The sequence below is a fragment of the Pseudochaenichthys georgianus genome, chromosome 8 (assembly GCF_902827115.2).
Source record: "Pseudochaenichthys georgianus chromosome 8, fPseGeo1.2, whole genome shotgun sequence".
NCBI lineage: Eukaryota > Metazoa > Chordata > Actinopteri > Perciformes > Channichthyidae > Pseudochaenichthys > Pseudochaenichthys georgianus.
The window spans coordinates 9,111,043-9,255,221 of record NC_047510.2 but is presented as its reverse complement, the minus strand read 5'-3'; the positions used below and the strand labels follow the sequence as shown (position 1 = coordinate 9,255,221).

General features: G+C 40.1%; 1 protein-coding gene and 1 long non-coding RNA gene across 6 annotated transcripts; both read left to right on the top strand.

The window, feature by feature from the left end:
* Window positions 1-29,707: 29,707 nt before the first annotated feature.
* On the top strand, window positions 29,708-40,798 carry LOC117450752 (uncharacterized). 2 transcript variants are annotated; one of them, XR_011643663.1, is made up of 3 exons: window positions 29,708-30,121; window positions 40,519-40,576; window positions 40,668-40,798. It is a non-coding gene; the product is annotated as an uncharacterized lncRNA (long non-coding RNA). The 2 variants fall into 2 exon arrangements; XR_004552594.1 differs by lacking the exon at window positions 29,708-30,121 and having other exon boundaries at window positions 39,775-40,576.
* An 18,675-nt stretch (window positions 40,799-59,473) lies between these two features.
* On the top strand, window positions 59,474-139,343 carry LOC117450585 (protein shisa-6). 4 transcript variants are annotated; one of them, XM_071203968.1, is made up of 8 exons: window positions 59,474-60,390; window positions 64,575-64,732; window positions 71,051-71,146; window positions 71,666-71,734; window positions 126,021-126,083; window positions 126,958-126,978; window positions 128,843-128,971; window positions 135,376-139,343. In XM_071203968.1, exons 1-8 carry the CDS (start codon window positions 59,831-59,833, stop codon window positions 136,023-136,025), a joined length of 1,746 nt encoding a protein of 581 aa, XP_071060069.1. In that variant the 5' UTR covers window positions 59,474-59,830; the 3' UTR covers window positions 136,026-139,343. The 4 variants fall into 4 exon arrangements, with proteins under 4 accessions (XP_071060069.1, XP_071060067.1, XP_071060068.1 ...); XM_071203966.1 differs by having other exon boundaries at window positions 128,843-129,001; XM_071203967.1 differs by lacking the exon at window positions 126,958-126,978 and having other exon boundaries at window positions 128,843-129,001.
* Window positions 139,344-144,179: the final 4,836 nt, after the last annotated feature.

The window sequence follows — 144,179 nt, the reverse complement described above, 5'->3', positions numbered from 1 at the left end:
TGGTATTCCAAGACCCGACCGGACAAAAATATGTGGTGCAGGCACGAAACATACTACCAATAGAAATATATTACTTATAAAATCATTCTTTGTGACAAGCAAAAAAGGAGAAAATAGTGTTGGTGAACACGAATCAATAGATTAAATATCGTGACTATAACACAAAATCAACCTGATCTCACCAGAATGCGTGACTCCACCACGACTCCTTAACACCACAATGCGTGGTGGAGTCACGAACTTTGTTACATTTGCGTGTCGGCACCACGCAAACAACCCCAATGTAAAGTGAATGAGGCTCCTTTGTCGTGGTGCACACACGCATTTCTACAACGTGCATTGTGTGTAATGCAACTGTTAATTTTATTAAATTAGTTTGTTTTTAAGGAAGGCCAGAGCTTCAGCTGTGTCAAATAGATTGTTCCCTTTAGTTAACGTTATTTAAAAGATAATGATCATGTCTTGTATTACGAGCGTCCATTCCCATTGGATAACGGAGAATTTTACACCCGGAAGTAAGTAGCCTATTCTCCTTACTGTCGATTGATTTTACAGTGATATCTGCACTATTCATCGACTAAAAAACACCAAATTGTCCTTGTTAATTACACAACATTGATTGGTTTGAATTGTGTGCAATGCTTTTGTATGTTCCCCCTTCGATTCGGAGAAACAAATATTTTTTCGGAGTTTTTGGACGGCAGAAGACACTACACTACCCAGAATCCTCAGCTATCGTTTGGGACTACACCATGAACCCCGTGATCAGTCCTCAAGTTCTTTGATTGGTTGACCTCCAACTGCATTCCATATGAAAAAAAAACGTTTCGTAAAAGAGAAAATCATACTTTATTCAGCAGTGCTTGCTTTACTCTTTGATAGTCATCACATGAATGCATTGTAATAAATGGTTTGGCTGCATTAAATATTACACATCTGTCTTAGTTCTTTATTTATCTACAGAGATCGGGCATCAGAATACACCGGAAACTATTCTTTTACCGTTCTGTTTTAATTTCACAATAAAGTTAGTAGTAATATTTTGTTTTGATATTATTGTTTTTTATTAACTACTAGACGACTGGGTCATGTTAAGACCATCTTTTTTTGGTTGCTATGGGTTTTTTCCATCGCTTTTGTGTTACAAATATCAAAACAATAACAAAATAATATTCGTCGTAAACTAAACCGGAAACAGCAGTATATTTTATTTTGTTATCACTGTAAACTTGACAGCCTTTTAACCTATGCTTTTAACCCAAACCACCTACTGGTTAAAGCACGTTATTACACGTTTAGAGTAATTGCAATGCAGGAAGATTGTGTTGCTTTTTAATGACTGTTTAAAATGCCTTTTTCTTAATGTCTTTCATTTTTGTAACGCACTTTTGAATGTGTTATATTTTATGAAAACATTCAAATATTAAGAGTACATACAAAATAGTGGGAAAGTAGAAGGTCAATTATATAAATATAGAATAGAAAATATCAAGAAGATACTCAAATGATATCTAGAGTAAAACAGTTTAGTGCCTGATAGGAGGATGTGCTAACTAATAGGGCTTTAATTAAAGAAATGTGCAGAATACGACAGTGTAATGGTGGAAGTATACACACATTGATAGATGTCTTGTAATGCACTGTTGATGAACCTGTGACCCAAGTTGTTCATTCATTGCATAACTACACTGTTGTGTATATGATATGTCAATAAACCTTAGAAAATCTTGAAAGGGATGTGCAAAATAGCAATTATATACAGTCTTTAATGAACTATTAGAGAATAACGAGTAATGAATATGCTTTAAACGGATCTGCAGATAAATATTTAGTCTTCTCAAGCAACCAACTATCAAATATCTCACCTGATTGTTGGCACTTGACAATCACCTTCACTGAATTTCATTCAGGTGTAACTAAAGTCTGATTTAAGGGTTGTTTATATTTCACATCATTAATCCAAATCTGTAAAGTAACTAAAATAAATGTAGTGGATTAAAAATACCAGGTTAACCTTAAAGAAAGCCCTCAGGATTATAAAAGACCACCATCACCCCAGCCACAAACGGTTCTGTCTGCTGCAGTCTGGCAGGCGGTACCACAGCATTCGGACTAAAACCACCAGACACAGAGACAGCTTCATCCCACAGGCCAGAAGACTATTAAACACCTGAACTTAGAAATAACATTCATCTGGCTGCTACTTAGAAATTATTTATCTAATATATCATATTCCAATCACTTGTATATAGACTCTTATTGCACTATTTTCTCTGTGCATCTGTTTTATTGCGTAGCACTGTTGGAGGAGCCTGTGACCTAAGGGGGGGAGGGGGTAGGACACGTTCGATTCCTGTTTTGAATAGTGTGCCGTAGATGGGTTTCATTCCATTTCAAAGTCCTTTTGGACGCTCTGTGTAAACGTCACGCATCCAATCACAGAGGTTGAGGACTGATCACGGGGTTTGTCAAGCTAAGCACATGGTGTAGTCCCAAACGATAGCTGAGGATTCTGGGTAGTGTAGTGTCTTCTGCCGTCCAAAAACTCCGAAAATATATTTGTTTCTCCGAATCGAAGGGGGAAAATACAAAAGCATTGTACACAATTCAAACCAATCAATGTTGTGTAATTAACAAGGACAATTTGGTGTTTTTTAGTCGATGAGTAGTGCAGATATCACTGTAAAATCAATCGACAGTAAGGAGAATAGGCTACTTACTTCCGGGTGTAAAATTCTCCGTTATCCAATGGGAATGGACGCTCGTAATACAATACAGGGGACATGATCATTATCTTTTAAATAACGTTAACTGAAGGGAACAATCTATTTGACACAGCTGAAGCTCTGGCCTTCCTTAAAAACTAACTAATTTAATAAAAATAACAGTTGCATTACACACAATGCACGTTGTAGAAATGCGTGTGTGCACCACGACAAAGGAGCCTCATTCACTTTACATTGGGGTTGTTTGCGTGGTGCCGACATGCAAATGTAACAAAGTTCGTGACTCCACCACGCATTGTGGTGTTAAGGAGTCGTGGTGGAGTCACGCATTCTAGTGAGATCAGGTTGCACAAAATGCCGTGAGACTGGGTTGGCTACAACATTATAAAACACGTGGCACCTTCAAATACAATATAAAAGCACAAATGTGCCAAAACACATGCAAATGAAGAAACATCTTCACCAACTTGACAACACATGCGCAGCATTTAGAAAACATTATCCAACTCCACTTAAAATGTGCAACATTCACTAAAAGCGCTGCATAAACAAAACGCTGCAAACACACAACTCTGCAAGAAGCAAAACACAACGGACACCAAAAAGTGATGCACACAGCTAGGACCGGAGCATTTGTAAAAGCCTGGGGATTATAGATTTGGCCAACTGTCAGTGTTGGTAGAGTTATTCTGTTTCATAATTGTAAGAGTTTTGTAAATATATTTTAAATTACTTGGTTAGCTAGCTAGCTTACAACATATCTGCAATAATGTTGGAAGGAATCATGCGATCGTTAAAATATGCCAACAAAACATTTTAGGTACGTTTCCAGTGACAGTTGGCAAACATTATAATCGCTGAACATCAACGTTCTCTGGTCCCAGCTGTGTGCATCACCTTTTAGTGTACCCGTTTCCGTTTCTTACGTTTTTTTATTTCAGCGTTTTGCTTTTGCAGCATTTTAGTTAGGCCACATTTGTAGAGAACCTGCGCATTTTTTGTCAAGTTGGTGAAGATGTTTCTTTATTACCATGTGTTTTGGCACTATTGTGTTTTTATTTTATTTTTGTAAAGCTTTTGCCACTACCGGCCTCTGTAGTATGTGTTGTGTAAAGTGTGCAGTCATTAAACAGCAAATACAGCAGAAGCATTTTACAGAGGGACAATACTTTTTTATGTGAGAAAGCCATTCCATGATTTGGTGTCCCCTAATGGGATGAAAATGGTCCTCTGCAAGTAGGACACTTAGGGGGCAGGGTTTCCGTTAGCCGGTAATTACCGGTTTTTAGCTGGTAACATTTATAAAAAACCGGTAAATTCAAAACCTGCCGGTCAAAATGTCTGGTAATAATTAGGGAGGCTCCGATCGATCGGCCGCCGGTCATTATCGGCCGATATTCACTCTTAATAGTTTGATCGGTGCTCTCTATGAAGGCCATCAGGAGAGCTGGATCTGATCGATATGGACATAAACGCGAGTGAAGTGTAACCGGACGCGAGAGAGAGATCAGATCAGCTGCTGAGTCTGACGGAGACACGCAGCTCTGTATAATCACCTGAAGCCCCGCCCTCTGTTTAGCGAGCTGCAGGAGCTGCTTGAGAAACTGACGGGCTGTCAGGAGAGAGAGGGAGGGAGAGGGGAAAAGAGAGGCTCCGTTTCTCCCGTGTTATTATTCAAATGTAATGTAAACTTCTGAATAATGTACGTTATCTACTACAAGTAGTTTGTTTGAATGTAATAATTATGTTGTTTGTTGTTTGTGGAATGATTCTGTTACGATTATAAACTGAAGCAATATAAAAATGAGCCCCGTGAACTGAGTTTTAAACTGAAGCATATCTGCTCATAGTCCGGTAATTACCTGCCAACGGAAACTCTGCTACACAACTATTATTATTATTATTATTGAAAGATGACCGGTAAGTTTCACATTTGTCCTGTAAAATAAATTCTGCCCGGACATTTGACCGGCGAGAAAAAATCCTAGCAGAAACCCTGTTAGGGGGATGAAGATCTAATGATTGGCAGGTTGCATAAAAATGAAGCAGTGATTTTGCTTGAAAGTATGTATTGAAGTATTTGAGAAATGATCATGTCATGAATGCTACGAATCTGAAGTTCTTGAGATGAAAAAGTTTCTTTATAGCTTGCCGTTACTCTGTAATTAGGTTTTCATGATAGCTCATACAACTCACACTATGGAGTCTCCGGGGAGAGTTTCACTGCACACATACCGTGGGGAAAGCATAAAAATGTGGGCCCTGGATTTTTCATTTCCTATTTTCTGCCTCTGCAATGCATACCCAGGCGAAGGATGATAGTTTAATTGGAAATCTGTCTCTTTTTTTCCCGACTGCAAGAATGTGTGTGTTTACCAGAACGCCTCCCCATCCTTAATAAAGCACCGCTTCCTCTCAGTCTCTGCCCAGTGACAGTTCCTAAAGCTGTGACATTTATTTCCAAATGGTAATTGATTCAGAGGAAGCTGTTAGTATGCAGCTACAATTTAACAACTCTCCTCTTGGGGACTGGGAGAGGGATCAAGCTCCTGAAAGCTGAGACAAGATGTTTTTATTTTTCGTGTTGTTGTTTTCCGTCTTTTAGGCAGCCCCACCCCTGGAGATGGGAGAGAAGATTGGAAAAACAGAGGTGTCTTGTCTTTTGCTTCCCACACACATACACACAAACGGCTCGTGTAGAGGGATGTTGCTGAGGCCGTTATTGATTGGATGCCACTGACAGAATGGACTTTGTCACAGGCAGTACTCTGCACCCTGCCTGCAGGCTGTGTTTACTGGTGCGTCCTACCTGCGAAGTAGAGGCAATAACACCACAACGGACAACAACAACAACACCAGGGAGTGACGCGGAGCAGTAATCCTCCCCAGATACTGTCAGGCCTGCTGAACAGAAATAATGGCATCACATGCAGCGTGCAGGCTCCTCAAAATCGCCACAGTTGTCACTCATGATTTGCGCTCACGAGCACTGGCCATGGACCGTTACAATTATAACACACGTATAGAGATAATTATGAACCATATAGTGTGACCTCTGCTGTCACCAGACTGTCACAGTGTGTTTTCCTTCCACACAGATGTGAGTAAACACTTATCAGGTTTATGTAACAAGATTACATAGTCAGCATGCAAAAACAAATTGTTACTGTATACGATTACAATTACATTAAAAAAATAAGTAAAATAAAGATCGATATATAAACATACTGAATAAATTATCTCTATGATTTATATTTAGGCCAATTCAATTAAATTATTCTTACATACATTTATTTTGTAAGGCAGTGGGTAGACAACTGATTTATTAATCAGTTAGGAGGCGTGTGGCACAGTGGATAGAGCCTTGGTGTTGGGATAAGGGGAGCACAGGTTCAAACCCCACTGTAGTCAGCATGTTGTTGTGTCCCTGATACACTTCACCCCAAAATGCTCCAGTGGGGATTGTCCACAGTATTGAGTATGTAAGTCGCTTTGGATAAAAGCGTCTAACAAGTAATATAATGTAATGTAATTAAACACAAATACATTACAGTTTTATGACATATAGCTTTTCTAAGATTACATTGTTACATACACTTAAAGGTGGGGTAGGTAAGTTTGAGAAACTGGCTCGAGATACACTTTGTTATATTCCATGGAATGCTCTTAACATCCTGATATCAATGAATATCTTAAGTGCTTTGACAAAAAATCCATAAAAAAAGTCATCTGTGGAGGCCGTAGCACTGTAAAAAATACGACCAATCATCTGAGCCGGCCCGGCTAAAATAACTGGATGGCCTACCTGCCTGTCAGTCTTCCATCTGTGCACAAACTTATCTCGTGCCCTCATTGGTCATGTGCGTTGTTACGTCCCCACTAAGGTCTAGGGGACCTGGAGACAATAACGTACAACCAATAACTATGAGAGAGTCAGAGTAAACGTTGACAAAAGGTTTATTCCTTGTAACCCATCATAACATACAATTAAACAGAAACACTCTGTTGGTGAGGAGGAGGAGGAGGAGGAGGAGGAGGATTGTGCCAAACAAAAGAAACAAGCATAACAAAACCAGGCCCATCTCTACAACTATCCTTTGAAACCAAACTCAAACAAAAACCCTCACTAACAAACTACAAAGAATTTGACAAAACAATATACAGGGGTGGCAACAATCCGCTTACCTAGTGTGTCTAAACAATAGTTAGCTCGGTGGTGAGAAATGTACAGGGTACCCCAGACTTACCTAACTCCTCCACCTCTCAACACACACACACAAACAAAGTTCAGAGTATTCAAATAGCTTTAGTTGCTAAACACAGCCGTGTTCCTTCCTCAGCAACAGGCCCAGAGTGAGAGAGAGAAGACTTCCTGGGTGCCTCCTTTATGGTCGGCCCTGGTTGCTGATAGGCCAGCTGAGGGTGAGAGGATCCAATCAGCCATCAAACTCAGGTGCACAGGCAGATACCGATCAGCTGCTGATTAGCTGTGCAGAAGACAGGGAGAAGAGAGAAACACAGGAGGGAAGGAAAACCACACATGTACAGCCTGCCTGGCACGTAACATGCGTGTTCGTGTGTGTTGGAGGAGGGGCTCTGTAAGGAAGTGGCAGATTTTCTCCGGTTGTGTATTTTCAAATTCTAGCGCACTCGAGCTGGTTTCTCCAAAATGACCTACCCCACCTTTAAGTAAAAGACACAAGTCCTCCAACTCATACCACCAAATGAGTCGTTTGTTCAAGCGCTTAGTACGACCGATGATCACGTTTTAAAGTGTTTTACCTCTAGTGCTCCTGTTGATTGCAAACGTTACAGAGGGTCGTGATATGGTGTTTATGCGATATGAAATCGGAAAACATGTTTTAAAAATTAAATAATACTTTATTCCGAATGTTCTTGCTTTTCTCTTTGGAAGTCATCACATAACGCCATTGTAATACATGGTTCGGCTGCATTAAATATTACACTTCTGCCGTCGTTCTTTATTTATAGAGCCCTGATTAGAAGACTTCTGGGCAATTACACAACATCTTCCATTTCTTTTCACACAATATGTCTCCTTGCAGTATCAACACTAATTCGGTTGACTTTTTTATTTGATCCAATTGGTAGATAGCCTGTATTTACACTATAACGGTGCACAGCTGATATAAAGGGACTTGTAGTTTTTAAAGATATTACTGATTTACTGAACTACCTTCCCAACTCCTCATGCAGTTGACTGTTACAGGTCTATACAGGTTCATGGTAATAATAATAATAATAATAATAATAATAATTAAAACTGCGGTCGCACTTGTGCGCGCAGTGATGAGCGGGCCCTCGCGTCCGTGCGCCTGTCGGGGAGGGCTGCTGGTCCCCCCCCTCAGTCCTCCGAAATGAGCCGTTTGTCATCCCTCTAAATTGTTTACCTGACTTTGCGTTCCTTTGTTTCTGACCAGGAAATCTTAGACATGTGCGCCAACTCTGTTAGGGTTAGGTTGGGGAAGAGCGCAGGGCTCCAGAGGAGCCCTGCGTGGTGCACTGGCTCTCGGTAGATAGGTGTTTAAAAAACATTAAAGACCTCCGTAAACATAAACCTTATAAAAACCCTTTTAAAAGCATCATAAAATCTCCGTGAGGACAAGACCGTTTCAGATGAATGGTTAAAAAGTGCAGAGCGGAGCCGGACCACGGAACGGCGGCAGAGTATGCCCAAAAAGCAGATCACCCCGTCCCAGGATCCGGAGGGTGGTGTGTGTGTGTGTGTGTGTGTGTGTGTGTGTGTGTGTGTGTGTGTGTGTGTGTGTGTGTGTGTGTGTGTGTGTGTGTGTGTGTGTGTGTGTGTGTGTGTGTGTGTGTGTGTGTGTGTGTGTGTGTGTGTGTGTGTGTGTGTGTGTGTGTGTGTGTGTGTGTGTGCATGCGTGCGTGCACACACACCCTAACCCTATATGCCGACAGTGAAGAATAAACATATTTATAACTAGTTTAGCTAGCTCCAGAGGTAGATGGAATAGCTAAGTGTGTTTGGTCTAACTGTTAGTGTGTGTTTTGCTCAGCTCCGCAGTCCGTCACAGCAAACATTTAAATGTAAACCTAAGACGCAAAGAAGTCCAAGATAACAGATAAATATAAACAACCATAATGTAGATTCAATGATATGAGAGAAGTTGTAGATTAAGTGTAGACAGTATTTAAAAAAAGACAATGTTAACAGCAATGTAATAAGTATATACAGTATTATGCAAAATGACAAGTACTACATGGCACACAGATGTAATTTTTTAATTATAAGTAAAAGTATGTAAGGCTGAAGTGACAGCAGTGATGAGCATTTAGATTAATGACGGGCATATTTATCGACTGAACATGCTCATTTTCTACAGTAATGTGTCTGACCCTCCACTGATGCTGTATACTAAGTTTGGCGTTGAAAAAGAAAACATGGAAATTTAAGGTAATATTTCACTGTTTTTAACATTATGGTAATTTAAAAAAAATGAAGAAGTTGGAGCTTTGGGGTTCCTGGACATAATATGTAGAGTAGGTCCACCCGAATAAGTGGGCAAAATTTCAGGTCATTCGGAGTTACGGTGCCACTTTGTAAAGGTTTCCAAAAATGGAAATGTAGTAGTTTGGTTGAATTTGTGACATGTAAATCGTCAACAATGGTGTATTCGCTGTTAGCTTACGACCTCCACGAGTAATTTTTCAAAAATGTGCTCCTCAATTAAGTATTATATTGGATAGGGGCTGAACTGTCCTGCATTGGAATTTTTCCGATCATTCCCCTAGGAGGAGTTCGCAAGAACGTGCGTAAAATGGCTGAAAAACGCACATTGTTCAAAATGTGGGAGTTTCTGGGGGGCGGGGCTAATGGAAGGCAATTGGAAATATGTGTGCAATCATAATAGCAAGCGTTTCGTGAATATCGGAATACTATATCCGAGTAGTTTGGAGTAATTTGCGACATGTAAATCGTCAAAAATGGTGTATTCGCTGTTAGCTTACGACCTCCACGAGTAATTTTTCAAAAATGTGCTCCTCAATTAAGTATCATATGGGATAGGGGCTAAACCTGTCCTGCATTGGAATTTTTCCGATCATTCCCCTAGGAGGAGTTCGCAAGAACGTGCGTAAAATGGCTGAAAAACGCACATTTTTCAAAATGGCCGACTTTCTGGGGGGCGGAGCTAATGAAGGCAATTTGAAATATGTGTGCAATCATAATAATAATATGTACACAGCGTGTCGTGAATATCGGAATAACTATATCCGAGTAGTTTAGAGTAATTTGCGACATGTAAATCGTCAACAATGGTGTATTCGCTGTTAGCTTACGACCTCCACGAGTAATTTTTCAAAAATGTGCTCCTCAATTAAGTATCATATGGGATAGGGGCTAAACCTGTCCTGCATTGGAATTTTTCCGATCATTCCCCTAGGAGGAGTTCGCAAGAACGTGCGTAAAATGGCTGAAAAACGCACATTTTCAAAATGGCGACTTTCTGGGGGGCGGGGCTAATGGAAGGCAATTTGAAATATGTGTGCAATTATAATAGCAATACGTATACAGCGTTTCGTGAATATCGGAATAACTATATCCGAGTAGTTTGGAGTAATTTGCGACATGTAAATCGTCAAAAATGGTGTATTCGCTGTTAGCTTACGACCTCCACGAGTAATTTTTCAAAAATGTGCTCCTCAATTAAGTATCATATGGGATAGGGGCTGAACCTGTCCTGCATTGGAATTTTTCCGATCATTCCCCTAGGAGGAGTTCGCAAGAACGTGCGTAAAATGGCTGAAAAACGCACATTTTTCAAAATGGCCGACTTTCTGGGGGGCGGAGCTAATGAAAGGCAATTTGAAATATGTGTGCAATCATAATAACAATATGTACACAGCGTGTCGTGAATATCGGAATAACCATATCCGAGTAGTTTAGAGTAATTTGCGACATGTAAATCGTCAACAATGGTGTATTCGCTGTTAGCTTACGACCTCCACGAGTAATTTTTCAAAAATGTGCTCCTCAATTAAGTATCGTATGGGATAGGGGCTAAACCTGTCCTGCATTGGAATTTTTCCGATCATTCCCCTAGGAAGAGTTCGCAAGAACGTGCGTAAAATGGCTGAAAAACGCACATATTTTAAAATGGCCGACTTTTTGTGGGGCGGGGCTAATGGAATGTATTTACAAATATATCCGCAATTCCATGAGAAATGTCTGTGCCAAAATTCGTGAAGTTTTGAGAAACTATATGTGACTACCACACAATAGGGGGCGCTATGAACAGTCTTTTTGAATATGTACGTTTTTTTTTTACATTTTCGAAAAGGTCCTGGGCTCTGACGTGTGTCCCAAGTTTTGCGTCCGAAGCTCATTTTATGCTATCGCAATTTAAAAATAATGTATAGGCCACGCCCACATTCTGAATTTGTTGCGACACTTTGAATCTAAGTTCGTAGTCGCCCCGAGAGTATGTGTAAACAAAAAACAAAAAGATTAGTCCATCCACTCTTGAGTTATAAATTGGTGGTGTTTTTGGCGCCCCCTATAGTCCAAAATGAAAATACTTTGGTGTGCCTATTCCCCAAAACAGACTCAACGTTTCCACCAAAATCTGTGATGTTTGGATACATTGTTGATGAATTATGATCATTTCTTTCTAAGCCCCGCCTTTTTGCGAGTACGTTTTAATTCATGGCGGAAATAATTATCGTTTGAACATGCTCATCTCCTAGGGTAATGTGTATGACCCTCCGGCAATACTGTATACGAAGTTTGGTGTTGATAAACTACAAATTGAAATTTAAGTGAATATTTAAGTGTTTTGAAAATTATGCTAATTTAAAAAAAATAAAGTAGGCGGAGCTAAAGATTCCAATTGGATTATTTGTAGAGCAGGTCCACCCGGATATGTTTGCAAAATGTCAAGTCATTCGGAGTTACGGTGGGACTTTGTGAATTTTTCCAAAATGGAATTGAAATAGGTGGCGCTAGCGAGCAGGTTGGACAATTTTGAACTCATTGACTTCAGAATATCAAATTTTTCACCGGTCCTGGCGTCCGTGCAAAATTATACAACTTTTTCAGCATCCTAAAGGCCTGAAAACAAGGATTCCGTAATTATATAATAATAATAATATTACCACGAATAACAATAGGTATCCTTGCACTTCGTGCTAGGACGCCGTTGGGTCCTAGCACTCTCGTGCTCGGGCCCTAATAATAATACCACGAATAACAATAGGTATCCTTGCACTTCGTGCTAGGACGCCGTTGGGTCCTAGCACTCTCGTGCTCGGGCCCTAATAATAATATATTTTATTTATAAGTGCACTTTTCATGTGCGTAAACAAAACTCAAAGTGATACCAAATAAAAAATTAAAAAGGGTGAAACAAAACAACAAAAACAATAAAAATAATTAAAAAAAACAATTTAAAAACAATTAAAACAACATAATAAAAGCTGTGACATTCATGACGGCATGGCATAATGTGGGGGATTTAAAAATCTAGTTAAAGGCTATACTAAAGAGATGCGTTTAGGCCTTTTTGGAAAGCCTCCACAGTCTGTGGTGTCCTCAGCTGGTTTGGAGACAAAGGCGTGGACAAGCTTTTCAGCATCTGGCAGACTGAGTGTGGGGCGGAGTTTCGCAATATTTCACAGGTGGTAGAAAGAGATCTTGGATATTTGCTTGATGTGGGCCTCAAAGGTCAGGTGAGGATCCATTTTAACTCCCAGATTGGTAACTGTTGGTGAGAGTGGAATGTTCTGACCGGAGAAGGTGATGCTGGTGATGGCGGATGAACGGACCTGATGTGGAGTGCCAATAAGTATGGCTTCAGTCTTGGAGCTGTTTAGCTGGAGGAAATTGTGCTTCATCCACACCTTTATCTCCTCCAGGCATGTGGTTATTGTGGATGATGGCAGAGGTGCAGAGGGGTTTGGGTTTGCTCTGATGTAGAGCTGTGTGTCATCAGCATAGCAATGGAAAGATATTCCATGCCGGCTGATGACACGACCAAGGTGGGATATGTATATGGTGAAAAGGGGGGGGGCCGAGGACTGATCCTTGGGGGACACCGCAAGTCACAGAGTGAGTTCTTGATTTAGCCGCTCCCAAGGTGACGTGCGCAGTCCTCCCGGTGAGATAGAAGGTGAACCAGTTTAAGGCAGAGTCAGAGAGTCCAATTGTAGTGTGAAGACGGTGGAGTAGGATGTCATGGTCAATGGTATCAAATGCTGCAGTTAGATCCAGGAGGATGAGGAGAGATGGAGATCCGGTGTCAGCTGTCATCAGCAGGTCATTGGTCACCTTGACTAAGGCAGTTTCTGTACTGTGGCCCTGGCGAAAAGAGTTTATTCAGTGTTAGATGTTCCTGGATCTGAATGGCAACTACTTTCTCCAGTACCTTGGATAGGAATGGCAGGTTGGAGATAGGTCTGTAATTGGCTAGGACTTCAGGGTCTAAAGTGGGTTTTTTGAGGAGTGTTTTGATGACAGCAGCTTTTAACCTCTTAAGCCCTGAGCCTGTTTTTCAGGTTTCAGGCTCGAAAATGCCACTAACACAACAAAGACTATATCTTCACTTCTAAAAGGGGTAAATTAATAGTATTTTCTCTCAAAGCAAGGTTACATCTGTGAGTTGGATGTAGAAGTGTCAGAATCAATATAGATGTTTTTATTTTAAAGTAAATTCAGATGGAACACAGTAAAAACATGTAAATTCTAATGTCCGCCTAAAAGAAAAAACATTACTTATAGTGAAAACCACCCTTGAATGATGGGCTAGTAGACTAAAAGCTTTAGGAATCCAAACTATAACATATAATAAGTACCCTGTATCAAGATTGATGCAAAACAAGTGAAATTTGACCTTTTTAGAGAGGTTTAGAAAAATAAAGTCCAAGCGGACTCACCTCTGGGTAATTTGGGAACCATCAGTTCCATTTGAACTTTTTCACTGTAAAAATCATTTTATTACTTTGAATTATCACTATAGGTATTCATTACATCCAAATACAACTGTTGTGAAAAAAATAAAATTAAAATAAAACATAGGCCTACTCTGTTATCCTCTGAGCCTCTGAATTATCCCTGAGCGAAAAATGCTAACCTATTACTGCACCGGAAATCACTAGCTCCCTTATTACTTATCCTAGCTGCACATCCAACACATTGTTTATGATCGTAAAGACACAGAATCTAACGGTGCCCACCTCAACACTGAAAGATACAAACTCGCGACGTTATCAACAAAAACGTACATCAAAACAAGTGGCGCTAGCGCTAATGCGCTAGGCTAACATGGCTCACCTTCCTCTTTGTCTGGTCTAAACTGGTCTTCAATGGCATTAAAACGATAAAAACGATGATGTAGTTAATCCATAGGTTAATATCCAATGTGGCTGTGTCCCCTTTGAAATGTTCTGATAATCTATAAGCAATACAACTGCAATTCCGTTATCTGCTGTCCGCTCTGTGCTCCATGCGCTCTGGGTCCTGCAATTCCTGCTTCCTTACATAGTAAACAATAAGTAAAGTCTCCTGCGTAATGTACTTAAGCTGGCTGGCATTCTTTATACTTTACGCAGGACCATATCTCTGGAACCCATTGGTCGATTTGGGTGATTTACACCTTTTTCTTAACCATTACATCCAATAGAATCGATGGGCAGTTCCCAAATCCACGTAAACATTACCATTGCGGACGTAATAGAGAAGCAAACGAAACATATCTGAAAGTACAAGCCTGGACGGCAAAACTTTATACCCAGTATATTGCCATAAATATGATGATGGATTATCAGTAAAAATGTCTACGACGTGACACAAAGACATTGGATTAACCTTGAGCAGCGTTTTTATTCCGTTGAACACAACTTTTGATCACAAATCAAAAAAGGTAAGACGTAATTATTGTAATATTTTTGAAACCGGATGTTGTTTATTTCTCTTTTCTGGCTGATAGCTCCAGGAATTCAAGGTCGTACAGTGATGACATTACATGTGTGGAATCTGTGGAGTCTCAGCTTTAAATCGTATATCTTGTTTGTGCAGTTAAGATAGTAATAAGGGCATTTCTACCGTGAGTTCTGTGTAAAAAAAGCGCTCAATGCTAATTCAAAGGCTTGGTATTACTCTTGTGTTTTTTTTATCTAACAATTGTTCTTATTGTCAGTTAGCGGAGTTTCTTACCTTTAAAAGGGTATGAAACATTAATAGTTTCATAAATGTTAAGAAGCCCTGAGACATAGTCTCGTAAAAAAACGGTGGGAGGGGTCCACTGGGGGGACCTTCAGGCTTAAGAGGTTAATGGTGGTGGAACATGACCAGACTGGATGGACTGGTTTATCTCTGAAGTGATCAGCGGACTTATGGCACCAATGTTCGACTTAACCAAAGCTGTGGGAAAGGGGTCCAGGGCACAGGTGGAGGGTTTCATCTTTTTGATGATGGCCTCAACTTCATGCTGTGAGATGTTAGTGAAGCAGCAAAGAGGCTGGGTCGGTCCAGGCTGGGGGTTGACGGTCAGGACTAGCAGAGCAACGGAGTTTGAGAGGAGAGAGCAGATGGTCTCTACCTTTTTCCTGAAAAATGTGATGAAATTATCACACTGCTCCTCTGTGGTGTCTTTGTGTAGCGGAGTCTGAGGTTTGAGGAGATGGTTTGTGGTGGAAAAAAGTAGCTTGGAGTTGCCAGGGCTATTGTTGATGATGGTGGAGTAGAATTGTGTGTCTCTGAGGGATTTTGTGTAGGCATTTTGGTGGTCCCGGTATGCCTGTCTGTGAACAGAGAGGCCTGAAGCCTTGAAGCGCCGCTCAAGGACACGCCCCGCTGTCTTCATTTTCCTCAGCTCGCAGGTGTACCAGGGGGCTGAGCGTGAGAAAGTGACTGTTCTGGTTTTGACAGGGGCGTGGAGATCCAGGAGACTGCTCAGAGATTTATTGTAAAAATCCACAGATTCATTGACTGATGTTGTTACGGTGTGTGAAGCAGGTAGGACCCAAATGCAGATTAATGTGAAAATTCCTTTATTTCAAGGCTATACTAACAAAGACAGAACAGAACACTCACCGAGGACAAGCCAAATCACAAGACGAACCAACCCTGAACACAGGAAGAGAACAGACTAAATACAGGGAGGGGTAATCACAAGACGAGAAACAGCCGAGCAGGGGAGGAGAAACACAAGGGCCACAGGTGAACACAATCAGACAACTAGACACACCAGGGAAACTAACGACAGGGGAAACACACAGGAAGAAGGACCAGACAATATACAAGGAGGAAAATACCCATAACCAGACATACAAAACTGACCGATGTAATGCATAAGCTTCAAATCGAGAGACTGAAACTGTATTTTCCTTTACCGTTCTGTTTTAATTTCACAATAAAGTTAATAGTAATATTATGTTTGATATTATTATGTTTTATTAACTAGACCACTGGTTCTTTAACCCGCACCACCTAGTGGTTAAAGCAAGTTATTGAATTTTGTTGTTGAATAAGTTATATTTGATGAAAACATTTACATATTAAGAGTAGCCTTCATCCAAAATTGGGGGAAAGTAGAAGGCATGATAGAAATATAGCATATAAAATATCAAGAAGATACTGTAGTGATCTCTACAATAAAATAGTTTAGTGCAGGACATCCAACGATATTAACAGGAGGATGTGCAAAACAGACAAACTAATAAGGCTTTCTTTAAACATTAAAGAATACTTTAAGTTAAGGTCTTCTTTTGAATAAGAAAACAATGTTGGGGGTATCAACAGATAAATATTAAGTCTGACAAAGTACTTAAAGGAATGGTATGCTCATGACACTCATTTTTTAAAAATTATCATCCGATAAAACAGACCAGTCTCTGCCAGTCTCTTTTTTTTTTTTTTTAATCCGATGACATTATCAGTGATTTTAAACTGATTATATACCGAAATAACATCAACACTGTGGGCGCCGCCATTTCCCGGACGTGACGTAATCCATGCGTTTGGTTTTCGAAGACACGTTGATCTCCATGTTATTTACTGTAGTTTCTCTATTCAAATATGCCTCACTGTATCGCGAAATATTGCCATAATTCGGATAGGAACAATCCACGGAATGCTCGGTTCCATCTGTTGCCAAAAGGTAAGCATAAGAAGTACATTCGGAGGCAGTGGCTAGCGAAATGTGGCCGGCCCGAACCGAGAGATTTACAGGCTCATGTATGCAGCGAACATTTCACATTTCCGGACGACTACTCTGAGAGTATGATCAAACATAACATGGGATTTAAAGAACAACCATTATTCAATGGAGATGCAGTACCATCAGTCTTTCTGGTGTCATCACCGACCAGGACACCAGTTCGGCCAGTAGAGAAATCGCCCTCTGCAAGTGTGAAGCGACGGAGGAGCAGAAGTAGTGCTCGGAGTAAGAATAAGGTATGTTATAGCGCATTTCCATTGCAGTGGCTAGCCCCGTTTTAACGTCCAGGCCAGGACAGTTTTTGGTGGCCTTTCCATATAGCGTAGTGTGTATTTCCCCCCAGTTTTTCCGGCTCCATAAAATCGTGATTCTATGGCCAGGGACAACGAAGCTGAGTATGCTAAACTAGAGAGGGAATCGCTAGCAAGGGTGGTACTACATGCATACATATAGTATCTTATATAATCTTCCCATTATACACATGCATTTCCAAACATTTGGACTACCTATGTTGCAAATGTATTATCTTTTCAATTTACACACGGCATCTATTGCACGTCTGTCCGTCCTGGGAGAGGGATCCCTCCTCTGTTGCTCTCCCTGAGGTTTCTCCCATGTTCCCTTTAAACTGGGGGTTTTCTTCGGAGGTTTTTCCTTGTACGATGTGAGGGTCTACGGACAGAGGGTGTCGTATTGTCATACTGATATGTATGGCTGAATTCCCCCATCCAATCTCTTCACATTGGTCAAAACTTGTTCCTCTGCTGACGAGTTCGAACTGAAATACTCCGTGTGTTGACAAAGTGAACGCATGGATGACGTCACGACCATCACGTGACTACTGAAAATGGCAAACATGGTGGCGGCCAGACGGAATATACAGGTCTTGATAAAAAAGAGCTATAAAATCATTATTTACCGGGGAATATCGCTGATTTCTTCAGGGTATGGTTTAAACATAACGTTTCACTAAATACTGAAGTTTTGATTAATTATCTAATGAGTGGACCATTCCTTTAACGTCTTATATATTGCATAGTTTATTTTGGCACTTGACAATCACCTTCCCTGAATTTTACTCAGGTGTAACTAAAGTCTGATTTAAGGGTTGTTTATATTTTGCATCATTAATCAGAATCTGCAAAGTAACACAAATAAATGTAGCGGAGTAAAAATACCAGGTTAACCTCTGAATTATAGTGGAGTAGAACAAAGTACTATGCTGCTGTAACAAAAACATTTCCCAACTTGGGATCAATAAAGTATATCTTATCTTATCTTAAGATGATCGATGGCTACTTAGACCCTCCAGAAAAACGCGGGCTAAAATCCTTGATTATGCGGGCTAAAATCCTTGTTTATGCGGGCTAAAATCCTTGATTCAAACATGCAGGGTTTTATGTGATTTTATGCGGTGAAATTGCGGGAAGTTGCGAAATATGCGGAAAAAATAAATATTGGGCTTTCTTATTTATTTATTCTCTCTCACACACAACCTGCCACTAACGTTAAACCCCTTTACTATTCAATTAAACACATTCAATGTTTATTTATTGTAAAAGCAATTGGGCTATTTTAATCACACTCACACACCCACACACACACACACACACACACACTTCTCCGCCTCATTCTGTTTTCATTTACTCGTTCGTTATCTAACCAGCTTCAATCTTGTAGGCTACTCACTTCGTTTCTTGTAGCCCTCGAAAGGGTTTTGGAGGTCGATGCCTCGGTGAACGTGAGTTGTTTGGCTTTCTTGTCCGCAGCAGCAGAAAGCATGTTCGAATGTTTGAATGAATCAAAGTGGGTCGTCACCGTCGTTGTTCTCTTATGCTCCAACACAGTTGCACGGGGTGCAGAATAGTTTCCCCCCAGACATCGGGGTACTGCTTTGCCCGGTCTTTAGCAGAAATGTTCGTCGGTAAATGAGATGGATTAGATTTTTTCATCTTGGTGAAGAGAAACTCTCGTGTGAGCTCCACACGTTCACTCTACGGTGTTGTTTACCTTCTGTGATGCGCGAGCTGATGACGTCGCGCATCATCAAGACGAGTTCACTTTTTTTTTTCTCAACTTTGTGTGGAAAAATGCGGGGATTATGCGGCCTTTTGATAAATATGCGGCTTTTTAAAAATATGCGCCATTTTGCTGATTATGCGGTAATTTCTGCGATCGCAGAATCGCGTTTTTCTGGAGGGTCTAGCTACTGCCATATTTGCAAAATGTGCGTCTGAACCTTGACAAGTGCATGTTTCAGGCTTATCAATGAACAACAGGATGGGTCACAGACATAAGACCAGCTGTTAAATAAAGATATTCTGACCTTAGCTGTCATGTGGGTATATATTAATGCTGCCCATTATTTTCACCCATTTATTAATTATATGTTTTCAATTTGATAACACCAATGTGTTTCGTATCCCCTAAACCTCCAGGGGTGTAAACAGTTTAATACTGGCAACTTCTAATTGTGGGAAATACAAAAACGTCTTTAACACTACAATTCCTAGTAGAGACATTCCATAGAACATGTTGTGAAACACACAATAGCCAGCATACAGATGTAGCGCTTCGTTTCAGACGCCTACCCGGGCGGGTCCGTGATCGGCACGGGGTGGGCCCCTGCTGAAAAGGAAAAACCCCCCGCAGGACTTGAAACGCCCCCTTGATAAATACATTTAATTATAATGAAACCAGCAGCAATGGATCATGGATCCACCAGGGGGAGCCGTGAAAAGCTGCCACACTGGAACTCATGTGACATAAACAGCTGATCTACAGGGATCTGATATAGCGGATATTTGTTAAGATCCATATATGTCACGGATAGGATCATATTCTGTGCTTAAGTAAGAGACATGTAATCATTTACTAAACATCACCATGTTTTCATTTAACAAAATAATGTTTAATTCACGTTGGCGTAAGTACAAAACCATCGCTATGTTTTTAGATCAGGAAATGCATCCAGGGTCAAACAAACGATGTTCGATCGTGATCCTCGCGATCATTTAATGTATCATATGAATGCACTACATTTAATCCACGTGAGTTTACAACAACAACAATAATCGCTTTGTTTTTATATCACATCCGACCGGAGGAAACTGCAGCGGCTCTCACTACCGATCACCCTAATCCCACGGACAAACAATAATATGTACAGTGTTCATAGTTTACTGTATTATTAGTGTCTAATATTACTGCTATAATAATCACACATTGAGTTGTTGAAATCAGACCGTCGTTTTTTTTAAACGCTCTGAATGAAACGGCAGCTCTCAGGTGATCAGCTGTGTGTTTACACAATAAAATATGCATAGTAATTTAATACCTTCCAACACACATTGTAAGAACAGTTCTGTTTCATATGAGTGTTGAGAGCCGTATCCACAAATCTACTAATTTTGCCCTCAGTGCACCAGATTGATGCATTTAACTTCAATTTAAATAAAAACATCTTCTGTTGTAACAACAATAACATTATAAATAGTAACATAGCATGGTATTGCACATTTACTGTAGCTTTGAGTGTTACTGGCCTGAGATTTTTTTATTACATGAATGAAGGTGACTGAGGCTTTTTAATATAGACTTTTCAGTGTCCCACATTTTGCACAGAACTGTCCCACATTAGGAAAACAGATTGTCTGAGACAACTTGGCACTAAGAGTACTAATATGTCTACCATTTCTTGTATGAGTTTAATATCTGCATGTTCTCTTTTGGTTTGATTAGGACACATCCTGGGGATTTCAGAATGTTACTGGATTTTGATTTATTGTATCGGCTTCATGTCGCAATATATTCCCGAAGTCTGAAATGCAAAAATGTTCCACATTAGGGCAATTCACCCTACATTTAATCATTTTGTTTATTTTTAACGAAATAAATGTGCTTTAATCCATCATGAAATTAATGTAGGCTATTTACTTAGTACATATCTGACATAAACGATTAACACACTGTTCATACTGCTCACAGGCTGATAGTGTATTCATACCCCTCACTGTTTATTCATCATTCAATTCATTATATATTTTATTCTGTAGATTGTGAACATTACTTTTCACTTTACTGCTTGTTGCACCTGGTTAGAAGCTAAACTGCATTTCGTTGTCTCAGTACCTGTAATCTGTGCAATAACAATAAAGTTGAATCTAATCTTGAGCAGGAACTAATGTAGGCTATTTACTTAGTACATATCTGACATGAACGATTAAACACGTTTGTGCATTCTTTATGAATGCAAACCGAGTCAACCAACCCCCCATGTGTCCTATGTTGGGGACCCTTTGTTTAAAACTAATTGGCCATCGGAATGTGTGGAGTCACATTCCACAGCTCTCCCCCCTCCTGTGATCCCCCGCACACAGAGAGAGAGAGAGGGAGATCGCTCTTCTGGAGTGAAGAGAGCGGAAATAATGATATTGCAAGTTAGAAACGTAAAATGCATTTTGACAGACACTTGGGGGAAATATGCTGCATTTTGAATGTCCGATAGTCCACCATTAACACCTTAGTCCGTCTCGTCTCATCAACGAAAACTAAATATACATGACATACTTTGATTTAGTAGATTTCGCATGAGAGCAAAAGGAGAATATCCGTGTGTAAGAGTGAAAATGTATGTATGTAAAATGAAAATATATGTGTGTAAGAGTGAAAATATGCTGCATTTTGAATGTCCGATAGTCCACCATTTCCACCGGAAATATCAAACATTTAATAAAAGTGAAAAACAATGAACAAGACTTAACGTATTCATCATAATTAATTATATTTATTTCGTTTGGATGTAGGTGATCTTCTACTATATGAACATTTTGGACCTAAAATCACAACAAAAACGTAAAAACAGATTTTGAAAATGATTTTATTTTTCACAACACAAACATACACAACGAAACCATTTAAAAGCTGGAAATATATACATGGGATGTGACTATGATAATGTGAACGTTTGATTGAGGTAGCATGGGATTTCATTCTGATAAGGCAAAAGTGTTATTATAAATATAATACAAATATATATATATATATATACACATTATGTACAAAAATCTGTTTTTTCTGTCTTTATCTGTGCCACGCTTCAAAGCGGTTTCTGTCAACTACGACCAGGCCCGGTTCTACGGGGGTGCATAAGGGTGCATTGCACCCTCAGTTGAGTCGTTATGCACCCTCATTTGAAAAATGAAAAGTGAAAAAAAAAAAAAGTGAAAAATATTACATGTATAATAATAATAATAATAATAATAGTAGTAATAATAATAAGAAGAATATTAAGAAGAAGAATTTAGTTGAAATAAAATAAATTGGAGTTAAATAACATTGCTGCATTTATTTGGTCAATTTAAAGGGTAAGTAACGTTATTATGTCAGGTGCGTGTGACCTGTGCTGCTGCGCGTTCGTCATCTGCAAGGTTCTTACAAAGCTATCAGTGTCAGTGGTGATGGACATCAGAAAATGGTTAAAACAACCAGCCCTTATCGCCAGCAGTAACACTGCATCTACTGCAGGTAATAACAGTTCAGATCATGGGGACATTACGTTACCCGCGGCCACTGTCGTGGACAATAACGCCCGACTCGCCGGCTTTGCCCGCCTCGCCCACGGAGGCGGAGCAGCCGCAGCGGTCTTCGTTTCCCCAAACACCGCCACCCCTCAGCGGCCCGCATGTGCCAGAGGACCTCGGCAAAACAGAGCCTGCCCAGGTATATTTAAAAAAGTGCCCAACTCGCCTGTAGGCTACTCATTTTGCAGCTCATGGTTTCAAAACAGAGATTGGCTGGAATATTCATGTAAAAAAGATGCCATCTTCTGCTATGCATGTAGACATTTCGGTTCAAGTAAGTCAGATGCCTTCACCACAACTGGCTACAATAAGTGGCGCCATGCTCTTATAGGCTACGTGATAAGGGACTGGGAAGGCATGAATCAAGCAAAGAGCACATAGATCCATATATCTCTTCATTTTGCTCTCAAAGTGCACCAGATTGATGCTTTTAACTTCAATATTTTAAAGAAAATCTTCCCGGGGAGCATGCCCCTGGACCCCCCTACAGGAGGTGAGGACCCTCCTAGAGGAGATGAGGACCACTAGGGTGTTAGGTCCACTCCCCACTTATAAAAATAGCACTTTACCACTGCACCCTCTCTAATCTCAGATGCACCCTGAGTCATTTTGTTCTGGAACCGGGCCTGACTACGACACAGAGGGCAACATCACAGATTCCTCCTCCTCCATGTCAAAAAACAAGCTTAAAGCTTGACTCACATTCAGAGTTCTCTTCATCATAGTTGAGTCTTCAAAACTCTAAATATATCTAACTATATCTACATTTTCAATGTTTGTTTGTCACTTTACTTCAATCGCAGTCTCCCGCAGCCTCTCTTCGTCTCCCGCAGCCTGTCTTCGTATATCTTCGTCTCTCTCCATTTCCCGCCGTCTCTCTTCGGTTCCCGCCGTCCCTCTTCGTCTCTTTTCGTCTCGTTTCGTATCACTCCGTTTACCTGATTACCTCACCCTCTCCCTGGTAAATACATCCTGTTGAGCAGAATCTACAGTTTCCAGTATTTTCCGTTTCGTAAAATGATAAAATACGGCGAAAATATTAAAATATGTGCTTCCATTATTCATACTTCTGAAATATATCTGTATTAACTTTATATCATCGTATGTCTGTGTTTATTGGGTATTTTTGCATGAAACAAAGACTGGCATATAGTTTCGAGCCAGTACTTTCGACAGAAATACACATATACATCCTGTTGAGCAGGATCTACAGTTTCCAGTATTTTCCGTTTCGTAAAATGATCAAATATGGCGAAGATATTCAAATATGTGCTTCCATATTTCATACTTTTGAAATGTATTAACTTTATATCACCGTATCTCCGTGTTTACTGGGTCTTTTTGCATGAATCAAAGACTGGGATATACAGTAGTTTCAAGCCAGTACTTTCGACAGAAACACACGGCAATGTTGTCCGGACTGTTATTTTTATGCGGCACCGGCTTGAACAGGTCATGTGATCTGATCACGCCGGCGTGACGGTCGACTCCAAAGGGTTAATATTAAATACATATAAGTATTTTTACAACTTGTATTTAGAAATACTCTGTTGTAATTATTGATGCATACATGTGTTCATCCATTCAATGTGGCATCTGCTATAATGGGGTTAATGTATGATATTACTTAATAATACAATACATTATAATATATGATATGATAATTACATTTTAGTTTTATTCATTTCTTATTTCATAGTTTCTCATTATTATTATTATTTTTTATCGCTCATCTTATTTTTGATTTTATTAATCTGTGTGAATCTGTGCTGTCCTGTTTTTCACTCTCACCCTGTTGCTGTTTGAACTACTGAATTTCCCCACGGGATTAATAAAGGTCCATTTGATCTTAATGTATAAGTTGATTTACTTCAATCTACTGTACAATATTACAGGAAATATACTGCATAAAGCAAACTATATACTTTATTTGATCTAAAATATTAATGTTTCTACAACACCCATTGTGTATTTTGTGAATGAAGCGCCATCTCATGGTTAAATCCTGTAATTGAACAAATGGGGAAATTGGGCAACGCCCTCTAGCAATTTGGCAACACCCCCAGCCACTGGCATCCGCTGGGCTTTTGACTGGGACACACCCATTTGAGTCTGATCTGGAGTGCTACATCTGTATGTAGTTCTGGGGGGGAGGGCTGGGCTGGACCCGTCCGAGTCCAGTTTTGGATAGTCTGCTGTGGTTCCATTCCATTTCAAAGAGCTGTTTGACGCTCGGCGTAACCTTGTCGCACTGCCACTCCAACATCCAATCACAGAGCTTGGGGACTAATCACGTGGTTTGTAAAGCAAAGCGGATGTTGTAGTCCCAAACGATAGCTGGGGATTCTGGGTAGTGTAGTGTCTTCGGAAACTCTGCAGTGTCTACATTTGTTTCTCCGAATCTAAGGTTAAAAACACGAAAAGCATTGTGCACAATTTAAACCAATCAATATTGTGTAATTAACAAGGATAAACTGATTTTTTTTTTTAGTGGATGAGTAATGCAGGTATCACTGTGTAATCATTTGACAGTGAGGGGAATACTTCCGGTTTTATTATGAAAACTTCGAGACCGGAAATACTGTTTTCACCCCATGAGGGTTGACGCTAACTTTACATGAAAGCTGCCGCATATACACGTTCTCCTGGCAAGACTATCAAACAGTAATATATATCAAAATATAGATCGTACACATCCACTGGACGTAGATTATAAAAGTACAATATACAGTTCTCGCTAGAAATCGAATCAAAAATAATTTTAATGGCCAAACTATTCCACAATTTAGGATTTTCCAGAGAGGGTTATTTGTGAATAAAAGAATCTCCGGAGCGTTTGCAATCAAGGGGAGCCTGTTGTTTCTTACACGACCACTAGAGGTGCTACACTTTAAAACGTGACTCTGGGTCATAACCATAGACTGTATAGAGTGGCGAAGTCACGCCCATCTATTTCCGGTCCATGGGACCTTATTTCGGAAAAATAATTTATTGAAGTCAATGGAGAGAGAAAACGTATCTTTTGATCCCGTTTGAATTGTGCCATGAATTACACATATGATGTTTGTCAATCTTAAAAAATAATTTTCATGTCAAAAAAGTCACAGTTTGTCATAAAACTGTTGAAATATAAGACTATGAAAAATAAGCAACTAGAAAGACTACAAATCCCAGAGTCGCGTAAGTGATGTCACAATTGTTTTCCTCCACAAAAAGATAGCTAAGATCAGCGCCATATAGATAGAATATATTTATATGGCGCTGGCTAAAATAAGATAACTTTAACAAGATGCCTGTGTGCTTAGTACCAGGTTGTTATCATACCAGCAATGGGTCTTGCTCGTTCTTTCGCTTCCCGTCTGATAAAAGGACCAGGACTGGCTGGATCAAGTTACCCAGCTAGCGGGGAACGTTCTCACAACTTTAGCTAACGTTACCTATTGGTTCTAATAAGGTTTTAAAGAAACTTTTTAATCTGATGTTCAAATAACCTTTTTAGGATGTTTATTTTTTTAGATAATGTTCCTATAAGGTTTAAGGTTAACTAAGACATAACGTTTTAACTGCAACATTCAGAGAATGTTTTGAGGATCTTATTAAGGCCTGAGATGACAGAAAGTTTTTTTATAAAACGTTCCTTTAATGTGATATGTTAACAAAGGTGGAACGTTTTGCCTGCAACATTCTAAGGATGTGTTTTGGATGTTGTTGGGTAACACATTAAAGATGTTCTTTATAAAATGTTCGCTCAATGTTACATGATAAAAAATGAAGAACATTCTCCAAGAAACATTCTGCAATTTTTTTATAAAACGTTTTTATAAAACGTTCCTGTTATGGTCAACGTCAGATTTATTTGTGCTTTAAAAAACAAACTTATGGAAGCCCATTTCCGCCACTTGAAAAAAATAAAATCCCCATGAAAAGTCATAATTATGAGATAAGAAAGTCGAAATAATGAGATAAAAAGTCATAATTATGAGATAAGAAAGTCGAAATTATGAGATAAAAAGTCATAATTATGAGATAAGAAAGTCGAAATAATGAGATAAAAAGTCATAATTATGAGATAAAAAGTCGAAATAATGAGATAAAAAGTCATAATTATGAGATAAGAAGTGCGCATGCGCTGCAGTGGCGCTGTCTTCAAAGGTCCCTTCATCACCTTGCTGCTCTCCACCATGCAAACGGCATCTAGTCATAATATATATGCCTATAGTTTTGTGGTAACGTTCACAGGTTAGAGTTAGAGCAACTCACAGCAGCAGTATGCCTACACTATTGTCATTAGTGGCGTGAACGTTACCACAAAACTATAGGCATATATATTATAGTTCATAACAGGTAATGTCAAAGCTATAAACTGCATTGTTGTAGTTTAGCTGCAATATAGGCTATATGTAACATCTAACATTTACAAAAGTCACCTGTAATAGTTACCTTATTTAGGACTAGATAGATGCTGTTTGCATGGTGGAGAGCAGCAAGGTGGTGAAGGGACCTTTAAAGACAGCACCACTGCAGTGCATGCGCACTTCTTATCTCATAATTATGACTTTTTATCTCATTATTTCGACTTTCTTATCTCATAATTATGACTTTTTATCTCATTATTTCGACTTTTTTATCTCATAATTATGACTTTTTATCTCATTATTATGACTTTTTATCTCATAATTATGACTTTTTATCTCATTATTTCGACTTTCTTATCTCATAATTATGACTTTTTATCTCATTATTTCGACTTTTTTATCTCATAATTATGACTTTTTATCTCATTATTATGACTTTTTATCTCATAATTATGACTTTTTATCTCATAATTTCGACTTTCTTATCTCATAATTATGACTTTTTATCTCATTATTTCGACTTTTTTATCTCATAATTATGACTTTTTCATGGGGATTTTATTTTTTTCAAGTGGCGGAAATGGGCTTCCATACGACTGTTGCAAGGATGTTTTAAAAAAAATCTGATGTCACCATATTTTCCTTTTGAAAAAAACAAACAAGCACGTAATTCATGATAAGCTATAAGCAGATATTGCATGTTTGCGGTGGCATGTGTGAGTTCCCAGCTAGAAATGTTTGTTACCATTCGTTGTGGAATGTTTTCAGTTGGACGTTTTATTTTGGTTCCCAGAATGTTCTTCTGAAAGGTAGGATCACGTTCTTTAAAAACATTTTTGAAATGTTTGGTGATAACCTTCTTAAGATGTTTTTGATAACCTTCTTAAGATGTTTTTGATAACAGTGTTAGAACATTATGCCCTACTGTTCTTAAAACGTTTTCAGCAGGACGTTTTAGTTTGGTTCCCAGAATGTTGTTCTGAAAGGTAAGATAACGTTCTTTAAAAACATTCTGGAAATGTTTGGTGATAACCTTCTTAAGATGTTTTTGTGCTGTCCCCAGTATATGTAGTGTATATAGCTTAACAGCCAGATAAACTCCCTCCGTACACCAAGACTCTGAAGACGTGAATACTTTGCCCACAGGTTTAATGATATAAGGATGGTGTGAAACTAAAAATAAAAAAGACAAAATATAATCAATTATATGATCATTTCTACATACACAAATATGCACAAAGTATATAAATCAACACAGCTTTAACATTAATTGAATTGCCTTGTTATATTTACTGTAAGCTTTTTAATGTATTTATTGTAATTCTAGAACTTAAACAGTTATAAATGGCATCATATTTTAAACATACAGTATAATCTTGTATGTGTATTTGTAAAGCGCTTTGAGCATCTGGAAAAGCGCTATAATAAATGTAAGGAATTATTATTATTATTATTATTATTATTAATCAGCCATTTGTAAATGTATTCATTTAACTCTCCTTGCATTAGCCTTGTATAATATTGAGACAACTCGGAAGATCTCCAGCATTAAACACCACAGAATACAATATTTTCTAAAAATAATCATCTATAATTGTTAATAACACAAACATAAACAATACTTACATACGATGCGATCAAAGGCATTAAGACGTATGCAGATGTGGCTGGATTTCTAACAAACAATAACACATTGCTCACAGAGCCATGCTTTGCCTATTTCCTCTCTAATGATCACCTGACACACCCATCTGATGATGTCATCCTGATTCTTAAAGGGACCACGACTAGGCACAATAGGCACACAAAGAATAGCCCAGAAATGCAAACAAGAGTAAACTTAGCTGTAACAGAACAGTTTTTGATAAACTACTTAAGATGTTTTTGATAACCTTCTTAAGATGTTTTTGATAACATTATGCCCTACTGTTCTTAAAACGTTTTCAGCGGGACGTTTTATTTTAGTTCCCAGAATGTTCTTCTGAAAGGTAGGATAACGTTCTCTAAAAACATTCTTAACATTTTTGGTGATAACTTTCTTAAGATGTATGAGCGCATTGAGACAATGAATAGGACGTATAAAAACGAATGTATGTGTAAAGGGTTAAACCAGTTCATTGTTAAAAAAAAATAAGTTAAGTTAAAAAAGTGTCACCCCCATATTTTGTATTGTTGTGTCTTTAGAAGTCATTAAACTGTATTACATTGCAACTGTGTGGCGGACTGATCACTAGAGGGCGATACCACTCGGGAGGATCTAGAACCCTGCAAGGGCAGAAACCTGCAGATTAAATCCTGCAGTTGAGCTACAAACAAGCTAACATGTTTGCCTCGTGTGTTTTTCATATACAGGTGGGTTCTAAGTCCTTCAAATGACACCATAGTGTCCCAGTATAAGGGGTATACGTGTTATGAGTGTGTTGTGATTGAGTGTGATATGTCTAATCGTTGTTTTAGGCAGTTATGTATAGTTATGTGCAATGTGACGATAGCGGAGCTAACGGCTAGCGGAGCTAACGCTAAGGTTACATAGTACTATGTAGACACGTGATGCTTGGTGTATGACGTAAATGACTATGAGAGGTAGATTTTGTTTATGCATATAGGTTGTATATGTTTCTTTGAAGTGTGTGTATTGTATTGGAATTTGAGTGTGAGGATAACAGTGAGTTCTGAGTGTGACGATTTTATTGTACATTTCTGTTGTATTTTTACCATGATGTCATCGTTGTTATGTGGATGCTGTTGCCTTATTGATCTCTGGTGTTGTTGCCTCATGGAAATGAGCATGGATACATGTTTTGTTGTGGATTGTTTCCAAATGAGCAGATTAAATCCTGCAGTTGAGCTACAAACAAGCTAACATATCTGCCTTGTGTGTTTTTCATATACAGAGGTAGAGTCTGCTGCTGGCCCAGGTACCACTAGGCCTGAGGCCAGTAACATTTGGAGACTCGTCCGGGATAAGTGCTTATTTTTTTCCTGAGGATATCCGTAAATTAACCTGACACCAAGATTTGAAACAACGTGCTGAACTCCTGCTATTTGAGAGATATCTGCTATAAAAGATCTGCGAAGGGACATCCAGAGGCAGCTTCATCAGCTGATTAACTTCAACGAAAGTGAAGTTGGCAAGCTGGCAGCGTCGATTGATGATGAGGCAGAAGAAGAGCTACCAGGGGATGATGCAACAGATGTGGAACTCTATGACTTCATCGTGGACTTTCTGAAAAGTGACCAGTTGGCAAGTCAAGAGGACCAAGGCATGTCCCGGCTGTTAGTCTTCAACGACCTCATCACTGAACTACAGCAACTGTCAGAGGCTGTAGAAGAGCACCGTGAGTTAAATACAGAGACTGAAACACAAGCTACACCTTCAGTAATGAATGTTAAAGCAGACAAGTCACCAGTTGTAACCAGCCAGGTAACTAATTTGATTAAGTTGTCGGATGTTGCTGCTTTACTGCCACGTAGAGAATTTAAGATTCACAGTGGACACATTTCTGACTCAGATTCTGATGTTAACTATACCTCACTGTGTAGGCAGATTGATGAAGGGTTATCTGAGAATTTCGGTGAGGCAGAGGTAATCTGCACTGTTTTGAAGATAATCAAGCCTGGTAACTTTAAAGACATGCTGATGACCAAAGATGGGTTAACTGTAGCTGAGCTCAAGCGTTTCCTCAGAGCACATTTGCAAGATAAGAGTAGTGCAGAGCTATTTCAGGAGCTTAGCAATACAAAACAACAGGACAAAGAAAGCCCACAACAGTTCATGTATTGTGTAATGGGGCTAAAACAGAGAGTATTATTTGCTTCCCAACAAGGTAGCTCAGAGTTTCAGTATGACACTAAACTGGTGCATGGAGTATTTCTTCATTCACTGTATCAGGGAATAAGTGACAAATATGAATATGTTAGGCAATACCTTCAACCTCTCATGAGCAACACAAGTGTAACTGATGATTTTATCTTAGAGATAATGACAAAATCAGTTGGTGAAGAATGTGAGAGACGGGTGCGCCTAGGTCACACACAAATCCAAAACAGTCACAGTTAATGCCACACAACAAGGGGAGAGACAGCATACAGTCCAGCCTCCAGCTGAAGTTCAAGCCAGCGTTCTACAGACTCAAGCTGAAGTCCAGGCAAACCGCACAGCTATATATGAACTGACAGCACATGTCTCAGCCTTAGCAAAATCAATAGAAAAGGCGTTCATACCAAAAGCCAGCACTCCAGAGTTGACACAGGCCAATGCAGTAAGTACTGTGCATCCACCCAAGTCTACCACCAGGGGGAAATGCAAACTATGCATGGCTCAAGGGACTGCAAGCTGCATCCACTGTTTCAAGTGTGGTCAGGAAGGCCACAGAGCTGTTGGATGCCTGTCAAAGAGTAAGCCAGTGGGAAATGGGATTTGGTCACTGGGGAGGGACCACCAGTGACTAAACAAGAACCAGAGTCCCCTGTCACAGTAACCAGCCACGCAGCTACGACTAATAAGAGTCCGTCAACATTAAAAAACAGAGTAAGACAAGGAAGTTGTGTTGCAAAGCTAATTGGCAAAAGGTGTATGCTTACCTGTTACCTCAATGGTGTGCATACAAACACTTTACTCGATACTGGAGCTCAGGTTACTATACTGGAAAAATCCTGGCTAGAAAAACACTTACCTAATGCCAAAATCCAGTCACTTGAAGACGATCCACTAAGAATAACGGCAGCTAATGGGACAGATGTACCTTATGATGGATGGACTGAAATACTGGTTGAAATCAAAAGTTCAAGACATGGTCAAGTAGCCATTAATGTACCCATGCTTGTGAGTCAGAACTGTGTTAACGGTGTATTGCTTGGGTTTAATGTGATAGGAGATAATTCTAGAGAGTCTTGAAAAGCCAGGAAGTTTCAGTCTAAGTGACTTACTTGCAGAAGCATTAAAGCTCCGACAAAAGACAGCTGAAACCATTGTGTCTGTAATCAGTGAGGCACAAGAGCAAGAAAAGCCAGTAAATAACACCATTAAGGTGTGGAAAAGAGGTCTTACAGTTCCAAGTGGTTAAGTATTTGAAGTAAAGTGCAAAGTAAGTTTGTGGCCACAAGGAGGAACAATGCAACCCATCTTAGAGAGTGTCCTACCAGAGGGGTTAGAACTGTTTCCTGCATTGGTTGATGTGCCTCGCACATGCCTTGGATGTGGGTGCTTCCAAAGTTGTTAAGATTCCAGTATGCAACTCCACCAAGCATGACATCTTCCTGTCACCAAGAACCGTCTTAGGCTGTATAGAAGAAATCATTGACAGCACAGCGGTTGATCTCTGTTCACCTTCACAGCAGCCAAACAGTGACACGTACCTGTGCGTCGCACAGGTTTAACCAAACGACGACTCCAGTGACAGAATGGGCAGCTCAGCAAAGTCCCACACACAGGAAAAATGGCATCCTCCAGTCAATTTAGAGCATCTTACACAACAGCAGCAAGAGATTGCGCAACAAATGCTGTTCGAGGAGTCGGATGTGTTTGCAAGAGGAGAGTGAGACATAGGCTGTATACCTGACTTACAGCTGAAAATCAATGTTGTGGACAACAAACCTGTTCAAAAGAACTACAACTCCATACCCAAGCCCTTATACAAGGAGGTGAAGGACTATGTGCAGAATCTCCTGGACAGAGGTTGGATCCGCAAATCTGTGTCTTCTTATTCCTCCCCAGTTGTTTGTGTCCGGAAAAAGGACCAGAGCCTGCGGCTGTGTGTGGACTTCAGAGGACTGAACCAAAAGACTGTTCCTGATCGACATCCGTTGCCACGAATCCAAGACCTGCTTGACAGTTTGGGGGGCAACACATGGTTCTCCATACTGGATCAAGGCAGCGCTTATCACCAAGGTTTCGTGAGTGAGGAATCCAGACACCTCACAGCTTTCAGTACACCATGGGGGTTGTATGAATGGATCAGAATCCCATTTGGCTTGACAAATGCACCTGCAGCTTTTCAGCAGTGTATGGAGGGTGTGCTGGAAGGGATCCGAGATGAATGCTGTGCTCCATACCTTGATGATGTGCTGTGTTACATCGTCCTTTGAGGATCATATTCAGCACCTCAGAAAGGTTCTCAGTCGCATGAGAGAACATGGCATCAAACTGAGACCAGCAAAGTGCGACTTGTTTAAACGAGAGGTTTGTTACCTTGGCCGACTGGTGTCTGGAGAAGGAGTCAATATCGACCCACAGGATTTGGCAGCAGTGAGAGCGCTTGAAGAGAAAGAGCCTCACACAGTTGGAGACGTCAAGTCGCTGCTGGGGTTTTTGGGATATTACCGCTCCTTCATCCAAGACTTCTCTCGGATTGCTAAGCCTCTGTTCGAACTGTTGCAGAATCCCACCGAAACAGGGAAAATAAACACCAAAACCAGACCACTAAAAGAACAGGAATAGCTAGGAAAGGGGATAAAGGGCAGCTTCCATCAAAAACACCCATCATATGGAAAGCAGAACACCAGGATGTTGTAGCTAAGCTAGTAGACAAACTAACACATCCACCTATCCTAGCTTATCCAAACTTTGATCTCCCATTCGTACTGCACACTGATGCGTCCAATGAAGGTTTAGGAGCAGTGCTATACCAGCGTCAGGACAACAAGTTGCGTGTCATTGGGTATGGCTCAAGAACTCTGACGCCTGCCGAGAGAAACTACCATCTGCACTCTGGTAAACTTGAGTTCTTGGCTCTCAAGTGAGCCATTTGTGACAAGTTTTGTGACTACTTGTATTATGCCCCGACATTTGACTCTTCACAGATAACAACCCTTTGACTTATGTCCTCAGCACAGCCCGACTAAATGCCGTTGAACACAGATGGGTTAGTGAGCTTGCTGACTTTCACTTCGACATTAAGTACAGGCCAGGGAGGATGAACACAGATGCAGATACTCTGTCAAGGTACCCTGTTAACTTGCAGGATGGCATGAAAGAGCACACAGAGATGATGTCACCTGAGGTTGTGTCTGAAATATGGCAAGGGAACAAAGCTGTTCAGGAGAGTGACGTGCCTTGGGTCGCAGCCTTACAGCTTGATGGTGGAAATGCAGATATTTTGTCACCTGAAAATGTTTCAACAGTTACCCCTGAAAACATCCTTGCAGCACAGCGAGAGGACCCAGCCATCACAGAAGTTGTCTCTTTAAAGATTCAAAACTGGACTCCAAATGAAAGGGACAAAAGAAACATGAGGAAAGAGACAAAGAGACTCCTGTATGAATGGAATAAGCTCGAGGTTGATAACGGGATCCTCTGCCGACAGACAGAACAACACAGGCAGCTCGTTCTCCCTGAGAAGCTGAAACCACTGGTGCTAAAGACTCTACACAACGACATGGGTCATGTTGGCGCCGAAAAGGTAATCCATCTTGCCCGAGAAAGATTTTATTGGCCCAACATGCAGCTTGAGATAGAGGACTATGTCACCTAAAGATGTGCCTGTATTAAACAGAAACGTCCTAATCTCCAACAGAGAGCACCTATGGGACACATCTCCACAAGCAGTCCATTCGAGTTAGTGTGCATCGATTACCTCCATCTGGAACAAAGTCAAGGTTATGAGTACATCCTCGTCGTGGTTGACCACTTCACACGCTTTGCTCAGGCGTATCCAACAAGGAATACATCTGGAAAACAGCAGCAGACAAGATATTTCAGGACTTTATTCCTCGCTTCGGATATCCTGAGAGGCTCCACCACGATCAGGGGAAGGAATTCGAGAACAATTTGTTCAACAGGTTACAGCAGCTGGCTGGTATTGGCCATTCAAGAACGACACCCTACCATCCACATGGTAACCCCGTGGAGAGACTAAACCGCACACTCCTTCAGATGTTGCGCACCCTGGAAGAGGGAAAAAAGAGTCAGTGGAAAGACCATCTTCCACATGTTGTGCACGCCTACAACTGCACAAGGCATGATTCCACCGGCTTTTCACCATTCTTCCTCTTATATGGTCGTCCTCCACGTTTACCTGTTGACTTACTGTTCCCACCGAAAAGACAACCTGAATCTACCAATCAGACGACATATGCAGAGAAATGGGCAAAAAGGATGCGCTCCGCGTATGAGATTGCTGCACAGAACAGTGAAAGATCTTCAGCCAGAGGCGAGAAACAGTATGACAGAGCAGTCAGGGGTATTATCCTTCAGCCAGGCGACCGAGTGTTGGTAAAAAATTGGTCAGAAAGAGGTGGACCTGGCAAGTTAAGGTCATACTGGGAGCAGGTTGTTCACCGTGTTGTGGAGAGAGTTGACAACGGACCAGTTTATAAGGTGCAACCAGAGAAGGGATCAAAGACGCTGCGTGTTCTTCACAGGAACCTGCTCTTGCCAGTGAATGAGCTGCCCCTGGATGAAGTGAGTCCTGCTCAACATCGGAAAGTGGAGCACAGGCATATTGACATATAATAGACTGCACTTGTACTTTTTCAGATTTGGTCAAATGTCAGGAGACATTCCAAAAAAAAAAGCAGGGGAGAGTGTAAAGGGTTAAACCAGTTCATTGCTAAAAAAAAATAAGTGAAGTTAAAAAAGTGTCACCCCCATATTTTTTATTGTTGTCTCTTTAGAAGTCATTAAACTGTATTACATTGCAACTGTGTGGCGGACTGATCACTAGAGGGCGATACCACTCGGGAGGATCAAGAACCCTGCAAGGGCAGAAACCTGCAGTTTAAATCCTGCAGTTGAGCTACAAACAAGCTAACATTTCGAGAGGGGTCTGCCTGCAGACCTCCACTCTCAGGACAGTTCCGGTGCAGACCTCCACTCTCAGGACACCTCCACTTTCAGGACAGGAAGTGCACGCTAAGAATTCCAAAATAAAATCACCACTATCAGTACAGTGCCACTTTCCAAACAGGAAATGCACGCAAATACAAAATAAAATCGTACTGACACTTATTATCTATATAGATATATATTTATTTATATAAATACGACATCTTGTATTTGCTAGACAACAGTGGAAGGTTCGAGAAACAACCGTGTTTGCCAGGTGCACCGCAGCGGGGTGGAGGTTCCCAGCCCGCTGCGGGACCCCTGGACGGTGCGTCTTGGTCACGCTTCATATCGACCTTCCCGGCCATCAGAGTAGAACCCGCAGTTCGGAGGAACCGAATGCCAGAGCACCGGCACTAGGCCGGGCCGGTGTGGAGGCCCTCCGACAGTGGGTCGCGTTTGCCATTCGATCAGTGAGAGGAGAGGAGAAAAATGCAACAAAAATGGTCAAAATCCGTTAATATATGGATGAGTGGGGGGGGGGGGCAGGACACAGGCCGTAGGGGGACACCCGAGACCGGGCAATGTCCCCGGGTGAAACCGGGTGAAAAATAATAAAACCGGGGAGAAAGTGAAAAAAAGTGTCCGAAAATAGGCACTCGTGAGGCGGGCAGAGTCCCCTGTCAACTACCGTTACATTCCTCCATGGTGTCATTTGAGCGAAAAACTTTCAAGAGAACCAGGCTGGGGGGGCTTGACCAAGTCCGACCCAAAGTGCACGGTGGGCGGACTCATCACCTCCGTGATGAGTTTCCATTGTGATTTGAAAACTTCCATCAAACGAGTCCTTCGGTGGGCGGGGAAAATCGTCACTTCCTGTACTGACAGTGGAGGTGTCCTGAGAGTGGAGGTCTGCACCGGAACTGTCCTGAGAGTGGAGGTCTGCAGGCAGGCTCCCATGAACATTTCTGCCTCGTGTGTTTTTCATATACAGGTGGGTTCTAAGTCCTTCAAATGACACCATAGTGTCCCAGTATAAGGGGTATAAGTGTTATGAGTGTGTTGTGATTGAGTGTGATATGTCTAATCGTTGTTTTAGGCAGTTATGTATAGTTATGTGCAATGTGACGATAGTGGAGCTAACGGCTAGCGGAGCTAACGCTAAGGTTACATAGTACTATGTAGACACGTGTTGCTTGGTGTATGATGTAAAGGACTATGAGAGGTAGATTGTGTTTATGCATATAGGTTGTATATGTTTCTTTGAAGTGTGTGTATTGTATTGGAATTTGAGTGTGAGGCTACAACCCAGTCTCACGGCATTTCAGACTCACGATTTTTAATCTATTGATTCGTGTTCACCAACACGATTTGCCCCTTTTTTTCGTGTATACAACCCCCATGTATTTCTACTCGTAATGTGTTTCGTGCCTGCAGGCTGCAGCACGTCTTTTTCTCCGGTCGGGTCGTGGAAGACCGGAAGCTGTGTGGTTCATAAAAACATGTTCTTACTCAATATCAAGCCACAGTTATTGCTTTTATTTAAAATAAAATAAAGAGCCTCAGGATACTGAAATCTGTTTTTCCTTCTAATTTGTTATTCTTTTCAAAATAACACACTGTTATTTACTCACCAATAACACACAATTATCCTTGCTTTTATTTATTGGTTTAATTCCATAATCTCGGGCTTTTTTGGTGTCCGTCAGGAACTGAATTTCAAAATAAATATAACCGGAAACAGACGTAGGCATTTCGAGCGATTACCCAAGATCCTCAGCTATGGTTTTAAGCTCGCTGATTGGATGTGTTAGCCGCAATGCATGCTGGGATTTGGTGTTTATATTATATGAAATCCGGAAAACATTTTAAAAGTATAAAATAATACTTAATTCCGAGTGCTTTTGCTTTTCTCTTTGAAAGTCATCACATAACGGCATTGTAATACACGGTTCGGCTGCATTACATATTACAGATCTGCCGTAGTTCTTTATTTAGAGAGCCCTGATGAGAAGACCTTTGGAAAAACTGGAAGAAATGGCGCCGAAACTGAATACTTGACGTGGATCATAAATATATCAACAATTAAACAACATCTTCAATTTCTCTTCACACAATACGTCTCCTTGCAGTATCAACACTAATTCGGCTGACTTTTACATTTGATCTAATTCATAGATAGGTTATATTTACACCATAATGGTGCACAGCTGATATAAAAGGACTGTAGTTTTCAAAGATATTACTGATTTTCTTTGAATGTAAGAATGTAAATACTGAGTCTGAAATAGTATAGCAATATGCTGTAAAATGATGTGAAAGCATGCATAAAACTATACATCTTCAGATGTTGTACATACACACTAATAATACAAAGTTATTATGGCTGTGTGTACCTTGTGTGCATCTCCTAGTGGTTAAAGCACGTTATTGAATTATTGTTTTTATGTGTTATATTTGATTTAAAAAATATTAAGAGTACATACTTTCATAGGGGGAAAGTATAAATATATAAAAAAATCAAGAAGATACTATAAGTGATCTCTACAATAAAACAGTTTAGTGCAGGATGTACAAAGATATTAATAGGAGGAGGTGCAAAACAGAAAAACGGATTAACCTTTATTTAAACATTAAATATTAAATATTAAGCCTGACAAAGTAATTAACGTCTAATATATTGCTTTCCTGCAATGTTAACTATGTTGAAGCACTTATTTTAACTGATATTATACACATTAATTATACTCTTATGTATGTAGATAGAATAAGAAATGTGCAGAATATGACAGTTTAATGGTGGAGGTACACACATATTGATAGATGTCTTGTAATGCACTGTTGAGGAACCTGTGACCCAAGTTTTTCATTCATTGCATAACTACACCATAGTTGTGTATGATATGTCAATAAACCTTTGAAAATCTTGAAAGGGATGTGCAAAATAGCCATAATATACAGTCTTTAATTAACTATTAGTAGAGAATAACGAGTAATGAATATACTTTATTACTTGTTTCCATTCATGGCAATTGCAGATACATGTTTAGTCTTCTCAAGCACCAACTATCAAATATCTCTCCTGATTGTTGGCACTTGACAATCACCTTACCTGAATTTTACTCAGGTGTAACTAAAGTCTGATTTAAGGGTTGTTTATATTTCACATAATTAATCAGAATCTGCAAAGTAACTCAAATAAATGCAGTGGAGTAAAAATACCAGGTTAACCTCTGAATTGTAGTGGAGTAGAATTACAAAGTAGCAATGAGCTGTCATGTGGGTATACGGCATTAATATAATGCTGTGCATTATGGACAAGTGATTTTCATCCATTTATTAATTATATGTTTTACATTTGATAACACCAATGTGTTTAATAATGGCAACTTCTAATTGTGGGAAAAACGAAAACGTTCAGTAGAGACGTCCCATAGAACATTTTGCGAAACACAATAGCCAGCATGTGTAGTTCTGGAGGGGTGTTCGATTCCAGTTTTGGATAGTCTGGCGTGGTTTCGTTCCATTTCACACAGCTGTTTGACGCTCTGCGTAACCTTACGGGAACTGTAGTCCTAAACGATAGCTGGGGATTATGGGTAGTGTAGTGTCTTCGGCCATCCTAAACTCAGAAATGTTGACAATCGCAATGATGCTCGAAATGTCCCTTATAGGCCTACGTCTGTTTCCGGTTATTTTTATTTTGAAATTCAGTTCCTGACGGACACCAAAAAGCCCGAGATTATGGAATTAAACCAATAAATAAAAGCAAGGATAATTGTGTGTTATTGGTGAGTAAATAACAGTGTGTTATTTAGAAAATAATAACAAATTAGAAGGAAAACAATATTTAAAAATACAGATTTCAGTATCCTGAGGCTCTGAGCCCCATTTATTTTCCTCACAGACGGCAACACAAGTCCGAAATTATACGATTTAAAATAAAAGCAATAATTGTGGCTTGATATTGAGTAAGAACATGTTTTTATGAACCACACAGCTTCCGGTCTTCCACGACCCTGCAGGCACGAAACACGTTACCAGTAGAAATACATTGCTTTTAAAATCGTGCTGTGCAACACGAAAAAAAAGGGGCAAATCGTGATGGTGAACACGAATCAATAGATTAAAAATCGTGTTGGTGAACACGAAATGCCGTGAGACTGGGTTGGAGGATAACAGTGAGTTCTGAGTGTGACGATTTGATTTTACATTTCTGTTGTATTTTTACCATGATGTCATCGTTGTTATGTGGATGCTGTTGCCTTATTGATCTCTGGTGTTGTTGCCTCATGGAAATGAGCATGGATAAATGCTTTTGTTGTGGATTGTTTCCAAATGAGCAGATTAAATCCCGCAGTTGAGCTACAAACAAGCTAACATTTCTGCCTCTTGTGTATTTCATATACAGAGGTAGAGTATGCTGCTGGCCCAGGTACCACTAGGCCTGAGGCCAGTAACATATGCATGCCAATATTAACTCACATGCACTTATAATCACACTAAGGTATGTAGGCCCACAGTATTCATAATATCATGTGTAAAATATCAGAAAATAATCACACTTTTTCTGACTATAAAGGTTGTGTCTCGTATGTAGGTTCTAACTGTTAGATAAGCTATCTGGCTGTGTGTGGTTTGTGAGGGCTGCGTATAAACAGTGTCCGCTGTTTATGCATATTGGATAAAAATCGTTATTGCACCCTTTTAGATTTGAGACCGACAGACATATAGAGGAACGGACCGACTGTCACTGCCCGTCCCTGAAACCCCTGTTAGTGTTTGTTTGTGTGTGTGTCTCTCTCTCTCTCTCTCTCCCTCCCCCCCTGCCTGCTGGTCTGCTCGACACTGCTGGGAGGAATCTCCAATCAACCACACCTGCAACCTGCTCATCAGCCACACCATGAAACCCTGCAGCCTGCACTCATTCCCTCCCGGATTGTTTCCGTGAACGGTTTGTTGCGTGCCGCTCTAGCTTTTTACCAGCATATTCTTTGACAACTTTGCCTGCTTTTGCCTCCCACTCATGTTTATGTCTCTCCCAGGAGGAATCCAAGGCCTTCCACACTCCCAAGACCAGCCAGGCCTCTCCACCCTGGAACAACTGTTTCCCACTGCTGCCATAACCAACCTCCACTCCCAGATCCCCTTTTCTAATAAACAAATGTTACTTTCACCAGCTGATTCCGATTCATTCTTTTGCATGTGTTAATAGTCAAATTCCAATAGTTAAGTAAACTATCAAAATCATCCTAATGACCACAGTGGTCAGTCCACTTACCCAGGAATTTTGAGTTGAACAATTACAGAAATATGATGTCTTTATGTTCTAATAATGTAAAAATATGTTCGTAAATTGTTACCACAGAACATTTGTATAATGTTTTAAACATAAAGCATGTTATCCTTCTCTAAAATAATAACATTCTGGCAACATAAACAAATCTAACTTGCAGCTGAAAACATTTTAAGAACAGTAAGGCATAACAATGTTATCAATAACATTTTACCAATGTTTTTAGAGAACGTTATCCTACCTTTCAGAAGAACGTTCTGGGAATCAAAAGAAAACTTCCCACTGAAAACATTCTTAGAACAATAAATGTAACATTCTCAGAATGTTTTTAGAACCAAACATTTCTAGCTGGGTAGCTACCTAGCTAGTAGCTAGCACGTTAGTTAGCATTACAGCCTTGTCATTTTTATTAGCCTTGATATGAAGTAACATTAAGTAACCCAAAATGTTAAACAGTAAGAGTAGTAGTCATATTTCGTGAACCCTTTGAAGAGTACTGTCACCGGTGTGATCATTCTATAATACACAATTTAAGCCCGGGGGAGAAATCCTAACGCTAGCATCGCCAATATGTTCTACTTCATGCTATCTGCACAAATGGTTGACATTAAACATTAAAAAGACCAGGCATTTCAGAGAGAATCAAAGGAAGGCAGGCAGGCAGCTTTGCATGACATTCTTCTGGACGTGTTTCATTGTGGTGATAGTGCAACACACTCTCACTCCCTAAGCGTCCAGGAGCGACGTTTGGTCAGTGTCCGTGGCGTCCAGTTGTGACGCTCCTAGGCTCCTTCAGCGTCATAAAGGGACGCAAATAGCTTTCAACTGATTGCAATGTATTCCCATCTGCGGCGGGATTTGACGCCCATTCGGTGTAGTACATGGTGTAGTCCAAACGATAGCTGGGGATTCTGGGTAGTGTAGTGTCTTCTGCCATCCTTTACTCAGAAAAAATATTTGTTTCTCCGAATCGAAGGGGAAAAATACAAAAGCATTGCACACAATTTAAACCAATCAATGTTGTGTAATTAACAAGGATAATCTGGTGTTTTTTAGTCGATGAGTAGTGCAGATATCACTGTAAAATCAATCGACAGTAAGAGGAATACTTACTTCCGGGTGTACAATTCTCCGTTAGCCAATGGGAATGGACGCTCACATTGCCTTTTAAGGGCAGCCGACACAAACGAATGCCGTGCTTCCATGAGCGTCAAATCCCGCCGCAGATGGGAATACATTGCAATCAGTTGAAAGCTATTTGCGTCCCTTTATGACGCTGAAGGAGCCTAGGAGCGTCACAACTGGACGCCACGGACACTGACCAAACGTCGCTCCTGGACGCTTAGGGAGTGAGAGTGTGTTGGATAGTGAGAGTAGTCAATCGTTTTGTTGACAAGACAGTAATGACGGCCATCTTGGTGACATTTGTTGTTCTGCGAGACCAGAGATGTAGTTCATTGAGCGTTTCACACAAACAAATTACATTACATTACATTGCATTTAGCTGACGCTTTTATCCAAAGCGACTTACAATAAGTGCGTTCGACCAACAAAATACAAACTTGAAGAAAACAGAATCATATAAGTACATCCGGCTTCATAGAGCAAAAACATTTCAAGTGCTACTCAACTGGCTTTAGATAAGCCAGCCCTTTATTAGTATATAAATGCTTTGTTAATAGTTCTATCGCTCGAAGTGGAGGCGAAAGAGATTAGTTTTCAGTCTGCGCCAGAAGGTGTGTAAGCTATCTACTGTCCTGATGTCAATGGGGAGCTCATTCCACCATTTTGGAGCCATGATAGCAAACCCAGGTGTGTTTGCTGATGGGAACTTGGGTCCCCTTCGCAGCGATGGTGCAGCGAGCCGTTTGGTTGATGCAGAGCGGAGTGCATGTGCTGGGGTGTACGGTTTAACCATGTCCTGGATTTAGGAAGGGCCTGATCCATTCACAGCATGGTACGCAAGTACCATTGTCTTGAAGTGGATTCTAGCAGTTATCGGAAGCCAGTGGAGGGAGCGGTGGAGCGGCGTGGTGTGGGAGAATTTAGGAAGGTTGAAGACCAGACGAGCAGCTGCATTCTGGATGAGCTGCAGAGGTCGGATGGCACATGCAGGTAGACCAGCCAGGAGGGAGTTGCAGTAGTCTAGGCGTGAGATGACGAGAGCCTGGACCAGAACCTGCGTCGCTTTCTGGGTCAGCTGGGGACGCATCCTCCTGATGTTGTAAAGCGTGTATCTGCAGCAGCGGGTTGTAGCAGCGATGTTTGCAGTGAAGGACAGGTTGTTATCTAGGGTCACACCCAGATTCCTTGCAGTCTGAGTCGGGGAAACAACAGAGGTGCCAATGTTGATTGTTAGGTCAAAAGTGGGACAATCTGATCAGACATCCACTGAGAGATGTCAGCTAGACAAGCAGAGATGCGTGCGACGACCTGGGTCTGAGCGGGGAAAGGACAGAATTAAATGGGTGTCGTCAGCGTAGCAGTGGTATGAAAAACCATGCGGGCTAATGACTGATCTGAGCGAGTTTGTGTACAAGGAGAAGAGGAGGGGACCAAGAACAGAGCCCTGAGGGACCCCTGTAGTTAATTGATAAGGGTCGGACTCGGACCCTCTCCAAGTAACCCTGTACGGTCTTTGAGGTATGAGGTGAGGAGGGAAAGTGCAGAGCCTGACACTCCAAGTTCTTGGAGAGTGCGAAGGAGGATCTGATGGTTCACCGTGTTGAATGCAGCAGACAGGTCCAAAAGGATGATGACAGAGGAGAGGGAGTCTGTTTTAGCAGTGTGCAGTTCCTCAGTGACAGCAAGGAGGGCAGTTTCTGTGCAGTGACTTGCCTTGAAACCAGACTGGTGCGGATCCAGAAGGTTGTTCTGATGGAGATAGCAGGAGAGTTGTTTAAAGACAGCGCGTTCAAGTGTTTTAGACAGGAACAGGAGGAGAGAGACAGGCCTGTAGTTTATAACATCAGACGGGTTGAGAGTGGGTTTCTTTAGGAGAGGGTTTACTCTTGCCTCCTTAAGACTATTTGGAAAGTGACCAGAAGTTAGAGAAGTGTTGATGAAATGGGTGAGAAACGGTAGAATATCAGGAGCGATAGTCTGAAGGAGGTTTGAGGGGATAGGGTCCAGAGGACAGGTGGTAGGGCAGGCAGAGGTAATGAGGGTAAGAACCTCACTTGGAGAGAGAGGGGAAAAGGCGGTTAGTGTGTGGGTGAAAGGAGGGTCTGGTGACCCAGCGGTGAGTAAAGGTGAGTCAGAAAAAGAAGAGCGAATATCATCAACCTTTTTTTCAAAGTGGTTAACAAAGTCGCTTGACAGAAGGGAGGGGGGGGAAGGGGCTTTGGGGGGGTCCAAGAGGGTGGAAAAGATTGAAAATAGTTTTTTGGGATTGGAATAGGAAGATTGGATCTTATCTTGATAAAAAGTGCTTTTTGCCTGAGAGATCGAAGAAGAGAAAGAGGAGAGCCTGATAGGTTAGGAGGTCGTCATGGTGTTTGGATTTCCACTGTTTCCCCTCTGCTGCCCTAAGGATGGTTCTATTAGCACGCAGTGCGTTATTTATCCCGGGTGCAGGAGGGGACTGACGAGCCTGCCGAGATGTGAGAGGACAGAGAGAATCCAGAGAGGATGAGAGAGTAGAGAGGAGAGTTTCTGCAGCATAGTTTGGAGGCAGAAGTTGGAACGAGTCAGAGGAAGGGAGGGCTGAGAGCACCGATGAGGCAAAGGTAGAGGGGGAGAGGGAACGAAGGTTACGGCGGACAGGTGCAGGATGAGAAGAGATTAATTTGTTATGTTTGGAAAGGGGTAGAGAGAATGAAATGAAGAAGTGATCGGATGTGTGGAGCGGGTTTACAGAGAGGTTAGAAGTAGTGCAGTTCCCAGTTGCCAGTTTATGAGTTGGTAGGGATGGAGACAGTGAGAAAGCAAAGGTGGTTAACAGAGATGTTACTTCGTCTATCTTCCCTGTCTGGAGGTTGAAGTCTCCGAGAAGTACAGCGGGAGGGCCAGTTTCAGTGATGTGTGAGAGGAGATTATCTAATTCCTCCAAGAAGTCCCCCAAGGCGCCTGGTGGACGGTAGAGAACAACAATGGTTAATTGTATAGGATGGGTTACTGTGACGGCATGGAATTCAATGGTGGAAGGAGTGAAGTTAGGTAGCTTGAAGAGGGAAAAGCTCCATTTGGGAGAGAGCAGGAGACCAGTGCCACCTCCTCTGCCAGTGGGTCTGGGTGTATGGGAGAAGGAATATGCTGTGGAGAGAGCTGCTACGGTGGATATGTTGGATGTAGTAATCCAGGGGCCTGTACTACGAAGCTGGTTCAACCTAACCTGGATATGTTTGAGTTAGCCGGTTGGCCTAATCCAAAACATACGCGCTCTCGCTAAACGGTACTACGACGCGGGTTATCAAGTGGATCGCTCAAGCCAGCCGTGTCCTATCTAGTTAGGTGCGCGTTCACATGAAAGGGGTGGTAGTTGGAGCATTCGACCAATCACAAACATGGAGAAGCGTACTGACAGCGCAGCGTCATACTTCCTGAATGAAAAGTAAACTATAATATTAGACATATGAAGAAGTTAAACTTTAAACATCCATGACTTAAACACTTTATCCAGGATAAAAGCCACATAGCTGCACCTGCAAGGTGAATACAGCTGGTAAAAGAAAAAGTCTTTGAATGTGTACATTAACAGGTTTATGATATCACTGCCCCGTCTAAAACACGAGTGGATCTGACTTTAATTACATTTGTCTCGAGTGTTTCGTCAACTTAATGTGTTGCTTAAAATAATACTTCTGGATACAGTATGTGACAATGTGAGTGTTGCACGGCCAGATACGGCTCAGCTGACTCAGATAAGGAGATATATGATACATTATGATGTGATATGCCGCGGACTGTACTTAATGTTACTCTGATCCGGTTACTTATGTTGTGGTAGATATGTAAGTAAGCTTTCTTAACGCTAATGTTATAATAGTCAGATTGCTCTGAAGATGGGAGGTGATATTCATATTAATGTTCACGTTCACACAGATTTTTGCCGGCCGTCTTTCCTGCAACGGCAGCTTTTCTGTATTTCCTTTCTCCTGTAATATGACTTGATCGCTTTAAACTCCTCACACTGAGCTCTGATTGGTCAGCAGGCAGTGCTTTCACTGAGTTGAACTCTTAGCCTGCAACCTAACCTGGTCCCGACCAGGTTAGCCGCACAGCACAAGTTACCATGGAGATCTAGCCCGCTAAAAAGAGAACCAGCTTCGTAGGACCGGAAACCCCAAGTTTTCCCTGAAGTTAGCCGGCTAAGCGAAAATCCTGCTTCGTAGTATACCCCCCAGGTCTCAGTGAGAGCAAGGAAATCCAGGGACTTGAGAGATAAATAGTAGCAGTTCTCACTATGTGTTAAATATCTTTGCCTTCAATACATTACATTAGAAAGCTGACAAAATCATATTGCTTGTTAACATCTAAATGTAACTTTTTGCATGGAAAAAACCCTCAACTTAACTGATGTGTAGGTGATCTAGTATTTAGTATTGTTTATGTTATGACCGACCCGTTGGCCACTACATTAAAACTAGGAGAGACGCTCAAAGTTTCCAATAATCACAGCACTTTATTCGGCAACACAAAAAACAGCAGAGGGTGGACGAGGGGAAAGGATCACGGTGAGTCCCTCCGCAGCAGGCTTGGAGAGAGTCATGCCGGGCATGTGACTCCGGGCAGCTGGGCTTAAGTAGCACCTCCGGCCAGGTGTCCCCGATCTCGCTGATTGGCCTCTTCAGCTCCACCCCATCGCAGGACCTGCAACATTCACACCCTCACAGACCCCAGGCTCTGGGGCCGTCACAGTTTAATGGAATGTATATCAGTGTATTCAAGTAAATACTTCATTAATTTAAACCAATATCTTTCTTGATTCTTTGTACAGTATGAAAAAAGAGTCTTTATACCTGTGCTGAAGTTTACTGCTGTGAGGAGTCCAGTTCTGTCTCTCACTCTCTGGTCCAGCCTGTCTGCATCACCTGGACACCTTAAACAAACAGATATATATGTAAAGTACCATGTGTACAAACAATATAACTGATTCTCTTCTGTTGAACATTTTGGATTGTGTATTGTCCGAGTTAGGGTCCTTTTTATTTTACTGTAACTTTGGAAGTTGTGTTACCAATGCTTACTGTTTATTTGATACCCATTTGGTAATGCAATTAATAAAAACAACAAGGTTTGGGTTTGTTCTTCAGATGACTGTGACGTTAACATGTAAGCTCAATAATGAACTCCAGCTCAACCAACCATATTGTAATATCTAAGTAATCATCTTGAAATATGACATTAATAATTGTAATATACACACATCTTATTGTGAGGTTGATTTCACATACACTACTTCGACGTTAGCTTGCCTACATACTTGAGCATAGCCAATTTAAATTAACCTTAGCGATGCATACAGTTCCTACCTACATAATAAAATATCTCTCTAAGTTACAAGGATGACCTTATTTTATCAACCTCAAACAGAAGCCGTTTGTTCTACAGTATTATCCCACTTAACGCTTAACACTTGTCTATTTCGTTTCAACCTTTATATATACAGTCTATGATTTTTACTTTGAGGCTACGATTAGCATCGTTAGCACCGATGTAGCTACCACTCGCTTACACGCTAACCCAAGCCTTAACATTCATTACGTAGCTGATTAAAATCATTAACACATAAATAAGTACTCGAATTTCACTTACCGCAAAACCGCATTCATGCACCGTCTGTTTCAACCACAGAACGAGTCACAATAGTCCGATATATAAGCATGAAGAACAAACAAACACGGCCAGGGTCAAGTTGTGTTTCCTGGATGAACTGAGCAGGCAGAGTCCCTATAGCTAGCTTCACGGAGCAGCTAGCAGAGAGACGAGAAGCTAGCAGCAGCAGTCACTTGACAGAGCCGTCACTCAATGTGACCACACCCTAATTTATGCAACAACTTTAAGACCTAATATAAATAAAAGGGTTGTGTTAGAAAACAATTCACTCACAGATTCATAATCATGAAGGTGGAACCTAACTATATTCATAATAATATGTATTGTAGCCAGGGGAAGAAACATGTTTTTTTCTGCTGTAAAATTGGGCATTTTAACATGGGGGTCTATGTAAATTGCTCCTTTCTGCAGTCATCGCCTATCGGCCAATATATGCACTACAGTGTGTGGCACTTCCGTATTGGCGTCCCGGCTCTTCCCCTGAGTTTGCCGCTTGGTCGTAACATGCTGCTGAACAATCGACCTATATGTTCGTTTTTTGTAGGAGGACAGGCTGAAAGAACATCCTATTGATATTTAATGTCTCTTGCATTTATTTGCATTGTATTTGACACTGTGGTAATCCAAAAGTAACAGAAAGTAATCAAGTGGCATTCATTTTATATTTTTATAATCAGATTAGGCTACTGATTACATAATTTTAGTATAGTAATTGCTAGTAGCTAGTAATTGTAACAGATTACATTTTTAAAGTTACCCTCCCAACCCTGCTTATCATGAAAAGAACGAAAGCAGAAAAAGAGCAATCGCTGCGCCCAAGGATTATTCCTTTCATTACAGAGGTCCAAGGCTTCTGTTGAAAACAAACACTTGCCCCAGCATTCAATTTGAAGTTGGGTTGCAGCAGAGGTGGAATGAGTTTAGCACCACAATCTTAGCTAAACAAGACAAATGCACTGTTTTCGACAATTTACAGCCTTTAATGGAGTCTCCCCCGATCATTAGTGCTGCACAAGTGAATGAAAAGGAGAAAATCATCAAGGCCTCCTCTCCTAATCTTTTATCACACCACTTTTTCCCTCAGAATCACGCACACCAGCATGATAAGGATGCATCGTTACAAGTAGTTTCTCTTTTTTGCATGAATACAACCTTTTTAATGTTTTTTGATTCGACGTATATAGCTCAAATACATCCATTTGCTACGATGTCACTAAACTGCAATTTTATTTGACTCCCATCTCTGATGGCCAGATGTCTCATAAATACTTGTTGTGCGTTAAAAACACCTGCGATGGTGTGATGTACACACACACACACACACACACACACACACACACACACACACACACACACACACACACACACACACACACACACACACACACACACACACACACACATGCTCTCACACACACACACACACACACACACACACACACACACACACACACACACACACACACACACACACACACACACACACACACACACACATCTATGCATCAAAGAGCAGTGAGGTATGTGAAATAAAGACATATTCCAGGAATGAAGGCACCAAAAGGTCTCTGGCTGCTAAATAATTTCAGACTGAGCATCTTTATTCAAAAGTGAAGCTTTTATTAAGTTTCCCACATAAAAGCAACTCCACCCACACTGCAAGCATGACAAGTGCTATGGAACAGGTAATAGTTGTTTTGAAAGATTAGACCCTCGTCTTTGATTTACGGGTTTATTTTTATAAAGGATGCTGCGTCTTGAAAATAAAACCAACTGCACGGTACACAACTGCTAAAACATATGGTATCTGTATATTTAAAGCAATGTGGAACACCTCCAAAAGAGGATGAAAAAGCAGTACACTTTGTTTTATTTAAGAGACATATTGGATTTATCAGCTGGCTTTTTGTTTCATTATTGATCCAAAAGACTTGATAGGCAGGAATGCAGTGCATTGTTTGATTTTCAAAGTCAAGCATCTTGTTAGTGGATATTAGTCTCTACTAATGTCCTTGTCACCAATATGTCCCTGTTGTTTATATCACTACGACCTCCAATGCATGCTGGGAGGTTTACAAAGGAGGTCAAGTGTGAAGCAGCAACATTAACCCTTCCCCTTTTTAATTTTCAAGCATAAATTTAACACATTTGATATACACTTGAAGAGGACATGTTATCCTTATTTTGAGGTTCATATTTACTGTGTGCATCTACTGTGACATGTCTCCATGCTCTAATGTTCAAGAACCTCTTTATTTTGTGCTGCAGCACCTCTTTTCACCCTCTGTCTGAAACCAAAGACCAGTCTGCTCTGATTGGTGAGCTGGCCGACTATGTTGTGATTGGTCAATTGCTTAGAGATGTCCAAGATATTTAAGTCATTAATATACATGAATGTATATTGTTTGTACCAAATCAAGCAAACACTCCTTGGAAAGAAATATAAAGGGTTAATTGATGGTGTTAATTTATGGTATTAATATAACACGGTTTCCAGCTGCATCAAGAACACCAATAAAACTTCATCATTAGTCTCCTCAAATTGACAAAAACCCTCTAGGGTGTGAGGAGCACTCTCCATGAAAGAAATGGCAATAATTGCCATTTACATAATATTTGGTAAATAATTCAGGATCTCTCCCCGATGGGACTAAATGTCGTGGTGACAGGTGAGTTAGTAGAGTTGAACAAGCTCTGTCAAAGTGCACCGACACCCTGTCATCATTCTGAATATAATCTGCAAACTGCAATATTTTGTTCTGCCTCAAGAGACTCTTGTAATTAATAAATAACATTTTGCAATTCAAATTGTCAATCAAACCCCACTGTGCAAAAAGCTGTTGTAACTCTGTGCAAATGTTTTTGCATATTTCTCGGGAGAAGCCATCACTGAAATGTTATTTTTCTAAATAGTTAAAAAAATAGTTGATTAAAGATTAAATTAGTTCCTTCTCATTTTAAATACATACATGAAAACGCATTAAACATATGGATAAATTGTGTCAAATGAAAAATAAATGAACGAACTACATGGAGAATTGTTGGAGACATTTTCAGAATGTAATTATAATAATGAAATATATAATGACATTTTCGATTTCATAAATCTTATTGTTATCTTAGAGTGTTATTGGATATCATTTTATTCATGATTTTATTTGATAATTTAAAATGTCACATATATCGCGAGCGTTGACGGGCAGTAGCGCTGCAAGACACTCTGGGGGCCCCAGGCAGAAGACATGCCCCCCAACACGCGGAGCGGAGATTACAAAACTGAAATTAAGGGGGTTTCCCGACATGTCACTGCGGTAAATTAAAGGGGGTTTCATGTTGTCGTTGCTGTGGACCAATTTAATCGACCTTCTTTGGGGGCCCCATTCTGGTCCGGGGCGCCATTTGCCGGAAGGCAACGCAGGCAACTCACAGCGGGAAAACTGTGGAGCACTACATTTGCACACAAGATGTATTGCACCGCATTTGTGCACAAGATGAGGCCCCCTCCACAAGATGAGGCCCCACGTACTCCGCGTGATCTGCCTGTAGGGAGGGCCGGCCTGCTTCACTGTAATGTTGAATATTAAAACGAGCTCACAAGCTAGACTGGCTACTTAGCTAGCTAGATATAGATCTGCTAAATACACAGTGAAATACAGTTATTTGTTCATTGTAGAATCATAGTTGGAAATTCCACCACAACTTCACCTTCTTACAATGTGCATGGATAAGATTGTGAATGGTTTAATATAATGCAACAAGTGTATAGAGAACAACTTTGTGAGTGTTGGCTTAAGCTTCTTAGACAAAGTACTTTAAACTGATTTAGCGCAAATGGGATTCGAATATACAACAAAATATTGTACAAAATGGTTACATGCCAGCAAAACAATGACCCTCAGCCGAGTTTATATTGTGAAACAAGCCAACTTTTCCACAGGTCAACAAAGTTAAGCGGAACTCCTGTAGGCTCGTAAATCCACAGATGCATAGGAGAATACAAAAAGTTGATAATTGTGGGACTTTAAGAGGACACTATCCAGGAGTCATGTTGTTAGACATAAACCAAACCAATTAATGATCCCACTTAAGAAAATATTTAACTTTATACAGTTTGACCTTCTACTGAAAAATGTTACTGCTTTGTAAGATCCGACTTGGACGATCTGAACAACCAAAACTGTTTTTATATTGCACATTGTACAGCCTGAACACTGAGCATAACTTTATTTTTGCCAAAAAAGGGAATCACTCTAATTAATGTGTGACTTTATAATTGATTTATTTAATATTAAACATTTTGGCCTTACTGACTTTTTTGTTCCCAAATGAACCTCTCTCTTATTATTGGTCTGATGCTCATACCTTTTAACAACATAATATGTGTTATATTCTGTTTACTTCCCAATGGAGGTTTTTCTGCAGGCCTAATGTGAAGTAGCCTATAGAAGTATTTTATGTCCTGTATGTCTTTCCAACCCAGTCTCACGGCATTTCGTGTTAACCAACACGATTTTTAATCTATTGATTCGTGTTCACCAACACGATTTTCCCCTTTTTTTCGTGTTGCACAGCACGATTTTAAAAGCAATGTATTTCTACTGCCTGCAGCACGTATTTTTCTCCGGTCGGGTCGTGGAAGACCGGAAGCTGTGTGGTTCATAAAAACATGTTCTTACTCAATATCAAGCCACAATTATTGCTTTTATTTTAAATCGTATAATTTTGGACTTTTGTTGCCGTCTGTGAGGAAAATAAATGGGGCTCAGACAATAAATAGCCTCAGAATACGGAAATCTGTATTTTTAAATATTTGTTCCTTCTAATTTGTTATTCTTTTCAAAATAACACACTGTTATTTACTCACCAATAACACACAATTATCCTTGCTTTTATTTATTGGTTTAATTCCATAATCTCGGGCTTTTTTGGTGTCCGTCAGGAACTGAATTTCAAAATAAAAATAACCAGAAACAGACGTCGGCCTATAAGGGACATTTCGAGCATAATTGCGATTGTCAACATTTCTGAGTTTAGGACGGCCGAAGACACTACACTACCCATAATCCCCAGCTATCGTTTAGGACTACAGTCCCCGAAGGTTACGCAGAGCGTCAAACAGCTGTGTGAAATGGAACGAAACCACGCCAGACTATCCAAAACTGGAATCGAACACCCCCCCAGAACTACACATGCTGGCTATTGTGTTTCGCAAAATGTTCTATGGGACGTCTCTACTGAACGTTTTCGTTTTTCCCACAATTAGATGTTGCCAGTATTAAACACATTGGTGTTATCAAATGTAAAACATATAATTAATAAATGGGTGAACATCACTTGTGTCCATAATGCGCAGCATTAATATATACCCACATGACAGCTCATTGTTACTTTGTAATTCTACTCCACTACAATTCAGAGGTTAACCTGGTATTTTTACTCCACTGCATTTATTTGAGTTACTTTGCAGATTCTGATTAATGATGTGAAATATAAACAACCCTTAAATCAGACTTTAGTTACACCTGAGTAAAATTCAGGTAAGGTGATTGTAAAGTGCCAACAATCAGGAGAGATATTTGATAGTTGGTGCTTGAGAAGACTAAACATGTATCTGCAATTGACATGAATGGAAACAAGTAATAAAGTATATTCATTACTCGTTATTCTCTACTAATAGTTAATTAAAGACTGTATGGCTATTTTGCACATCCCTTTCAAGATTTTCAAAGGTTATTGACATATCATACACAACTACGGTGTAGTTATGCAATGAATGAAAAACTTGGGTCACAGGTTCCTCAACAGTGCATTACAAGACATCTATCAATATGTGTGTACCTCCACCATTAAACTGTCATATTCTGCACATTTCTTATTCTATCTACATACATAAGAGTATAATTAATGTGTATAATATCAGTTAAAATAAGTGCTTCAACATAGTTAACATTGCAGGAAAGCAATATATTAGACGTTAAGTACTTTGTCAGGCTTAATATTTATCTGTAGATAGATAGATGTTTTTTTCTTATTTAAAAGAAGACCATAATCTGTTATTTAATGTTTAAATAAAGGTTAATCCGTTTTTCTGTTTTGCACCTTCTCCTATTAATATCTTTGTACATCCTGCACTAAATTGTTTTATTGTAGAGATCACTTATAGTATCTTCTTGATTTGTTATATTCTATATTTCTATATTTATACTTTCCCCCTATGAAAGTATGTACTCTTAATATTTTTTTAATCAAATATAACACATACAAGGTACACACAGCCATAATAACTTTGTATTATTAGTGTGTATGTACAACATCTGAAGATGTATAGTTGTATTCATGCTTTCACATAATTTTACAGCATATTGCTATACTATTTCAGACTCAGTATTTACATTCTTACATTCAAAGAAAATCAGTAATATCTTTGAAAACTACAGTCCTTTTATATCAGCTGTGCACCGTTATGGTGTAAATATAACCGATCTATGAATTAGATCAAATGTAAAAGTCAGCCGAATTAGTGTTGATACTGCAAGGAGACGTATTGTGTGAAGAGAAATTGAAGATGTTGTTTAATTGTTGATATATTTATGATCCACGTCAAGTATTCAGTTTCGGCTGCATTTCTTCCAGTTTTTCCAAAGGTCTTCTCATCAGGGCTCTCTAAATAAAGAACTACGGCAGGTCTATAATATGTAATGCAGCAGAACCATGTATTACAATGCCGTTATGTGATGACTTTCAAAGAGAAAAGCAAGAGCACTCGGAATTAAGTATTATTTTATTCTTTTAAAATGTTTTCCGGATTTCATATAATATAAACACCAAATCCCAGCATGCATTGCGGCTAACACATCCAGCTTAAAACCATAGCTGAGGATCTTAATCGCTTGAAATGCCTACGTCTGTTTCCGGTTATATTTATTTTGAAATTCAGTTCCTGACGGACGCCAAAAAAGCCCGAGATTATGGAATTAAACCAATAAATAAAAGCAAGGATAATTGTGTGTTATTGGTGAGTAATAACAGTGTGTTATTTTGAAAAGAATAACAAATTAGAAGGAAAAACAGATTTAAAAAATACAGATTTCAGTATCCTGAGGCTCTGAGCCCCATTTATTTTCCTCACAGACGGCAACAAAAGTCCGAAATTATACGATTTAAAATAAAAGCAATAACTGTGGCTTGATATTGAGTAAGAACATGTTTTTATGAACCACACAGCTTCCGGTCTTCCACGACCCGACCGGAGAGAAAGACGTGCTGCAGCCTGCAGGCACGAAACACATTACCAGTAGAAATACATTGCTTTTAAAATCGTGCTGTGCAACACGAAAAAAAGGGGCAAATCGTGATGGTGAACACGAATCAATAGATTAAAAATCGTGTTGGTGCCGTGAGACTGGGTTGGTCTTTCAGTCTCGAGGCAAAGTATAGGGTATCGGAAGCAACAAGGCCCTGAGAATTCCAATAGTGCGGCCCCTTTATTGATTCACAGTCAGATTCAATGTGCATGCAGTGGTGAGCTTTTGAAGCATGGCGAGACTGCCTGGCTCATTAACAAAGTCTATAGAAACGGACCCTTGAACAAGGCCCGGTGTCAGAGGAGAGCAATTCCCCTCTGCACCAGAACTGGGGCAGACATTTTGGTTGGTGCTCTGAGCTAAGCCAAATCAAGACCCACATAAAAGAATCCCTGATTGAAAGACAAAATATAGACCAACTAGATACTAGAGAGAGAATGTGGGGCAAATATCCTTGATGCTAATCAACGGGACAATTACAAGGCGAGGTGCATTCAAGAGCCTTCCCACAGCGCTCTTAAGAGCTGTATTACCTCCCCATGTGATTGTTTTGTGCTGTTGGCGTGGAAAGCCGCCTCTGAGCTCCAGATCTATTTGCTTCATTCATTATTTCATTGTTCTGAGGAAATATGGTCTCATTATTCTTCAGCCAATGTCGACCCCGCCGTTACCTGTCAGCGCTTTTTGCTGAGGCCAGCTTTGCACACTCAGAGCTGTTAAACACTAATGGACAATCGCTCTTCCCTTTGTGCTCAACATGCCATCTGATGTGCCATTTTGACTGACAGAGGAACGGAGGGCCAATTTGCAAAGGCTGACTTCCAGAGCATCCAGTGTGGAAAGACATTCATCAAAACCTCCATGCCCTTTTTCTTGCCTCCTTGTCATATTATCTGTACAGCGCTGTCAGAGGCACCGTGGAGTTGATCACACTTTATTTCTGAGGCCTGCGTGAGAAGATCACATGGCTGCGGTAAAGTATAGTTGGGCAATTAATGTCCACTTCCTCTTCTGTCTGGGGCTGTGAAATTAGCAGTGCGAGATAAAGTACAACTAAAGTCCAGAAGTAAAAGGATAAATCAGCCAGGAATCAGGATGACTTTTTAAACCATCTGTTTAATATAAAAAACGCTGTGATATAATAACTTTTAATGACCAATTGAAGTCGCTATAATCGTTCCTATGTCTGCAGTATTTGAGTCACAGTGGTATATTGGCTACAGAAGGACTTAAACAATCGTTCACAACTGTTTTGGGGAAAATAAGTAACCCTTAATACAAAATATGTCAACTTTGAACTCCTTATCAAAGTCGACACATTTATATTAGCTATCATACTTCAAACTAGAAAAGAGGTTTTATTAGAATGATGACTAACAATAAAAGATTCATAGTTATTGAGTATAATGTTTCACTAATGTATTCATCTTTTATGTATGATTGATAGTTGTCGTCATAGCTATTGGCAAGATTGCAGTTGTCAACTTCATTGTCGTTGGCATTGTCATCGCAGTCTCAGGGTAAGTGCTAAAGTGTCCAATTATAGGTGTTCCTTTTATACCTAATTCCCTTTGGATGACACATCCCCTCATCATCTCATCTGGGTGAGCTTTCTTTGTTGGTTGTATTTGTGCTCGTCAAACATAGTATAACTATCTACCAGTCAACATGCTTTCGGACATTTTGAACTCATGTGGTACAGCCTTGCGATTTAGTGATAGTACTAAAGCTTTTTAAAAAAAGAAGATATCTAAATTATAATAAGTGTCTTTTCCTGAAATAACCCACAAGGTAAAATATGTCTTTGGGAATGGTGTAGTCATATAAAACATGAAGTATTGGGTTTTAATATTTCCCTCTGTGAAGACATCATGAGGCTTGAACAAGGAGGAGAAACAAGATAAAACTGAATATATATATGTATATATGAAACTTTGAGACAGTCTGGAATTGGGGAAAAGATGGTTTTAAAAACTGTAAAGCTACTGAAGGGGAACATATATTCTGCAGAATATGTTCGGGTGTGAAGTACTGAGAGAACTCCTTATCTTTAAGACAATCACATGCAACCTGCCTCCAAAGCAAGCTCTGCCGCTGCCATCAGATTTCACTGTTGCAATGTTGGGTTATGTCTTGAGCTAGTTCTAGAGGCTACTTTTTTCTGTTTCCACTAAGGAAAAGTTAAGTTATATTACATAAATAGGCTTTTCATACTATCAGTAACTTCGATAAGGTCGGTGTTGCAGACAACAATACATATAATTACATTGTGCCAAGGGAGCTACATCAAACCTCCGCGCCATAAAAAGAAATAACAGCAGACCTTGGTCAAACAGCACTCAGGCCGGCTAAGACAAATACATCTGGGCAGTGGTTTGAGTCTGCAAACCAGATGGATGAGCTTTGACACGTCGGGTAATAACTGAGTGAATGAGGACAGGGGAGCTGAAGCAATGACAGCAAAGTATTTGAAAGTCAATTTGACATGGTTTCCTTTTTCATTGTCAAATTACCTGCCTGGTATTTTTAATGTTCTCATTTACACCATCTGGTACAACCAGATTTACCGGGTTCAAACTCATTTGTGAATACTATTAAACCTCTTTCAATATGAAAAATAACTATACCTCTCTTTCAATCCAAAGGTTCTCCTTTTAAATGCCCTTGTGAGCTTCAAATTAAGGAACAAACATACAAATGATTTGAATGTTGAGGTCGGATTAAACAAGAGGACGTGTTCAATGTACATTTATTTTGTACAGATAACCTGAGTTCTTCAATTAAACCCACGATTTGTGAATAACTTTGGAGACTCAAGTGACGTTTAAGATTAAAGTTTAGAGTTCTAGATATGGTGAAAATCTTAGAAAGAACTCGCAGGATGAAAACAAATCCTGTAAAAAGGTTGTACATTTTATACAAAATGTTCTGAGACTAGAACATCATAAAGTTACTTAAAGGTGGGGTAATTTATTTCAGAAACACTTTGTGTTATATTCCATGGAATGCTCTTAACATCCCGATAGCAATGAATATCTTAAGTGCTTTGACAGCAAATCCATAAAAAATGTCATCTGTGGAAGCCGACCAATCATTTGAGCCGGCCCGGCTAAAGTAACTGGATGGCCTACCTGCCTGTCAGCCTTCCATCTGTGCACAAACTTATCTCGTGCCCTCATTGGTCATGTGCGCGTTCTCCGAAATTACATACCCCACTTTTAAATAATAATAATAATAATAATAATATAATAAAGTACAATTTCAAACTCAAGGTTATACATCTTAGACCAAAAACAGAGAATCAAGAGATTATGGGAACAACCTTTAATTGCAAAATAAATTACTCTGACCTTTAAATCAGACTTTTCAGAATAACTTTATTTTGATTGGATCCTTAAATATGTGACTGATTTCCAAAACCATGAAAAAAAGATCAGCACTCATATCAGCACTTCTCCACTATTGCTCTTCATATACAGTAGTAACTGTTTTCTTTGAATGTCACAAAGAAAAACAAAATGTGCACCATTACATTTTAAGCAACCACATCCCTTGCAGCGCTCCCTCTGCACTGCATGGCATTTGATTTATAGTTCTAAAAGTCAACCAATTTAAACATTTGCCCACACATACACACACGCACCGAGAACGTGATTGGTGACTTGTGAGTGGATGCAGCTTGTGTGCGCACTGATGCGTGAATGTAGACCAACAGCAGCGCCTCGCCTCTTACAGACAACTTCTATTACACTGTTATCTTTCTGCTTTTTACCGCGAGTTATCGAGGGAAGCAGCACAAGACCAAAGCATGGTGGGGGGAGAGATGCCGATTGATAATTAACTGAGGTATCTGAATCTGTGACGTGCGTGGAGGGTAGAGGGCGACGATGGGAGAGAGAGAGAGAGAGAGAGAGAGAGAGAGAGAGAGAGAGAGAGAGAGAGAGAGAGAGAGAGAGAGAGAGAGAGAGAGAGAGAGAGAGAGAGAGAGAGAGAGAGAGATAGAGAGAGAGAGAGAGAGAGAGAGAGAGAGTAAGTCGTCTTCATATTCTCTCTTTTTTATTTGAGTATTTAATGTGTTATCTTTTAAGAAATTAAATAGAAGTTAATGCTCCGTTTCCACACTGGAAGTCGGATAAAAGAAAGTTGATGCGTAAAATAACCAGGAACCCTGACTGTGTCTATCACTTACTTAAACAACCTGTTTTATGTTTAAAGTCTAAATAAACTTGAAAATTATTTACTTGTTGACGCTGAAGCGCATCCAAAAAGCCACATGGAAACTCGGACGCTCTCCGAGGTGCTGAGTGTGCTTAGCTCTACAATGAGTCCAGTTTGTGGCAATTACGGATCCAAATTCGTATTTTTTTATAATGCCAGCTTGCTAAAAAAGTTCCTCATGGATACTTTACCTATCATATAGTCCTATTTGATCAACTAAATCCCTCTGTACATGCTTTTCTTCTCCACAGGGTAACTACGACCCTCGATACTCAAGCTCAACAGCTCATGGTGAAGATTTCTCAGAGGACATTGCGTCTTCATCGCGTCTCTGCAGCCCCTATTTGAAGAGAACATTTGGCAATAGCGAACTTTTATTTAAGAAAACAGATTTACACTGGATGACAAAGTCAGAAGATGCTTTGTGTGTCTAAAGAGCGCAAATTATACCACATCAAAGCATATAAAAGCGTCAGTGACAGCTTGGCACATACAGGAGTACCTGCGATGAAGAAGCCCGCAGGAAGCTCCACGCGGTAAGAAGTGGAAGAGTGATACTGAGAGCAGACAGAAGTGCGTGGAGGCCAAAGAACAGACACCAGCGAGTCCTCAAATGATGGGGATAAAACACCTTCTGCTTCTTTTGATTTACTTAGACCCGCTGAATGTCCTGTGCACCGCCACCAACAACAAAAGAAGCAAAACCCCGACAAATAGGAAGCCAAAGGTGAAGGACCTGAACGGCAGCACCACCGCGGTCCCGCTGGCCGCGGCCGTCCCGGGGAAGATCACCCAGGTCCAGGCTCCCACGGTGCAGCACGACACCTGCCTGGGCTACTACGACGTGAGCGGGCAGTTAGACAAAGAGTTCAGCTGCAACAACACCGACCACCGCTTCTGTTGCGGCAGCTGCTTCTTACGCTTCTGCTGCGCGGACCGGGGGAAGCGGCTGGAGCAGAAAATCTGCACCAACATCAACACCCCGGACTGGATCAAAACCCAGCCCCCCTCCCCGGCGCCAACAGGTGATACCTACGACCCGGAGCTAGACCAGACCAACACCACGGTGTACATCACCTGCGGGGTCGTAGCGCTCATCATTGCGATTGGGATAACTGCTAAAGTTGCCTATGATAAAGCCACCAAGCCCCCTCAGGAAATGAACGTGCACAGGTAATAATTTGCAATATTTATTGATTTTTGGAAAAAGCTGAAAAAAACCTTATAGAATGTCTATACAGAGCATGATGTCACGACATAAAGGTAACCTACTTGTAATTATTTTTACAATAAAACAAAATGCTATTATCTGAGAAAAATACTGTCACACAATAGTGTATTTATATATATATATATATATACTGTTCAGCACTCATTTGACCAGTGAGTTGATCCCATTTTTCTCTGAGTGTAAAAACAATAGCCATAAAGTAGAGATTCATCCTCAACTGCAGCCTAAATAACTTACAGCCTCAATATCATGGGTTCATTGAAGCTCATGACCTTTAACACATACCATTACTCTGCTCCCCAGAGCCTACCCATCAAAAATGTCAAGATATCTTTCCATGATACACAACCCACTCTGTGTCAATCCCAGGAGGGAGAGCGGGGGCTATTCTGTGTCCGTTCAACCCTAGAGGGATAGAGTAAATGCCACTGAAAGCCATATGAGTGAGCACATTCATCCTGATGGGAGTGGTCTCTTCTGTCTATATATCTAAATCCTCAAGGCACCAGTAGTGGTCAGTGAATTGCTTGATAAGCGTTAAAGCAACATAAAAACCCATCTTGTGGCCATTTCAGGCACCAGCTGAACATATTGCTACATAATGATGTAGAGAGCAGACTCCAGGCAACATATCTCCACCACCATCAGAACACAAAATGGTTGTTTAATGTTGGCAATTATATGCGTTATCTGCACTTGTGTCCTGAAACAAAACACCCGGGAGAGCCTTGTGAGTTAAGATTGGATTGTTTCTCTATAGATTTATGCTGCAACTTCATTGCTTGCCAAAGAAACATCAAATCACTGCTCTTCGAAGCTGTTGATAAGCTTCATGGAAGAATAAAGGATTTCATGACACTACAAATGATGCCAGGAGATGTCATGAGTTATTGCTGCATGCAGACAGTTATTGTAAAACTTGGTATGAAATCCAAAGTAATTTCTTAAAAACTGTGTGGGCTTGGTTTGATTGACAGAAGGCTTACTGTACAATAAGCAAGCAACCGCCTAACTGTACATTTTTTGATCTAAATGGTGCAGAATCTGATCGGTGTGCATAACTTTCCCATTTTAGCCACGCCCACTTCAAACCAGAGAAAAAAGCGCAAAAAAATAAAATATTTTTGAGGCTTTAAAGGTGGATGAATATTGTCATTGAGCTATATCAAATACTTGTAATTGTTTCCACTAAAACCATTTGCTGGTTCCCAAATATGAGTATGTTATGCTTTTAATGTATCTTTTACAATAGCCGAAATGTATTAGGTCGACCAAAGTAATTCAAAGATGGCCAGCTTTCTTGTATCTTTTACAACAAATGCCAGTACCTTTTCTGGCATTGAGTTGTGTGTATGTGTAGAAAAGCCTATGGCATGGTTTGTGTTTGGTTTATACCATTATTTGTGTGGGCTTATACATTTTCAGGGTGGCTCACATGTTTTCATCCTGTTGCCTTTGGTGTCTTCGTGCAGTTTAAAGACATGCACTGCTTCTCTATGCTGTACAACACTGGACCTTAACTGCCCAGGCTGTCTTGTGTGTGATGCACGCTGGGATACGATCCACCCACACCAAAGCAGACATTGGAAATATTTAAAAGATATAAATGGGTTTTAGATTTTGATTATGTCTGACTCCAATTTGCCACCCGCTGGTAAAGGACAAAATCACAGTCACTTAGTCATTGCCCTTATCAAAGAGTCACTTGAGTCACCTGCCATTAGCCAGACGGTATTCTTGGCCAGAGGAGGACGTCTTGCGTAGATTTAAGGATATAAAGATAATTGAGCATAATACCGCGGTCATTATTTTGACACCTGCTGCTTTGAAAAAATGTCTAGAAGGATTACTCAGCTTTCTGAGAAACAAAATCACACGGTCCTGATGATAAGAAAGGAAAGCTGTCCAAATTCTAACCTAACACAAAGGAGCTCCTTTAGTAAATCACACATAAATTCAAGCTCCAGTGATCGCTCCGAGTGTCTTTTCAGAAGTTGGCACGGTCAACTTTTAATATCCTTATGGAAGCACGAGACTTTATAATACAGTATTTCATTTGAAACAATAAAACAGAACGACAAAGCTCATGATGCAGAGCTTTTTCCAATTCTGCTCTGAAGAGATGGTGAAGTTTATGACTTCTTACTGAGCTACAATCCTTGCAGGGCATACTTTCAAGCGGATCTGCTTATGATCCCGCTTCACGACGAGAAGAAGCCATAAGGGTTTGGAGAGAGGTTGTTTAAATGAGAAGGCATCTTGCTGAGTGTTCAATAGTGTTTATTATTTTTCCTTTTTATGATTATGTTTATATCGCCTACCGTTTGGCACATAGAGCTGTCGTAATGATTTCTGCTGGAAGAGACATTCATGCTGACAGCCGTGACCAAGAAGAAGTAGTGGAACATGGGATTTGCTTTCTACTTGGCAAGGGTCTGCTCCTAAAAGTGGTTGCTTCGCCATTGTAATTTAGACTCTTACCTCTGCGTCTGAGTGAGGACTGTGAGCAGAATACTGAGCTGTTGGCAGACCTTTGCGATTTCGGTCTGTGACCTTCAACGAGAACAAGAAATGCAGAGTGAGAGCTAAAACCAGTGGTTTGAACAAGCTCTATTGATCACTCTCCACATATGCAATGTATATGCTAGGTGGTGTGAATAATGCTTTGTTCTCTGATCGCAGGACTGAAAAACTGAGATAAAAGGCAAGACGAAAATGACTGAAAGTTCATTGCATAAGCGCAACAAAGCCCAAAGATTGTATTAGTACATTATGCTTTAATACCCGCTGATGTAAGCTTACATTGGTAGTACACCGGTATCACCAAAGGATAGATGTTAGAGCATCGATGTCTCCCATTTCATTAAATAATCTTTCCACAAAGTAAAGATAGGTTTTATTTTTCTCATCTTTTCATTAGATTGAAGAATAGGTTGGCCTTATCTTAAAAGGTTGGAAGTACATTGTTTTGGTCAATAAATCCCAAAAAAGGAACAAAACCAACAACGTCTGAGTCCATTTCTGTCTGTGATTTCCCAACCCACAGTACCAAGCCACAGTACCAACCCACAGTACCAAGCCACAGTACCAACCCACAGTACCAAGCCACAGTACCAACCCACAGTACCAAGCCACAGTACCAACCCACAGTACCAAGCCATGGTCCCAACTCAGACATGAGGAATAAACCCGAGCAAACGTTTCATCAACATAGAATTCATTCATTCATTTCGAATTGCTTGGCACCGTCATGTAAGCGGATGTTAATCAAATAGGATGAGAGAGTGAATTTGTTTGGGGACTATTTTCAGCGGCTAATTAATCCACATTGGGCGCTTTTGAAACAATTGAATTGGCCATTATGCTGTATTATGTGTATTAGTGTTGACCCCAAAAATACAGTAGTGATCAGGATTATAAAGTTGTTTGTACTTATTTGGTTTCATTACTCGGCCAAATGAGGTGGTCCGGTTTCTGCAAACAACTGTAGCTCTTGCTGCACACGACGGAGCAGCCAACTGGGACGATGCTAAATCAGGTCGCCCCTGTCTGCGGAAAAGAAACGGCTAAAGTGAGCTCATCCTGGAAGGAAAATGCTATTTATGTACTGCATATCTCTCAAAGTCACAGAGTTAAGGAAAACTAGAATGTGTGGTTGCTTTAGGTTGACTTTGACACAGTTACATTCTCCTTTCATTTCCTTTAAGAAAACTCAGAAACTCTATCACACAGGCTGACTCTGTGCCTTCAAAAGTTGTAATTGGGATTGGTAAAATATTGCTTTTGCTGTATTTGCTGGCCCCAAAGAAGAGACACTGACTTGACTCCCAATACATGTGCCCTGAGCGCGAGTCCGGCTCACATAATGGGACTCTCCTGTACCGTGTGTACCGCACTATTGAACATTTAACTCTCTTGTGACTCTGGTTATAATTAAGATGTTCTCTAAGCCTTTCTTCATTCCTCTATGATTCAAATTGGATCCGTAGCTAAATAAATTAGGAAGACCTTTAGGGGAACATGATGAAAAAAGTGTAAGGTAAATGGGAAAGGGAAACATTCCAGTGTACAAAGATTTTTTTTAAATTATAATTAAACATTTTATATTTGTTTGATTGCTTTCCAGAGCCCTGGCAGACATTCTGAGGCAACAAGGACCAGTTCCAATATCTCAGTATGAACACGAGAACATTGCAGCGATGGACGGCTCACCTAAAGACGAGACGCCGGTCAGAACCTCGAAGAATCACTACACACCTGTTCACGCCAAGGCACCGAACCACGGTAGGTGACACTGCTCAGGTCTTATACAGATGTTTTAAAGGCCAAGTGACCTGTCTTGTATGTGGCTTTTACTGCATTCCCATAAAAAAAGGAATCCAACTTTATTTTGTGCGATAATAAAGCCCCCCTTCGCTTTGATTGACATCCATGGATGTAGCTGGACGGGCTGTGAATCTTAAGCTTTTCCTCTCAATCTTTTTTTAAAAGGAAACCCATAAGGAAGTACTAGGATAATTAAAGGCAAGGCTATGGCTACATTCTCATCTCCTATAAGCCTACTCAGCACTGGCTCAAAATTGAGATGTAATTTTCTGCGGGAGACGCAAGCTTTTGTGCAATGCTAATTCTGTCCTGCGACGATGTTCCTCTTATGTTATCCGGTCGGGCTCCAGATCTCTTCTCTAGGCATCAAGTCGTTTGCTAAGTGCCCTAGTATGGTGTCCCAGATTCAACAGTGTTGTGTTTCACTCTTGTGTCACCCGGCCTGCCTCCACCCTCCTCTCCACCACCACCACCATGGAGGGAATGTGTCAGTGGAGAGCTACAGACTGTACTGAACTGCAGGATGTGAGACAATTTCCTCACTTTTCTGCAGCCGAGTGACTTTTAAAACATTTGTAATCAAGCTGCCCAATCAAGTAGATCACCTCATTCTTGGTCAACGATCTGTTTTTTTAACATTGCCCAGGTTCAAAATGTCAAATGAGAAATGGGAGGAATTATTTTGAGATGTTGGGAAGTTTCTTTAAAACCTCTTATATCCAACCGTTATTGATGGTGAATGTAGGCAATTTAAGCGATGCGTTTTTTAGTGCACGCTGTATGGGCCGTGAAAGCTGTGCTCCGTTGCTCCTCCTGGTGGTAATGTATTGTTTTTATTGCACATTAGTTTTTGTAAGCCTGGACCATAATGCAAATGATGAACTAAAGTGATGGGGACCTCATAACATGTTGTATTACTTGTTGTTAAAGGCCCGTCTTTGAGACTGCTTGGTCCTCGAGGTATAACATCGAAATGACTCTATTTTGAGAGCATATGCTATAATACTAGATCAAGTTACCAGAAACTCGGGTTGTGGTGGGAGGCTTTGTGGGTGTCAATGAAGACCCACAGCGCATCGCTCCCCCCCAACACATAAAAGAAGGACGATGTCAGCTTACTGCCCAAAGTGACTGGCAGCCAATTTAATGGAAAGGCATTTGAAGAAACATCATACGGAAATGTTCAGCAACCAAATGTAAATAGCCAATACCAAATAGCATGTTACCAGTTTGCAATCACACCCCCTCCAAATCATCCACATAAGCATCTAGAAAATACATTGTAATGAGCTGTAATGTGTCGCCTAGACTTTTATTATTACATCTCTGAGAGCATATGGGGTTTCAGGAAAGGAACAGGCTATTTTATTCAAAGTGCATGGCCTTTTAGATTTGTGTAAACAGCGCTTTTGCCTGGTTCTCATTTCTGTGTAGTCACATTTGTAACTTCAGTGTAGAGAATAAGCAAACACCGTCACCCTGTGTGATTCACAAAGCCACACATCATTGTTTTGGATATAGCGCCCACAGAAAAGATGTCTTAATTGTCCAATCTTTGTCATGTCAGCGTGCTATTGTTTGCTGCATGCACAGTAGGATGTCACATTGCAGGGGTGAACGCTTTTGAACAGAGAACCCTTCAGAAAGGAAGGGATGGAGGCACTACAGGGAGGACGTGAGTCAGATGTTGTGACCAATTCCTGACTGTGATGTTCATTTAATAATGGAGATGACAGTTTCTTTCAGTGGGGAAATGGTTAAAGCATTCAAAAGACAATGTATGGGTATTAAATAACCATTGTTTTGGCTTCTCTTAGTAGATGTCAGTGTTGCTACTAAAATGTTCTTACATTTTGTCCATCTTTCACTTTGAATGCCCATTCAGTTTAAACTCTATTTTAAAACTAAGGTTGGAATCAAGGTAAGGTTAAGGTTATGGGTGAGCAGTAGTGGCACAAGTTCAGAAAGATGCAGATGCGTTACTTGAGTAAAAGTACTAATACTACATTGTAAACATACTCAATTTCCAGCGAATTACTGCATCGAGAATGGTACTTAAGTATTAAGTATGATTAGGATAATGTACTTAGGAGTAAAAGTACTCATTGCAGACAAAACTAAAATAATATTTAAATATTTGAAAAAAAAAAGCAGCAAATCTTCACATTTAAGAAGCTGGAAACTTTTCAACCAACAATTACTCCAATTCATTTTCTGTTAACCCACTCGTGGTGTTAATGTCTGATATAAAATGGTGGATGGTTAATCCATATCAAATAATCATATTTTCCCTTTACCCTTAGTATTGTGTGTTAAAATCTGGATTAATAAAGATACTACTAAATAATTATAGTTATTTTGCATAAAGTATTCTTAAATGAAAATACTCTGGTAAAGTATAAGTACCTTAAATGTGTACTTAAGTACAGTACTTGAGTGAGTGTACTTTCTTCAACTGGTGGTAAGTGAAGAATGATGACAACATGTCTTCTAGTCGAAGCAGAAGACTAACCCCCAGCCCTTAGCCATTGTCAGAGCAGGGAGTTACAATATGCAGAGGATGTCTCTTTTTTCAAAGTAAGTACATTTAAAAAGCAAAATAGATGAATAGCACAATGTAGACGTTTCTGTTAAACAGCTTCTACTTTATTATGCAGTACCAATATTTTCGTTTTTTTGTTTTCAGCAACATAAATGAAGCACAGCTGGCCACAACAACAACAACAAAAGTGTGGCACTTTGTAATTTAAGGCTCGAGGTGAATTTACCGTCAGTATTTTCTTTGCCCTCAAGGTTTTCATTAAATAGAAAGGTTTGGTAATAAAGGGATTAAATATATATTTAATAAATGTGTTCCCAATCAATATGTCATGTTTAAACCCTTTTGTGAAAGGTGCAGTTCACCTCGCTGGGTGGCCTTCATGAGGGGAGCCGGCGGCTACATTGATTCCTTGGTTTGAAAACACCTCTTGGGTCACACCAACAGATCCCATTTACTGTAATAGAAGAAACATGATAGATTTGAATAGATTTTTTAACATAGCAGAATAAAGCAAAATAAAATATGTTGGTTCTGTCACAAGCTCACTTAATTGATGGTGTCCTATATAGTTAGTATCCTTTGTATTACTGAAAACTGAAGTGCTCCAGATTTAGCCAAAATGCTATTTTGTAACTGTAGTCCCTGCACAGTTCTCGAGTCACCCTAAAAACAAATTATTTAAAATAACAAGTCAATAAATTGATTATAAACCTGCAACATAGAGGTTCACACAACTGCAAAAAAGGAGTCTCTAGGGGGGAGAGAAACTCCCTCTTCAATGGAATTATGGGATTTTAGATTTTGTATGCTATTTACATGCACAGAAATATAACACATAACAAAACAATAAAGATAAACCTTTTTATGTTTAATACACAAACACGTTCACATAAACTCCTTCCCTGCATGACCTTTGAGCAGATGTATCTCTTAACTGTTTACTTTCCCTAAAGGCCAATTAGAATATTACTTCATAAATTTAACTTTTATCCAGAGATTTGCGTTTTATCTCCCTTCGCCCTCCTAATGTGTGATGAAAAACTTTAATAGCGTGATTATGCACTATAAGAAAATGTGGGATATTCTTTCATTTTGAAGTGTGGATAATGCGATTTGGAGGAACATTTGCAGAGATAATAAGGGGGCAATAGGTTTATGTACGGCGGTGTAGGATCCATTTATATCACAATCAGTGTCTGCAGCTAGTCCCCGGAGTTGGGGACTGGCTTCAGTAGAAGCTGCTGGGAGTCCCAGCAGCTTCTACTGAAGCCTTCCGAGTAAATCGCCAGAATGCCGACACCTCCTCATCTCCACCGCTCCCATGTTTTATTTTGTGTTGCCATAAGTTAGTCTCTCTGCGTTTCTGCGCTGGGCTAATGCTAATGCTAATAATGCTAATGCGAGGATAATAAAATGACGGCTTCACAAAACTTTTTGGGAGTTTTACGGGGCGTGGTTTGCAATTCGCCCAGCCAATCAGGTATATAGCTCTTTTCTCAAAAAAGAGCCGCTCGAAAGTCCCTGCTCTCTAGCAGGGACTTTCGAGGGGGTAAAAAGGTTCGCATGAACTACTTTTAGTACCGGCACTTTTTGGTGTGAACGCGATCATGAACTAAGTTCGCATGAACCTTTGTGGGAAAAGTACCGCAGTGTGAACGCGGCTTATATACTGCCCTGTACCGGTCTTCTCATGTTTCTTTCGAAGGTCCCGCATTAACCGAGTTGAGTGCGTAGTCATCCCTTGGGTTTGATGAAAAGGAACAAATGAGCTGTGGGGCTCAGGCCTGAGTGCCAAACTGGGATGTGATGAAGACCATCTCTAATGGTCCCAGGTGTTTCTTCTCATTAGAATAATTTGAAATGCTGTTCAATATCGGCTTCCCAAGGCCCACAGGTCTGAGTGATGTTATTGACTTTGAAGTGGTTCCTTTGAGAAAGAGGCATTTCACTGTTCACTAGTTAATGTAGAGAGGGGGAAACGGAGAGAAAGAGAGGAGAGGTTTGAAAGAGCAACCTTTCTTTGTTGCTGTTATCACCGACACTACATTCCTTCATTTCTTCGTAACACTTGTCCGTGATTGACAGGACAATTGAACGTTTTAGGGGTGCTAGCAGGCACCTTGTCTCCCTGCTTTGTGTTCAGACCACACTCTCAATTACCGCACTGGTTCAGAGTGGAGTGAGCAGTGATGTGGGACAAATTGCATTACGGAGTGGTCTTTTAACACAGGGGGAATTCAAAATGGTGTAGCGGCATCCTGAAAGACTTTGGGTTTAATCCTTTCTAAAACAAAGTGTATCCAACCACAATTATCTTGCCTTTGAGGAGACAAAAGCGCTGCTATTTTATTTTTCAATTATGTTTAATACTTTGCTTTCTGTGAGGAGAGGAGTGTTTGAGAAATTGCGTAATGAAAACCCTAAAACCTGCAGATTGCATCTCTTGCATCCTTAAGTGATAAATATTGACAAGAAGATCCCACAGGAGAGTCGCCCTGGTGCCATTCCAGCCCTGTTTAGTATTCTCCTCGTCGATGGCTACTCCTTTATATCATGGAAGATATGACCAGAGAATGGAGTGCAGATTCTTGTCGGTGCTGAGGCCCAGTCATTCAAGATTATCAATTGGTGACATTTCTTTGTGAATTCCTTGTGCCGAAACGATCATCATTGCTCGTGTTGCTGAAGTGAATCCATCTTTACATTGAGTTTAACAATGCGTTGCGTGGTGTTTTTTACAAATTCTGTGTGACCACTTTTCTGTTAGAAAATATCTTTAATGATACAAAGAAACTTAGGGCTCTCCAGGACTTTTTTCAATCAAATACTGTAGCCTTCATATTTTGGCCATCGGTTTTAATGACCTCAGTTTGCCTCTAACAGGGTTAATCCTAACCCTTACATATGAATGTATAGAAAGAGAACTGGATACAGCGTCAGAGACCGGTCCCCATTCCTTCCAAGGAGAGTTAGTCAGTGGCGCGTGAAGCCAAAATGGAAGCCTGACTCTCGAGAACTAAAATACCCGGGTCATCTCTTGATCTTCTGGCAATTGTCTTAAGTGGTTAATTCACCTAAAAACATGTATCCACTGATTTATAAGCATCTGTTTCCCAATGTAAGTCAATGTTAAAAAGTATTTTTCGGCCCAATGACAATTGGCTGACATGGAAGTTCTTGTACCACTGTTTTAGCTTCAACACGCAGCACTCTTCATCTTACGGCCCGTCCACACAGCGGCTTTGGAAAAAGCTTGCCGGCGGGCGTGTCTGAAACTCGACCAACAACCAATCACATGAATCTCCCGCCTCAGACACACAAGCAGCGGTTTGATTGGCTAGAGCTTGTACTGGCATATGATTTGATTGGCTGACGCTTCCACCGAAAGCTTCAGAAGCTTCAAAAGTTGAACATTGCTCAACTTTTGCAGCCTGAAACTCCAGGAAAGCTCCGCTCTGCTTCCCACAATGCAGTTCGGCGAAAAGTGACGTCACCCCATTCAAAGTGAATGGGAAGAAGCTTCCAACGCCGCTGTGTGGACGGGCCGTTACTGGCTTGAATGTTAGCCATCTGCTTGCCAGATATGGTTTACTAACTATCCAATATTATACCAAGTCTCAAACACCAGTCATATCCCAAGGACACGGATGGTTTTCTCTGTCCTCGCCACATACTGTATACCCTATGCCATCTTGCTGAAATATTCATTTTCCGCTTTTGCTCCGTCTCACCAGGACACTATGGAAAAGAAAATCTACGCAGCGGAGGCCAAGACATGCACAACTTCATCTCCTCTGGGTTTGTGACACTGGGACGTGGCCACTTGAAAGGTAATAGCTATAAACTCTCTGTGCAGCTCATCAGGTTCATGCTCTGTATTGGAACTATATCACACTGCATGGTCCCTATCGTATAAAGATACATTACAATTCCAAGCCCATCCTCAACCTCATCCTCCTCACTTCACAGTGTCCTGAAAAGCAAGTTCAGAATAACAATCATTTAACTCTCAAAGCCACTGTGTCATGCTGTCGTTCTCCCTCTGCCAAATGGATGTAGTAAAAAAACAATAACGTGACTGTGACTTTTGTTTCAGCTCAGTGGAAGTTGCACATAACAATACATAATGGCTTGAAGTGACATCTTGCAAAGTCCACACGCACACATTTATTATCTGTGATTAAATCCACACTTCCAATGGCAAAGTAACACTTCCGCCAGTGTGAACGCAGCATGGCACGGTAGTAGTGCTCTCCGCTCTTGTCTTCCTTTGGACTTTTAATGAATCCGAAGCGGCGTTGGGGTGAGAACGAGCTGTAAACAAGAGGCCTGTTGTTGTGTTTTTACAGCGCAGCACTCCATAGACGAATCGGGGCAGATGTCCTGGCAGGGCGATCTGGACATCCCCCTCTCCTACGGTAAGATCCACTGTCTGACCAACAAAAAGACTCGCAACCTGCTTTCTGCTCTCACCTGATAAGAAAATGTCACACACACCCACACACACACACACACACACACACACACACACACACACACACACACACACACACACACACACACACACACACACACACACACACACACACACACACACACACAGTCGAGTGTCCTTGACCGATTATCCCAGCGCAGTCATTGGGTTCAGACTGTGAGAGTTGTAATATGACTTTCTTTTCTGTTGGTGGTTTTATGAGCAAAACATATTTTTACCGGTGGAGTCTGACAGCAGGTTTCAATGAAAACAATGGCAGTCATATTGATTATTTATGGCTTTTATGGACGGGTCATAAACAGTTTCACAGTTCTGACGTGTGTGCAAGGTAAGTGAAAGTCTGATTTAAACGCTCAACTTGAAAGATTCTGCTGTGTTTGAGATATGTATTAGTTTATGGTAGTGTAGCAGAAATCGTAAATCACATTATGAGTTTTAGATATTGAGGTTTTTATAGGGCTGAACATATTCTTTTACATACATTTGAGGTCATGTTTCACAATATTTACACTTATCAGTTAAATGGTTGACAAAAGAGCAATTCATTTTGTCAAAAACTGAAATTATTAGGACATGTTTTTCTAAAAATTAATTAATATTTTTAATTAATCAAACTTCCCTCAGGACTCTTTATTGTTTTTGAATTGTATTTGTTCCCGTCAGGTTTGTGTAGCTTTTCCGAGTTCTATACTGTTATGACAGTTTGTTGCCCGCAAGTTACAGTTGCTGCTGTCAGTGACATAAATATCCAGAGAACGCTTCGCCCCAAAAGGGTTGTTGGAAGAAGTGGATTTTATTAAACTGATGACAGCTTTATTTTACAGTATCAGGATCTATGGCAACAATCATTGTAAGTGGAAGTTTTGCAGGGAAAGGGGTTTGCCATAAAATACTTGATGTCGTAAAAAAAAGGCGTGCACACATTTGATCCATTTTGCTTTAACTATAAACAATCTCTTCAGCATATAACTTGTAGTTAACATACGTGACTTTAACTGACCAAACAGTTCCCAGACCGCTACGTTACATTTAGTATTTGTCAACTTTGTTGCAATGCTTTAACCTCCTAAAGCATAAATGCAGTATATATGTTCACCTCACAACAGCAAAGAGGTGTTGTCTCCATTGAGTTGAAAACACTTCTTGGTTAAAACCTTGGTTATATTTAGGTGAAAATGCAATATATAAGATACATACATGCAACAGCATGCTTGCTAGTATTTCCAAATGTTTCGGAAAGTCTATTACCAGTTAAATAATGTGTGCTGCAGCACCTCTTCTCACCCTCTGATTGGTTAGCTGGTTGTGATTGGTCAACCGCTTAGAGATGTCCCCACGTACAATGTGTTGTAGCGCTAGCCAATATAAGCGTGATTGTCTAAGTTACGGAAGTAAACAAAGGAGTCAAATGGAAGTGTTTCAGGCAGGGGGGGAGGGAGAGAAACTCACTCTGGATGGAACTTTTGGATTTTAGCATTTGCAAGACAAGGCTAGTTTATTTATATAGCACATTTCGACAAAAGGCAATTCAAAGTGCTTTACAAAAATACATTAAGAGCATTAAGAAATAGTGCAGCAGAAACGTATTATACAATGGCATTTTGAAACACTCATTTAAAAGCAAAGATAATAAAACATGAATAAAAGTTACAGTGCCATTTAAGATATGAATAGTTATTTGATTAAATCAAAAGCAGTGGCAAAAAGAAAAGTCTTCAGCCTGGATTTAAAAGTAGTCAGAGTTGTAGCGGACCTGCAGGTTTCTGGGAGTTTGTTCCAGATATTTGGAGCATAATAACTGAACGCTGCTTCTCCATGTTTAGTTCTGACTCTGGGGACAGAAAGCTGACCCGTCCCTGAAGACCTGAGAGATCTGGATGGTTCATAATTTAACAGGAGGTCAGAAATATATGTTGCTTTATAAACCGGCAGCAGTATTTTGAAATCAACTCTTTGACAGACAGGAAGCCAGACTGTGAACTGGAGTGACTGCAGACCATTTACATGCACCAAAACCTGTATAACACACAACAGGAAAGGAAACCCCCTCCCCAAATCCTAATAAGGCCTCTTTGGCTCTGATGAGGCATATCTGAAAACACTATCTTTACTAAAAACACCCGCTTTCCGTCTGGTGATTAATCGACTGACGTTCACTGATGGTGACATGTTAAAATGTGAGCATAATTACTGCACACTTAAAAGACATGACTGAAACATCTGTGGTTTTTGTATTCTTCTTAAAACTGGAAGAGCACCATTTGGAAGGAAACGAGTAAAAAGATAAAATGACCAACAAGTTTGAAAAGGTACATCCTCTTTCATCAATACATATATTTTCACTTGGCAATCGCTACAATTAGATGTTGTCTTTTCATTTTGTGGGTGTTTAAACAGCGCTTAACTAATATTAAAATAGGGCGCCTGAGGCAGCGACCCTCCCTCGACTGAACCCCGCCCCCGACCCTCTCCCTGCACCTATAGGTGACCCGCCTTAACTGCCTGAAGGTGGTAGCTGTCACCTCGAAACGGAGGTCCTGTCAGCCTCCGCCGTACATGTCAAACAGCTGGCTGGCGGCGGGCCGTCTCTGCCCCCCCCCCCACCGCACACGCCTCCTGTTAAGGTGACACAGACTGACAGATGTTCACCATGTCGGCTCCAGAGCTCCGTATAGACGCCTCATATCTCATTCCTGGATGAGATTACAGCGACAGCTCACATATCTGCACAGGGCATCCCCCCCCCCCCCCCCCAGGTGCACTCCCTGGGTTTATGTTCAGAGGCGGGCAATGGTTAACTGAAAGGCAATATCTGAGAACATGTGTTCAACCTGTTTTCCCATTGACCATGCAACTGTGTCCTCCCGAGTCAAAATTGAAGAGGACAGACAGAAGGTTAAGTGCTATTTTTCGGACTGCTTTTTTATTTGAATGAAATATTGGAACCGTCATTTAATTTGGACTTTTCTTAATTTTGTTTCCTCCTTTACTCCCTCTTACTTGATAACTTATTTATTTATTTCTGTTCTTATACATCTTCTATCGTATGCCTTTTCTTCTTGCTTGTCTTAGTTGTTTTTTTGCTTCATTCCTTTCTTTGCTGTCTCGTATCCGCTCATTTAGTTCATCTTTCTATTGTTTGCTTTGTCTCTTGCCTTTCCTTTATTCTGTACATTATTTGTTTCCTTCATTCCCTGTCTTCGCCTCCTCCTCTCCTTTGCTTCTTCCTCTCCTTTCTGTTTCCTTTCTGTGCCTCCTCCTCTCCTTTCTTTCTTTCCTTTGTTTTGTCGCTTTGGTTCTTCCTCTTATTCATATACATGTGCTTCCTACTCTTCTTCTTTACTCCCTCCCCCCTTGATCCTCTTTATTTCCTTTTTCCAATTGCTTTTTAGCCTCTTCCTCTTTATTGTTTGCTTGTCCCCCCCCCCCCCACTTCCTTGCATTATTTATTTCCTTCTCTCTTTTTACCCTCCCTTCTTTTTTGCTTCTTACATACTTTCCTGATTGTGTCTATTCGCTCGTCCTCTTTTCTTCCTCTCTTCTACCTTCCCCTTTATTAATCCTTTATCCATACCATCCCTCATGCCCCCTTCTTCCTTCTTTCCTGATAGTCTTTGCTTTCTTTTCTTCTATTTCTGCCCGGAAACAAAGGGCAAAACCAGACAACACTCTTGATAATCAGCCCTTTCATTCGGTTCAGGAACCCCTTTTACTGCTGTTTGTCTATTTAATATTTGAATTCATGACTTGATTTAGCAAAAAGGGTATTTTCATATTGCAGTCCATGTACTTACATTAAAAGCTTTGTGTAGCAGCCTGCTGTGGCGGCTCTTATTTGCATTTCAAAGGTTGGACGCCTTACAGAAACAAAACACTTGCAATAATTCCTTGAAAATCCACTGTTTCCTTAGACAAAGCACGTCTGAGCGTGAACCCCTAGCCCAACTGTGCGTGTTACATTTAATTGTTTGCGTGGGAGCGTCGTAGTGAAATGAACAGTACAAACAGTGCACATTTGAATGTACGTCAGAGCTAACAAGCTGCTTAAAAAAGCTCCAAGTAATGTCATTAATATTCATGCATCCCTGAGATAACATGGCACTCGGAGCCTTTTGTGGAGCCACACACACAAGTCTACCTGCTGGGGTGTGAGTGAGGCCACTGGCAAGGATTTAAGTCTGATATCAGTGAGTGTGGGGGGAGAATGGTGTGTTCACTGCCTGTCCGTGTCTATTCCCAGTGATGGATTGTCTGTAGTGATGCAGCCATTTAACTGCTGCAGAACCTTGATGGGTGTGTTCTGATGGAAGTGGCTGTCTCACAGGGAATGCTCAAACAGAATGAGATTCCTAAACCTGGATGAGAAACTGTACATCGATCAAAAGTGGTTGAGATAGTTTATGTTCAAGGTTGCCCGGTGGGAAAGTGCCATTTTTTAAAAAATGTTTTCGGATTTCACATTGCATAAACACCATATCCCAACGTGCATTGCGGCTAAAACATCCAATCACCGAGCTTCAACGATAGCTGAGGATTATGGGTAGTTCGATGTTGTAGCCTATCAAAAGAAATGTGTCTCTCAGAATCGAAAGGGAAAAACCTATTGGAAAAACACAAAAGTATTGTACACAATTTAATCCAATTAATGTTGTGTAATTAACAAGCATAAACTGATGTTTTTAGTGGATGAGTACTGCAGATATAGCATTAAAATCATTTGACAGTGAGGGGAATACGGTTTTATTATGAAAACGTCGAGACCGGAAATACTGTTTTCACCCCGTGAGGGTTGACGCTAACTTTACATGGACGCTGCCGCATATACATGTTTTCCTGGCGAGACCTCAAATCATCTTCGTAATATCTATCAAACTATAGATCCTACACATCCACTGGACGTGGATTCTAAGAGTACAATATACACTTCTCTCTAGAAATCTAATCATAAAGCGTTTTAATGGCCACACTATCCTACAATTTAGGATTTTCCAGAGAGGGTTATTTGTGAATAAACGACCCTCCGGAGCGTTTGCAGTCAACAGGAGCACGAGAGGTCGAAAACTTTAATACGTGATTATAGGTCGTAATAAGCGCTTGAACAATCAACCTACATCTATTTGGTCGGATGAGTTGGAGGACTTGTTGCATTTGAACTATTTGGAGCCCAAAATGATTGAATTTGAAAGAAAATCCTCGTAAAAAAAAAAACAGTAAAACAGTGTTTCTTTGTTATTTTGTTTCTTTTTAAAGCCGACTATTAATGAATTACAAAACAGAACAGGGATGCCTCTTTATTTTCTGCATGAATTCAGTTAAAGCCATAATCTACAATTACTGAATACATTGGTTTACTGGTGCATTCAAAGCTGTCTCTCATGCAAGCTCACTTCAAATGAGCGTCGAGTGGCTTGAGAGAGAAGGACAGCCGTGATAGTGAGTCATTTTCATTTAAATCACAGCATACAACAAGCATGACTGACTGGAACAGGTCGCATGAGAAGAGATGCTTGAATACAACATCATCTAGAAATGATTTAAAATGAAATTGTAAGAATTAATGAATTATGGTTTATGGCTGCTGTTGGCATTGTTGATTTTACAGAGGGCAAAATTATCGCACAAATACATTTTTATTGTAATATGTCAACATTTATGTTGGAAATACTTTTCTGTCTTTGGCAAAAAAGGAAGAAGTATTATTTTACCCACGTCCAAGATGTTTCCCTAACCTTTACCAAGAGGTATTCATTGTTGAAACAGAAGTAAATCCTTACCCTTGCCTACTGTATAGGTAGAAGATCCTTAAAACACCCATATTAATTATTTTTTAAAGCAATATATTGACAAGAAAGAGTGAAAATAGCACATCTCCCCTGTCAAGGTGACATTCCCCTGGAGCCTTTTATAGTCTTATTAGACAAGGCTCAGAGATGGAACAATACATTTGCTTAATTTGGAGAAAACCAGCTTAAATGGTGGATCCTTAAGAGGTCCGTCTAGTTTAATTTAGAATTGTGTTATCAGAAAAGAATGGACTTAACACAGCATTTTTCCGGATTGACACCACTGGCCTACACTTATGCTGCAAATGTATAAATATTACAATACTTTCATCAATGCGCCATATGCTCGACCACCATTGTGTTACCTCATTCAGCGATAGATAATGACTTAATAGAGATTAACTTCAATTCAAATCATCGAGATTGCCACTTTAACTTTAATGGATTTGTATAAGCTCACACTAATCTGCACCTCAGGTTAATTTAGGTGAAGTCAATTTGATTTCAATAGCCCAAACGTCTGTTTCAATTGGTGTGTTTGTTTACTTCTTAAAAGTAAAACCCAAAAATGCACAAAGAAGAGAAAAACTATTCTTACCATTGAAAATAATAGACAGATCATTCTTTCCTTTTAATAGTAAGCACTCCCGGAAAATGTCCGAGGTTAAGCGTTCCCGTGGTGTGCTCTTAGCGAACATCTCCCAGAAATGTTGTGTACCAACATTCCCCTCGTCCTCCAGGCCTTCTTCATCTCTCTCCTTGCCTTCCCCGCCTGTGGCATCCACTGATGTGCATCCTGCTTAATTACTTTTTCATGAGTTGCTCCGTGTTTTTTGTCCCGAGGGAATTGCTTTCCAGCCGTCATCCCAATCCACTTAAGGTGACCTTGTCTTATTGGGACGCACTGCTGCAGTTCTCCCAACCCCCCACCCCCGCTGTAATCCCTGCAGGCCTACAGAGTGTCTGTGCATGGTTGTGTAGCTGAGTGCAAATAGAGAGGAGTAAAAGCGTGCCAAGTAGGTATCTCTTGCCCAGTTTGCCGCCATTACCGAGTCCGTATGTACCTCCATCTTTAAGGCTGCTGTCAGTGGCTCTGAACACGAGCAGCGGCAACTTGAAGCTTTGATCTTGAGAATCATAGATCAATAAATCATGTAATGTGACATCAGCATCACACTGCACACTCATGTTTACCAACCTCACTGTAATGTTTTATATTGATTTAAAGAGATCGAAAGGTGGTGAGTCAGTCTTTTCCTGGATCAAGTGCTCGCTCATGCTGCTGCTTAAAATCCCGTCTAAAGTCTCAGCATATCACGGTGTGCGGAGCATAGACTATGAAATATGGTCGTCCTTGAAGGTACCCATGCGACGGAAGGTATGCAGACTTTCAGCTGTCCTGATATCAAAGGGGAGCTGGTTCACTATTTTTGGAGCCAGGATAGCAAATGGTGTGTTTAGGCTGAAAAAGAAAAAGCGAATTGTCCCTGCTTTCTGCTGTTTCTTTGGATGTCTCAAACTGAAGTTATTATTTTCCTTGTATTTTATATTGATGTGGGGGACTTTGGCTCAGCAGTGGGGTTCTCCACTTAATTTTCGGGTTGGAGGTTGGATCCCCAGGCTCAAATGCTATTTAAGTCCATTAATACCTGTGGGGTTAGGGCTTTTTAATGCTTGATTGAATGCTTTGGAGCGACCTCCAAACAGAGTGGGATGAACTGGACTGTAACTAAAGCAAATAATCAAACCACCTACACCTTTTTTCATATCGGTGCCAACCCACTAATTCTGTATTTTACAATAGTAAAATCAATTGTTTCACTGGATAATAAACTAAAAGTGAAGCCTTAACTAAACTTACAGTTTACCTGACAGCTGACCACATCCATGCAGCACAACCTCCAATAACAAAGAATAGAGCAACAATGGGTATAGCTTTATATTCTGAGATGATGGAACATACTCAACAGTCAAGGCATCAGACAGTGAAAGCTTTACCCCCTCAGATCACCACCAAGCTGTGAACTCTTCATCCAGACACACACACAATTCTAGTCAAGCCGGGCCTTTTGACCAAACTCTCTCTCAGATGTGACGACAGAAGAAGTTTTTCTTTTCAAAAAGAGTGAAAAGCAAGCAGGAGTGAATTGAAGAACTTTTTCACTGAGATTGAAGGAACAGATGACGACAAGGTTAAATGAACCACTTATTTTATTTGTGCCACTGCACAAAAAATTATGTATATTTATTCCAAGCACTAATTGGTGTATTTGCATAAAGGTTTTTGGGCAACTGTGAAATTACATTTCCATAGGAAATCCACTTATTAAACAAGAATATATTAAAAATATTTGTCTCTGAGCAAAAGATAGCGTCTTTACCCATGCACACTACCAAAATATCGCCCGAAACAGCACGAACAGCAAATCATGTTCCCTTGGAACACCTTATGAATAAATGCATACATTTGCTACATTTAAGTGGATTTAAGGGAAATCAAATAAGGGACACAATCCATTCAGTTACTCATGGGTCGAATTGAAATCAAGAATTATCAAAGAAGGTCATGTTGATGCAGGGCTGACCGATACTGCTAAAGCAAATCTTATATCGATAATAACTGATCTAATCAAGAAATATATTGCACATTTAATCAACATTACTTAAGAGGGGCCAGGCCCAACTGCACATGTTTTACGTTTTTGTTGCTGTTTTGAGGTCTCATGCTGCATTCTAGACATCTACATATTTTTCATAATCTCGTCAATTTAAAATATCCAACCTCCAAGCTGTTTGGGAGCCATATATAAACATGACAAACTGAATTTTATTAAAGTTATTTTTGGGTCAGCGAGTGACTTTTTGATAGATACAGTGCTAAAAAGCGGTCTATAGATGGGATGACATTTCCGTAAATGTTCCGGAGTCTCAGGTGTCAAACCAGAGTACTTAGCAGACAACACCGCATATCTGGCAAATGTGTAACTGACTTACTTGAACGCAGCACAATTGAGTGGGTGAACCATGTGTGTATGACCTTTAAAAAATGTTGTCATCATTAATAGTAGCATCATTTAATAATACAAATACAAAGCAATTCTTGTTTGCGCTGATTCTTTTAAAAATCTATTTTGACAAATGAATGATCTTCTCGTTTCTCGTCATAGACATATGATTCATGCCTCGTGTATCTTATGGGCTAAGCATGTGATATTGTTTTTGAGCCTAAGGTGATTAAAAAACTGATTATATATATATGCTGTTGGTGATCCATGACAACTCCAAACCTTCATTCTGTCGCCGGGCGGTTTTCAGGCAGCTTCCAGACTCTGATTGGTCTTTATCAGGTCATTCTGAGTCAGCACAGCGGTCACCAAAGTGTTAATTTCCGCTTCTTTCTCAATGAGCGTTATTCAGAGCAGCAGGGCGACCATTCTCTCGCACCGCGCAGATCTGCGACCGCCAAAAGCACAATATGAATGGATTCCTCTACTTATCTCGCCTGTCCTTTAAATAGGAGGCTAATGAACGTCATGAGGTCGGTTAGATGAAACTCACGCTCTGAGAATCCCACAAGCCATCCTGCCTCATGGCAAAGAGTGAATACTAAGATTCAAACATTATAACACACACACAAATACAGATTCTTAGCACCTCTTCATATCTACCCTTTCCTCATGCATTATGTAGGCCTATTGATATGTGTACTCTGAAATCACGTCTGAATAGCTGACCGGATGACACGTCAACCAGTATCTCACGTTAAAGCACCACTTACCTCTTCCAAACATTCTTTATCTGAAATTGGAAATAAATATTGTCCTTCTTCCACTTTCCTATCAAGGCGACCACATATAGTATCCGTATATATTTGTGTCAAGCTTTTCAGAATATATTTGAATATCCCAATGAATTCAAATATCACGTAGCAGTGGTGAATATGATTTGATTCCTGACTAAAATGGAAAAAGCCATGCCATTTGTTCCATGTACGCTTCCATGGGGTTTTTTTCCTGGAAAATGTTTTTACTTTTTATTTTTCTGTTTGTTTTCGTTCCATTACATTTTGGTATATTGTACTTCTTCATTGAACTTACCATTCCTCTGACGCAGTGTAAACAAACTAACACATGGCAGGCAAAGCAATGCAAATGGAAACACTGAGGGCAAGTGATTCTCAAATGGCAGGACATGGTATTAGCTGGCAGGTTGCAGCAACAGAGCACATCAAGTCAAAAGCGTATTAAAGAGGACCGTTTATGCTACTTTTCAGGTTTAGGATTTGTATCTTTCTTGAGCGTCTCCTGTGACTCTATGTTTCCATGCTTTAATGTTCAAAAATATTTATATTGTTATCATACAAACCTGTGCTGCAGCTCCTCTTTTCACCCTCTGTCTGAAACCAGAGCCCAGTCTGCTCTGATTGGTTAGGTGGTCGGCTCTGGTGTGATTGGTCAACTGCTTAGAGATGTGTTGGAAATGTCCCGCCCCTTAGCATATCACGTACAATCTGTTGGAGAGTAGCCATATAAGTGCGAGTGTGACATAGTGATGTTATTTAGGATAGACTTGTGTAACCTATGTGTAGTCTTCAAACCCAAACTGTAAATGTTTTTGCAAACTTTAACTAAATCTATTACTGCTGCATTGTAGTGATATATTTTCCTCTTATCATGCCAATAAGCGTTCTGCCCTTCACATCCTCCCCTCTGAAGGCCGGGGGCTGGGCCTCCGTGAAACCTTATTAGCAGCGTAACAAAGTTGTGAATTGAATGCGGCGGCGATGAGAAAGCACTTTATGACATGTGAAATCCTGTTAGGATGCAGATTAGCGTTATCTGCGCTGCACCTGTCAATAGCAATTATGAATTGAGGGCAAGGACAGCGCAGAGCTGGACATGGAAATGCTTGTCACCAAAGAGGCCACAACCAAATACCAATATTTAAAATAGGACAGCATGTATTTGTATGCAAGGAGTTAGCTCTGTTACAGTCGGCAGGCCGGCCCCAGGAAGTGTTGTTTTGTCATAAGGGAAGTATTCTCCCTTTACAATGAGGAATGATTGCATTAAAAACAGAAAGCTGCCAGGAGGATTGAATAATTCAAGAAAAATAGCTGACAACCGAGGACGAGAAAAATCCTTAGTTGCGGGAATAGGCTGAATGTTAATGGAAGTGTTGTGAAGGACAATGTCCTCATTTGCAAAACAATGCAGGCTCAATCTCTGAACGCTTGCACTCGCTTAGACGCAGAAGACCTACATACTGTATGCACACTGATCGTTTGTCATCTAAAAGTTTAAACCAATGGTTACTCACCGGAAAGACAACAGAAAATATTTGAAGGGACATATTTACCTAACACCCGCTCTAACCTTAATTTAAGTTTAGCAAAGCTTCATCACAAGCTAAGAAGAAACAAATGAGTACTGAAGATGTATATTTTTCATCAACACTGAACTGCATGCAGATATTAAAGGTAGTATTGCTATGACTATAGTATGTATACTACTGCTACTCTGAGTTGCATTCTAAAAGTTCATTTTTTACTAAAAACAATGAATTTTCATGAACTGAAAAGACACATTAAAAGACTTAACATTGTAAGGCTAAAACATAAAAACCTCCGATCCGGACAACATCGTGATACCCACATGTCAATCAGAAGGTAGCCCCGCCCTAATGCATATCCTGCTTAATGATGTATTTGACCTTAAAGTGGAAAACCATTTACTAAATGAAGCTCATGCTGTATGGAAAAACTAGTGATTTAGATAATAAACTGATCCACAAAATGTTAACTGAGGTAGAAAATCAAGTGAGAAATATGATCATTTTTCATAGACTTCTATACAATTGGACTTCTCTTTGCTACCAGTGGAGTCAGACCCTGCTATGCATGCGACAGCATTAAGGTTGAATTCACTTGTTATACCTAGAGGAGGATGCCTACTTGATGTATACACAAGGACAACAATCTAACCTTACTGCTCATAAATCTACAATCAGAATGCATTCACACACACCCCACAGAGGACTTTGCAAAGGCACAATGAGCTCATCATAGAGACAGCAAACTGCCGGGAAGACAAATGAGCGCCCAGTTGGGAAGAGATGTGGTTTTCGTTCCACGTCAAGCCTCCCACTCTCCTCCACTCCTCTCGTCTCCTGCTCCAGTGTCAAATTGCCAGCGGCTCTAACTACAAATGTCTGGTAATTGTATGTAAAATGCCATCAGAAATTACAAATGCAACTTATGTGCATGTGGACGACACCGCCGGAGTCTTCTCCAGTGACTGCGTGGTTAGTCACTGTCTCTGAATGTTTTCTGTAAACGGAAAATCTTACTCCCACGAGTTATGTGCCCCTTCAGGCAGAACTGCAATCGCTCGAGTGATGCATCCTACACACACCAAGCTTCATTCATAAATCTAGCTCTTTAAAAGCCAAAGATGGAAAGGAGCCCTTGCATGTACCAATACAACATTCTGCATCCGTACAGCACCATGCTGTGAAGGAAAGATCAGAGAGGCTTACTGATGTGCAGATCTGTGACGAGGAGCAAGGCATAGGTGTAAAAGCTGCGTGATCCTCTGATTAGTGCCTTCCCTTGTGTGTTCTCTTTGTAAAATCACTGCCCTATCCGATACAGTGTCAAAAAGAATACGGTGAAAAGAAAATATAGAAAAGGGGAAGGATAGCTAGTTGAATTGGGATCTTTGAATATTTTAATGGGGGCCTTTTTCGTCCCATAATGTGTAACATCTATCAGAGATGTTTCAACAAGCAGTGTGGCCACTTTTCTTTGGAGCTCATTAAGAGCCGACGCCAGCTGAGTGCCTGCAGGAATGCATCATGGTTCATTATAATATTTACCCTTTTCCCTGTCATTCATCACAGAGTGTAATGTGGTTTGCGGAGCGCCATCAGCATTAGGTATTATTATAAGTGCGTTCCGCAGAGCTCCGTCTGCAGCCCACAGCTGCTCTTTTGCCTCACAGTGGAAAAGGTTTTGGATGGAGATGTCAGCTCTCTGGAGGCTTTCTCTGGGCTCTGGTATTGAATTGAGACACCCACCACTTTACTTCATGCCCCACCGCTCACCTAATTCCTGTGTTGGTGTTAGATTTTTAACAAATATTTCAGTCGACCGATGTTTAATCCACTGGAAATGTTATATTTTAATATCCCCTTTTTTTGCAATTATGAAGCTAATCAGTTGCTAAATCTGGAATAAATGTGTCTCACTAGTCAGTGTTTCTATTTTAAATCTTTCTCCTCACATTGGCAGAGTTATTCAAAGATTTCATTTGTTGCACTTTTGTCAGTAGTTTGTTGCCACACCCTGCCAGTGCACTGGGTATGACCAACAGCTGTGGCTTGCCAGTTTTGATGACATTGGAGGGTAAATATTTAAAAAAAAGTCCAGCAGTATAATAAGATTAGGAGTTTTTAAAACTTTTGCCAAATTGCTAAAATACCTAATCAGGTCAGTGAATCTGACAGATCCAGGATACAATTGAGCTTTCTAACTTCTAAATATGTGTAAACAACATCACTGACAGTCTGGAAAACAAAGCCTGACATGATTTAATTCATGACAAAGATTGTAAAGTGGTGTTTAAAGTTGTTTGTTTAACTGCATATATATTAGAACATTCATTTTTGCAATGTTTAGTTTACTGATATAACGCAAAACTGTACCCCCTTCACTGAAAAACTGGTGTTGTGGTTTAAATGTGTCATTGGAAGTCAGTACCTCACCCACGCACCTGTGGATGATTGCCTAATCAGAGGGTGTACCACCCCTGCGGTGCCTCAATTCACGAGCTCAAAAACATAAGCTCGTGAAATAAAATGCTAAACTGAGACCGGAGTATTGAGTTCTTTTGGGCTTTTGGAGTGCTGCCATTCCAGTTTATGAGTTGGAAAATGTTCCCATCACAAGTCGGTATCAGACTCAGCCAATATCAAGGGAAGATTTTATTAATTGTACTCAGTCATGTGGAGCTGTAATTGACTTTGGGTCATGTCTGAAATAACTTAACGTTTTATTTATTCGAGACGACGTCCAGCGATCGATCTACAGACAGTCAATTAACTCAGATCTTTAATGAATTCAGATAAATCTTTAACTTCTTTCTGTTGAACGAGATGGAAAAGAGATGTCTCTATGGAGCCGTAATGATGCATGCGGCCGTCTCATCTCTGCCTTATCATTATGATGTGAGCTTTAATATGCTGCAGAGCTGTGGCCCTATCAGATCAAATGTGGCTCCGGGCGAGTGGAGCCTTCATGGGTGGAAGGGAGATGGAGGAGAGGAGGAAATGGAGCGTCTGTGGCTCGGGATGCATCATATTCTTCCCATTTCACTCCAGTTCCAGACAACAGGCTCTGGTGAAATGACTGCGGGTGCTGCCAACTGTGAAATTAATTGAACTTGTGATCCGAGAGGTAGAGACCAGCATCCGGCCCGAGGAGGCGAGCGTGCATCCGCGTTTACATTAGCTCACGACAAAGAAACAGCCGAGTCCTGAGGCACTGACTGGATCCGTGGTCAGCTGCCTCGACAAGATGTCTCCGGACGTGGCTAAGCTTCACTTGACTGGCGGGTCATGGCTGCAGAGTGTGTGAATAAGTGCTGTCACGCTTTTGGCTATTGTTAGAGGCATTATTTTGTAGAGATTTGTTCGGATTTGTTCACAGATTCATCCTGATGCTGTCGTTTTTGATTCTGTGTTCAAGATACGTTTTCTTGCCAGGGTTTAAGCCGAGTTAGCCAAGATCCAGAACGGGTTCCATCCAGTTTGTCTATTTTTTGACAATTAGGTCAATTGTTCTAAAAGTAGTTTGGCCATCATTTCTCTCTTAATAATAATATTACAATGGGTGACATCGCCAAAAAGAAGTCAAAGATGGCAACAAATGTGTAAAAGTACCTAAACCCTAAACCTCACCCTGAAATGTTAACCTCCAGGCATAAGAGATCAGATAAGATAGTACTTTATTGATCCCAATTTGGGAAATGTTTGCATTGTAGCAGCATAAAAGAGACATGGCATTGTACAATACAAATTCAAAGACTAGAAATAAACAAGAAAGTAGAAAATGTACATGTTGAATTAACAAGGTATTATGTACAGTATACATACATATATACATAAATACTCATTGGAAGAGAAAACTGAAGTGAAATTGTATTGTCCGAACTTTATCCTACTTGGTGTCGTTATGCAGAGGTTCCGGACTTTTGCTTTCAAGGACACACTGGTGTACCTGTACATGTTTACCATTAGACATGTCTCAAGTATATTGAATGCCTCAGATGTATCAACCCTAAAGCATTTGGTCAGATCCACCTAATGAAGATCAGAGTTACTCAGGGTATACATAATGGTTTAAATCCCCCAGCTGGCAGGTTTAACCTCGGATTAATGCTTAATGCCTGTTAGTTTAGTTATCATAGACTATTTGGAATAATGACGACTTTAAGAAACATATACGCAGACTGAGGCTATGCAAGCCCCTTATATTGCTATTTGGTTTCTGCACATTCAAAAACAATGCAGTGAAGATCATTTCTACTTCTGGAGCATGTATACTTTCTTATGTGCTTATTATAGTAAGGCTTTTGATAGTATTTTTATACTCCTCTAATTCTACCAAATGATGTGTTTTTCGTGAGTTATTCCCAGACCGCCTCAGGGCAGCTTTGCCAAGTGCAGATACTCACTATCGAGGACCAACACAGGTGGAGAGAATACATCTTGTTTAACAGAGTCAAAAGCAACATTTTACTCTAAGACTAACTAATTACAGGTGCTTTTAAAGTGTTTACTCATTGCCATAGAGGGTAAAGCAAAGGGCTATAATTCCGACGAGGCAACATCTGGCTCCCTACTTCAAAGTCTTGTCATCTAAGAGTCTCAGTCTGATGAAATGTAATCAGTAGGGAATAGATGAATCAATTACTTTCCTCTCATTTTCCTTTTGGCCTCCGACCAGAGGCAGAGCCGAACAGACCGGAGGCTCTCAGAGTGAGGAGAGTAGGCCATCTCTATCTTCTTAAAGCAGATTGAGTCCCTGAAGTTTCCCAGCACTGCACTCCCCGGCCCCGTGGATACAATGCAGTCTGCGCTGCCCCACATTAGATAAGTATCCTCCAGCTCTCATCCAGGTCACACTGCACCACAGAGAGCAGCGGGGCTTCCAAGACTCTGCTCCTGCTGCTGCTCAGGTGGAGGAAACACTGCGTACGTGACAAAGAGCCTGTTGGTAAAGTGGTTCAGGTCAGCTCAATTATAACGCTGCTCCATAAAGAGAGGAATCCATTGGTTTGCTACCAAAAGGTTGTTTTATTACAAATGTTATACAAGCCTGGCATTATGTCCACTCCCCCTTCCACTGCTCAGAGATACTGTCAGCATTTCTAAAAACATTTTAAATGTATTTTCTTTTACAAAGCTGACAACAGTTATAACAATTATATTCTGAATGTTAGGGAATCATTTGCTTAGGTATTCAACCTTTGTCACAGTTCATAGTTTTCTCCTCTCACTGTCTCTTTTCCCACGGCCTTGGGTATTGCTGCTATCTCTCGTAAGGAGGAGCAGCTTGGGCGCATTGTTGAGGCTATGACAGAGCACAAGCTGCCATGAGGTAGTCTATTGTTCAGGAACGTAGGTTCCCTGGCGCACATTATTTTCTATGCTCTAGTTAGATTCAGGGTCCATATTTGTTTAGTCTCGCTGATGAAGAATGCTGATTATTACACCCTGAGCTAGTTAAAACCTGGAACTACAGAAGAGTTCTTTAGAATTGGTTTGGCATCCACTGTGTCATCTCGTGGCACATGACTTGTCTTGTGAATTATCCGGCCGAAGCTCCACATACACCATCAGTGTTTGCCATCAAAGTTCCTGCTCTCCTCGTGTGTCTCTGAGTCCTGTCTCCATCACACTGATATGGATTCATACTCAAATGTAATACAAAAGGTTGTGCAGCAAGTCCTTGTCAAGTCTCAAGTCACTTCCAAAGAAGCAATAATCCAAGTCTCAAAGTCTTCGAGGAATAGTCGTTACTAATGTCCAAATCAAGTCTAAAAAACATATATCCAAATAAAGTCTCAAGTATTTAGGTACAAGTTGCAAGTCATGTCCAAAATGAAAGAAGTCTTTTGGGTTTGCGAATGTTGACAATAAACATTAGTGTTTGACAATTTAGCTTGTAAAACTTTGCATTAAAAACAATTGTGCACTGTCCACAAAATGATGTTACCATTCAATCAAACTGCACTCTAAATTACACTTGGATTAGGTGTCACAACCTTAAGGAGAACCCAAATGCAGCACTCGAGAAACCAAGGAGAATTGGTGATAAACTTTATTGGAGATTCCACTGGATCGGAGGAATACCAACCGGGCAGTATAACGCACCGGAGGACAGCGGGCAGAAGGTGAGTCAGGGACAGGCAGAGAGTAAGCGAGGCGGTCAGCGTGGATACAGGCAGGGTCGGATAACAGGCAGAGCAGGATAGTCGAGGGACAGGCAGGATCAGGGAACAGGCAGAGCAGGCAGGTCGGGGACAGGCAGGGTCGGAACCGGGTCGGCAATCTGGTATTAACCGCGGGAAAGACAAGCATGAGGCAAAGAGTGTGTGTCAGGTGCGGGTTTAAATACTGGCAGAAGCTAATGGGTGCAGAAGAGAAAGAGAGTGAGTTAACGAGTGGGTGTGGAAAACAGGTGAGACAGGGGAATGGAAAACTACTGGTGGATGATGATGGAGCAGACTATGACATTAGGGATGCTCACATGGCTATGGAAGGATTGCATGGGGGGTAAATATAGCAAGACAACATGGTTACAACAAGAGTAGTTGTTAATGTTTATAAGAAGATCATGGTTTTGCTTCAAATAAGTATGTTATGTTATGTATCTCACAGAAGGAAACTAAAATGACCGTCCTGTGTTTCACCCAACCATTCACCCCAACAACCTTCCTCAGTGGATGTGCACGGGCTGCTAAGAAATGCATTTGTGATATGCCAACAACAGATAATCTGGAAGAAATATGTTGTGTTATATTCATAAAACCCAAACTATTGAATAACGGGAAGAAATCTAAATGAAACTAGACTTGAAAGATTTGATATTGCTGTTGAAGTGATACATAATGTTGTTGGCATAAATAGTGAGACACTTAATGCATCTGACATTATTGGGATTTATGTTATGCCACAATGATTTTTATCGTTTTTTTTCAGCTGTCACACAACACCATGCAGCCGGGTTAAACCTCAGCATGATGTTCATTTATTTATAGACGTCAGATTATAGTGATATTTAATTAGAACTCTTTGAGTATGTCCCTCAAATACGGAAAAACAGCCTTCTTTGTAACGAAGCGCTGTGGCTGCCTGCTGGCCTTAATCAATTAAACGTGTAAGCTTTTAAGCTCATTCCTCTTGATATCTGTGATATGCATAATAATGACCTCATTACTGGAGGCGGCGGCATTGTATTGGGGAGATAGGATGCAAAACGCACCTTTATCGGTTTGTAATTTATCCTTCAGAGGGGCTGAGGATGAAAACAAACAAATGGTAGAGCAGACTCGGAGGCAGCGGCAGAGAAACCAGACACTGTGCAAATTTAAACCAGTCATGAAAACACATCCAACCATCTGCACCATCTGTGCTATCTGCCCATGTGCTATCGGTCGATTGCAAGGTGACGATTCAAAGGCACGTTCTCCGTATAAAACATGTCATCTGCCGTGTTTGGACAAAGCCAGCTGCCAAAATGGAAAAGAAACGATGACCTTTGTTTAAATCAGGCCTTGGAGGTTTTTTTCTTTCAACCTCCGCCATTTCCTTACACTCAGACTTGAAGGATGTTGCTCTGTTGTCAAGGTTTCAGCGTGATGTTTAGAGGACAATTGTTCTGTTTTTATTTGATAATTGGATGGCCTGAGCAGAGCCTTGATCCAGCTCAGAGTGCTTGTCTTGTTTTTTAGTTCTTCCAAGAAACACATCCAGATGTAGGTACCCCAAAAGAATGAATGGATTCACAAAAAATGAGCTGAGTTTGTCATAAAACTAATGACTTATGATATCTATAGAAGGTGCTTTGCATTTGGAGCCATTTTGCCGATAAGTAATTCATCCCTTTTGTTATTTATTCAACAGACTGTCTGAATGTCAAACAGGGGTGTGAAAAGCACTGAGAACAGAGTGGATAAGAAAGGAGAAAGAAAACTCTGCATTTAATCCAGCCTTCTAAAGAGACAGTTTGTTCTAGTCCTAAAGTGCCCTTCAATCTATCGGCAAATACATTTTCACACAGATGGAAAAGTCCTTGACTTATTATTGCGCTGAATTGTATGATTTCTTAAAAGAAGATTAGAGTTAATTTCAGTCTAATCTGTCAGTGGAGAAAGGTGGATTATTTGGACAGTTTAATTTAAGTGTAAAATACATTATAACACAAATAAACCTCATGTGGAACGGTAGCAAATTGAAACACAAGTGTTACATAGTGATGTCACTATTGCGCCTTTCACACCAAGGCTTTTCCCATTCTAACTCCGTGCTAGAGTTTTTCTGGTTCGGAACCGGTTCTTCGGTTCAGCTCCCTCTCTGTTCACACTGCTCAGATCCCGACTGGTGCTGCGTCATTGCGTCATCATATGTGTCATCATTTGCATCATGGTGTAACCGTTTGCGTGCGGGCTTCATAAAGCCAAACCGCGCGGAAACCCCTCACATCGACAACAACAACAATGACAATATTGAAGCGCTACTCGTTTTGGTTTTGCTCTGTCGAAACGAAATGGAAGAAATGGGACGACTATACTACACACTTTACAGTCGTTACATGCTACATTCAAAAGTTCTTTACAATCATCATCATCAACTTCAACGAGGATTCCGTCGGAGAAAGAAGGTAAATATACATCCTATTCTATGGCGTTAGAGCTAGCAGTTGTTAGCGTCTGCATGCACAAGCTCAAAATACCCAGCTTTGCAGCATTAATTACTATGGTATAACATTAAAACTGATGCCCCTGCCCCCGCCTCCGACGTAAGAGTGACGTATGCGGTGCTTGCTTTCTAGACCGACAACTTTTTGGTGTTTGAAACGAACCGGATTCCGGAGCTTAGAGACGGCTCCGCTGCGGTGTGAACAGGAAAAAACAGTGCTTTTCAAGCTCCAGCTCCGAACCGGCCCTTGAACCGCGTTGGTGTGAAAGGGGCATATGTTAGGGAAGTAAACAAAGGAGTCCAATAGAAGCATTTGGTGGAGTGTCTGGGAGAGAATCTCCCTCTGGATGGAACTTATTTACATGTATAAAAACCTACAAGACACCCTTCAGGAAAGAGAAAGCCCCAAAAGCATAATAGGGCCTCTTTAAAATATTTGGATTTTATGTTCATAAAAAGTATGAAAGTGTATCGCTACAAGTCTGTTGACCAGAGAGAAGTCAACAAGAAAGTATTCCAAACTAACTTGCCTAAAAATGAAGCAAATCACACTCTGCTCGATCTTTCATGCCAACCAGCAGGAAGTGCAACAGGTCTCTGGACTGTTTGCACTTCAGAGAAGCTGAGGTCTGACCTGAGTGGCCCGAGGTCACAGAGGGGCAGCTTAACAGGGTCCATATACGTTATTAGCCGCCTTTTAACTCATCAAGTTTTCCCACTGAGATTATTAGCAAGCTGTCACTCCACACAGCAGCAATAACTCCTCCTCAGGGTTTCACAGCAGCTTTAATCACCAAGAGATTGACCCAGGGGAAGTTTGCCATAACATGTGACAGGATATCTGGCACCTTAATCATCTTTACTGGGTGGACAGTTCTATGAAATTCTCTTGGAAGGACTTGGATGGCATTTTGGTGGGTTTTTTGTCAGCAAAGAAGCTTAGTTTTAAAATGTAGTCAAAATAACTTAATTTGTCATTTCTGCACTTTTATTTAGAAACTGCATTATTACTGGGGGACAACACTATCAATCATAAAGCCAAGAGGTGAAACAAGTCTGACAGATTTGATGCTTTTCCAATAACTTTTCATTATGTAGAAATATGTCTAGCAGCACCTTGAGTCATATTATTCAATAACATACATTACATTGTTTAATATCTAAACTGATGATGATATTAGCTCTGATGTGTGCTGAAAATATCTTCTGTCTGGTGCAACATTTGAAAGTTTCGCAACAAAGTCTTTAATAAAAAATGGCTACTTTGTTTTATGCAGCATTTTTGTATGGACACCTTTGATGCCACTGTCAAACATGTCATCAGTTGAGTTTTCTAGAGCGCCTCAAGTTTAAAGCACAATCAAAATACTTGATTTTCTGTTAAGTTAAAATAAAGTACCACAACTTGCTTATGCAGACAAGTGTTCAAACGTTTCACCAGTATCAGGCTTACAACTGGGCAATAATGTATTATATTTCTTCAAAAAGATTTATTGTATATATTTTTCAGTTTTTATCCCAATATAGGCTAACTATATCCATTTATTTTATATGTATAATAATGTGCATTTGCACTTGTGTGGAGTATTAAAAATAGGCATTACCATGTGATTATTTCATACCTTTATTTTTGTATTAATTGAATCATAATTAAACATGCTTTATTATGATAAATGAAGATATTGTAATATTTTTATTTCGGCCATATCGCCCAGTCCTATAACCAGACTTATCCTTCAGTGTTTCTCTCCCCCTGTTATTGCTGTTGCTTCTATGAATCAGAGTGTTCCTCCACTGTTGCATCCATTATGTTTTGTTTCAAGAATGTTTTCTCCCCGAACATCCCAGCAGTCCTTCGGGGCTCGTACGCTGTGCACAGATGCTGTTTCCTCTCGTTGACATCGTCACTTTGTATTTTGCGATGTTAGAAAATCTGAATTGCTCTTCCTGCTGCAGCCTGGTTAAATGCAGATGATCACTGTGGCTCTTTGTTAACCTTGGCCTTTGAATGACTTTCATTCATGAGGGGAAGAATAGGGGGCAGCACGCTGGGTAATGAGTGTTTTTTTTAAAGAAATAAGATGTGATGTTGGACTTCACTAACTTTTGGCTGGTGACAAGTGGTAACTTTAGTGACAAGTTTAAATTATACTTAAATTAGAACTGCTGTTGCTTTAAATGCAGCTCACTGGTGTTGAACATTGACAGCTTAAATGAGATGGTGCACAACAAAAACCACCATGTCATTCTGGCTTTAAAACTCTAAAACCACACCAATGCAGGTTGAACATTCCTGGTAATCTTTTTGAAAATGTTCTAATAATCATAATGATTATAGTGGATTTCTTATTTTTTTATTTGATCACATATTCATTTTTTGGAACTGTTTACCAAGTACCTGGTGTAACGATTGAGTCCCTCCATCTGTTATTATACTCCATTTGGGAAGGAACATTTTTTTTACAATAAGGAAAAACATCCAGTAATGCAGTAGATAGGATTAATAAAAAGGCATAATATAGCTGACTCTCATGATCCTTAAACTATATAAACCTTCTGCAAGATACATGAAAAAAAACTCTCTGCAGAATGATTATGCATGATTTGTATCTCCTGTAGCCACGAGAGTAAGAGTTTCAAACACCAACTGCGTGTCTTTCAGGTTACACATTTTTCTTTCTTACTGTTGTTGTGTAAACTTCTTTGCTTAAAGGGGACCTATCATGCAAAATGCACTTTTGTACATCTTTTATACATGAATATGTGTCCCCGGTGTGTCAGGGAACTCACCAAGTGTCAGAAAACACAACCCTCTCTCTTTTCCTCCATACCCAAATCTCTAAAAACGGGGCTGCAACGGATCTGATACAGACTGATCCAAATTTGAAATTGTTCTGAGGTCAGAAACGGGGAGCTCCGCCTATATGGCAAACTCTCCACCTATCAAGGGAATGTGGGGTTGGGCCACGTCCGGCCATTACCGCTCGAAAGCGCTGGAGACGCTGTAGTACATATGCCAGGCCTGTAAGTGGCGCTGTAGTCTGCCACAAAAGCAGCGAAGAAGACTTCCTGCGCATGGTTGCCATGGTTGCCCTACTGTGGCTCTTTTTCTCCCTCTCCGAGGCAAGCATTTGCTCCTGTAATTCAATGCAATCCCTCCCCGTCGAGGCAAGCGTTGTAATTCTCTCCGGTTAGTCCACCAGCAGATGACAAACACCCACCTCTCCGACTCTTCCAAGGAACGAGGGGACCGTGCGGCAGAGTTTCAGTTAGATTTCTTTTCGCTGGTCAACATGTCCGTTAAAGTTTAAATCTTCCGGACAAAATTAGAAAAGTGCCGGTCAGACGTCTTCTTTGTTATGTATTGAGCTTTAAAACAAATGAATAATGACTCTATATAATTATATAACAATAAAACACGGAGGACGGAGATCTATTTTTCTCCCCCTCTTCTGAGAGCCCAGCAGCTGATCAGAGCACGCTCCCCTCTCCTGCAGGGGGGCGTGGTCAGCTGCAGCTCACAGAATCAGCCCCTGCAAAAACAGGGCTGGAAAGAGCAAATAGAGTGAAATGAGGCATGGCTAAAATGCAGGACCTGTTTGGTATTTTTGAAAAAATGATGCATTGAACCAAGCTCTGTACTTGAATTTCCTTCATGTTAACCCTTTATATGAAACTGTGGGGACAATCTAGACACAGCTCCATAAATAGACTATTCCTTGTAGCATTCATTATTTACCAAGATATACCATTAGAAATTAGTGTTCATGCACATTTATTCAAACTGATTGGTCTTATAGTTACTGTTAAATCAGTTGTTTCTAATGTGCATTTGAAACAAATCTCACTAGATTGTAATGAGATGCAAAGTGATTTCACTCTTTGTGATCGAGGCATTTCTAATAACACATTCACAGAGGTGTCCTTAACCCCCACGTCACACAATAGTTTTACTGTTTGCAGCAGATGTGTTTGCAGTGAAATGCAATTAGCTGAGCAGTCAACGGGATCTAAATGAAAAGTCACATTTATGATGAGTTCATTAGATTTCAGTGGAGGAACACTTTGGCAAACAACTGGTGTACACGCAGCTCAAAACAAAAGTGGCACAGAATGATTACATTATACTTGAATAGGGATTAGAGAAGTTAACAGAGTCTCTGCTGGGTTTTAATGATCAGCTAAACACTAATTGTGCGTTAGAGACTCACGTGTGTGCAAGAAACATTTCCTCTACCTGCAGCTTTTAATTGTCTTTCATTCCTTTAAATCTTAGAAGACACAACACCTGCTGCTATAATGTCTAGATTCATTCATATTTAGTGTAAAGATGACTTTGATGTTCTTGCGTTCATGATTAAAATGAGTTGTGACATGTGCTAACTGATTTTGCACTGGCAATATTTGTCCTCTGCAATTAAAATGTCACAGGAAGGAAAAAAAAGGCTTAATAACACAGACAGGCAGAGCGATGCTGAGTAGATCAGAGAGAGGGGAAGACATGGAAATGAAATTAACTCAGAGAGGCAGCATATTTAATACTTGACCTCCTTGACATTATGCAGAGTGAGCACAGAGGTGTGTCCCTGCTTTGCTGGCCTTTGCACTGACGATGTTAATTTCAGAAAATGACATGATCTTTAGTTGGGATTCATGGCCTACTTTTAGCTCGGATAACTACACTGAATTTATAACTCAGATCCTTATTGTACGTGTATTCTCTGCTGTCTCCTGTATTAAATGTTTCATTTCCCAATATCGAATTATTTTTCATCATTATTTCTAAATGTAGCCTCAACTTTCTGGTTTGTTCAAAACTATTTCTAACTATTTCTAGCATATACCTGCCTCTTATTATATTCTTTAAAACAATAACATGGAAATCAATCAAAACTTATTTATATAGCACCTTTCTAGGAAACCAAATTCACTTCAAAGTGCTTTACAAACAAAGATTTGGATGTTAAAAGGTTGTGAAATGTGGAAAATAAAATGGAATGAAACATTATGCTCATTTTCAAGTTTCATATTTGTATTGTGTGCCCCTACTGTGACTTTAATGTTCAAAAAGTGCTTTCACAGAGCCCGACTCTGTTGTGATTGGTTGATCGCGTAGAGCACTGAGACTGCTCTAGTAAAGGTCTTCAATGACATCCACTTAAACACAGACAGTTGCAGAACTTCAGTGTTATTATTAGATCTCAGTTTTGCGTTTGACACTGTTGACCACAACATATTACTCGACCGACTAGAAAACTGGGTGGGACTTTCATCAACAGTTCTAAATTGGTTTGAATCCTACTTAAAGGACAGAAACAACTTTGTTTCTATAGGTAAATACAAATCTGAGTTGACAAATATGACATGTGGGGTTCCTCAAGGGTCCATCTCGGGGCCTCTTCTCTTTAACATCTACATGCTACCGCTGGCTCAGATAATGAAAAACAACCAAATAAGTTACCATATCTATGCGGATGACACACAAATTGACATAACCATTCCACCAGGAGACTATTCTCCAGATAAAACACTGAGTAAGTGCATTGAACAAATCCATGACTGGATGTGTCAGAACTTTCTCCAATTAAATAAAGATAAAACTGAGGTAATGGTTTTTGGAGCCAAGGCAGAACGTATAAAAGTTAGCGCTGAGCTTCAGTCTGCAATGTTCAAAACAACAGATAAAGCCAGAAATCTAGGTGTAGTCATGGACTCTGACCTGAGTTTCAACAGTCACATTAAAACAGTTACTAAATCAGCCTACTATCACCTAAAGAACATATCTAGGATTAAAAGACTAATGTCACAGCAGGATTTGGAAAAACTTGTCCATGCTTTTATCTTCAGTAGACTAGACTACTGCAATGGTTTCTTCACAGGTCTCACTAAAAAATCTATTAGAAAGCTGCAGCTGATTCAGAACATCGCTGCTCGAGTCCTCACTGACACTAAAAAGTGGATCACATCACAAAACGCAGTTCTGGAGTCTTTAAACTGGCTTCCTGTCTGTCAAATAATTGATTTCAAAATACTGCTGCTGGTTTATAAAGCACTGAATGGTTTAGGCCCAAAATACATTTGTGATCTATTGCTAAATGATGTTTGCTTTCCGTCCCCAGAGTCAGAACTAAACATAGAGAAGCAGATTTTAGTTATTGTGCTCCAAATATCTGGAACAAAAAAGCTTGCACAACATGATATGCATCAGTATCAGTAAGGATTGAAGACCACATACAGTAATAATCAAACACAGCTTTACACTTCATGAGAAGAGTTGCCATGTTGGTCTGTATGTGGTAGCCATGGCAACATAGCTCTTGTACATCTTGTAGTCTGTGGTGCTAGGAGCTGGAGGGAGGTTAGATATGATGCTCGTACACAGTGTGAGTGTGGACATAAGCCTCGTTCGTCCTGCGCATGCTAATGCTCCGGACCCCGCTGCAGACGCTGAGCGCCCCCCCCCGGCGTTCGCCCTCAGTCTGTTGACAAGCTTCCTGTCAGGAGTGGCTGTCACATTCTTATGAAGCCGAAGCATACAAGAGTGGGGATATACAAATTAAAAAAACAGGTTGGGAGGTTAGGACGGTTCCCTGAACACTGCAGGAGAAAATACATGCTTCACGCTCAGATAGTTTCAGGTTGTTTGTGACTGGATTTTCCCGGTCAGGGGGAAATAAATCAAAGTTACAGTGTGAATCACTGAGCAAGTTGTTGTCCTCTGAGTTTCAGAGTCCTGTTGGCTGAAAGGGTTTAGTATGTGAAAACATTCTCATTACCTCTGGGTTAAGGGGCATTACATGTTCTTGACTTATGAAACCCAAGTAAAGTACACTCATAATGAATAAAAGCTGAGCTGATCCCAATCTGGGGGTTGAAGCTGGACCAAACCTGACGTGAGGGCTGCTTATTGGAGCTTTCTTTTTTAGACTCTATCTGGAAATAAGGAGCCTGATTGTATAGAAGTCTATGAAAAAACTACACCACTTCTCATTTTTATTTTATTATCTCAAGTAAACATTTTCCTGATGACTTTTTGTCTCAATAGACAATAAAGCAGTGTTGGATTTAGGGCGTGGCTACCTTGTGATTGACAGGTCACTACCAGTATATTATCCTGTCTGTTGTTCGTGTTTTTGTCTTAGAGCTATAAATGTATTCACAATTTGTTAGAAAGATATTTGTAACATTTCCGACTCGTTTACTTTTACTTTAGTTTGGTTGTACATAGCTCCACCGTCTTTTATTTCTGGTATCAAAAAACAAAGATAGATGCAGCCAAAAACAGCAAAATCAAGACTCCATCAACAATTCAATGGATGAGACAATAGCCATCTCTCTTACACGGTCTATTCACAAAGCCAACTTGGCTAGTCAACACCAAAGTGGAGCAATGTCAATAATTAAATTGCACTTTTGACTTCTGTGTTTCCAAAGAAATGCTGCATTAGTTCATACTTCTATCTGATTCAAATCAGTGTTGGGTTTAAACTTTAAATACATATTTCAGTCTTAATATAATCATACAGCTTTCAGAGAAAAAGCAGGCTGATACTCAGTGAGTTAAGCCTTCATATAATTTGTATAGCAATCTCTTATGGGGAGATTAACTAAACACAAAAATGCTTTATTACACCAGCCTGTAAAACATGTTCTGCTGTATAGTTGGGCATTTTAACATGCTGGTCTATGGTGAAGGCTCCGTCTGAGGGGCCATTCGATGAATTTCAGTTTTCAAGATTACTAATATGTGCCCTTCCTTTCCCTTAGAGAACCGTCTTTGCAATGTAACCAAAGACACCCACCTTATACATTTAGGGTAATATTATGTTAATTGAAGACATAATTATATCATTTGTTTTAGTTGGCTGAACACCTTTGGAAATGATTCGGTTACCGAATAAAAACAATTGCATTACTGATTAAGAATAATCACATTTAAAGTCGCAATTATTTGAATTGATTCCATATTAAGCCCATTCACCAGAGTTATCCAGGACAAATAAAAGGAGCTGCTATTGTCTTTAATATTTGGGTGAGTCATGCCTTTGAAATAGTAAACTAAACTCAAAAGTAAGAACTCAATTGGAGCACAATCATCTTTTTGTTTGTTTGTTATTGCCTTCATTTCATTTCATTTCAAACCTTTATTTATACAGATAAAATCCCATTGAGATCATTGATCTCTTTTCCAAGGGAGACCTGTTCAAGTAGTTCCACATGAAACATAAAAACATAAATAGAACAACAAAAGGACATCATCCAGCATCATTTACAAAATTATCCACATAAACAGGTACCAATAGCTTCCGATTGAGTAGCATCCAACCGAGCTTTAAAAACATTTAGTGGCACCAGATTGTTGAGTTTCCATTTAATTTGCAGACTATTCCAAGACAGAGGAGCTGCGCATCTAAAAGCTGTCTTCCCTAAGACAGTCCTAGCAGTTGGCACATTTAATAAAACCACAGCATTCGATCTCAGGCAGTAGCCACTTACAATTCTCCGTGAGATCAGGGAGCAGATATAAGATGGAAGTTTCCCTAGCATGGCTTTGTATATAAAAATGTACCAGTGACTGAGCCTCCGTACAGTTAGTGAAAGCAAACCAGCCCTTGCATACAGGGTACAGTGATGGGTTAATGCTTTACAGTTTGTCACAAATCTCAGTGCGCTGTGATACGCAGCATCTAACTTGACCAGGCAATTGGCAGGTGCATTCATATAGACCAGATCCCCATAGTCCAGCACAGGTAAAAAGGTCACAGTGACTAGCCTTTTCCTGGCCTCAAGCGAGAAACAGGACTTGTTTCTTTAAAAGAACCCTAGCCTAACCCTCAGTTTTTTTAGTTGTTTGATTGTTGTTCTTCTTAAAGTATATTAATGCTTTAACAGCGGTCCAGCAATGGTGTTTCAGTGTTTAGTGCAGACCATTAGCGGGGCGTATTAAAGCCACAGAGACCATCATGACTCATGTTAGATTACACCAGGCTTCTTTCATGTTCCCCAAAGCCACATTTATCTTGTGGCACCAAATATTGACTGTAATGGTGACAAATGTGGACTGCATTGTACAACACTTTTGTATTGTGCTCTCTTTTATAAAGCCAGTTCATTACTGGAATTCATTATAAGGTGCAGGACAGTCTGGTAATGCTGCGAGAATTGAAAGGCACCAATTTACTTTTAACAATATGCAGACTCCGCTAATCCCTCACTATAGACCTCATCAGTGAAGCGGATGGCTGTGAATATGCAGCCCATGAATCTTTAACCAATGTCGCTCCATTGGGTTGTTTTAAAGCACCCCGGTTGAAGAAGTTTCTTCGCTGGCAGTGCTAAAATTTAAAGTAGAAGCTCCGCAGTTAATCCCCATGCAGTTATTGCAGTCGCCACGCAGCAGGTGAGATGAAGACATTTCAATCCTAATCACTTGCAGGCCCTCACTTTGCCTTTTCAGTATCAGAGCCTCCAGTTAGTGTATCCTGCAGTGTGTCGCATGTTGCTTTATGTAACTTGTGTCCCGTCTGCATGAACAGGTTTGCCGTGCATCGTGCGGCACCCCCGAGCCTTGTGTGCTGCCCTAGTTAAAGGCATATTTTAAGAGTTCCCACATGGGTCCATTTGCCCTATTCTCTTTCTCAAGTTCAGGTTTCTTTCTGAAGCATCTTTTAGTGTCAAATGGAGCCAGATGAAACATATTGGTACACTTTATCCTTGTTCTAGTGAATACATGACACAAATGTATTGGTATATTGTGATAACAACAAAGGCCTTTAAGCTCTAATGAGTAGTTTTAATACCAGTTTCCTGCTGAAAAGAGCAACAAGATGTGCAATTTGACCAGATTGTATGTCAAGTCCTCCAACAGCGCCACCAGTGGCCAATTTGTATATACTGCCATTACGTAGGGCTATTTTTATTCACATTTACATGAGTTATCAGAGGATAAGAGGATCTTAGTTAATTGAATTCCCATTAAAACAGACTTCTAAAACCTCTTCAGAATAAAATATGAAATTAAAAGAACATTACATTAAAAATAGACTTCTGTCCACTTTTGACAGCCATTATCTTCAAAGCCCATCTGGTCTCTGTGTCACGCTCACAGGTGCAGATCAGAACCCAATAACACGACACAGATACAACCAGTGTTCAGAATGTTCAGTTTAATCAGGTCAGGGACAGGCACGGTCAAAACCAGGAAATCCAGCAGTCAGGCAAACAAATCCGAGAAGGGGCAGGCAGAACAGGGCTCAGAACCAGGCGATCCGTCAGACAGGCAAACAAATCCAAACAGGGGGCAGGCAGGAAACTCGAGGTCCGATAACATTGGTCAAAACTGGGCAGGACAGGTAACTAGGCTAGAGATAATCAAACGCTGGAGAGCTTGGCAGAATAGACAAGACAATCTGGCAGAGGACAAGTGAGAGTGAGGTGTTATAAATACTGTGGGGTAATGAGGGAATGAGTAGCAGGTAAGCGGAAAGGCTGGGGAGACCAGCTGAGGGGAGTGAGCTGATTGTAAGAGCCTGGAGGAAGGCGGGATCTGAAATGACAGGAGAGTTAAGATGTGCCAAACCAAAAAACAACAATAATATGTGTCTAACTTGCGACACTCTGAATTCTTACTGCCCCATATCCCACTCTGGGACCTGTGAGTGTACATGCACTAAACAATGGCTAGCCAATAAGGTCGCCAGCAGGAACCGTTCTAAAAAATAGCACAACAATTGACCTTTTAAGTTGTGTCCACTTAAGCATATTTCCTGTGGCCAGCATGAGCGCTCGGATGAACGAACCTACGAGAATTTGGCTCTGTTAAACTTCAGTTTTTGAACCAAGATGTATTATTTATTTATAGTCTGCCTAATTTCATGAATGCATACACATGAAATAGGCCTGCCAATCCACGTGAAATACAGTTTGACTTGTTTAGGGATGTATAGGGATATTGCGGTTCATAGACTTATATTCTGGAAAACGTGTAACAATGTTTGAACTGTTAACTTTGAAAAATTTATGAATTGGCACCTATTCCCAATAGCTTTTAGACCGTGCACTGTATAAAGATGAATTCATTCAGATCTATGGGGGTGAGCTGTGATTTAATGATGTGACCCAGCAGCGGCTCACAGCTACGTTAATTCTCTTATCGCCAGTGTTTATCTTTTGATGTGCTTCAGATGACATGTCAGCAGCGCTCCACTCAAACGGCACTGGAGTCATTTGAATGGCTCGAGCCCAACTTTGGAAGAAATGTAATTATCATGATATTATTTGGAATCGTCTCTTTATTTTATTTTTGTCTATGACCTGACGTAACGACTTCTGCTCCTCGCTTCTTTCAAATGACAACCTCCGGTGTGGTTCCATTCATCATGCTGGAAATGTGTTATGAATTTGAAATGTTTGTGCACGATTATTTGAATCTGCCAAGGTGATGACAGGTTTCTCACCGTGTCAGCAGTAAAGGAGAAGCACGCCCGTTCATAATAGAGCCTCATTACTTCACTAACTGCTGATCAGCATTTCTGGGAAGTTGGTGGAGACCTTTTGTGATTACATTTAAATCTCCCCCTCCTTCAATTACTTTAAGATCTTGATGATTTGTCAGCCAGATCATTTTGAAGTTAATCTATGACCCTCTATATAACCTCTACAATACTAATTACAACATGGCTGACAGAGCAAACTAATTATTTCACCAGTCTAGAAGACAACAATAAGTGAATTGGACAGAAGAGCTCCAAAATAAGACATTTTCTCCCTGGTGCTAATTTGTAATCTTATTATTTAATATCAGTTATCAAACCCAAAACCAAACGTACCACCCACACACAAGTGTGTATACGTATAACAACCTATCTGCAATCTTGCAACAATCATTTGTGAAATGTGAACCTTAAGGTCTTGGTGCATTTAAATGGTCTCTAAAATTCCAAAGTTGCCTCTGGAGGGATGTCACAACAGAGACACAAAATACACAGATATAAACTTGAACATTTGCATATTTGTTCAAGTTTATATCCGTCTTTAAAACTTAGACCATTTGTTACTAGCCTTCAACTGTCGTATTTGTAGTCACTGATTTGACAAAACAACTGTATTACATATATGTGTATGCCCTTGGATAGATATTGTATCCTATGGCTGAAATCAAAGCACCGCACCACTCACTTATAGTGCGGCCCTACATCACTGAGCAGTTGAAAAGGCAAGACGTTGGCAGGGAACCATTAGTATCAGAAACCTGTTTACAGACTATATATTAAGCTCTGTGGTGCAGCACATTTTGTCCAATTTAAAAGCACTAGCACACCTATCTTCAGCAGCTCTATGCTATCCTCCAAAGCTCCTGTTTTGACACCATGTTTCCCTGTCAGGAGCAACAGCGGACATAGACAGCAGGCAGAATCGCTACATGGATCTCAGTCATGCAATGCCCACAAACATTTCATCTCGGAGCAGTCATAACTCTCGCTAAACCCACAGACAGATGCAGCTGGCTGCCAAAATGAACACACAGCGAGAGGTGGAGAAACGACGCACTCTGAGGGCTTGTTAGTGCATCACTCTGTCATGTGAGAAGTGTCTGGATGTTGTTTGTTCCAGCAGTCGCAGAGGTGTGTCTCTTAACTCCCCTGCGTCCTTATTCCCGCAGCATTTTCATCTCACTTTTGCCTAGTTTCAGTTTTTATTTAGTTTTCATCTATCAGGTCCTAGAATTCCAATTTCCTGTTTTTCTTTCTTCAGTATATATAAAGCGCTGTCTGTGTGATCGTCACGCTGTACTAGCCACAGGCTCATATTTGCAGTAAACACTGTGAATTCTTGCCTCAGTTAACGCAATCTCTTTTCACATTGAATAATATATTTTAGGTTTGGAGGAAAAAAGGGATGCAGGCTCTTCCTGGGTCTAATTAAAAAGCGGGATGTTTGGTTAGAGGGGGAGAAGAGAGTGAGAGGCATGAAAGCAAAGATCAAAATGTGACTCACTGACAGCAGGAGTCTTCAGATGGAAGACAAGAGTTAGCAGGAACTCCATTTACTCCACTGTGTGAGACACTTGGAGGCACAATGCATCTCTGAGCAAATCAATCTGGCAAAATGTTGTTTGATTTCTCCTCTTCATCTCCAACTGTAAATGAACGCCCTAAAGTCTCCCAGTCAACATCCTCTCCTAACAGAGGAATGCAAATCACAAGGTGCTTTTTTTTGTGTAGCTTTTGTTCAAATGTAAGGCTGTGCATGGAGCAACAGCAGGGGAGCATTTTGAGGGGCTTTTAAAAAGCTGAAACGTTGCCATTGACTCCACACATCAGGTACTTCAATTAAAGAAAGAAAGCTAAGGCGAGAAAAGTGGAGGTAGCAAGACTTAGTAATGGTGTTTACAAATGTCATCACAGCAGGACGCAAAACAAGCCTTCACAGAGGGATTTAGTGTTTGATCTGTGGAACAATTTAAAATGGGAAAAGCTATCGAGAGAGGTTAAAGGGAGACAGGTTTCTTTAGTGCATTTGTTTGTCAGGGAAGAAAAGCTACATTAAGATAATTATTGCTTGCATCTGAGGTACATTTGTCACTTTTTATGGGGTTATTTATAGAGAAAAAGATGCTAAACATGTATTATTCAGGGTGCTCAGCTTTGATTGTTTTCATCTTTTCTCTTTCTCATATAATTGTGGAATGAATATCCATGGGAGGCTGGTTGCATAAGTTGATACATTCTCCTTGTGCGTACTGAAACAGGACATGTTCACTATTGTATAGCCCATACTTATCAGATGAATCAGTGGATAAAGTAATTAGCATGAGCATGAGGATACATTTTTGATCATGAAAATAGTAGTTTGATAAAAGCATTCGTGGCTCAAGGGCCACTTACATACTTCTCTACAACTATGAACTGATACAGACTGAAATTAGGTTTAAATATGCAGAACAGTTGACCTTAAGTTATAATTGTTCATGTCAAAATAAGTGTCCTTTATGGTAGAAGCCATTATTCGATTAGTGGATTGACAGCTGTACATTTTTTATCGTTTTTGTCCAAAAATCGTTTTGGTATCAGACTGACAAATTGAGACCTTATACAACCTAAGAGTTAGACAAACTGCCATTCTATAGACCAAACATTTAATTGATTATTTGAGAAAATTAGCAATGGATTAATCAATGATGAAAATAGTCGTTGATGCCCTACTCTAACTCAATCCCACAAAGACTGCCTGCAGCCCTATTACTCACTAGGGCATGACATGTGGATTAATACGCTAATGAACATAGGCCCCAACAAATGCTCACTATTTACCAATTTACTCATAAAAGTACATCATTTTTGTGCAACTGTTTTTTACATTTGAGTAAACAATTACAGTAGTCACATGAATCTAAAATATTAGAAACAAACACTTTGGTGGCAACAAGAAAACGATGATTCTTATTTTTTAAAGAGGCCCTATTATGCTTTTTGAGGTGTTACCTTTCCTGTAGTGTGTAATATAGGTTTCTGTGCATGTAAATGGTCTGCAAAGGCTAGAATCATCCAACAATAGCATAATAGGGCCCCTTTAATGCAAACTATTTAGACATTTCTCATTGTATATCCATAATGGTATTATTAAAGAAAAACACTTACAATGCCCTGCTATACCTTTTTGCTGAAATAAGACATGGCCTTTTTGAAAGAGCTCATACTTATTCATAAGCCAAGGCTTGTACTTCACTTTTTCTCGATTTTCATCATCACGTCTTTGATGTTGCTTGGGTCAGAAAATGCCTTGCACCCTCTTCTCTCACCTGTGTTTCCAATTCTCTTTGTTTGGCAGTGTGGGATTTATTCACCTGTCTCCTGCCCTTATCTGCTTAGTGACCTCTCCTTTTGTACAAACCAGACACCTGTTCAAAAGCTTGGATACAAAAGCCCAGCAATCATTTCACTGTTTCATACACATTCTCTTTCAGTCTTCTCTTTTCATCTTCAGCCTCCCTTGCTCCTTATCTCCCCCAGTTTTCCCTTGAATCAGAAAAGGTTGCGATCAGATTTTGGATGGAAAGTCTTTTTTTACAGCAAAGTCCCAAAAACATATTCTCACTTGTTTTGATCGAAATAAATCCTTCCACCTGTCGGGATAATCTGATCTCACCTGACTTCTTTGCCGGCAGGCAGTGATGTACCTGAACGCGTTCAATGAACGATCGTTCATGAACGCGTTCATATTTTGGGCGAACGTGAACTGAACGTACTGTATTTCCGCTAGATGAACGTAATTGAGAACGCGTTCATTCTCAGCACTGTATAACGGCGTTCAAAAGTGCGTTCATTCTCAGCACTGTATTATAACGGCGTTCAAAAGTGTGCCAGATTTCATATGCCTTTCAGCCGAAAACCCAGTTAAAACACACCGTAAACAGGCTTCAAAATAATGCGGAAAACCACCCAATCTGGCAACAGCAAGCTGCCTGTGACGCGTACGCGCCTGTCACCCCTGGCTGTCGCACTAAAATATAAATATACTAAATATATCAGACTCCTCACAACAAACAATGTGGAACCGCGGAACCGGCGAGCATTGAATGAATGAATTAATTAATTAGTATGGACGAAGCCGAGAGCAGCTGCAGCAGCACTCGCTCAGAGTGAGACTCTACGGCAGGGGTGGGCCGGAGGTTCCCCACGCCACGCCACGCCACTCCAGCACTTCAGAAATTGCAGTACCGATAAGTCCATACACATGCCGCAGTTTCTGCGTGTCTGTGTCTTTAGTTGAAAGCCCAGTGGCGATCTGCTCATCTGTCATACTGATCAGACAGTCAATAACTGTGTTGTTATAATTAGCATCTGGTTAGCTAGCTATGCTAACGAATATAAGAAGCTTTGTCTACAGTCAGTGAGGTAAAGGCACATCTTTATATGATCATTATAGTTCTAAAAAAATAAGAGAATAAAGTAAACAGGTATAAAATACTATATGACAGTTATTAATAAAGAAGAATACAGTTTGAAAGGGTAGTGATTTGTCAAATATCCATAAATTAAAAGAAAATCTGCTTACAGTTCTGTTTGGGTGTTGAGAGATGTGTCCATAGATCTCCTAATGTTGCTCTCATAGTGCAACAAATCTTCCCAGGGGAGCATGCCCCCCGGACCCCTCTAGAGGAGGTTAGGTCCCCCCACTTAAACCATGTTCACATGGATAGGAAACTAAATACATTTGCACACATCTTGTGTCCATAAATTATCTTTCTGTTTTGGTGGTCACGCCACACCGTGCACGTGCATGCATACGCGAGTCATGGTGAGATATCTGGATTAAGAGGTTGCTTTTTCTTTGCACAGAATGAAATGAATGGGCTGTGATTTTAGTTTTTTTAAGCAGAGGTCAATAACTTGTACGGCCCTCTGAGGATATTGTAAAAATTGAAATGGCCCATTAACATCGTACAGGAGACAAATAATAGCTCGCAGCAACGTATTGAAAAAAGAACTATGAACTATAAATTAGTTCATTTTTGAAACCATGAACTTTAGTTCAACATTTTGAATTATGAACTATGAACTGAACTAGTTCATTTTAAAATGTGTGAACTGTGAACTGAACTAGTTCATGTAGAAAGTGAACTTTCCCAACACTGCCGGCAGGCTACATAAAAACAACATAGTATCAGATCATTTGTTTCATATCTTCAACACACACCTGGATAAAGTCAATATCATATTTCAAGCAGCAGAAAAAAAATCATTTTCAAAGAGTAAGTTCTTCATGCTGAATCAAGCAAGTTGCATTTCCACAGTGCGCTCCCCTGCTGATGTATCAGTTGTGGTCACTCCTGCAGTTAGGACAATGGGGGGGGGGACTTTCAGCTCCAGGGAGACTTCCAAACTGTGGACACACATGGAGTACAAATAGACCCCCCTGAGAGTCCAGTCACTTAGTTGGCTTTCTAAAAGGACTGCTGTGCAGTTTCTTGTCACCATGAATGATTGGTTGTTCATTTAATACATATGTTACCTTTAGTAGTGGGAAGTCACAAGGGGCTGGTGTGCAAATACTGAGCATACTGAGAAAAAGGCACGTGTATAACAGCATCGTAATTGTATTCATGCTTCTCACACAGTTCTACATTATTCATTTGTGGAATGTACCCTATAAAATGTAAACCTGCGACATGACTTGGGGAAATGTATAGGGGTCCCTATTATGTTTTGGGGGGTTTCCTGTGTGTAATATAGATATTTGTGCATGTAAATGGTCTGCCAAGGCTAAAACCCATGTTTTCCCTCCAGAGGGAGTTTCTCTCCCACACACCCTGCCTGAAACGCCTCCATTGGTCAGTGGACTTCCCTAACAGAGTGACTTCACTATGTAACACTCGCGCTTCTATTGGCTAGCGCTCCAACACATTGTAAGAGAAAGGATAACACAACTGTGAAATAAGACTAAGTCCAAATACAGTATCTTCCTATGTCACACGCCAGTCCATCTGTTAAATAACTGTCATGTAATATTAAACACATTCAAACGCATAACCTGGGATTTACGTGACAACTTATAGAGCAATAATCGATAAAATAATGATTTTCTGCCCTAATGTAAACTATCACAGGATGTCTCAGCGACGTGGGGCAGACTTGTCTTTATTGGAACACAATAGGTATATATCGGTTTCACCAGTGCAGAGATGAAACTACTGTGGAAGGTAATTAGACTACAGGACAGCATACAAACACTGAAGACAGCATGGGGTAAAGGACTGACCTTTAGGGGACAGCAGGTGTCCACATCCTGTTAGAATCGCGTTACTGAAACCACTGTAGGGTGACAGCATACACAGTCCATCGGAAGTCAGGAGAAGGTCATTCATTATTAAACTACAGCTTCTGTTCAGATGTAAACTCCAATAAATGTTGCTCAGAAAATCAAAGTTATGACTTAAAATATGCAAAGTAAGCAGCCTCAGAAGTTTGTTCAATGGCGTCCTAAAACATGATCCAGAAAACCATTCATTTAAAATGTCAAGAAGACAGTGTTGCACAGTGATGGGAGGCAGTTCGTCAAAGGTCACATTGGCACTTGAGTGAAAGAGTGAAAAAGTGTCAGGACTATTACCGTGTGCCAATAGAAAAAGTGGCTCAGTATGACCCGGGTCAAATCTCCAACCAGCCACCTTTTGGGTGAAGTCTTTGTACCAACAGCCCATTCATTTCATTTCATTTCAAACCTTTATTTATACAGATAAAATCCCATTGAGATCATTGATCTCTTTTCCAAGGGAGACCTGTTCAAGTAGTTCCACATGAAACATAAAAGCATAAATAGAACAACAAAAGGACATCATCCAGCATCATTTACAAAATTATCCACATAAACAGGTACCAACAGCTTCCGATTGAGTAGCATCCAACCGAGCTTTAAAAACATTTAGTGGCACCAGATTGTTCAGTTTCCATTTAATTTGCAGACTATTCCAAGACAGAGGAGCTGCGCATCTAAAAGCTGTCTTCCCTAAGACAGTCCTAGCAGTTGGCACATTTAATAAAACCACAGCATTCGATCTCAGGCAGTAGCCACTTACAATTCTCCGTGAGATCAGGGAGCAGATATAAGATGGAAGTTTCCCTAACATGGCTTTGTATATAAAAATGTACCAGTGACTGAGCCTCCGTACAGTTAGTGAAAGCAAACCAGCCCTTGCATACAGGGTACAGTGATGGGTTAATGCTTTACAGTTTGTCACAAATCTCAGAGCACTGTGATACGCAGCATCTAACTTGACCAGGCAATTGGCAGGTGCATTCATATAGACCAGATCCCCATAGTCCAGCACAGGTAAAAAGGTCACAGTGACTAGCCTGTTCCTGGCTTCAAGCGAGAAACAGGACTTGTTCCTGGAGAAGAAACCTAGCCTAACCCTCAGCTTTGTAAGCAGATTATGACCTGAAGTTTAAAAGAGAGACAATCATCAAGTCAGATACCAGGTATTTGTAACAGGCAACAACTTCAAGTTTTGTTCCTTGCGTAGTTACAATATCTAAAACAGGCTCTGGTGTCTTTTTTGCTTTTGAAAAGAGCATTACCTTGGTTTTATCCACATTTAAAAGAAGCTTTAATTCAGAGAACTGAGTCTGAATAGTGTTAAAAACAGCCTGTAATTTAACAACAGCCTCCTTAATGGTGGGACCTGCACAATACATCACAGTATCATCCGCATAAAAATGTAAAGTAGCTTCATCCACATTATCACCTAAACTGTTAATATATATGGAGAATAAAGGTGGTCCTAAAACAGAACCCTGTGGTACACCATTAGAAATGTTTAACCACTCAGAAGACAGTCCATCAAAATGAACACATTGGGACCTTTCATAGAGGTAGTTTACAAACCACCCCACTGCAAGGCTGGATATGCCTATACTGAGTAGCCTCTGCCCATCAGCAAGCTTCAGGCGCTTTGCAGTTAAAAAAAACCCGGAGGCCTTGTGGGCTTAAAGCCAACATTTTAATAAGCACACTGACTGTGGACCTGTTGAGGCGAAACCTGACCAAAGGGCATGTTTGACACAAGGCCACACAGGGTGAGCAAATGTTCGTAACAAATTCACCCTAGAGGCTTCAGGCAGGGCAGATCAAAAATTCAAAAAAAGTCACCAGGGAACAAGAACTTGACAGTATCTTAAAAGTATAAATACATAATCCAGACAAAGGTGCTAGTTGTTATGAAAAGGATTAGTGGGATCTATTTAAAAATGTCTCCCCTGTTTGGAAGCCATTTGTACTCGTCTTGACATTTCCAAAAGACCTGCTGCGCTCAAATTGTAACGAGTGCTGGCATTATCACTGGAGTGTTCATTTGAGATTCTTATGAGGGCGGTTGGATATTGAAGATGACAACAACTAATCAATTAGACCCGCGGCCTCTCAGATATTGCCACGCTGCAGTCGCCCCATCTCTGCTACCGAGAAATAATACGTCTGACTCCGTCCCTCTTATGAGGGCGCATTAATCTTAACCCTCCTCATAAACACCATTAGACGAACGTACGCGTCTCTCAACACGTACCGCCGCACATTGTTCAGCCAGCGTTAATTAGCGTCATCATACCCAATTGTTTACTTGTGGTGAATGATCATTTAATTAGGTGACTTCAGTTGGAGGATGCAAATATTATGGATAGATTATAACGTGATCAGTTGCAAACGGCTCCTGCAGCGGCTTAAGGTAGCTTAACTCTGTAGGACAAGTATCAATCACATTTATATGTAAATAGATGTAATTATCTGTTCTAATCATCACACATTACTCATGAGGCAGGGAGGAGAAGGGCGCTTGTTGCTCTGCTTCTTTGAAAGCTGCAAAAGTGTGAAGGAGACAAAGCCACTCAAAAACGTGCAGCGCCGAGCTAAGAAATGTTTCACGGCTGTAAAATAACACCCACTTACTCAAAAGCCTCCTCATAAAGGATTCTGTGAGCAGTCACTGAACGGCGAGACACTGATGCTATTTTTTTATCAAGGAACACCAAGGTTAGGTTAGCCTAGTTTTAGAAATATCATGTTTCAAGAATTTCAAGTCACCAATATTCAAGCACTGCAAAGATACCATCTCAAAGAGTCATTGTGTGCATTTGGAAGGCGTTTTATCTCAAAACAAGTGGAAAATGAACACACCTACCAAAAACCAACATTAGGGTACATTTATTTTGTTTTCAAGCCTTCTCCAAACTGCCCAAAATGACGGCTTAGGAATACAGAATCCATTGTTTAAAGATATTTTCTACCTAAAAATGCTGAAATCACCTACAAAATGTGTAAACTAGGGTAAAAACGTCCTTAGGTCACTGAAATCCATAAATTATAAAATAAAAACTACCTTCCCCTGTGTATTAGATTTTTCAATAACACACCCTTCACCTTCAGGCTGATGTATCTCTTCTCCATTGGCCTTCACACTCTGGAGAGAACAAGGGTTTATCTGCAAGAATGTTGGATTTCAGTGAAGAAATCACAAGGTCAGCCTGAGGGTGGAAAAACAAGCGGCTGTGCCTTCTCTTGACTGGAAAAGCATGTCAGGAGTGCATGATGCGCCCAGGAGCTGTGACACACAATCCCTAATCGATAGAGGAGAAACAGAGATGTCGTCATGTGTAATGCCTAGCCGGTGGCCTCGGTCTCTGTTTTCTGTGGACAGGAGGGAGGGCTGTCTGAAGATCACACACGGATCCGTCAGAATTATAGATGGGGCTGAAAGACATGGTGAGAAACTCTAAGCAGCTAACTCTATGGAAAAAGCTGCATCGAGTAAATGGAAATGTACAGTACCTTAGTGCAGTGGTGAAAGTTTACTGCATTTTTCTCATACTGCCTGTGCTGCAACACCTCTTTTCACCCTCTGTCTGAAACCAGAGCTAATTCTGCTCTGATTGGTTAGCTGGCTGGCTCTAGCAAGGTAACAAGGTATTTGAACACTGCAGTATTATTACTTTTACTTAAGTGTAAGATCTGTGTACCACCTCTGCTAAAGTGCATATCAGTAGCAACAAGTATTCTTCAGTTGTTTGTTCAGTTCCTCTGAATTCTACATACTGCATGACCGCGCAGTCGTGTCTGATCAGTGTAAGCTTTTGTAAACTCAAAGAAGCGTCTCAACTGTAATGCTTTGCTTAACTTTTTGTGAAAGATGTAAACATTTAGATTTAGCATTATGTAGATACGCTGATGAATGACAGCAAGCAGCCGAGCTCGGGCTCTTAATTGCAAAGTCATTAAAAGATCTCAGATGTAATTTTCCAGTTTGCGGTGTCTTCACAAAGCCTGCCTTTTTCTCCTTCATTTAATCATTTCATCAGCCTGCTCATCAACAGTTGCTTTGTGCCAAACTATCAACGTAATTACGGGGAAAACATAGAGCATAATTATGGAAAATGGATAATTCATTTTTGGAACACTATGCTGCCTTTCCTTTACACCAAACCTGATAAGAAAGTCTGAAAATGCTCAGTGTGTCTTCTCTTAATTACTTTCGACACATATTTTCTTGTGTTCGTGCCTTGAGTTTTATTAAATTCTGCTTTGAACCATTGAAGTTTCATCATGAAACTATTTCCAACAAAAAGCCCCATTCTATAGATGTTCTCTAAGAACAGATGCCAGTTAAAAACTAATTGCACTTTCTCTTGAGTTCAATGAATAGAAAAGGAGCTAAAACGTTTCTTTAATTACCTTAAGAATCACTGAAACAGTGTTTTCTTTGTTACAGGGTTTAAAGAGGTGGGACCTTTTGATTTATTTGGCGTTTTTAAAATACAATGTATTACACTGTGTGGACAAAAGTATGTGGACCCTTACATTTTATAGTCGTTAATGATGCTTGAACACCCAAAACCAGAAACTACTAAAGATAGCTGCAGATTGTATTGCTCCACCTCTTACTTCTCTTTTTAACCTCTCCCTCAGCACAAATGCAATTCCAAAAGTATGGAAGTCAGCTTATGTCTTGCCTTTACTGAAAGGAGGGGAAGCAACTATTTTATATAACTATAGGCCAATCTCTAAATTGTCAGTTCTGGCGAAGATGCTCGAACGCCTAGTGAGTGAACAAGTAAAGGAGTTTTTATGTAAAAATGATATCTTGTCGAAACATCAGTCAGGCTTCAGAAAAAAACATAGCACCATCACTGCGACAATGAAAGTGGTGAATGACATTACGAGTATTTTAGATAATAAGCAGAGTTGTGCAGCTCTATTTATTGACCTTTCCAAAGCATTTGATACCGTCTGGGACTCCCAGCAGCTTCTACTGAAGCCTTCCGAGTAAATCGCCAGAACGCCGACACCTGCGCTGGGCTAATGATAATAATGCTAATGCAAGGATAATAAAATGGCGGCTTCACAAAACTTTTTGGGAGTTTTATGGGGCGTGGTTTGCATTCCGCCCAGGCAATCAGACATAGGAACCTTTTTCTCCCACGAAAGTCCCTGCTCTCTAGCATGGACTGAAAACGGGGTAAAAATGGTTCTGATGGACTTTCGAAAACAGTTCTAAATTGGTTTGAATCCTACTTAAAGGACAGAAACAACTTTGTTTCTATAGGTAAATACACATCTGAGTTGACAAATATGACATGTGGGGTACCTCAAGGCTCCATCTTGGGGCCTCTTTTCTTTAACATCTACATGCTACCACTGGCTCAGATAATGAAAAACAACAAAATAAGTTACCATAGCTATGCGGATGACACACAAATGTACTTAACAATTTCACCAGGAGACTATGCTCCAATTCAAACACTGAGTAAGTGCATTGAACAAATAAATGACTGGATGTGTCAGAACTTTCTCCAATTAAATAAAGATAAAACTGAGGTAATGGTTTTTGGAGCCAAGGCAGAACGTATAAAAGTTAGCGCTGAGCTTCAGTCTGCAATGTTCAAAACAACAGATAAAGCCAAAAATCTAGGTGTAGTCATGGACTCTGACCTGAGTTTCAACAGTCACATTAAAACAGTTACTAAATCAGCCTACTATCACCTTAAGAACATATCTAGGATTAAAAGACTAATGTCACAGCAGGATTTGGAAAAACTTGTCCATGCTTTTATCTTCAGTAGACTGGACTACTGCAATGGTTTCTTCACAGGTCTCACTAAAAAATCTATTAGAAAGCTGCAGCTAATTCAGAACGCTGCTGCTCGAGTCCTCACTAACACTAAGAAAGTGGATCACATCACTCCTGTTCTGAAGTCTTTACACTGGCTTCCTGTGTGTCAAAGAATATATTTCAAAATACTGCTGCTGGTTTATAAAGCTTTGAATGGTTTAGGCCCAAAATACATTTCTGACCTCCTGCTAACTTATGAACCATCCAGATCTCTCAGGTCTTCAGGGACTGGTCAGCTTTCTGTCCTCAGAGTCAGAACTAAACATGGTAAAGCAGCGTTCAGTTATTATGCTCCAAATATCTGGAACAAACTCCCTGAAAACTGCAGGTCCGCTGCAACTCTGACTACTTTTAAATCCAGACTAAAGACTTTTCTTTTTGCCGCTGCTTTTAATTGAACTATTCACATCTTAAACTGCACTGTAACTTTTATCCATGTATTTTTTCTTTTAATGTTTATTTTATTATCTTTTCTTTTTAATGACTGATTTTAAATGCCATTTTCTTAATGTCTTTCGTTTTTTGTAAAGCACTTTGAATTGCCTTGTGTTGAAAGGTGCTACATGTATATAAATAAACGTGCCTTGCCTTGGTGAACTAATTTAGTTCCTGGGGCTTTTTGGTGTGAACGCAAATATATCGTAGTTCTGATTAACTATTGTGGGAAAAGTACTCCGGTGTATTGGGGACAGGGAGGTTAATTGCGCTGGCATGTGAGAGAAGACGGAGAGGAGAGTGAACAGGCGTGTTAGCGGCAGAGAGGAAGAGACAAATAATTACACATGGCGCTCTCCAAGAAGAGGAAAGTGGAAGGTGAGAACAGAGCTTTTAACCCCGAGTGGACAGACTCATTCATGTTCATCCTGCCCACTGGAATCACAGAACCAGTGTGTTTCATTTGTTCAGAGACCGTGGTGCTAAAAATGCCAAAACGCCACTATGAGACAAAACAGAAAGTGTTTGACCGAACATTCCCTCTCAAGTCAGAACTGAGGTCACAAAAAATAAGCAGTCTCAGAGCCCTATATGATCAGTCCACCAGGATCAAAATTAAAACTAAATATCGTTCCAGGGCAGGCTAACCAATGAGCACCTGCATGTGTATGAGAATGGCCCTGACACCATTTCAGCCCAGATTTACAAACTCCTGGCAGGACAAGCTCGAGCTCAATTCTCGCACTGAATAAAAAAAAGTGAGTGAGGGACTGCAATATAAGAGGGAAAGAAAGAGAAACTTTGAAACTGTTCAATTGTTATGATGTGTAAAGACTGATATTGTTCTATAATCGGCTGAAACTATTAAGTCATGATGTGAAACGGTTAACAAAGAAAAAGGGAAACTCAAGCTGCTGCTACACTTTATTTTATTTATCTAAAATTAAGCACTTTTAAGATGCACATATTTTCAAAAGCTATTTGATTTATTTTCTCTATTTTATTTTTAAATGCAGCCCGAGAGGAACATTACACATATCCACAGTATTTACTATATCTATATAGTTCAATGTTACTTTACAATAAATATGGTTGTTTTTGAATTGTACTTTCTTTATTTGATTGGCAGTCAGTTGTTGATTACATGCAGATGTTGATAAAGCCACAGGCTACTTCAATATATATCACACTAATTCATAAAGCAAGTTAGACATTTTGAAGTTCTGGACCTTTGCACGGGGACATTTTCTCTAACTGGACCTCGTTGAATTGTAGTTGAATACCCCTGCTCTAGATCTAGTCTCTAGTAATTCTGCTCAAAGTGCAACAGATTGAAGCATTTTACTTTAAAATGTTAAAACAAATCTTTCCGGGGGGGCATACCCCCGAACCCCTAGAGCAGTGGTTCCCAAACGGTGTGCCGCGGCACACTGGTGTGCCGTGAGGCAAGTCCGGGTGTGCCGTGGGATTTTGTGACAACCATACGTTATTATTGTAATATACAACTACACAAAAATAATTACTTTTAAATGTACTATATCAGTACTGTTAGAGAATATTTTCCTGTTATCTGTGCAGGGGAGAATTTTAGTGTTTTCCTATGTGTCTTGCCTGCAACTTAGAGCAGGGCACAGGTCAAAGGTCCTGCCTTCCTGTGGGGGGAGTGTGGCCAACTGCGCAGATGACTTTAACAGATTTTCTTTGTCTCTAAACATGTGTGATCGATTAGGATGGAAAAGAGCGCGAATGTCTTGTGAATGCTCCCGGCCGTTGGATCTCTCAATAAATCCCAGTGTTTGACATTCAGAATTCCTGCTCCTCCCGTGTCTCTCTGAGTCCTGATTTCCATTGCAACAGAAGTTTCCCTTACAAGTACTTTGTAGGTTTATATGTACGTAATCTGCGCGACTTGCACGTCCACATCTCCACGTGCAGTGCTGCATAAACATGGCTGAGTCAGCGATAACTTTCGAGGGGTGGAGGTATGCCCATTATTTTGAGTTTGTCCGAAGAATAGACAGGAATGTGACGGTGAGGTGCAAACTGTGTCCAGGCCAGAAGCTGTTATCCACTGCTGTAAACACCACGTCAAACCTCAACAAACACCTGCAAAGAACACATGCTAAGGTGAAGCTACCGCACACGCTATTTGTTGTTTGTTTATATCACGTAGTCTGTTCTTCTTCTCTGTCTTCCGGTTGTTGCCTGTTTTGAATGACAAATACACACTACCGCCGCCTGCTGGTAAGGAAAGTTATTGCCACTCACGCATGCACAGTTCGTACGTGCTCGGCGAGTAAAGTAACGAGTAAAGTAACGAGTTACTTTATGTAGATAGTAACGAAGTAGTGTAATATATTACTTTTTTAAAGTAATATGTAATATATTACATTTTTTTAGTAACGACCCCATCTCTGGAGTTGGCGTTCTGTACTCTGATTTACATGAAGAACAACAGGAGGTCACGGCTCTCTGTTGAACAGGACTTGCGAGTGGCCCTCTCCTCAGTGCCACCAAGGATTAAAAAATTATGCACGCCCCGACAGGCACATGTATCTCACTAATTTGTAAGTCGGCAAAATATTTACAATAGCACATGTTTCAATGCTGATTGCTGAAATGTTACATTTATAATTTGTAGTTCAGGACCATGGACAATGCAGCTTCCTTGCATTGACAGTTCTCTGTGCTGAATTTCTGCTGAGTTTCCTTTGCCTAATTTTTTATTGTGTGACCTGTCTGGTTTAAATGAGTGTGTTGCTGCTTTGATGAAGCCTAATTTGATAAAGTTTCAAATTAATTTCTGAAATATTTCGTTAATAAATATTTCATGAGTAATATAGTTGTCTTTGTCATATTTTATTTGGCATTAGTAAATAATTATGCACATTTACAGATATTTTACATGATATGAGTGATAACACGTGTTATAAGGGCTATTTTGCACAATAGGTATGCCTTGAGATTTTTTTTTTCATCCACCCACCAATTAAAACATGTTCATACAATAATTAATACATTTGAAACCTTCTTAATGTATATAACCAACATGTCAATACGTTTCAGTTTTTGTAGTGTATTGGTCTTTTGTAGAGATTTTTCATTTATTCTTTATATATTCTATTGTGTACTGCTTGAAGGGGGGCGGCACCAAATCATAATCTCGCCTAGGGCACCAAAATGTCTAAGACCGGCCCTGAGCATAATGGGTTTGTTCTGATTGACATTAGCAGTGCGTGGTATAAAAACTGCCTTTTATTTTGATACATTTCTGGTTTCTGAAGCGTCACGCCAATACAGCCTCAGGACTTTAATGCATTGCTGTTTTTGGGATGAATAACAAGGGAAACCTGGCTCACGGTTGATGTTGCTCATCATCCAAATGTGTTAGGTTGTTGAGGTCAAAGCTCAGTAGAGACCAGTGAAGTTCCTACTTTGAAAAAAATGTTCTTATGGACCTGGTTGGTTGCTTTGTGCATGTGGACAATATGTTTATCCATCTCCCGCTTTAAGATCTCACTAAATGTCTCCATTCTTTTGGTCATATTATGTTTTAGAATCCACAGGTTTCTCTCAAGACCTCGACATCATCCCAGCCTCAGCTGTCAACGTTGATCACTGGCCTCTTTGTTCACCGAGTCCCATATACTACGGCAAGGATAACGGCAGCTTTGTATGATGTTACTTCTGACATATCGGAGAAGACATCAGATAAATCTGTGCTTATCCTTGTTAGTAAATCACAGACTCCCTGAGGCCCAGCTCATGACACAGTATAGGTGAGACCTTGGTGTTCGTGTGGACCGATGATTTCTGTTTTGCACATCTGATAACACTTATTTTGAATAAATATGTTTTAAAATACTTTTGTATCCTGTTTTTTTCTTTGTTTGATTTGTAGAAAATATGTCAAATGTCAAAGTAATTTAAAATAGTTTGAAATAAAAAAGCCTGAAAAATATTTAAAAGTATATGTATTCAAAATAAGTGTTATACTGTAACAACAACATAACCATTGATGTGTTAAGAGATTTTGGTAGCACTACATCTTAAGAAAATTAAGTTATTGTATTTTCCTATGAGTATATGTTTTCGGCGTTGCAGTTTGCTGACAAAGCACTCCTCTCTCCTCCAGCTGCAGATTGTGACCAATTCTTGATGTTTAGCTCGGATGACGGCGCGTATTGAACTGTTCTGATAAAAATGACTCTGTAGCTCGTTGTCTACCTTGCTATGATTGTAAAGTTGTGTTTGTATTTTTACAACGTTATGTTCATGAATTATTGATCCTTGAAATTCGAATCTGTCAATAACTCAGCTCAGAGTATGCTTTGCGACGTGCATGTCCCCTCGCTCTGTTCTCTTGAGGTGTCTTTCACTTACTGTAAGTGAAACCCGTGCCTATTGCCAAGCACTGATGTTATATCTTTATATTTAAGGCCAAGCTCAAAGCAAAATCGATGAACCGGTTTTGCGAGATCTCGCAAAGGTTTTGCGATATCGCACAACATTTTTTTTCTTTTTCATATAATTTGTTTCCCTTCTCCATGTCCCTATAGGGGCTCCGTAGAAATGACTGAGTGAAGTGCACTGTGCAAGTATATACTTTTTAAATCCCCAGCATACTGAAATGTGCAATTATCTTGGGTATTACATCGACGAAAAGATGACAGATGCGTTGTCAACAAGTTGGCGACATGTCATCAAAGATGAGTTACAGCCCATAGATTAAAGTATCAGCTTCATGCATGGCATACATCCAGCTCTCTTTGTTTTGCACTCTAACACTTGTCTAAAACACAACATCCACAACAAATGACATGATTTATTGTTGTTTGTATCAAATATTTGCCATTTAGATGGGAAGTTTAGTAAAAATCAGTTCACAAACAAATAAAAGGGAGGATTACCTGACTTTAAAGGGAATATTTGTTTAAATAGCACAACTTGCCATTAAATAGGACATCATATGCACATTTTCAGGTTCTTATTTGTATTTTGTGCGTCTTTTCAGGTTTTAACAACTGCACTGAATTACTACTACAATGTTATTCCTTCAGATCATGAGATTGTAAATTGTTTCGATTCCATTGTAACTTCAGATGTTGGTACTTCATGAACATCACAGGTCCATTAGAGGTTAAATCCTGGGTAGTTAGAAGGTTAAGACGCTTGAAATGAAAGATCTTGAAGTCACTTTGCCTCTCCATCACACACATGCGTGTACATACACAAGGGCAGTGCGAGGTGATCTGTCCCACCAGGTCCACATGGTGCACTCTGCCAGCATAATGACATTGCGTGGGCTCTCTCCTCTGCCAGCGTCTGTCCATCAGCTTCCCCAGAGCGAGCCGTTTAAAATGGATCTGGGTCACAGTGGGATCCCCTCTGTCCACCCGCTGGAACTTGGAAGCATTCGATTCATTTGTGACAGAGCTGCCAGCATTACTACAGCCAATCCTTATGACACTCTTCACTGTCAGCGAGAGCTGCAGCAATATGTATTAACACTTAGCAGGTACTATGTGCTCTCGTATACAATGCACATAGTCCTAAACTGGATCCAGAGTGTCAGTGTGAATGGAAAAACTGAAATCTATTAGGAAAAGAGGAAATCTTCAGACCTTTGCTCGACATTCTTAGTCGTGGTAAGGCTGCTACTGATGCTCATTATTGCCATTACACTTTCCTATTGAGATTATTTAATTATTGCTGTCAAAAATGTTTGCTCATAAACATTTAGAAATGTCTGAGGAAAACAAATGTCACTTTAACAGTATACTTTAGTTATCTATATATCCATCTTTTGCAAAGGTAAATATGCCATAAATATATAAAGTATTAACTTGTACAACAAGATGCTGGAAAACGGATTAATGCCTTAATTTCAAGCCAACTTTACTGCAACTGTAAGGCAAAATGTAAACACACTACAATGTGAAAATATATTAGATCATCCTGTGTAGTTTTTAAATGTGCAGAAATTAATCCTAGAACACGGAAATGCGTTAAACAACTTTCGGATCCATCTGTGTCTGTGGTTAACACGAGCTGAAGAGATTTCCGCGTTTTGTTCTACAACATAAAATATGTCAGAAAACACCGCACTCGTGAATGTCCAAAGCTTCTATGTTTCATGTTTTCATGTTACACGTATCATCTCCTCTATCTTCCTCTTTAAACACTGTCCTATGGTTTGAAAAAAAATCTAATATGGTCCTTCAATATATTCACTGTACTTTATTTTGACTCAATCCCACATACAGTACATCCTCCTGCTGCTAACTAGATGTGCACTACTTGTGGATTATTCCCCAACATATTTACATTTTCGTCTTCTTTGTTACATGTAAAGTATTGTGTGTTTTCAATGTCTTAAAGGGGACCTATCATGCAAAATGCACTTTTTGATGTCTTTTATACATAAGTATGTGTCCCCGGCGTGTCAGGGACCTCACAAAGTGTCAGAAAGGAAAACCCTCTCTCTTTTCCTCCGTGCGCAAATCTGTGAAAACGGGGCTACAACGAGCTGATCTAGATTTGCCATCCGATATGATGTTATTTACGTCATATCGGATGGTACCCACGTGGTGGACCCACGGCCCTATCAGAAAGTTGCAATCAGAATCAATGCCTGACGTGTTTTGGACATAATATGGTCTTTGGTTACATTAGCAAGCATCGCTAACACTCAAAGCTAACCAGTACTGGAGAGAGCACATGTGTGAGCAGGAAATCAAAAGGAACTCACCTTGTGGTAAACCAGCAAGAGAGAAAGCCTTTGAGCTCCATACTGTTTCAGAAATAATCCTTGATGTGGTTATATTTATTTTGAAATTCAGTTCCTGACGGACGCCAAAAAAGCCCGAGATTATGGAATTAAACCAATAAATAAAAGCAAGGATAATTGAGTGTTATTGGTGAGTAAATAACAGTGTGTTATTTTGAAAAGAATAACAAATTAGAAGGAAAAAAAGATTTAAAAAATACAGATTTCAGTATCCTGAGGCTCTGAGCCCCATTTATTTTCCTCACAGACGGCAACAAAAGTCCGAAATTATACGATTTAAAATAAAAGCAATAACTGTGGCTTGATATTGAGTAAGAACATGTTTTTATGAACCACACAGCTTCCGGTCTTCCACGACCCGACCGGAGAGAAAGACGTGCTGCAGCCTGCAGGCACGAAACACATTACCAGTAGAAATACATTGCTTTTAAAATCGTGCTGTGCAACACGAAAAAAAGGGGCAAATCGTGTTGGTGAACACGAATCAATAGATTAAAAATCGTGTTGGTGAACACGAAATGCCGTGAGACTGGGTTGGACCTCAACCCCTTCCAACAGCTCTGGGATGAAGTCGCTTGCCAACTGTGAGCCAGATCTTATCACTACCGTCAGTGTTGGCCCTCACTAATGCGTTCCTCGCTGAATGTGAACAAATCCCTGCAGCCATGTTCAAAAATCTGTTGGGAAAAATAACCAGCACATTGGAATGACACTTCCAATAATCACATATGGCTGTAAGGCTCCAGTGCCCACATACTTTTATAGAGTTTTCCACAAATTGCTCTGTCAGAGTTTCTGCACATGTCAAGTCTGTGCATGAGGTGCAAATGGAGAGTGACAAACGATGGGAGGGACCCCATCCATTATTGCTGTTTCAGTTTATTGCAACAGCTGTGTACTCGCTTTTATTGACTAACCTGTCATTCTTGATGGAAGAGAATGTCTAAACTAATCAGATCTGGTGCTTGTGACTGTTAGATGATGATCCTGTCTTTGTCTCTTGGTGTAATATCCTGTCTTGCTAAGAATACCAGTTATAATAATGTCCTAACATTGACCTCCTTACACCAATAAATCGTTCAGATATGTTTTGTTGAAAACACTTACATTTTCAGGCATTTTCCTGCAGTTTTTCTCGATTGACCAAAGTAAACTAAAGCAGCCAAGCATCCAGCCTTTATAAATGGCAGCATCTAGTCTGAGTGCGTTCAAGCTATGTGCTTTGTGTTGAGTGCTTTCCTACTTTGCCAGGGCTGATTCATGCCCGGCTACATCTATCAAGTGCTGGGACTAGAGTCCGTATAAACAAATGACATATTAGTTTTTAAATGTGAGCTCTGTTTTGTGGCTGAGTTGCTGCAAACTAGTAGCAATAACAGTCTAATACCTCACATAAAGGGGATAATTGGATCACACGTACCCTGAACTTTAGATTACCGCAAAGAAAAACCATCGTCACAGGGTGATGAACTCTTGAACCTCTGTTAAACACACATTTTAATGTGTGAAATGTATGTGGCGGTGGTGAAGAAAAAAAGCCTTTTTTCCTGTTATTTATTTGGCGCTTTCATTTTTAGGTTCATGGCAGGGTAATTTAAATGAGCTCACAGTATATAATTGGTCCCTTGATCAAACCTGTGATTGGGAAGTGCAAAAAAATACTTGTTTTATGATTATGGTACACAGATACTTAAATCCATTTAAACCAGAGTGTTTTACATTCCTTCTTTTACCTTAACTGAATATCAATTTCAGTTGAGATTAGCTAGCAATTCCAAAACCACATTTCAATATGTGAGACTCGTCTTTATACTGGCTTAGATCTACAGATAAAAAACATTTGTCAGAAATGTCACATCCTCCCGCTGGGGAAGCAGTATCATTGAAATACAGGCACTGAACTTTAACAAAAGCAGAACACATCCCCCTGTCGTCTGTTCAAAGCTCGCTAAAGGGCTCATGTGTATTAGAGGCGGGTTTTTATTGTCTTTAGCACTCTTATAGGATGATAAATGAACATATTTAAATGCAAATAAGGTACAACTATCATATATCCCTGTTTTGTTTGCTCTGCTGTTCAGAAACACAAAGCGTAATTGAATCAAGGCAATATTTTCTCTCAGCTAAATGATTTCCCATAGCTGCTGGTGATGGAGGTCTCGGATGATGTTGCTTTTTTCTTAACCCACTCAAACAACCCATAACAATATTAACGCAACATCAAATTGACTCACTTACAGCTAAGATGGATCACCATGAGCTGTGGCTGCGTCCATGATACCATGTAAAGAGGCCGTAATCAATCATTGTTGGCAAAGTAGCACGACACCGTGGGTTCTGTCAACTGGAAGAAACACTCACAGTCCCATAACTGAGCTGTGACAGTTCTCCACTCACTTGAGACGCACTGAACAAATCAAAGCTCTCTTATCTGGGGAAACGGCAAACAGTGAGGAGACTGGGAGGGAGAGCCGGCTGATACTCACTCTTACACCAGGATAACATTTGTTACACTGCTTGCTGTACTTAACTTACAGGGGAATCAAAAATTCTATATACTTTTTTTCAACACAAGGTTATTTATACAGCGCATTACAGCACCTAAACATTTTTAATTCAAAGGGTTTGCATCATTTAGTTCTTCAACAAAGGGACCGTCACCCACATGGGGTCTTCAAAATTGCTACACAGGGGCCGGCAAAGTGTTTGATAAGTTATACTTAAGTGATGTCTGAAAATGCACATTAGGTTCATGAATCCAACATAAAACACACAACAACAAAAATAACCCATTTAATCTACACAACATTGACTCATTGTTAGTTGAAACGTCAATATATCGAAATGTGATGTAATGATTGTCCAACTGCTACCTATGCATTCCTGTGGAATCAGTAGCTTGCCTGTGCCAAAGCACTGTACGCAACCTTTCAGGTGAAATATTTACTACAAATTATTATTTGAATAGTAGTGTACGCATCATAAAAGGGAATGTGTATAGATGCCACTGCCTTAGTATAGGCCACATTACAAATGATTGAACGCTCAATCGAGCCAAGTCTGCTATGATTGGTTAGCTGGCAGGCTCTTTTGTATTTGGCCAGCCACTTAGAGATGTCCCGCCCCTTAGCCTATCACGTACAATGTGTTGGAGTGCTAGCCAAAATTAACGTGAGTGTTACTTGGTGATGTCACTATGTTACGGAAGTAAACAAAAGAGTCCAATGGAGGCGATAAACATGCACATAACCTATATAACACACTACAGGAAATGGATATCTCAACAAGCATAAAGGGGCCCCTTTAAACATACGTACGAAGAGTGCTCTTTAAGCTAAGGGGTCATGAAAAACATTGAAGACCCCTGCATTATGTCTTGAATTGGAGATACAGAAGAGAAGAGGGAGATGCCACAAAGGTTAAGAGGGAAACTGTATTTAAGTCATTTGATCACTCTCCCTTTAACATCAAGGGCAATGACTGTCATTTCTGATGTTCTTCTTGTCACTTGAATCTAGCGTTTTCAAAATAATATTTGACTCTGTTTGTCCTACAATAGGAAACCATCACCATGACTACCAACACAGCCACCTGGATTTGACAGCACTCACACCTAAACTGGGTAAGAAAACACATTAATGTCCTTAACTGGAGATGTGACATCACATGTGGTGCAAAAATCCCTATGTAGATCAGAACAATTACATTTGGAATGCGTGCCAGGAAAAGACACCCAAATTGATTTATCATAATCGGACCCGACTTGACTTTCCCAAATGACATGGATCGTTATCTGTCTCTATATGAAAGTCAGCCAAACAATGTTTCTAATAGATTATTTCCAATTTCAAGGACAATAATATATCTTTGACGGGGAAATAAAAATCTGAAGGACTGACAAAGAAGTCTTCGGAGAAAATGAGAAGCCGAACATTTATGATAATTAAAGTATCATCTGTGGATGTTGCTGCAGTTATTGGAAACTCAATTACTTTTATTGCCTCCCATCTATTTCTCTGAATGTGATTTTCTGTGAAAGGAGAGCAGCTTTTAGCGTGGAATTACCGAATGTTCCTGCTTCCAAACGGCAATGAAATGACGAGAGGGAGTCTGGCCCTACTCGTGATAAAATATCTCCCTGACATTCTAAAAACTGCAGAGACCGACTTTGAGTCATTATTCAAACTTTTTCCGCCGTTAATGGAGCGCTGTGGTCCACATTCCACTTGTGCGCCTCTTAAACAGGACAGCCTTTTTGCTTGGGAAATGGCTTTGAAAAGTACCGTTAGTACCAAATAAAACTCTTCAAACAGTCCTGTTGAAGCCTATATAGCTCCTGGTGAGGGAGGGTAGCTTTTAGGAATAATTCCAGAGTTGCTGGGTTGGATTCGATGTCTTAACTCGGGGCAGAATTCTAGGGAAACCCTTCAGTTTGGTTGAAGCATCTGTGCACTTTGATTCTTATTGATCCTTTCTTTCTCACTTGGATTTGGTAGCCCACAGACAAATGCGACACGGTAAGTAATACACATACACTTGGTGTTTATGTGTATTCTTTCTTCACCTTTTCTTACACGTATCATATAGAGATCAAAACTCTTTACCTGCACACTGGGGGTCATTTTCTATTCTCTTTTCTCGTTCTTTTTTAAGCGCTTGTTTATAGTTTGCTGTCACGCTGCATTACAGTCCATGACTTTTAGTCCAGTCTGAGAGATTTCTTCTTCACACATTATTTTCACTCTTTCACTCCACCTAACTGGCTCTTCAAAAACCCTCACACATGCCGGCACACTCTTTTTCCAACTCAGTGAATGTCTCTCCTCTACGCCATATGTTACTCGGTGTTGTGTGTCCTTGTCCTCCTTGCTGCAGTAGACACCCAGTCCTATTTTTAAATCCAGCAACAGCGTCCCTGCCCGTATCCCAGCCCCCCCACCCACCCACTGCGCCACCTGACCCACGACTGAGCGTCCCAAATACTGAAGCCTCAGGAGCGCTGTGCAGTGCAGGGAGCCTTCATGGTGCCACATCATATCACTGATAGCTAAACAGAAATGTTTACGGCATTTCACACCAGCCGTCACTTGAGCCGCCTGGACGTAGTTCACACATTCACAGTTTGCTCAGAATGTGTAAAGGCAAAGAAGAACAGATTGGTACATGGTATTGATGTTACAAGTCAACACGTAGCATATCACGCCCTTGAAATGCTTGAGGGGAAAGTCACCAGACTACTTTTCCAAAATCCAAAAGTGTATTTGATGTACACAATATAGTGCACCTGGATGAAAATAGTCACATGGCAGTTTTTGTGCTATTTACACCCCCAACCGTCCATATTCAAGGTGGCATCTCACTTTGTAAATGTTTGATGGGATACAGGATAAAAGGCAGGATGTATGACACAAATGACTCTCTCGAAAGCAACGTTGTTTTCTCACAATTAGTATAATATAAATAAAATGGTCCAATATGAAAACGTGTCTAGCTAAGCCAAGTTGAATGCTACTCATAGGTAAGTAAAAACGGGTACATACACCCGAGCGTAAATAACTACAGTGCTGAAAAAAACAAAAAAAAAGTACTTTTATTGATCCACTAAAACTACCTATATATTCAAAACAGAACTGAATGTGGGCCTGGGTGTACATAGCTTTTCTGACTATAGACGCCTGGGTGCATGTTTTAGGCATTATTATATACACACAGGTGTAAATAGCCACATTCGCTATGACAACCCGTATAGCATCTGCCTTTTTCTAAAACACTGTCTATTTCTAATACTTAACGGTTGGGGTCTAGACTCCATTATTAGTTTATCTTCCAAGCATATTAACCGTTCAGTGGTGCATTGTGTAGAGAAAGAGAACAGAGATCTGCCATGCAGGAATGGTACCCAATCTCTATAAGTGGATCTATTTATATGCAGATGACACATACTTATACATGTACACACAGAAGAGGAAAATGTACAAGCGCAATAGAAAAATTGACTTTAACCGATGTTATAACACGAAAACAAGTATCTAAATTAGCTATAGCACATTATGTACAAAGTTACTTTAGTAAAAATGATTATTCATTAGCCAATGCAGATGGAATTAAGTGGCTCCCTGCCTGCGGCTGTAGGTTAAATGACCAAACATCGCACTTGGGTAAAGCTAAATCAGTCCGTCGTACATCTCAAAATGCAAGCAGAACTTTTCAACTTGTTGTTCCCTACACGCTAAAGACCTCCAGCACAAGTCTTTCTCCCCACACACTTCTCTTTATCTGCCTCCCTTTCTCTCCTCCAGTAAAGACTCCCAGTTGATTCCCTTCTTTCTGACTGAGTTTACTCTGACTGCACCACACCGCTTCCTTCCCTGTCCCCTGTAGAGAGACCACAGCGGATGAACAACATCCTGACCTCGGCCACCGAGCCCTACGACCTGTCCCTGTCCAGATCCTTCCAGAACCTCAGCCATCTGCCGCCCTCCTACGAGCTGGCCCTCAAGTCTGACTTAAGTAAATACTCCTCCTCTCTCCACAGATTAAGTAGGTGGTCCTTCATTTATCCTTCCTCGTCGTGTGTTTGCCTGATGCACTGAAAAGAGACAGGAATGAAGTCAACCTCATGCCCTGCGCATTAAAGGGCTCACTGTGATGAAACATTTGAATGTGCACTACAGAGACTTGCCTCGTGATAAGTATCTCCAGATGTTTGGTGGCTCATCATGCAGATAAACCTCTCACTGTTTCACCTTTGTATGGAAAAAAACCCACTTAAAATGCATGACAATGCTCGATAGCCTCCATACTCATTCCCATCCACTTGCATCTAATTGGCGTGTCATTTGGCTCCATCTGCAGCCTACAGTATGTCATGTTGCCAATGTCTCTTAATGATATATTAAAAGCTTCTTTTTTTCAGCTGAATGGCTTCTATACACTAACAAGATGGCGCTTCAATGTTGCACTGTGACATTTTCAGCTGGATGATGACCAGTTCATTCCCAGTGCTCTCACATTGGTTGCATGTTTCCGGTTTTGATCTAGATGTTCTATAACTGATCTGTATTGTATTAAACAAGGGAATAACATGTTCACTTTTACAAAGCTTACCTCGCCAACAGTGTTTTTGAAACGTGACAGCCAGACATTTGTAAAATGCACAAAGCAAGTACAAACTCAAATTGAACTGGCCTCAAAACCCTTCACTTAATGCTGAAAGCTCTAATCTTTAATCCTACCATCAACACGTTGCACAGTAAGATAGCTTGGCTGCTGATTCTTCATGAACATGTTTTGAATGTAGCTTTGCCTCATACGAAGACAGATTCCAATTTAGTTGTATCTTGTGAAAGATTCCATACCTAGGGGGCTCGGTATTTAAAAACAGTTTTCAGAACAGACTGAATATAATAAGATAAGATACAATATTCTCTATTATCCCCCAGGCGATTTCTGCTTGCTCACTACTGTAACCAACTGAATACAATATGTAGCCAACAGGACATTACAGTGGTACACCAAAGACATGATAAAAATGATTAAAATGAGGAGAGAAATCATACAAGCCATACCACAGTACATAATGTAACTTCTTGCAAGATACACATGCATTATGAGAACCTTCTTCCAATGGTTAAATTGTTTTTCTAGAGCAGTGTTGTAGTTGTTGGATGAAAGGAAAGATGAAAGCTTATTTTGTGCATTTCCTGGCTCTGTAAATTCTACCTGAAGGTAATAGTTTGCATTTGCAATGCAGAACGTGTGACAGGTCCTTCACAATTATGTGTGCATATCTTGACAACAGTTACTTCATAGATAGCATGAAGGGGACGGGTGTGTACTTTCTTTTAGTGTTGTTCAAAAGCATTAAGGATCCTTTTACACCAAACCTGTTTGGTGCAGTTCAGACGGACTCCGGGGCATTAAGCTGTTTGGTTGTGTTTGTTTGGGCTAATTTAAAAGCTGTCAAACTAACTTTGGGACAGAACAAACACCCAAGACTAATATCGCCATGAAACATTTGAGAACTGAAAGCAAAAACAGTCCAACAACAGGATTTTACGATATTGCAATTTTAGAATGACCTTAAACGTATTTTGAACTGTGAAGAGAGCCTTCTGTATGTGCTTGATGCATATGTATGCATGATGCAATAATTGCATCATGGCAAGTTACCATTGGTACTATAAAATTAAATATTGTAATACATGTATAGAAAGGATTTATTCAGTCATGTTAAAAAGCCTTCTTCTGATACAGATTGAATTGGTGATATGATAACTGAAGTATGTTAAAGGGATTGGATATCAGGAGCAGATGCAGTGGGCCTGATGTTCTTCTATAAACAGATCTATTTTCTTAAAGCTGAATATTTCAATAAAACCAAGGTTTATTAAAGCAGAATTCTGCATGCGCATCTCTCTTCTGTTTCAACCTGATGCAGAACGCTAGAGGATCTTGAGTTTGAACAGAAGATTCAAAGTGCAAGGAACAAACATATGTTATGGATTCTAAATCATTTTGTGAACTACTTCCCCTCTATATCCTCCACTTGAGACTATCATACGTCAGTTCTTGAGATTTTGGAGATCAGCTAAGAATGCTATATTTGAGTGTTAAAATAATCGGGTGGACCAATGACTCATCTTGTCTAAAAATAAAAACTTGTTTGAGTACTTGATGTTTAGCAATACACTGTTTTAAAATACACTAAAGTAAACAGCTATTGAATATGAGCTGCTAAATTAGCCATGACGCTGCCTGGTGTTCAGTTCATTCAGTGCATCCATTATGTATTTCCAAAAGCACAATCATTGGCAACATACGGTTTTCTCTAGAGAGCATTCTATTGTAAATAACCACATTTAACTAATTTGTTGACAGTAGATATTTTTTATTTTATTTTAAAAACACATCCTCATCATTTTGCCTCAAGAAGCTTCTCTGTGTCTAAAGGGATTTGTCAGTTAAAAACACACTGGAGCATTACTCTTGATGTACTTTTACCCCTAGCCTTATTTCCAGGAACACATTCATTGAAGAGCACATTTTCCAAGCACTTGTGAGCTGTAACAAACACACAATATGCACCATTCACGGTTCTTGAATTATAATAGACGTCACAGACTTGGAAAGCCATTTGAATGCGCCATTGGTCCTGTGATAGAACAACATGCGTTGGTGCAATCTCCTTTCAGCACATTTAAAATGTGTCTCTTATACATTTTACTCCTCTCTCCCTTATCAACTCTGGGCTTTGCTCTTATCTCGCTGAAGCTTGGACACACAGAAAATCACAGACATGAATCACCACAAAAAGGCTTGAGACAGGAGCCCTGAAGAATGTGTCAAAAGAGCGAGCAAAGTCGTCCCTTAAACAAAGCCCTTCCACTTGGAAAAATTAATTACGGGTTCTATCGCGGGTGAGGCTTTTTGGAAACAAGCCTAAAAGTAATATAATTAGTTGCTTTTTTAATTAAACCATCTGGAGGGATAATGATTATGACTAAATTAAATTAGCATGGTTTATTTGATATTCTAAATGATGTGTGTGAGCGCAGTGTGTGTTCTTCTTCATGTCAATGAGGCAGGCTGCTGCTCTGAGGTAACCTGCTTGTTTGGCTCTGTTGTTCACCTTAATCACCCCAAAATGGATTAAAACACCTCAAAGAACAAACAAGCTACCTTTAATCTTCACCAAAGAAAAAAAGGAATGAAATTGCTTCCCTTCCCCCCTTTTAATTTCACATGCTCCTTCTCCAAACCTCTCTAAAGATCACTTTATAATTGATGTTCCACCAGTTTCACGAGTGTTAGCGCATTATATGATTACAGTTTTCTGTGATCAATAGCTGACACATAAATATACTGCTTATATTGAATCTAATCTCGCAGAGTGGGAGCTGGGGTTCAATTAACCGTTGTTAGCTATTTACTGTGTTTGCAGCTCCGCGCCACGTTTGGGACCCTTAGCCTCTCGCAATCATTTTAATTGTAAAGTGCTACATTTTATTGGCACTGCAGAAATTAGATGGAGCAGTTTGCATCGCCCCTCTTATATCATTCTAGTCATTTAAAGTGTAAATGGTGCAACATGTGTGCGCTCATAAAAAGCAAGTCTTAAATCAAGTGTTAGGAGAGGAATTCCATTTGTGGCATTTTGAAGTTCCCCAGAAACCTTCTACTGAAATTAATATTATATTTCATTCTCAAACACTGGCCAAAGTGTGTATCCACCTTAACAACAGTGAGCGGCCTAATTACTTTTGATGCAATACATATAGGTTATTATATTTGAGTGAGAAGCCTCCCTGATTAGATTTTCTGTTGATTCTTATTACTGAAAAATACTTCCCCCAATGTTAACATGTTGTTAAAGCAAATTCAGAATGTTTTTTATTTGCATACGTTTTGTCAATCACTGTAATGTTACCATCGATAGATATGACAATTGTTTTGGTCAGACTTTTTACATTAAAGCATTTGAGAGACTGAATGAGAAAGCCCCTCCCACATTCCTGATAAGCGTTTATTTAAAAAGAAATGGAAAGGACATCAAAAAATCATGTTCCTATCAATATGGTGTGCCCAAAAGTGTGCAGACTGCCTAGGGTTAGGGTTAGGGTATGTTTTCTTCTTGGGGTGGATGAGCACATCATTTACCATGTTGCAAATGTTTCAAATGCAATGCTTGGAAAGTCAGAGTTGTATTGGCAGTAACCTTTTGGTGGCCAACTAAATATCAGAATATTGAAGCACATGGACAAGTTGGTCCTTATTGGTTGGTTGTCACGGCTCTGTCTGTTATTGAAGACCCGCCCTTTATTTGAGAATCAGAATTTATGTTAGATGTCTTTTCTTTTGATAGCAGGGCATAATATACTCCTGCCACATTAACATTTGAGTTTATAATCACTACAAATCTGTGACGCTGGCTGCAGTTTGACCTATCAACGGAGCTATGGGGCATAACTTCTCAATTGTCTTTATATTTGTAGCCTCTGGTTGAGTTTGGTTGACATTTTCTGCCATAATGTCACATCTAAACCAAGTCTTTAGGGAAAAAATGCTGGAGCACATTGCCATGGGCCAAAGTTGGCCCTCCTTCATTAAGAATGCACAGAGCAGTGGACATGAAACCCCTGATAGCGGGACAAAAGGTGACCTTCTGTATCCAGGCGTGACATCTATTCCAGAGAGCCGAGCATCCACATCCACAATTCCCATCATCCCTCTTTTCCACGAGCCAGTGAAGCGTGACACGGTCCTAAAACGGCCATTCAACCTCAGGGTTCTGCAATAATTAACTGCTGAAGAGGTAACGACCCCTCAGCACCAATAGTTCATCAGAGAGCTTCTGTGGTAGCGTCCCAATGTGTGCCAGCAATGACACAAACAGGTAGATACACAGCTGAGAGCTAATTGCCTCCCATGTTTAATAGAGCCGAGCATGACTGTAACGCAACACCCAGTGGACACACCAACCTGCTTTCTGGTAGAGGCCTGTTCAGGCACAACCAGCTCATGAACTGTTGAGTATTGTTGCGTTGAGTATAAATGATGAGTCCTCTTCACACAAGAGTCGACTGTTGTTCTGTTTTTTATGAAAAAAAAGGCCATGTTTGAAAGGACTCTCCAATTACTGTGTTGGTTACCATTATCACCTCATCCGCTCAACAGCAGCCAGATTGTGCGGGACAGATATAATGGATACTAATGTGTCGACACTTGTGGTCCTCGAGGCCGTTTCAAACGTGATTTGTGAGCACTGCTTATATGCAGATTTCATTGTGAAAGCATTACTTTTCTCAAATGATTGTCGCTTGCCAATTGCATATACATCTGCAAGTCCTAGAGGGCTTTTGCATGCTCCTGCATGGTTTGCAATAATTTGTTGTCTTGATGAATGAAATCTGTAAAAAAGAAAAGGTTATTTGTTATTTATGGTCTTGCTGCCGCTGCCCTGGGAAAAAAAACTTCCCTATATGTGTACTATAGCAAATATCCTGTAAATATAGGTTTTTTTTAATAAACCAACGTTGAAAATGTGCTAACCACGAACTACAGTAGAATACACCTTCGGCAAGACATTTGTTTGAGCTAAACATTGTAAAAAGATTAATCCTGGAACCCATTGGCTATGCTTCTGACATCAATAACCTTTTGGGGGCACGGGGCTATATTTCAAGGGGGTTCCCATGTAGCCAGTGAATGTTCAAGCCAAAACTTCCTTTTCTGTTTGCTGTTCATTGTTTAAAGTCCAATTAGCAACTTGAGACAATGAATGGAGCTGGATTTGCTATTCAATGTCTATGACCAGCTGTTTTGAAGAAGCCAATTTAAAATAAAATGAAAAGCGAATAAAAGGCCGTATGATCGTCAGACGATATCCCCATGGGTTCTGATATTTAGTTTTGGAAAATGGGTTCCAATGTTCTCTCTGTTCTTCTCCATACAACCAATGCCTGTTCAGAAGTGATTGATCAATACTACTCGGACTAGAAACTAATACCAACATTCAAAATAGTATGCCATTGCCCACAGTTTTCTGCATTCATATCCAGACATCTGTTTAAAAAGATGATCAAATATGTAATTTTAGAAGTATTGGTATTGTGTAAAGCTGCCGTCACATTATCTGCGGTAAAACTGCAGAGCCCGAAACAGTGGTGGTACTGCCAGCTCGACCTTTCAAAGCATAACCAAGAGTAAAATCTATGTGAAGCCGCACGGGGAGACAAGGGAGTCAACCATAGAAGAAGAACTAATCAGCCGTTCTCTGTACCCTACTATGTGGTAAGCATAGAGCTAATCGCTTATCATGTGAAGGCAGCTTAAGGTTGTATTTGTTCCAAGCAAGGCCAGGAGTCTTGATGCTGTTGTCTCTCTCTGATAATCTCCATATTCTTTCTCCTCAGGTGATAAGGATGTAGATGAGTACTACACGAGGAAGCATCATCATCCTGACTTTGGCGGCCGGGGACCAACCCACATGGTGAAGCTAAACTCAGAACCCCAGCAGCACCAACAGCACCAACAGCACCAACAGCATCAACAGCACCAACAGCACCAACAGCGCCAGCGTCCCCGCCGAGTCCAGAGGGCCATGTCCCAGGATCACGTCCTGTCCCCTCCCAGGACGCCACGTCGTGGGGACTATGGCTTATCGTCCTACGGCGTCATGGCAGCTGCATCATACAGCAGCAGCCGGCACCTCTCAGAGGAGCAGCTGCTGTCAGCAGACCGCCTCCAATCCCAGGATCCTTTGCTGTCCCCCGCTATGAGGCGCGACAAGTTCCGGGAGAAGGCGATGGCGCGGGCGATGTCTCACGCCGACATGCTGATGCCCGTCACGCCCACCATGGACCGCCACAAGATGACCAAGATGCACTCTCAACCCACTGCCTCCACCGACTCCTACAACACGCTGACGGTCAACCACCAAGCGCCGACATCTAAAAGGCAGGCGTTTGCCTCCCGACGAACACACACCGTGGACCAACTACAGTACATACCCGGCCACCACCACACATACCGCACTGCCAGCAAGAACGAAGTAACTGTTTAACCACAGAGTGGAAGGATTCCTGAGACACAGACGTCAACAGAAATCTTCAAAATCAGCAAATCTCTTGTGCAGAGGTCTTCTTATTATAACAACCTCCTACATTAAAAAAAACTCTTCCAGCTTTTTAGCACAAGCTTCCTGTGTCATCAAGAATCAACCCCAGCAAAGACATCTCTCTCTTAGAGCATCATAAGGGCTTTGCGTGTTGACACAAAGAGGGATCCTTCATGTCAGACGTTTGACGGCCTGACGAAAATATTTTTTAAACTGGACATGGGACTGTATAGGAATTGTATCAACTTTATAAATATATAAATATACTATATTTACTATTTGTATTTTCAGTCCTTGTTATAGCTTTAGAGATTCTCATTGACTGATGTAAGCACTTCAAGTGGTGCAAGATCTTGAACTCGTCCTCTTTCCAAGAAGTGGATTTATGGGTTAAAAAGCACAATTACTGAATTCCCTTTTGTTTGATTTAATTGACTCTTCTTCTTTGGTAAACGGCCAGGACATATCACCTTAATGGTTAAAACAGAGGCTATTTCTGTTGCATACAATAGATGATTGTAAATAGGCTATATTAGCAGCATTAGAGCAAGAAAAGCTGGCCCTTTGACTATATTGTTTGGTTTGGTTTTCTCCCACCTGGAATATTTCTTAGATTCCCAATTAATACTTTTAGTTTTAGATAAGGCAAAGATCCCAAATGAATATTATTTCCACAGATGTCTGCAAAATATGTGGATGTAATATGTATATGGGAAGTATTTTTTTCTTTCTACTGTGCTTGTAGCATAGAATGATTGCGTATGACATAACCTTTTACCACCGTCGGCTGGCAGCTTAAGTCTGCAGGTGGAAATGAAGCTTGATGGTTGTTTGACCTGATTAATTTGTGTTCACACATCTTTTGTCATCCACGAAGATGACGCTCCACCGCCCTTTCTGCTCGGCTTGTGATTGGCCAGCTGCTTTCATCTCTACATATCAGGTACTCGTTGTGTCGGAGCGCATGAGTCGAGCCGTAGTTTTGCATCGATGTGTTGACTGAAACAATCAGTGCTAATGAGGACATCATAATCAAGCATTACTTAAAACTGTGACCTGTTTGTCCAGATGTTTTCATTAAAGCAATGCCTTATTGTATGGAATCCCATGTGCTCTTAATTGAACAATCATGCTTTTGTCAAATGTCACGTGTTTGTGCAATATTATTGATTATAGTTTACCAGCAGAACCAGCAGTAAAATTCCGTTCAGTGATAGATGATACAGTATACCTCACAAAACATTCAAATAAAAGAGTCCCAAACTTTAAAAGGAAAACTATATATACTAGAGGGTATTTCTATTTAAAATCTGTCAAAGTATCTCTATAGTAACTATGTTAGCTTTATTGGAGGACTGTTGGTTCATACAGTGCTTCTTTTTCCCACTGTTTAGTCAGATGAATTAGAAATAAGAGGTCTTCATGGGTTCACTTAGGTCCTCGTGTTCAAGACTAACTGGAACCACAGTTGGACTGGGTCTCTAATGTGATCTTAACCATACTTGTCATTAATTATATTGATTTCAGTTGGTTCTGGCCAAGGTGGTCTTTTGGATTTTTATCTATGCGCAGAAGGTTTGTGCACGGTAAACGTTGTGGTGATATTGTGTTTGTAAACTACCTGATTCATTTGATTGGCTCTTTTGTACAAAAGAAGGGAACTGACCCTTCATTTAGTAAAAGTTTTTTTACAGTCATTTTCTAAATTATCTGCCCGCCCTAGATATGCAGCGTATATCTTGTTTTCTAACAACGTGGATGATTTTAAATTAGAGTCAGTTACAGTAGGGCCTGGTATTTCTCATGCAGATTCCTTGTGTTTGAGGGCATCAAGGTCCAGAGGGAGTAAGACTTTGCATTGGTCCTGGAATTATACTCCATAAAATCGGGTCGGGGTAGGGTTTCGGCTATGAGCGGATCCAAATGGATTCTCTAACATCTCTTATTCAACAATGGTGCATAATCACTGAATAAATAAATAACTATAAATGAAGGAAACATACAAAGATCATCACAGTTATTCCCCCCTGCAACGATGCCTTTCGGGTGCGACTGTTTTGGCTTTTAGAAGGCCTACTTCTCTAGGTTCTTAATTACGATTTACGTCCCAAAACCAAATGATAAAAATGCAAGTGCCATGTGAAGACATTGAAGACCCAACATTTTTTTTTTTTTATAAACTTGATCTATTTTTGGAGGGTTTTCCTTATGTCCATTTCAAATAATGTCATTTTGGACTCATGAAGATCTCTACTGTAAAGTCCAATAGCCTTTACATTATGCATATTTATTTTCAAATATTTTGATTGGTCCAAAACAGTCTGCTGTAGGAAAAGCTATATATTTCCTGCTCTGTTCATTCCTAGAATTGCAAGAATTATGACATTTGTGAGTATGTCATAGGGATAACATTAATTAAAACTTGACCTTATTGTGAAATAAAACATCAGTATCATTGCTGTTTCTATGATCAGATATTTGAGTTGTACTTTCCTGTATATAAAGACTTGAATACAATGTTATCTGTGATTGGAATTGTATTTTTCAAATGGCAGAAAATCAACATCTCATTACACATAAATCCATTATTTTGTTTAAATATGCTCATGTCTTGTTTCACATGTTTTTTAAATGGCTGTCTTTACGATGTTGTTTTTTTAACATTGAGCTTGTAGGGATGTAGAAAGTTGGCCAAATTAATTCCAAAAATGAATTTCCTTAACTTATTTAAATGTAATATGCTACTTTTCAATGTATGCCAATATGATGTCAATTAGAGATTGTCTTTTTTTCAAAAGGTTTGTCTTTGTACATATTAAATGATTTTATTATTTCCTTTTTTCTGAGACTGCTTGCAGGTTATGAAGTATATTTGATAGATATGGGTGTGGGGGGAGAACAATTAATTGTTCTGTAGACAGCTTCAGACAGATATCTGTACACTTCCACCTCGCTCAACTAACCTTCACAAACTTCTGTTCACTTATTTAATAATGATGTCATCCCAAGAGCCTTTTTATCTATGTGCAATATTTCTTAATCATGCAGCATAACTCTATAGCCACTTTTACAATGTTGTGAGGTTCATTTGCTGCCATAAAGGCTATGTGTCTTTTTCATTTAGGGCTGTTGTCTTTTCATAGTCAAAGAGGAGTTTTTTTTATTATACAGCTCAATGTGGTATGAATGAAAAAATATTTCTGTGTTATTGCACAAATAACTGGAGACTAATTTAAAGGCTTCAAAACAACAACATATGACTGTTCTCATGCATTCTTTTGTTTGTTTACAAACTATTAAAGCAAATAATGTGTTGTATACAGCAAGGTAATCGCTTTTTATTCATGAAATATAGTAATGATATCACAAATGACAAACTTGGGTGCTAAAACATCAGTTAAATCAACTAGCTTGCCAAGTTACTATTAGCCTGGCTATGCTATGCTAATCGTTCTACTTCCACATAGGAAAGCTGAGTTTGGATTAAACCAATTCAAGAGTTGTGAAAAATAACTGGAACAAGGACAAATATTACAGTGGTAACAGTAGAATGACATATTTCTCATAGTGACCCAGGAGAGATCCTGGTTATTTTTTGCAAAACACGTTGACTACAGACCTAGATTCATGAGGTAAGACCTCATTTTCTGAGCTGGCATGTAGCTACTCATTATCTTTGTTCCATTTTTTAATGATGTACTAAAATGGCAATGTGATACAGTGGGAACATTTAGAAATGTCCAAGACATCCATCCTGCTGGGACATATTAGCATTACCACTAGCTAGCTAGCTTTGCACTTACTTTCATCTCAGATTGAATAACACTTTAGCGATAGAAATAATGCAGATACAACAAATGAGATGACCCAGTTTGAGTTGTGAATTCTGACAGGTGTAGAGTTTGCTATTTGGTGTTGGAATAAAATAAAGATCTGGATACCTACAGTATGGTGACCGACCCGTGCATACGTGCTACGACGATCCAAAACATTTCCATCAGAAGAAACGTGCTCCACTTTAAAAAATGATGCAAATATAAAAACACAAATGTGCCAAAACACATCTTCACCAACTTGACGACACATGCATCAACTTCATGAAACATGTGCAGGGTTTACTTAAAGCTTTGCATAAAATAAACGCTGCAGGAAACTCAAATCACAACAGAAATTCCACTGGTTGCCGGTCAAGTTCCGCATAAACTATAAAGTCCTCCTCCTGACCTGCAAGTCCCTCCATGCCCTTGCCCCCCAGTACCTATCGGACATCCTTCACCCACATGCCCCACCCCAGAACCTGCGGTCTTCAGACTCTGGCCTGCTCACCACCCCCCGCACCAAACTGAGAACTTTCGGGGACAGAGCCTTCAGTGTGGCAGCCCCCACCCTCTGGAACGCTCTCCCTGCGGAGATTCGCAACATCCCCACACTTGACGCCTTCAAAAGGGCCCTCAAGTCCCATCTTTTCATCAAGGCTTTCGGCCCCTAAATCTATCTGTTGTTTTGTCTGTCTGACCTTTGTTTTGTTTTGTGTGTGCTCGCCCTATTCCTGTAAAGCGACCTTGGGTCCCTTGAAAGGCGCTATAGAAATATCAGTTATTATTATTATTATTAGATATTGGGACACTAAAAAGTGATACACAGCTGGGACCGGAGCGCTTGTTAACGTTCGGGGATTATATCACTGTCGCAGAGTTAGCTTGTTTCATACTTGTAAGTGTTTTGTCAGTATGTTTGAAACACCTAAGTTAACTACGTTAGCTATCTTACAGTAGATTTGGAGAAATATCAGAAGATTATGCGCTCAACTAAAATAAGCTAGCAATGGTAACGCGTTCGGAGCTGGCGGCCACGATAGCTGCTAATCAACTTTCATCAACAAGAAAATAAATGCCACAAATATGATATTAGGGAGTGAAGCAGTGTGGTTACATTTATCACTGTCAAAAGAACAATATTAAAGTGCAATGTAGATGAAATGGTTTCCTTTGCCGTCATAAATCTTTACCTCTCCATCATGATCATAAAGACGTCTACATACGTAATATTTAGTGTGAATGCTGTGCCACATCATTCCACTATAGTTCTTCGAATCTTTATTCTTCCCCTTCTTATTTCAGCTAATACTTTGGCTCTCCATAACTTCAGCATACTTTCAGCTACAGAAACCATTCAAATATTAAAACATTCAGCCTTTTCAGCAATCGATGGGAAACGTTCTCAAAATATTTCATACTTTTTCAAATATTCAGCTTTTTAAACTCTTTTTTTAACATGGAACTCAATGGGAGGAACCTTCAAATCCTCTTTTACCTAGACCTTGCGCCAAATGCTTCTCCTTCCACATACTTTCAGCTAGAGACTTAATTCCAACTTTAAAATGATCGCAAGACCTTCAGCTATAAAAGGTATTCTTCAGATTTTTGATATCTTTGGAGCTTGGTAAAGAGCCTTTCTTCAGATTGTAACATTAGTGTGGCAGCTTGTTAAGGCTAGATTGCTTTGATCTCAAAACAGAGTGGAGGAGTGCTTGAAATTCCCCCAAACCCTACACTCCTCAGACATCAGTTTTCATGAAAAACGTAGGAAAACCTCTCCTAGGTTGGAACATTTAAAAAGATTAAGAAATTATTTGAAACAAAATGCCTCTTGAGGGCATGAAGAGACAACAACTTGTCAAACATGCCACCTACTCCCATGTAAACAATTTCTGGATCTTTCTTCAGAACAGAGAGAAGTACACTTTAGACAAACTGCTCCCATCTTCACATTTACCACACAAAACCCAAAAAAAAACATATATCAGTTCATTGGGGTTCCCTGAACCTGCTCACAAATCAGGTCTGTCAGAAACTGACAGACCTGATTTTAAAAGACTGTCTCAGCCTAATATTTTCTGTCTGATGGAGACTTCATACTGACTTCAACATGTTCCACATATGTTATACATTATTGGTGATGTATGGTTTTAGTTGAAAAGTTTGCAGTCAAAATATTCTTCTGCTTTCCCAAGCCTTTTTTACTTTCTTTTCTCTTCTTAATACACATTCATTCACTACTTACATCTGATATGTAACTCCTTCAGCCTATTTTCAGCTGCAGAAACCATTCAACTATTACATTATTCAGCTAGTTCAGGACATCAAGGCTATACATGTTGTTGTTTATACCTTTTTTAAACCTTTTCTTTTAAATATTAAACTTCTTCACTATTTGTCCTACTCTTCCAGTTTAACATTTCAAGTTTTCAACAAAGTCATTGCAATGCATTTGAGCTGTAACAATGTGATTCAAATTATTTCACTTTTCTACTTTTCTCCGCTAAGTTCAGCAACACACTTACGTGGTTGTTATAGCTAAAAGCAGCTACAGAGACCATTCAACTAATAAAATATTCAGTTTTTTCTGCATTTTCAGCTAAATTCGGCCACAAATGTTCACAGTTTACAGCATTCACAGACATTTTCTGCAGGAAATGCATTTTCTAGTTCCCACTAGCTTCCGAAACTCATTAAAACCTCTCAGCATTTATTTTATCTAAGAGGTTTACTTAGGTTTTACTGTCCATTTTTCTCCATTAGCTTGATATCATACATACAGCCGTATCATACATACAGCCGGTACTATACGTAGCCATCATGATTTAAAAAAAGTTAAACAACGAGTGCATTGTGAGTAGCCATCAAACAGTGGGATTCTTTATGAGGTTTTCCTACATATGAAACAAAAGCCTGAAATACTAGTTTTTCCTATATCATGCAGAGGTTTATCCAACAAAATGTTTCATTCTTCCTAATGTTTTGCCACTTTCATCCAGTTTATGTTTGCATTTCATTGAAGAGAGCACATATGTTTGCAGTTCTGTTTTTCAGCTGTTCTACGCCTCTGGCTTTCTTACCACAGTTAATTATTTACAAACGTGCCCAGCAACACAGAACAAATACAAAGAAACAGATGGAAAAGCCAAGTGACTACTGTTGGTTTCAGGTTCGTGCAACAATAAACGTGCAATTGAATGTGGCACTTGAAAAGTGGTGCTTTTCAGGTCTCACACTATCAATAGAATGGCAGAGTGAAAGCAATTCCAGAATGTGATTGAACAAGCATTTACTTGACTGCAGTCTTTGTAAGGTTCACCTTTTAATCCCGTTTATCTTCGCGTAGGTTCAAAGATTTTTGTCAAAAGGCGACTTCTATTCCCATTTGTTTATTGAGCACAAAAAAGGCAAGTCAATAAATGTGACCTTGTGTGGAGAAAGTTTTTACCAAGTTTCCTTGGAGAGCAGCTGTTTGGAGAGAACTACTTTCTTACAGTTTTTACACAGACTGTGTGCTTGGCATTGTGCTCAATCAATAAAAACAGAGCTCTTTAGTTTCCTAGATGGTCACCATATAATTATTCCCATAGGATGTGTTAGCCGTGTATTGAATACATACCTATCTTTACCTGTTATGTAACCTCATCCATCTCTCTGTCCTCTTGAGGAGAGAACAGGGTGTACTGTCACACTAACTAGATCTCGCTCCCTAGAATTCGCTGTTCTGTAGTAATGATATGGGCAACACAGAGGTGAGAGGACTTGTGTTTTTTTAATGGTAATTAATATGTTGCAGTTCTGTGTTTTCTCTCTAGGCTTTTACACAATTACTTTTAAACAAAACGAATATCAGTTCAAATCTAAATTAGTCATAGTTGTTTTCTTTTCTTAGCTAGGCTACAAACAGTGCTGGTCACATTCTCTAAGGGGTTTGTTGGGTGACAGTCATAAGAATGATGAATTCATTTTAAGAATTGCCTCCATTTTCTATTCCTCCCATTAAAATAACATAGGGACAACCAACCAGGAAGTGTGTGCATAAGACGTAACTGACAGTGCATATATTTTGGTCAGAATACGCTTAATGAGATGAGAACAGGCAGCTTGTACATTACATTACATTGCATTTAGCTGACGCTTTTATCCAAAGCGACTTACAATAAGTACATTCGACCAGGAAGACACAACCTTGAAGAAAACAGAATGATATAAGTACATCAGGTTTCATAGAGCCAAGTATTTCAAGTGCTACTCAACTGGCTTTAGATAAGCCAGCCCTTTA

Bases quoted from the DNA above. Each gene is read 5' to 3' on its own strand.
- LOC117450585 (XM_071203966.1), top strand. From the start codon at position 59,831: ATGATGGGGATAAAACACCTTCTGCTTCTTTTGATTTACTTAGACCCG. The intron at 71,147-71,665 runs GTAATAGCTATA...GTGTTTTTACAG, and splicing joins GGGACGTGGCCACTTGAAAG to CGCAGCACTCCATAGACGAA. The intron at 129,002-135,375 runs GTAGGTGGTCCT...CTTTCTCCTCAG, and splicing joins CTCCTCTCTCCACAGATTAA to GTGATAAGGATGTAGATGAG.